The sequence below is a fragment of the Chiroxiphia lanceolata genome, chromosome 24 (genome assembly GCF_009829145.1).
Source record: "Chiroxiphia lanceolata isolate bChiLan1 chromosome 24, bChiLan1.pri, whole genome shotgun sequence".
Taxonomy (NCBI): domain Eukaryota; kingdom Metazoa; phylum Chordata; class Aves; order Passeriformes; family Pipridae; genus Chiroxiphia; species Chiroxiphia lanceolata.
Window position 1 is genome coordinate 6,161,839 of NC_045660.1, and position 110,951 is coordinate 6,272,789.

The window sequence follows — 110,951 nt, forward strand, 5'->3', positions numbered from 1 at the left end:
ATCTTCCCTGTTTATTTGAAAGAAACATTTTGTTTTAAAAAAAATTACTTTCAGTTTTGAACCAAAGTAACACTGTAATCACCAAACACCGTTAATCAAAGTGCAGACAGGTTGGGCAGCCCCAGCTACGCAGCAGGATGAGGAAACGATTTAACAGCAAACTATTTCAGAACTAGAATTTGCCTCAAACACCTTCACCGGCACCTGAATATGTTAAAGAAAACAAAACCGAGTGAAGCTGATGGTTCATCTAACAGATGTCTCAGCCTTTTAACTTCCACTCATGGGTAACTTGTAGCCAGTGCCTCTAATTGTGGAATCATAAAGCATAGCAATGCAGAACCTTCCCGAGCAAGGTCAGGCTCGCGGCGCTCGGGGAACGAACCACCAGCGACATCGGTGACGCCAGGGGAGGAGGGGACGGGCAAAGGGATTCCAAAATCCCACAGGGGCTTTGTGCACACACCTGGGCAGGGCTGCGCTCCCAAAGCACCACAGCAGACAGCCCACCCTGGGTGTGGGAGTCCCACCCAGGGCCAGAAATTCCCACCTTCAGCCTGGGAGGTCTCCTCGCCCCCGTCAGCCCCACAGGTCCTTGTGCCCCCCAGAGTTGGTGTGCAGAGCTGCCTGTCCCGTTTCTGAAGGCAAGGGCTTGGTGGCACCAAGGATTAACATGTGGAGAGGGAAGAGGCTGCACAGCCAGTGAATACCAATGGGAGCTAGAAATCTAATGGGAGCTTGTGCTGTGCTGTCACAAACCTGCACTCGGTGATGACGAGTGACTACGAGCTGCTGGGTACAGAGGGAAGACCACAGCCCTCCCCAAAGCCCAGCCCTGGGTTGGGGTGCTGCCCCTCAGTACAGTACCCTGATCCCAGGGGCTGTGACCCCACGGTGAAACACAGGGACGAAGGAAACAACTGCAGCTGAACAAAGGTGTTGGAGGAAACAGCTGCACAGATTTTAATTCCCTCTCCCATAAGCAGCCAGGCTGGAAAGCCCATCCTGTGTCTGCTGTGGGGGGCACTGATCCCTGAAGCAACCAACACCTGATGGCTGAGCCCCCACCTGCAGCCAGGGGTCCTCCCCAGGAGGGACCACCCTAGGATGGGCAGGAGGGATGGGCTCAAAAAGCACAAGCCCCCAGAACCAGAACCAGCAAGAGCTCAAGAGCTCCCCTCTACCAGCACAAACCACTCCCAAGTGCAGCCCCAGGACCACACCTGATCCACCCCTGCAGCTCCAAACCCTCCAATTCCCACTGTTTGTTCATCTTACACCCAAATGAAGGGAAATGCAGCGGGTGGTGTCACCCAAGAGTTAAATGTGCCACGGGACAGCCAGCGCTGGGCTGTGCCCTCTGAGCAGCATCCCAGGGTCAGCCCTCCCTGTGTGTGGTCCCTGGGGGAGCCACAGGCTCCAGTGCTGGGCCTGAGCAACAGCTGATTGCCCCAAAATCAAACTGAGCAGCAGCCACGACTACATTCAGCGAGGGAACGTTCCCTCACATTCAATAGTGTTTAATCTTCATCTAGAGCTCAACACAAATCAGTAGTGCAGCAATATAAATACAACTGAGGAAGTTAAAAGCCTTTTGGCTTTCATAGCTCGAAAAGGAGAAGGGAAAAAAAAAAGAGCCAATGAAACCAAGTTCCAGTTTTTAAATTAAACACAAAGAAAGGCAATGAACTGCTCACCCATCCCCAGAGGAGCAGTGGCATCCTTCATGCCAGCACGAGGCTGAGTTCTGCCCCAGGGCAGGGGTGCAACTCATGACAGCAGCACAGTGAGATAAGGGAGCAGGAATGGGAAAGGACCCTCCCCACACCTGCCCTTGGGCCCAGGTAGCAGGGACATGTGCTGCTGGCACTGCCCACTGCCCTCGGGTACCCAGAGTTCCCTTTTCCAGCACTAAAGGACACCAGGTGTGCTCCTCACACAGGAGCACACAGGGCTCTGCAGCCACAACACCACGAGGCAAGTGAGCTGCCAGCCCCAGGGAGCAGCCAGCTGGGAACTGCAGAGATGTGCCTGGGATGTGCAAATTTTAAAGGAAAAAAAAAATACCACCAAACCAAAACCCCAGAGTATATAGTGTTTCCTAACTGAGATATGGTTATGGGCCAGCCCCATGGACGGTTTGGTGACCAACAGCAGGTGCTGGGGCCAGGGAACATCTCACAGCTTTGGAATGAAGCCAGATGTTGGACACAGGCACCAAAGGTGGGTGTTCCCCCCCCAGCTCTGGTACCCAGCAGGATCTTGCTGCAGGAGGGGTCTCCCAGCCCAAGCAATTACCACAGGTCAGCTTTTCACATCTGAGCAGGCACCAAGGCCCCAGCACTCCCTGTGAGAGCGGCCTGACAGTGATTTAGAGCAGCCACAAACCCCCCTCCTACCTGCAAACTGACGGAGTGTGACCACAGTGTTTACATTCCCCTTCCTCTACACTCCAACACAGCCAAGTGCATGTGAAAGGACAAGCCTAAATTAAAATAGTGCTTAAACCATTAGGGAAGGTGGGAGTAAAGGAGAAGAAAGCTGCTGGACAGTACAAGTAGCCCGTGGTTGGCTACTGGAGCCTGAAGGGAGCTCAGAGCACAGCTCAAAGCCTTGACCTTCCTTCTCTGAGGAGCTCCCAAGGCAAGTGAGCTGGAAGTCCACAGGTGCTCCCTCCACTGCAGTCTGAGGTGGGCTGGGAGGGCCCTGCACATTCACAGTTGCTCCAAGTGGCTCTGTCCTGCTGCTCTCCAGATGCCAGCTCTGTCCTTTTCCAACCCTTCTCCTGGGGTTCACAGTTGCCTCCTCCTCCCTTTGATTTCCCTTGAAGTTCAAATTCAAGTACAACCAGTTTTAACTGAACAAAAAGAAACCCACGAAACCGAAGTTATTTTCTGTGAAACGAGTTAGCAGCGTTGTCCCGAACAAACCGGCCTCCAGAGGCCCTGGCAGGGTGGGGATGGGAGCAGCCTTCCCTGCTGAGCTCCAGCCCACGGCAGCCCAAGGGGAGCTACAGGATTTCCTCCCTCTGGCTCTTGGGTTTGAGTGTCACTTGTCCGTTGCGCAAGGAGCCGTTCTGGCTGCGGAGCAGTTTCCCTTTTTCCCGGTCGGGCCACGTGAAAATGGCTTCGTCGCTGTCCAGTTCGGACTCCGAGTGCATCAGGCTCGTGTTGAGGACCTGGGCTTTCTGCCTGCCACCTTGAAGGAGAAACATCCCCAGGTTAGAAATGCCTTTAACACCAGCGAACCACCTCACCTCACTCCATCCCCTCTAAGTCTCCTTTTCCCATCACGTCCGAGAGGCAGCCGAGTCCGACTTCCCTCTGTGTGTCTCTTATTCCCTCCGATGCTGAAGCCAAAGTGATCCTGTTTCAGACACTCTGGCATGTCAGAGGTCACAACGACACTCCAAGCCAGCACAAAGCACAACGAGCAGGTAGGAAGGCAAATGCTGTGACCAGAAGGGGCTGTGAGTCCGTGTGGGAGCTCTGTCTCCCTGACCTTGCTCGGGGCATTGCCTAGAAAACGCTCCAGGGGCTCACGGCTGGAGTAAGAGAATATGCAGGTGTGTGAGGGAAGATCTCTGCCATCTCACTACCCTCTCTACTCTCCTCTCTGCTGCTCCTGCCTGCAAGGGAAGAGAGATAAATTAGCGGGATGAATTTAGATTAATGCACAAGGACAGGAGAGAGACATTTACTTATATTGTCAGCAGAGGAAATATTTAAATTTAGCTTTTCCTTATTGGAGAAATGCAACGTTTCCTCTGTTAGCAGAAAGCTCCCTGGACATATCTAGCAGGGAAAAAGACTTTAGTCAGCAGCCAGCCTCGGAAGCAGCAAGATGAGTTTAGTTACCAGAGAGCAAATGGCGAGGCACATTTACTCCACTTATTGAACAGTGGGCTCTGAGGTGACAGATGGTCTGATGAAAGCAGAGTTGGGTGCTGAGGGAGGGAAACACCCCCGGGTTTCCTTCAAGGGTATCTGTGTTTGAGCAGTTGGGACAGCCTGGTCCTTGGAGGAACAGCTGATCAGTCTGTCACTGCAGTGCCCTCCATGCTGCTCTTGGGCACTGCTCACTTTGTTGGAACACCATTAAATGGGATAATACCAGGATTATTTTCCACTAGCAAACGAGGATCAGGGACTCTCTTCCACACATGGTTAATACAACCCCTCCTCTAAACAAATCCAGGACACACTTCAGTTCAAAACACACACTTCAGCAGCTGCAGTGCCCCCTGGCCCTTGGTGGGGCTGTGCTTGGCACATCCTTTCCCACATTTCCCTCCTTTCCTGGTCAGTCAGCAGGTGACCACAGCTTGGTCAGGTATCAGATAAGAACACTCCAGCCTGAAATAACTCCCTGATCTCTGCAAAGCACTGGACAAGCACTCTCAGGACAGCAGTGCAGGCAGGAAAATGCTGGCTAAGTACACTGAAGACAAATCCTGCCTCTCTGGAATGGGCCAACGGGCCTGTAGCCACACAGAGCACGAAGAATTCATGGGTCTCCCTCCCAAGTGCACCTGCTTACTGGAAACTACAGGATGAGCTAAAATGGGAAATTTTCAGAGCCCGATGCTCACAAGGGCAAGAATAAATAAGTATATGAACAAGTCATTTGTGGTGGGAAAGTAGAGGGGCAGAAATAAACCTCACTCTCTCCAGTTCAGGTGTTGGTCAGTTTAGTGAAATGCTTAGTGCCACTGGATTCCTGCTTTGCTGTAGAGCATGGCCAGGGAATTGCATATGGGCAAGAAGTGAACTACCAGAACCCAGTGGAAAACTTCAGAGCAGGAGAAGCTACAGTCAAGACCCAGTTTTGGGCTTCCTGGGTCAGGCTGTTCTGCACAGCTTAATGCATCCACTTACCACTTCTGTGATACAAGTGGAGACATCAGGCCAGTTTCAGCCCCAGTTTCCAAACCCAAGATTAGATGACTCACTAAATACCCCATATACAGACCTGAAACAAGCTCTTAGATCTTCTGAGACCCCTCTGTCAGTCCCCACAGCCCATTTGTTTCACTCTGTGATTTTAAGTCCACTGAGGAAGAGTTCTCAGTCAGCACTCTGGAAAGTGCTGAGCTCTTCCCTCTCATGTTTTACCTGCTTTGGGATTTGGTTTTAACTCCAGGCTTTCTTGATCCGTTGCATCCAAAATCTTGTATTTGCTTTTTCTTTTGGATTTTCCTTTCCGTCTAAAGGGGAAGTAAAAGGAATTAAGAGCCAGTCCACTTCTGAAAGAGCCAGAAGAAAAACAACCCTGATCTTCAAAGCTAAAGCACTTGCTATTTAGGATTATGCTCACATTACAAAGTGAAACATTAAGATGTTGCTAAGTTGCACATTTATAGGTTAATCCAAATTTTGCTTTTTAACTGAACCCAGAGCTCTGGGACTTCAACGTTTCACTTGAAACACTTAAGTGACAAACCCCAACACCCCAGGGCTCAGGAGATGACCTGCTGGGACAATGGGTTTGAATCTTTCACCTCCTACTGCAGCTACTTGGCTCTGAAGCACGGAAACGGGGGGGTTATGGCCTCAGTCCCACCTCTTGCAACAGCAGATCACCATCCAGGACAAGATTCCAAGGGCAACCACGATGACGAAAGATGCGATGATCACATACAGCACACTCCACTCTGAAAGCAAAACCCCAGAGGTAAACACGCTTTGGCACCTCATCCAGTTGACAGTGTGCATTTTAGGGGACTATTCTAGGGAAAGAAAAGGCAAGGCCTGACCCTTTGCAGAGTTAGAGGCTGGGATTCCTCACTGAAGCACCACCAGCTCCCCCTGGGAAACCAGAGGCTGGAAATCCAGCATATGGATCCTCACCAGACAAGTTTTAGTGTGTGTTGATTTATAAATTTGGCTTTCCTGTGGCAGAAAAGCCTCTGTATGGGTATGTCAGAAAAGAGCTGTGCTTTATACAGAGAGAGTGGACTCAATCCTTAGTGAGTCTTCACAGGGAGGCTCTGAAGAGGAGTCGCTCCCCAGCCAAACGTCACCTGCCCGCAAGGAACGAGCAGTGAGAGCAGGCAGGGGCCGTCTCCTTGTGTGGGCACCACACCAGAGGGACTGGGACACAGCAGGAGCCTGTGTCTCTGCCCACCCTGGGTTTCAAACCCTGCCTTCTCTCCCGAGGTGCCATCCCAGGGAGGCTCTCTCACCGCAGTTGCTCTCGCCGTCGCCCATCTGCACCCGCAGGAAGTTCTCCATCCAGAACGGGTCACACACGCAGCGCTTGGTGAAGGAGTCGCAGCGCCCGTGCTCGGAGCAGTTCAGCTGACAGGCTGGGGACCAAAACCAGCAAGGTGAACTAAGTGACTCACAGGCGAGGCAGAAACGGGACGAGACAGTTCAGTACAGCCCAGCCCTGTAACACCGGCTTGAATCCGGCCCCTCTGCAGCTCAAACACAGCCCAGCCCTAATCAAACAATAAATCAAAACATAAAGCACCTGGGCCTCGTGCCAGACTAAAACGTCCCACTTTGCCAATGACACAACACACATTTTGCCTGATAAATCCTGATTTTGATATACAAGTTACAGAATTCGTGTATTTGTCGAGTCAATGTTTTTGAACAAGGTTTTGATTTTCCCATTCAAACCCAGCCCGTGAGACAGACAAGAAACAAACAGATCCTTCGAAGGGACCAAACAGAACTGAGAAGTGGCTTTTGAAGACCACAAAATCACAAAATCAGGAAGTACTGAAAATAATTACTTTACATAATTCTAGTTCAAAATCTCTAACTGATTAGCAAATGATCCTCCCAGGACTGTGCTCATAAAAGATGAACAGTGCTAATGTAAAGTTGTAAAAAAAAATGATAGAAGGGAAATGTTTCCTGCAGACTGATGGGTGTGCTGCACAGGAAATTAGAGTGTTCACAGCTACCAGGATGGGCAGTTTATTGTTTTCAGGATGACACTCATTTCAGTGGCTGTAGTCCATTAACACTGTATTTTAGTTTCATAAATATCAATCCACTTTTGGTTTTGTGAATTCTTATCTTCCCAACACCACTACAAGTAAGCACATATAATAAGCTGAATGCTGAATATTGATGAATAACTGATTAGTTTATAGTCTAACAGACTTATTTTCCTGTTTCCCATTTACTAACACGAAAGCTCCTGCAGTGAGTGCAAGTTTGTGTGGGACCTGTGTGTTTCTAGCACCCACGAAGGTCCTTACTCTATCAGGTGGCTGAGAAGAAGGGAAAAGACATGAGTGTGTCCCCCAGAGACTCTCACTTACTGACTGTGTTAATCTCCAGGGCCCGGAAGATGAGGAAATCCGACTGCTGCTTCCGCAGTTCGTTTTTCAGCGTCCAGGCCACCTCTCGTCCTTTGAATATCTGATGGGGAGGCTGGTTCTGCACAAAGAACACCATCTTCGTGCTGGAAGACACACAGAAGTGACTATCTGCTGCTTCTCCAAACAGCAGGTAGAGAGCCACACTCCCCAGCCTGTCATTAGAGGGACTAATTCAGAATCCCAAATTTATTTGAAGGCCAGACTTCTGGCTCTATTTGAAAGCAATAACAGCAGACCTAATCCTACAGCAGAAAACCCTTCAGGACATCTGATCCATTCATATTTTCAAAGCCAGGGCTAGACTGTTTTTTGAGTTTGCACATCAAGCACATCTTTGCATGTTCCTGTTAAGTACCAAATCCCCAAACTGTAAGGTCCTGCTATTTTCATCATCTTCTCCCTCCCTCTCTGTGGGATCCTTAGACCTTATTACACCTGGGGGCTCATTTACCTGCTCAGCACAGAGCTCCAGCCACTGGCCTGGTCCTGGCAGAGACAGAGAGGTAATATTACAACAGAAAGTGCTGGTTCCTCTGTTCAGAGCTCTCTAGGTTTGCATGGACAATGAATTCTGATTTCCCTGCCACATCAGGCCACGTGGACACGAAGGAATCGATACATCTCTGCACTCAGGGAAATGTGAAATAACAGCAGGTTTATTTCTGACTTGCTGCAGGACTCTAAGCATGTCCCTTAAATCTTCTTCAGTGCTTTAGCTACCTTAAAGCTACTCCACTTTCAGTAAAAACTAAGTGCAATATTGCACTTATTTCAACAGCCTGCCACTGGTGGCTTGCTGCAACCATCCAGGCAGGCAACATGACCCCGACCCACAGCCCTGCCCAGCAGCCAACCTCCATGTGTTTAGAAGAGATGCAGTTTACTGTAAGCCAAATAGCAATCAAAATTAGCTTTCCTTATCTCTTCAAACAAAAAATACACTGGCTTTCAACATTTTATTGTACATTAGATTGAAGTAGTTGTGTAGGAGGCAAAGCTAATGCAGAACTAGTGGAAGGTGTCCCTGCCTGTGGTGGAGGGTTGGAATTGGATGATCTTTAAAGTCCCTTTCAAGCCAAACCATCCTGTGATTCTATAAACCACCAAGTTAGCATGAAGGTGAGGGTGAAAGGGATTGTTACACATCATCTTTGCTGGGGGTCAGTGTTTCACCAAGCTCCTGCACTAGGCCCTGTTATTTCTCCAGTTATAAATCACAGCTGCAGAACATCCTTCAGACATTCTCCACAATTCTCAAAACCAAATCAGATTAGTTCTTATTTTACAGGTTTGAGGGGAAAAGACATTAACAGCAGGAGTTTTCAAGGACAATGCACCATCTCCAGAGGGGAAAGATACTCAAGACCTGCTTGGCAACTCTGACTTGAGCAAGCAGGAATATCAGCGTTAAGCAACAACTCCACACGTTCTGATTGTCCAAACTGCTTCCCCAGAGGAAAGAGCCCTTGGTTTACCAAACCCTCATGCAATCCACCTCTGTGCACCCTCCCAGATGAATCCCACCTTTGCTCAGTGTAGGGCTGGATCTTTTGCACTGTGATGTCTGAGTCCAGGACCCCCAGCAGCACCCCAATCTGCCTGATGAACATCCCCTTCTGCCGCTCCGTCAGCTGGCTCACGTTGACATCCAGAATTATCTCCACGAGGTTGTTTTTCCTGGGATCTGGGGAGAGCACAGATAATACAGATCTTCAGAGTTTCTATTTAACAGCCTGGGTAGAAGGCAGGTTTTTAGCACCTTTCCAGAATGTTTCTGGTTTACACAGCAATACAGAATGGAACTGCAGGGAGGGATGCAAGCCTGACTTTCACAGGTAACATCAAGCACTGAGAGTCAGCCCCCAAGAACCACAGGAAAATAGAATCACACCCCCAAAACTTTTGACTTTTACAGTTCTAAGATGGACTAGGCCATACATTTTAATCCCAGTACACTGTATCCAGAGGATTGTAGGTAAACATAGTACAGCACAAACCCCAGACCCACCAGGTTTGACCTCCACTGTGGTCCTTTCCACATCACTCTCTCCTTTGGCATCTGTTACTCTGAGGTGAAATGTGTAGGTCCCTTCTACCAGATTGGACAGGAGGAGGACAGGATGATGGTCTGAGTTATTTAAGACCTCCTGGGAAGGCAGAACAAAGTAAGTGTGAAGAAACAAAGGATCAAACTAGCCTTATATATATAATACATACATATATATATCTCATACTAGTGATATCAGGATATCACCATAAGATAACAGCGCAACAATGAGCTTTACATTTCTTCAGGAGCTGCCAGTGCCACCTTGCACTGACTTTTGTGATGCTTTACAAAAGGAACCTCACCCCAGCTGCAGGGCTGCCCTCATCCCGTGTCCACAAGTAGCTGACGATCCCCTTGTCATCAGAGGACTTGGATCCATCCAACTCCGCCGTGTTTGTGGGCAAGGTGATGACAACGTTCCCAGCAATCTTTGCAACAGGAGGCTTGTTTATCTCTAAATAAACAGAGAGAAAGCAGTTGGAGGAAGATCTGGTTATGCCCAATCAGAAATTACTGCACCAGATCTCCTGTGTAACCCAGACATCCCTGTCTGACCCCAAGGAAGAGAAGGGAAACACTGCATGATTGAGCTGAAGGTACTCTTCCTCCAGAAATGGCAAACCTCTGACACAGGGAAGTCCATTTCAGTGCTCTCCACAGTATTTCCTCACTCTTACTGTGCCTCTGAACCCAGGTTTTGCTGAACTGCCCAGAGACTTGAGCTCTGCTTGTGGCTGACGTACCTTCTTTGACGATGACGTTGACGGAGCTCTGGCTCTGCAGGTTCCTCTCATCTTTCACTGTCAGAGTGAACTCGTATGTCCCAACCTGGAGGCCTGTGACAGTGGCAATGCTGCTGTTGGCATTCTCCAGCTTCACACCATCTGGACCCCTAACCAAAGCACAGGGGGTTTGTTCAGTTTTTGACCTTTTTCAGGGGTTTTGATCAGTTTAAATTTTGCACAGAGCACGGGAGGCAGCCTCGCTCCAAACAGGAGGCTCAGGTTCAAGCAGAGTTTGTGGGGATGCAAACAGACAGATGGCTGGAAATACAGTGTCCATGACAAAAAGCAAAATCATGTTCTCCAGTTACAGCAAGATAATCCAAAGAGTAAGTGCAGCATTCAGAACAAAAAGCATAATTTCTGGTGGTTTAACACAAAAAGTGGTTCGTTCAGAAAATTGGCTCATGAACTGCACAATGAGTCAATTTTGTAAAGAAAAGGTGTAGAGCAAAAATAGTCCTTCATTTATAAGAGCTTTGCACAGACTTTGCATTACCAAACAGAAAAAGCTACTGCAAGTTGCTCATAGGCTTTTTTCTGAATTCCCTAAAGCACTTCAGGGAATTTATAGTCTGAAGAGAAGCACGACAATGAGAAGAGAATGCAGCAAAAGCATCAAACAAACTGCAAAAGCATCAAGTTCAGAGGCTCTGCAGTTCTTGGATTACAAGAGTCAGTCTCTCCATGAGACCAAGATCAAATTCCACTGCTGTGAAGAACATGGCTGAGCCACAACCACAGTGAGAGTGGGAGTCAGGCCTAGAGATGAAGGCAAAGCTATTTCTCATGCTCAAACAAAACTCCACCTCTCTGCAATCAAACATAAATCCTTGTCTCATTCAGGTCACTGGCAAAGCTTGTCAGGCCCAATGTGACTGGGACTGAACACAAGGGAGGTGTGTGGGGGTGTGTCCTGTTTGAAATGAAAGATTTGGACACACAAGAACATTCTGGAAGGTGACACACACCGTGTTTTCTCCCAGAGAAAGGAGACTATCTTCTGGTCATCCGAGCTCTTGCTGCCATCTAGAGTGGTGCTGTCCACGGGAAGAGTCAACTCTTTGTCTGGACCAGCATCTGCCTTTGGGGGCTTGTTGTTCTCTGAAAGAGGATGGGATATTTTTCATACACATGCCATAAAGGTGGAGCTTTAAACCCCTCCATTAAGAGTTTTCACCATGATCCCCAGTATCTCTCTTGCCCACCACCTCCTACTTCAATAGTGAGGTTTAGAAGCAGTGAAGAATTCCAACCAGCATTTCATTCACACATGTGCAGTAAAATGAGACTGAAATCTAGCTACTCTGAATTGTGTTCTCACTCCCTAAGTACTGCTCCACTTTTCCTGCCCCTGTCCCAGGACTTAGCACTGTGGGCAGACACAGCTGCTTGGAAACACAATCCTGCAATTATGGTGGGATAACATCAACTAGATTACATTCTGTAAAATAAGAGAACAGCCTAGAAAGGCAATATTCCTAGAAGCTTTCTTTAGCTCATTTAGCAGCAATATACCAGCCCAGAATGGTCCTATTTTAGAGCAGCTTTTCTGAAAGCAACACAGAGCTACCATTAGATCTAGAGTTTGCTGGCAGATTGCTGCTCACCTCTAACCCCTGGAATGGAAGCAGCAAAGGCAGGGAAAGGCAGCTTACCTGGCTGGACTATCACAGTGACCTCTGCAGTGGACTGGTGGCCAGCAGAATCAGTCACTATGAGCTGGTAGGTGTAATCACCTTCCTGCATTGCAGAGAGCTGCAAGACTGGTGTCCTCACCCCCTGAGAGAAAACATATTCATGGATTAAAACCAATTCTCACTCAGAAGACTGATTCTAAAATAACTATTACCAGCAGATTCCAGGGGGTTATTACCAACTCCTGCTATGGGGGCAGGAGACTGTGCCACTTCAGCATGCAAAGCTCTTACAGCTGAATTTATGCACAGCTCCAAGGACACTGCTGGGGGACATAACAAGAGTAATGCCATACAGGCATTCAGGCCTTCTGGGATTCAACAGTTCCCAACTCCAGCAAAACCTCTGGGGAGCCCTGTGCAAATCCCACACACTGTGAACCCAATTCATGGACTTTCTTATTCTATACATTTGGCAGTAGTAATAATCTTTAAAAGAAAAATGATGACAAGGAAACAAGTTCCAGCATTTACTGTTGAGGACTGAGGAGTGTCTGGGCAATATCAGCAAAGTTTAGACTCCAAGGTTCAATTCAGAAGTTCCCATCTCTCTCAATCCTCCTTCTTCAGCAGGATTTAAAACTGCACTGCTGAAGAAAGGAAACAGGGTGCCAGTGAAAACCAGTGGCTAGGCTGGTGCACCAGCTCAGCCAGGAAGCCAACACCAGCTCCATGTGGATTTAATTTTAAGGACATATTTAACCACCACGTGCTTGCTTGGTAGGATTATGAAAGCCACTTGCTGACAGTCAATTAAAAATGGTTTGAGCATAGGTAAAAAGCCAGCTAGTGAGGAATCCAAGTGGAACAGAGGAGACCTGCACTGACCTGCATCTCCATGACCTTGCCCTTGCTGTTGGGGCTGAGCAGCCACTCGTAGCTGACGATGCTGTGATCGTCCGTGCTCTGGTTCCCGTAGAGCGTGATGGAGTTCTGGGGCAGGGTGATCACCTGGTTGGGGCCTGCATTTGCCACGGGGGGATAGTCCACTGCCTTGTTCACAGTCAGGTTGGCAGTGGTGGAGTTGCTGGCACCATCTGAGTCCACGACTGTGAGACTGAAGAGAGGGAAAAAGAAAAAGGGTCGTGGTGAGCTCAGTACACAACACTGGCTGGGGTTACCTCAAATGCAACACAAGAGTTAGAACTTAAGATACTTTTAAAGGCAGGATAGTAATTTTTTTCAGGAGTGAAAAAAACCCTGTAGTTCGACGACACTTTGCTTTTTCTGAGTAGAAACTTCCCCCAAATGCCCAGCTATCAAGCCTCAAAATGATGCAAGAAATTCAACAGTCACATCCATCTCTCACTTGAAATCCATCAAGCAGTTCCAAGGTGAGACATAGAAGTTCATTGTTAATCCACAAGTGCCCTGGACACAGCATTTCTTCCCCCTGGTAGAATGGTACCACAAAATAGAACTGTTTGTTGCTAAATCTAGATCTGAACATGGATCTGAATGGTTCATATACCAACTGCTCAGAAGAAAACAGTGTTCAGTTATAGGTAGTCTGGTTTAATTCAAATAGATCTGCTATGCAGTGATGGACATCACACCAAAATGCAGGTCCAAAGGAAAAACACAGAAACAAACACAAAAATCAGCTGCTATCTATTGCATAAAACCATTAGGCCTCATTCACTTATCTGGGCCAAACACACTGCATTTAAAAACTGGATTTGAAGACTGCATTTCTTCCTAAGCCTTTACCCAAAGAGTTTAGATTTGACATTTCAAGAGACATTTTGCAGCCTGACAGACCATTCCTTCCCTTCTGCCTTCATCTTAAACCAGGGCTACAAGCTAAGAATAAGAAGTAGCTGGACAGCTTATCTCTCCTGAAGTGAAAAGCAACAAAACTCTACCTGAAAGTGCAGGAGTGGAGAGGACATCACAAAATGGAGTTCTCTCCCTGTTTTGTGTTGTTTTTGTTTTTTTTTTTAACCAGATGAACACTTCAGGAATCTCATCCATTTTACTTTCAGGAGATGAGAACTGTTGACTGTCAGGTGTGACCTACCTGAAGGTGTAATTGCCAGGCACCAGGTTGGTCAGTGTGAGTATGGCAGTGTCACTGGAAACCTTCTCCTCCCGCAGGGGACCCTTCAGCTCCTCCCAGTGGTAGCTGACAATTTTATCATCATCGGTGCTCTCTGTTTTAATTATGGAAGAAAACACACATACAAGGAGCTGGAAAATGCTGCTTCTCAGACCCCATGTGGTCAATCTCTACTTCAGTCCTGGGCTTAGTGGGTAAAGGCATTTCTGGTCCAAGCCCAGAGTCTCTGTTATGCTCAGACACCCAAACTGTAACAAATCAGGGCTAGCTGGGGGTCAGACAACCTGAATTTATTTTAAGAAACTCCTGAAAAGCTCTAGTGCAGGCCAGGATTACTGAAGGTGATAAGTCAGTAACTAACACGTCTGAAGCTCAACGCAAGAGCCCGGTAATTTTGACGGGCAGTAATTATTTTTTTATTCTAAGCAGCAACCTCTAGAGCTTTTCCTTATTTAGGAGATTGGCTCAGGCCAGTGCCCTTCAAAAGGGAACACAGAGAGGTGCTGTCGTGTGTGTTCCCCTCTCCTGGCAGGACAGGCTGATTCTTTTCCCTGAACTGTGTTTGAGAGTGTCACAGCTTCTCTTAAACTTTGTGCAAAGGGCCAGCCCAGAACCAAACACAAAGCCCGGCCTTAAAGCTGCTCCTAAAGCTGCAGGAACTCACGGCTGCCGTCGATTAGGGTGGAGATGGTTGGCAGTGAGATCTCCTGGAACTGTGGGGACACGATGGCAACAGGAGGCTGGTTCACCCGGGGCTCTGCAACAACAACAACAACAACCCAGCTTTACCAGGGCACTGCAGGCCCATCCCAACAGACAGCCCTGCCAAGGAGCTGCACAACTATCAGTGACTGTGATTCATGCTCTCAGCAAGTTCTATACCAGCCTGGGCCAGCAAAAGGGATTTAAAGCAGCAAGGAGGTGAACTGCCACCACACCAGGGCTCTGGGAAAGGATGCACTGCATCAGCTCACCCATACAGTCCAGTACAGACCATTCTAACAGAGCAGCACTTGCAGCTTCTTGCCAAAGTCTGGCTGCTGCTCTGAAAAATGAATGGTTTTGCTGCATGCTGCCAGCTGCAGAGTCACTGCTTATAAGGAAAGGATCATTCACAGCACCCAGAAGGCCAGCCATGCACTCCTGCTAATTTAGGGAGTGCAAGAGCCCTTCTTTGCCCCCAAAGGTGGTAGAAAAAGAGTTGTTGAAGTGTGCAAGATAAAGGGGTTTTACTGCAACCTGTGGTTGTCTCTTTACACAGGCCATCTAAAAAGTGAGACAGCCAGCATAAGCTCCATCAGCTCACCTCCAAACCACGTCTTACAGTAAGGAATGAAATTTGACTTAACCTGCCTGTGGCTGGAAATTATATTCTTTACTGGACAGGGAAGAAAACAACCTCCAAAGGAGCTTCAAAGCTCTGGCTTCCCTTCAGTTTTTGCTCCTGCTGCTGTGAGGTTTTTGCCAGGTTGCAGCTAGTTTTTATGGAAGCAGTGGCCTTCCAGGGTGAGGTGTTTGCTGAGCACTTCTGTGTCAGTATTTCAGCTCTTTTATTGACTGGCTGGCCTGATGCAGTACAGCAGAAATAGCTGTGTGTTACCAATAGCTTCCCATCTCGGGAAAGGACTTAATAAATATATATATATTCACTGAGTTGAGAGCACAACGAGTTTTCACTATGTTAAACCACAGTCCAGCTAAATAAGCAAACTCCATGACACAAATGTCATGGTTTGCCAGAGAGAGGTGAAGTTAAGGAAAGGTTCAGTCCCCCCACTCACTTGGATTCACTGTCACATTCACATATCCCTCTCCATGGGCGTTCTCCCCATCGACGACGACTTTGAACTCGTACAGACCAACTGTCAGCTGGAAGCAAACACAAAGGATTATTTACCTACAGGTTGGGAGCACCTTGTCAGGAGCTGTGGGAAGGTCAAGTTCCTGTGCTTTGGCACAGAAGCACCCAAACAATTATCCTTCAGCCTTCTGCATGCACAGCAAAGGATGGTTTCCAAGCCAAAATGGTATTACACGTGTTTTAGTTCACAATGGCTGTGCAGAAAAGACTCATATTTCTCTCTGCCATGGGATTGTCAGTTAAGCTTTATTTTCCAGCAACAACAGGCAAATAGAAGAGAGATAACAGAGATTAGTTCAGGTTGTCTGGCTACAGGGATCTGTACTAGCAGATTGCATTTGAGATGAGAAAGGCAGCATGTAAGAAGAAAATCTCTTCTTGTGTGTTTTTACAAATGAAAGTGTTTCTTCTCTTCCTTCTATGAGCCAGTGACCCCTTCCCCATTCACTGCTGAGCCAAAATGAGAGGGAGAAGGATCAGGTGCTGGCCAACAATCATGATACCCTAAAGATTGAAATCCTGACAGAGAGAGGCACGCTCCTTTTGAAGGGCTTTGCTCTGCATGATATCCTGACTGAAGCCTGTAGGGTTTTATTACAGTGCAGCAGAACCCAAGATGCTCAAATGAATGTCTCAAATACAGAACTGTATATTCACAGCACTAAAGCCATTCCCTTGTTAAGAATCCCCGTGTGCAGGAACTGGCAACCCTTTCCCTGGTGGAGCTTTTCTAAGAGCAGAGCCAGGGACATGCTACAGGATATTCCACTTATTAATGGAAGCAGCAAGTCCCCTTTTCAGTGGGCAGTACAAGGCTCAGACCTAACCAGACCAGCACACAGTTCCAGGAACATTCCCACCCCTGTGTCCCTGCTAAATTGTGCCATTTGTGTGCCTTGTCACACCGCTTGTAGGCAGCTTGTTACATCCTGAAATCAATCGATTCTTTCCCTCGTGCCAGATCAATCTCCTTTTTTTAAGAGCCTTAGAAGAGGGCTTGCAGTCAAATGTTGGCTGCCTGCCCATCATGCAATTTCCTATTCATCCTGAAATCCCATACAAGTCTTTTCCTGGCTGCCAGGGTCCCCATCTCCTCCACCTGGCATTTAACACAACAAGATACGAAGAAGCAAAAGCTTTACCTTAGACAACTTCAGGGTCTGGGAATGCTTCCCTGCCATTTCTCCACTGTAGTCCTTTGGATGAGTAATCAATTCCCACTCATAGGAATATGTGGTTCCTTAAGAAAAAAAAGGGCCAGATGTTTATTTTCAAAGCCTGCCTTTGTGCCATGCTAAAGAACTGCAAGGGTATTAAACATTTACAAGGCACATTCTGCTGCACTGTGGAGAAATGAGACAGCTTGGAGTTTGGGCTGCGGCTATTTGGGAATATACCCGGGAAAAGAGACAATCTGTGCTTCTAAACTCATTTACTCTGGAGCCAAAACCCATCTTTCAGCCTCTAAGGCCATAAGGAGCTTTGGAACAATCACAGCTCCAGGATAGTAAGAGAGAAAAGCCTTATCACGCTCTCAAATCCTGCAGACACAAAGTAACACTGGGTTTGGAATGGGAATGAATCAATCCCTGCTGCTGCACAACACGACCACACCTGCCTCTCCTCTGCAGCTCCCACTGCCACCGTGGCCAGAGTTAAGATAAGAACTTTACAAATACCTGCCAACAATTTGCATGATGAAATGAGGAGTGTACAGAAATGTGTTCCTCAGCAGGCCAACCCCCCAAAGCAGATTTACCAATCCACCCAACTTGCTAAGACAGCTCAGTTCCCATCAGCAAATATCAAGAATAGATGCTGAAGACCCACTGCTTCCTCACACACCACTTTACAAATGTGCCATCCCCCAACCCTAATGATTTTGTAGCCCTTTCCATTTCTTTGTCTCACTCTTTTCTTTAAGAGGCACCATGGGGTAAGAGCAGAGAACGAAAAATTTCTACAGCAAAGCGCTCCCTGACAAAAGACATCCTCAAGACCGTCCTCATTTAATGCTGTATGTAAGGCCTGTTTTCCATTCCACATTCCAAGCCCTCAGCAGGTTCCCAGGGAAGCCTTACGAGGTGGTGGTTCAGGAAGCACGAACGCGTTCAGCTGCACTTCGTTCTTGGGCAGGGTCACCTCCACGCTGTCTCCAGCAGAAACCACCAGTTCCTTCACAACTGACAGGGACAAACACACAGTTGGAACAGGAACAGGAAAGAAATCACATGCATGCATAAAACCACTCTGGTTTCAGAGTTTATGGAATAAAACCCAGCTAGCAATGGTGTATTTTGTAAACATCCTGTCCCCCAGTACAGTTCCCCTTTCAGGGTTTGCTCTCCTTGTTAATCCAAAAGGGGGTTTATAATTTTAAGAGAAGCCCAAAATTATTCAGTCATCTCTGTCTTTGCAGACACTGAAACACGACCCTTGGGCCCTGCAGAGGGGAATCTCTTCACCCAGCCCAGCAGGATGGGGAGGGTTTTACCTGACAGGTTTCTGGCCCAGAACCCGGCTGCAGACGCAGCAAGACAAACACTATTTCCAAACTGCAATTCCAGAGCTTCATAAATATATGAAGAATCCACAGAATTTCTTGTCTGAAGAACTGCTTGAGGGCTAAGAGAATTTTCTAAAACCTGCATAGCTGCCACACTGACTATGAAAGCTCAAAACACAAACCTGGTCCTTTTATTTATATTTTCTTTTCCACCCCCGCTTAGGAATTTTCTTGCCATTCCATTTCAAATAAGCTGACAGGTAGTTTGTTTCAAAAGACTACAGAGTAACCTTGAAAACTATGGCTGGTGACATACTTTTTCTGCTTTTTATTAGCGTTAAGGTAACCAGAAAGTAGAACACATTTCTTCTTAAAAGCACCTCTCAGCCTCCTCATCCTCCCCTTCCCTTCCCATTTGCTTTATGTTTGTCTTTTTATTACTGGGCCGGGGAATTATGCAGAGAAAACAAGAAATTCAAGTGAAAAAAGCTGGGGAAAAAGTCCTTAAACATTTAGCTTTTCTTCCATCTTTATTATCTATTAACTATCTACTTATCTATTATCTACCTTCCATGTTCATTAGCTATTGGAATTAACCATCTTTTTTTCCACCCTCAATTATTGCAGACTGTGGGACATTATAACTCCATCAGTCTTTCAGCCACAAAGAGTTCCAAGGCAAAAAAAAATCAGATCTCAGCAGGAAAAAATAAAACCAAAACCCAGATAAACAGACAAAAACCCTTGGAAAAACTGCTTTTTACATCATCTTTGCATTGGTTAGCAAACTCAGGAGACCCTGGCTATGTTACTCTTCCAGCACAAGCCAATGAAGATGTTTAAAGTATATTTTCCAGTTTTAACTGGGGTAAGCCCTTAAAAAAAATATTAATTGTTAGCACAAGCAGCCAATGAGCTTCCTACCAAACACATCTCTGGATTCAGTGCTTCCCTTACACTTTCCATTTGTTCCCTTGTAAGGGAAAGGAACCCTAAATTCAAAAGAAATTCAGCTGTGAATACTTCAGCAAAGTGGATTAACTGAATTCTGAGGCACCACACGACCAGCACACACCGTTCCCTGTCCATATTCCATCCCTACAGGGAGAGCTGATGGCCTGGGTGAGGGAACAGAGCTGCCAAAGGGCATTTTGGCTTTCGTACATTTTCACCAGTCTGTTTTAGGAAATAGCAGTGTGAACAGAAACATCCCTGTGCTGCAGAGCACAGCGTGGGCTGGGAGCCAAGCACACTGTTCTCCACGGCTGAGCTGTGCAGTGACACTCCAGGGACACAAAATCACCAGTGACCCCCCTTTTGGAGCAGACTTGGAGATTCCAGCTGGACGTGATCGACAGCAGCGTGCCAAGGCTATGGAAAAACACTTCCCAGGACTCTGCCCTGCGTCACCCCTCAGCTTTCACTTGGGGAATTAAGACATCCCCATCACTTTCCTGCTGCCCTCAGACGCAGATTTATGATGCCCAAGCCCCATTCCCGGCCCTCAGGAGTTACTGGAGCTGACACAGGGATCTCAGTGCTTTCTCCAAGGTACCAGAGTTACCTCCTGCTTTTCCACGCTGCCACGGGCTGTCACCAAACCCTCAGGAGGTGACATCTGCTGGAGCCCTGCGTGTCCTCACCTGGCGTGGTGGCAGCAGTGCTGGGGGACACAGCAGTGCTGCTCTGGGCTGTAGGAACACTGCCATTGGTGGGAACTCCACTGGGCACAGAAGTAGCTGCCTGAGTCTTGGCTGTGCTTTTCACTGGCACGGGGCTGACCGTGGGCAGTGCCCCGGAGGGGTGAGGCTGGGCCACAGCACCATCCCCGGGCTGCCCAGGCTTCTCAGTCTTCCCTGGGGATGTCAAGCCCTGGGCCACAGGACTGGAGGACGTAGCCACCACTGATGGTTCTGGTGCAGATGTTCCTGGGTGGACCTGTAGAAGAAAAAGTTCTTATTTTGACTTGAACATCGAACATCAGATCTAAGTTGCCCTTCACCTCCTCCACACTTAGGGAAGCTGAGAAGTCCCTCATTTGTTTTTCCCAGAAGCAGGATTTTTTACTGCTCCCTTTTCTGAACTATTTCTCTGTGTTATTCCATAACAGCTAACAGGACATTTCTAGCTCAGCTGAACACCAGTTAACACCACATCTGACTACAGCAGTACCAAGGCTGTTGATGTGGCAAATACAACAAAAGATCCGTGTTCAAAACTGCAGCGAGTGGAGCCAAGAGAACGGAGAGGTGGGATAAGACAGACCCCAAAAACAGGGACCAGGAACTGGAGTTCATTTATTTTGGCTGTGATTTCCTTTTCCCAAAGCTGTGCAGTTGGCCAGCACGAGGCAGGAGGATTGCAATGGCATTTTTATGTAATAAGGGGATCGTTGCAGCAAGAGGAAATTTATTTCCGAATCCCTCTTCAAAGCAAGGTGACCCAACACAGCTCCCTGCCTGCAGGCCCTGGGAGATGCTGCTGGGCCAGGGAGTGCAGCCAGAGGGCACAAAGTTTCCTCACGTGCCCACAGGATGAGCCACTTGATTGAAAATGATCAGAGTGGCAGCAACAATTTCCTTTCTTTCATCAGAAAATTCCTTTTACGGGACCTAGCCCCATTCCAGTTCCTTGCCTGACAGGCAATACTCTTGACAATTTACCCTCCACCACGAAGTCCATGTGTGTAGCACATTTCACTGCTCTAACTCTATTTTGAGAACATCTGCTAAATATTTAAAATGGAGCAATTTACCATCTTTGACTCAAAAAGTGCTTTGGAGCTGAATTTCTCACCACTACTCCCCATCAGAGGAGTGATCAAAAGCTCGTTTTGGAGGAAATACTCTTGAGCTTGCTGGCACTCAGTCCAGGAAACAGGAACTGGGAAAGAACTTGAGCCCATGGTGGGCAACATCCTGGTCAGTAAATGGGCTGGGCTTTAGAAAACACTAAATGTTGGTTGTAAAAATAAAGCCGTGGTGTCCACATTGAGCAGCCACACCAGGAGCAGCAGGGGAGGCACTGAAAGCTTCTCTGCAGGTTTGTGTTTTTTTCCAGCCTTGGGCAAATCATTTTCTCTTGCCATATCTCAGCTCGCTTTCAGTCTAAGACTTTAAACCAATTGTTTGATTAACATCTGAGCTTTATGAAGCAACAAGCCAAACACTATTTGTTAGTATTACGGACACAAGTTGTTTTTCTTTATTTGGCTACTTATTAATGGGTTTCCTTTAACAAAAGTGTGGATTCTCTGGAATCCATGCAGGCAGAGTCTGGCAGGCTGCCCTGCATGGGCGGCCTCAGGGCAGCTGGCTGTCCCAGGCTGTATCATCTTCCACCCACCCTTAACTGGCCAACTCAGGGGACTGACTCCCTCTCACCAAGATAAAGCTGGAAATGGCTGCAGGACAAGAGAGGAGTAGCCAGGCAGGAACTCAGACTATGAGACAGACTCTTTAGGAAAGGCACAGGAGAACATCTCCATGATTTCTCACCACTACAGAACCCTAACCCTTTTCCTCCTCAAGAATCAACCCAGAAGGGTCACAAGAAACACAGTCACAGACACCACACTGGAGACCCACATCCACCCACTGGCCACAGCAGAGTCCCCACTTTGCTTGGCAATATTTCCAGTGAGCTGGAGGCTTCCTTGACTCACTTCTAATGCCTAAAACCCCCCTACTTTACAGTTAAGAGAGATCCTCTTCCTTCCAAAAGTCTTAGGATGAATTGACAGCCAAATGTCTGTGGAGAGCTGGAATTAGATAAGCTTTGCCTGGGGCAACATAACAGTCAAAAATGCCTCTAATGCTTTCGAGCTGAGACATTTCTTATCTTTGCTCCATAACTCGGAATTCTTTAAAGCAAAGAACAGGATTTCATTCTTGGGGATAAACAAGAAGGAGACTAGAAGTTTGCCAGCTGTGCTGTCTTATTAGCTTAGAAAATAGAGAGAAGTAGCACATTGGCCTGAGTGAATGTAGACTGTTGATTCCGACCCCTAAATGCCTTTGGCCTGGGACAAATGACCTGATCTCCTTGTCTAAGAGGGCTGTGTCTGTAAGATGGACTAGAGTGGGATGTGCATCAGAACCCACACTGAGCCTAGGTTATTTGAGAGAAAAATACCTGTATGCCAGACTTTTCTTTTTTTTTTAAATTTAAATGGGCCTGGTCTGAATTTACAAAATAGGCTCTTTTTCAGCTTAGATGGTTCCACACCTGTGAAGACACTTAAGACACAGAAATGTGAGTAATGTCACAAACCATTAGAGTTAGTGCTGGCAGTGAAGAGAGACCTTTCCTTGTTCCTCATGGACTAAAAAGCACCCAGCACCAGCAGGAAGTGTGACAGCAGGAGCCCAACAGGGGTTGGATGTAAGGGCAGGAATGAGCTCTGGCTCTGTTGCAACACTCCTGGCTCCAGCCTTTCCCAGTGTGCCTGCAGAGCTGCTGCAGTGCTGCTGCAGCCTGCTCACCAGCACTGCTGCACTTCAGTACTTCTCCTGCCTGGCTGTTAAATGTGCTGCTATATTTTAAAATTGACAAGTAATTCTGCAACGAGGCAGAAAAAAAGTGCCTGGAAAATGTCACTTTAAAGGAAAAGCAGAGATTTCTCTTCCTTAGTTAAAGGCTGATGATGCACTGTGGTTTATCCTGGTTCCAAAGCAGGGGTACAGTAAAACCACAAATTAATGCTCACTGCACATCAGCAAAGCCACTGTGGATGGCTGAGGAGCAGAACTGCAAGAGCAAAATTAAACCCACAGGGCAATGTTTCCCCCAAACTTTCCCTTGCCTTCTCCCTCAGTCTGTAGGAGCAAAGGAAAAGATTTGCCTTCCACACATTCAATGCTCAGCAGCAGCAGGGGAGAATATGCACATTCATTTCTCTCTCCCCTTTCAGGGAGGAGTTAAGAGCCACTTTGATTTCAAATGTCCCTTCCCACTTTGGGTGTTTGATGCTCCCAGGTATGAACAGTCAGTATGATCCAGAACTCTCCCCATCTTCCAAACCTTCCCAAAGAACAGAATTAAACACCCAGCATTCACCTCCATGGACTGGGCCAAATTCTCCTGATTTCAGTGTGTGTGTTGTTATTTTGCCCCATAACCAACCCAACTTGGAAAGCCTCCCTCCTGCCAAGGCTGGCTGTGTCCCAAGAACACAGCCTCCAGTGTTATATCCTTGGCCTAAATTAAACTGCTCCTGGATCAGGAGTGCAAGGACAGCTGCAGAGCTGGCTTTGTATCTTGCAGGTAAAGTTGGATGGTTCAATAATCCAGGAATTAGCCCAGGTGGATATTTTAATCCTTCCACCTCCTCAAAAACTCCATCCTAAACCTTAAAAATCTGACTGCCTGGAATTCCATCACAGCCAATATATTTTAGTAAGTGTTTATTTTGATGAAACCTGCATTTTGTTAAGAGATATGGACTTTCTTAAATGCAAAAATCATCAGGGAAAATAAAAACGTTTCCCCAGCACACATCCAACAGTGCACACTAATGACAATGGGAGCACTCCCTAAAGATGGGAAATCCTGGATACTCAGCAATATTCAGAAACTGATTATTCCATGTAATTTATTATTTGCACCCAGTTTACTAGACAGGCACTGGACAGTAATAAAACAACTCAGACTGCAATGCTGACAGGCAGGGAGATAAAACAGTCATTACCCAAGAGCAAGAGAAGACATCTGAGAGTGGCTGCAAAGAGTCTCCTCACATGTGTAACAGCTGAGAGAATGGGGTCACCCTGCACAGCTCAAATATTAGCAGGAGGAAAGAACAAGGAGGGTGGAAATGCTGCAGCATTGCAGGGGAGAGAGAAAACTGAGCTCTGGAGTCAGCCCCAAGTGCTGTGGGGTTCTGGAAAGTCAAACATTTGTGAAGTTTTCGTGCCTGATTTCACACAGCACCCAGGCTGCCCTGGAGCTCTGCCCCTTGGCTGCTGGCCACATCCTGCTCCAGGGTGGTGGCTCAGGCCAGTCCCAGCCCTACCTGCAACCAAGGTTTGAATAAAGGGGGAGAAACAAATTCAGTCACATCTCCAGAGCCAGAGGCATCAGGTTTGTACAGTGTCAAGCCCTTGAAACATGGCAAAAGCTATTTAAGTAACAGTTTCACCAAGTAAAATTCTTTTTACTTCACCACCAGGAGTGCATGGGCTTTTTTGTATGATAAGGCTCAAAAAGTTACTTACAGATGTAAAAATACAAACATCACTTAACAATTCAAATGTGCCAAATTCTCTTCAACATAGAGATTTACTGGCTTAACACCATGTGTGTCTGCAGTAGAGACTAAACTGATTTCATTCACCCAGTGCCAAGGTAAGCTTTGGTGGATTTGAGAAACTGAAGTACTCTTCAAAAAGAGAACAAAAAAAGTTGGCAGTAAGAGGACAACTCAAGCGAGCAGACTGACATCAAAGTGCACTGGGAGCTCATGCATGAGTCTATAAAATAATATATTTAACTGCCTCATTTCAGCACTCAAAGGAAAACAGCTTATTTTATTGTGTGGATCTAAAGAGGTACTTTCACAGGTAACAGTTTTTAACTCCCAGACACTTCCCACTGGCATCACATCCCACCTTTTCCTTCTCCCCTGGCAAGCATGTTGTGCCTTTACACAGAGGATAAGCATTATCATGGACCCCATCTCCCCTTCCCAAAGACAGTTTATTCCAGATAAGAAAAAAAGGGGGGTGGGAGGGGAAACCCTGCCCTCCAAAAACCAAACAAACCCCCAAACTGTTGGCCTGGCCTTGTTGACAGGGGGCTGAGCACAGGTATCCTGAGAAGGTATCCCATCACTTGGGCAGTTTTAAGTCAAACTCTCCCTCAAGCCAGACAATTGCCCCAGGCAGCCCCAGCAACCACACTTACCTGGGGCGCGTCACCGTCGCCATCCCTCGACCTGTTCACATTATTGCTCTTGGGAGGGAAGGGGCTCTTGGGGTTCTGCTTTCCTGGATTCTCTCCATTTTTCAGCAACTCTTGCTTCTGATTTTCTTTCTCAGGAGCAGCTCTGGCTGCCACTAAGTGCCTCAGCACCTGATCCTCCAAGCGCTCCGCTTCGCTCCGGCGGCTGCGGGATTTGCCGCCCGGTGCTCCGGCTGCAGCCTCGCGGCTGGAGCTCACTGCTGGATCCCTGCTCAGGAATTCCACCCTGCCACCCGCCAGGCTCTGCTTCTGGAATGATCTCCTCAGTCTTTCCTTCCTCTGGACGGGGATGTCCCAGTTCAACCACGTGTGAAACAAGGTCTTCGCGTCACCTTCCATCCGAAGGGCTGACGAGCGCTCTGCGCTCTTTGATTTCTTTAAAAACACCAAAGCAGAGCCCGACGGGCCGGTCCTGTTGGGCTGACACGTGCCAGGCACGGTGCAGTTCACCTGGATGCACATGTTTTCCAAGAACCAAAAGGCATCACAGGCGGAGCGCTGGCAGCAGGCGGCCTGGCAGGACTGCAGGGTGTGGAACCCTTCCAGAAGCTGCAAGTGGTGATCTGCCCACGATCTCAAACGGCCACCGAGCAGGATCTTCCCTGGCTCACACTTCCACCTGTTCCACTCTGCTTCTGGGAAATGGAGGGGAAGACAAACACACAATTCTCAGTCCTTTAAAGCAGTGGACAATGGATTCTCATCACTCGTGCCAAGAGGAATTCAGGGAGTAACGTGGTAAAGAGGGTACAGGAGAGGAAATGGGGCTTCTCAATCTACATCTGGCCTCAGGATCCAGTAGTTACACGGGATTTTAAGCAACAATCTGCTGCTCCCACCTCAGGGACCACCACCCTTTCCAACAGCAATGGAGCCACAGCATCTACAACAGAAGTGAAGACAGAAGCACTCCTGTCTCAGAGGAGACCAAGGTACAGGCTGAGCAGGCCGAGGTCACACAAAGTTCAGAGCCAGAAACTGAACCCAGAATCCCAAGTGCAGTTCCTCACTCTAACCAGTAACAGCCTTGCCTCTCTGCCCAAAGCCTGCCTTGAAGGAGACCTCTGGAAACAGTGGCACGGGCTTGGTGTACAGTACAAAGGCATTTTCAACTCTTCCATGCTGATATCTGAGAATTTGCTTGCTTTGACTGAATTTGCTCCACTTGGGAAGTTGTTCCACCTTCTAGAACAGGGGTCTGCAAGGTATAGCCTCACCACCTGCTCCACCATAGTGTTTCTCATTACAAATCCCCAAACATTTGACATAATTTCTATGAAGAGTCAAGTTACTTCAGGCCTCAGCTCTGCAGTAAAGCAGCAACTGCTTTGCATACGGATTTTTCTTTTGTAGCATGAAAATTTAGAGTACTTGCAGGGATCAATGGATTAAAGGCTTCCAAAATTCAGAGCTCTGCAGATTAAGGACTCCCTAAAAATAGCCTAATGACCTATGGGACTGTTACACTTGTGCTGTGTTCAGCATCCAAGGGATAATAGGTCACTGGAAGATTAGTTTACAAACCATGTGGCTGGACTGGGAGTAGTGCAGCTGAAGAACATGCTCCAGATCTGGCTCCCTGCCTGTCAGGAACAGAGTTCTTGAACACAACACAAATGGGACACTATTAAAATAAAAGTCTGAATTTAAATTGTAATATCCTGATTGAGAATGCAGTCAGCATCAGTAACCAAGTCACGGGGGAGCAGACAGGGAACCTCACACCTGAAATGTTGGACTGACAGTCCCTGGCAGCCCCGTGTCACAGGCACTGCCAGGGACACCCACCTGGCACCAACATGATGGGTCTGGAATTAGAAGGGAGTATGGAATGTGTGTACACACCAAACCCATGTGTATGTACACACACACTCTCTCTACACTTGGAGAAACAATAACAAATACAAGAATAACACCATTCCTCTTAATTTCAACAGGATCTTATCCACTCAGACTCAGTTTTGCCTACAAACCTCACTTTCTGTTAAAGGTGAAGCACTGTCCCTAATATATCCTGTGCACAAGGGAAATGTGCTGCTTCCCACACCCCTAGAATCCCTCCTCCTCCTCAACCACTGCTCATCCATCTCTCCTCAGATGTCAGCCCTGGCTCACACTCAAATTAAGGCTTGATACAGAGTCAGTGAAATTCAGCAGCAGTTTCTGGTACCAGGCTTAGAACTGGAGCACACACAGAATGGGGCATATTTAACAGAAAAATGTTCCCAGGGAAGATACCCCTTGTGAGAAAATCACTACCTAACACAAGTATTATATTTATTCCCCTAAAATGTAAGGCCTGAATCACCATAAGCATCTCCTCGATGTGCCAGGGTCACGACTTAGCCCAGATGACACAACACTACCACGCTGAGAGCATTCTGCTAAAACAAGATTTGAATAATATTTTGACCAGATTTCATTTCCAGAACTCTGCCAATGCCCAGCTGGGATGTGTTTATTTGAAATTAGCCAATATAGTTTCTGAATTGCTGTACACAGACAGCTTAAAACTCAAATAACTCTCAGGAATAACTGAACTGAACAGACAACTCCCAACACGCCAGCCCAGCATTCCAGAAGTGCATTTTCCACAGAACTATACAGATTTTCACTTCTCATTTTCAAGTTTCATGGTCTTTGGTGGGCATCAAACATTCAGACAGCTCTAAGTGCCACAGCAGAAGGCAGAGCTCCTGAATCTACACTGGCACTTCATCTCTGGGGAGCAGCAATTTAATTTAATCTCTGAAAAGCAGAAATGTCCCCGAGGACAAGTTCCCCCCTCAGTCCAGCACCACACAAGTCACAAGACACACACACTGTGGGTGTGCTTAGTCACTTCTTCATATTGGTTTTGTCCTACCAGTGCAGAGAACACTGCTCTTCCCAGGAACTCAGGAGTTCCTGTCCCAGGCTCAGCTGAACAGCAGGGGAATGGAAAGCACAGGAACAGCTTCTATTAATAATCTCAGGTTCACAGACCTGCTCAGGCAGTTGATCCTGCCTGATATCAGATTAATGATTAAAGACTCGACTCTGTGGACTTTTTAAACCTGCCCCACGTCAGCCAGTTATGTCAACACAGCTCCCCTTGCGTAACTCCACACGGCCCCGCTCCTTCCCAGGCAGCCACAGCTCCTCCTCAGCCCCACACACTGCGCTGCCTGAGCGACACAAGCAAGCCCAAAATAACAAAAACTCTGCAATGGAAAAAGTGTCCCCATCAGGGTAACTGTGCCCATACAATTATATTTATTCCAGCACACGCAGCGGCCTTAATTTAATGGAACTTTCATTCATTTAAGGGTTGGAATTGATGATCTCAGAGGTGTTTTCCAACCTTAACGACTCCAGGATTCCTGGTTTTAACTCTCCCAAGCAGAACAGCTCTCAAACACACCAGCATGTTCCAAACACCCTCTAGGAGTGACACAGGAGCTCCAACTCTGAACTTCCAAGAAATTGCTGAGGACAGGAAATGCACACAGGACAAGGTAACACACACCATCCAAGCACACAGTGCTCAGAACCCCTTTGCCAAGACCAGGAACACAAATATGTCTTTCCAGGTACTAAATAAGCTTATTAAGGTCACACAGCTCGTTAGCTTAATTAAATCTGCCACTGGGAACTGTCCAGGAAGGTCCAGTGAGACAACAGGGATGCTGCAACAGTCTGTAGAACACGTCAACATCACTGGGAAACAAAGCAAAATCCCCTTCCCAAACCAAACACCACACAACCCATTAGGAAAACCTCCATCCAAGCCACTAACTTGGCTATTGACTTGAGCAGGAGGTTGCTTACTCAAGTTTGAGCAGGAAATAAAAGAAACAAACGGAACCATTGCCTGAAGGTAAATAAAGATTATTGACACACTGTGCTTAGGGAGAGAGTTAAACATCTGAGGGTCAAAAAACATTCCTGCCTTTCGAAATTGCTGTGAGTGTTCCTTAGAATGTTTTCCAGATAATGCTTTGTTCCATTTGCAAAAAAAAATAAGGTCAGGGAAAGCTCTCTCTGAGATACAGGCCACACTTTAGAGAGATCATTTAGTAACTGGTAAGGGTGAGGTTTTGACTGCTTTTGGTTTAAAAAAACCCAATGGTTTTGGTTTTTTGGTTTAAAAAAATCAATTAAAAAAAAAATCAGAAAACCAAAGCTACAATGTCTAACAACAAACCATTTCACCTTCAGAATATTTTAAACGAGCGAGAGGGATAAATATCATACAGAACCACACACCCAGTCCCAGAGAGAACAGCAGACTCACCTGCTGAGGAGCACAAGGCACACAGGCAAGTGCACAGGCAGAACAGCTGCACAATTCCCAGCTCCCTCACAACTCTTCCCAGGCAGTATCGTGACAGGAATCGGGCGCTGATGCTGGACTTGGCTTCCAACCTCTTCTCCATGGCCTCTGTGGGCAGCAGCGGGGTTCTACAAACACAGAGGGCATGAAACACAAACCATCCCCTGGCAGCTGAAACGCTCCTTCACAGACCCAGCAGCCTGTGGTGGAACAGGAACATCTAATCTGCTGTGATTAGTCCAGCTGCTGCTAAGGAACTATCAATGTCTGATACCAAAATGAAATCTGGGCTGGCACAGCTCCCAGCCCTGAGTGCAGAGGGCCTGTCCCTTGTGACTTCCTGCCCCAGACCCCACTTTTCCATCTAATACCCCAGTCCCCTGGATTGCAGGCGGGCACTGGGGAAGTTTCAGTTTCAAACACGCCCCAGGAATGGACAGAGCAGCAGCACAAGGGTAACACAGACAAACCCAGCACATCTGCCCAGAGATGTCACCGAGTGTGGTGCTGCCCGGTGCCAGCCAGAAACGGGAACCCACAGCCCTGGTTTGCTTCTTATTTTGCTCCACAGGGCAGGGATCACCAAACACCTCGGCCTTTCTGATGCCAAAGGCTCTTTTACAGCCTCGGATGCTAATTAAATGTACATCACCTCTTTGAGGTACCAAAACATTAATTATATCATAGGTATTAAATATCACCTATCTTTAAGGAGTAACGGAGCACCATCAGGCACTAAGCTGGCATTAAACCTGCCAGCTCTGAAGAATCCAGAGGGAATGCTGTTGCAGGGAATGCTGTTGCAGGGAATGCTGTTGCAGGGAATGCTGTTGCAGGGAATGCTCTAATAGCGAACCAGACCCACCAGCGCTGCTCAAACACTCAGCGCCTGCTACACCGCCAGGAATCTCACTCGAACCGTCCTCAGCAGGGCAGGGATGGGCACGGGAGGAGAACTCCACGGGGGGAGACGCGAACCCGCGGCCGCTCCGCCAACAAGTCCCCGAGGAAACTTTCCGACCCCCCCCAGACCCTGGTCCCACACCCGCCCCGGAGCCCCCCTGCCCGGACCCCGGGCCCCGCGGGAGGCGGCAGCGGGAGGCTGGTACGTACCAGGGGCTCATGGCGAGGCTCGGCGGCTCCTCGGCGGCTCCTCAGGCGGGCGCCGGGCCCCGGGCGCGGCTCCAGCGCGGCGGGCCCGGGGGCAGCGCGGCCTCCCGCCCCGCGGCCATGGCAGCGCCCGCGCACCCTCACCCGGAAGCTGAACCGCCACGGCAGCGCGGCTAGGCCCTGCCTTGCGTGGGCAGTGCTGGGGCAGTGCCGGGGCCGTGCAGCCGCCAGAGCCGCCGCTCGCTCCCCCGCCGCCCTCCCCGCCGGCCCCGGTGACACCGGGCGGGGCGGGCGCGGAGGCCGCGCAGCCACAGGTGATTTGCCCACAGTTCGGCCGCGGAGGCGGCGGCTTCAAGCACCGCCCAACAAGGAGGCCGGCGGTTGGCCGGCGGTGCGGGGGCGGCGCGCGGATTGGCTGGAGGGGCCGCACGCGGCTGTGGGCGGGGCGCCGTCAGGGGAAGGGCAGGAGCCGGGAGGGGAAGGGCTGAGGGGAGGCTACCGGAGTTTTACCCCATCCCCATCCTTCAGCCGCTGCTTTCCGATCATGGCCTCGGACTCCGGGGACGGGCACGCCACACTGAAGCGGTGCCTCGATGTGCTCAGGGACGCGAGGAACGACAGCGAGCAGTTCGCGGCGCTGCTCCTGGTGAGGAACCGCGGCGTCGCCTCGGGGGCGGGCACAGGGGAGGCCCAGTCCCCCACTGGACACTGGAGTGCCCGGGAGACGCGGGAGGATGGGGATTGGGAGATCTGAGCAAGCTGCGTCAGTGCCTTGGGATTCCCAGCAGCAAGGCGAGGGAGCCTGGCCTTGGCCTGGGTGTGCGGAGAGTGGGTCAGAGCTGCCACACTGGAACCCCCTGGCAAACCTCTGGATCAGCGCCTGGACCAAGTGCCTGCTCAGGGGATGCTTCCCTGTTCTAATTAAAGCTGTTCAGGCTTCTGATTTGCCCATCCAGTCCTGTAAACGTGCAAACCCTCCTGCTATTCTCACTCTCACCCCTGCTTTGCCTCACAGGTGACCAAAGCGGTCAGAGCTGGGGAGGTGGACGCCAAGACCCGCAGGCAGATCTTCGATGCCATCGGATTCACGTTCCCGACCCGGCTGCTGATCTCGGGGCAGCCACCACCCGGCTGCCCCCCACACACCTTCCGTGCCCTCGGCCTCACGCTGCTCGCCTGCTTCTGCACCGACCCGGAGCTGGCTGGGCACTCCCAGGTCCTCAACAAAATCCCCACCTTCAACGAGATGCTGCTTTCCCCCTGCCCCCCCGACAGCACGTCCATGGTGGATGATGTGTACCAGTGCCTGAGCGCTGTCCTGGCCACGGCCAGGGGCCCCAGGGAGCTGGTGGCCAAAGGGACGGTGTCTGCCCTGTGCCAGGCCTACCTGAGTGGTGGACACGGCTCTGACCGTGCCCTGACGCTGCTCCTGGGGCTGTTGGCCGTAGCAGAGGCCAGGTGCTGGCAGAGAGACGCTCCACAGCTCCTGGCCGTGCTCAGCAAGCTCTCCGGTGACTTCCTCAAGGCTGAGGACATGACCAAGTTTGAGCTGTGTGAGGTTCTGCCTCACTTCATCCCCCTGTCGGCTCCGCTCACACGGGACTCGCAGGGCTCCGAGTGCCTCCACAGGGTTTACAAAGGGCTGGCTGACATTTTGGGCAGCAAACTCAGCCAGTCGCAGCGGGACCCCGCGCTGAAGCTCGCGGCCGGCCTCGTGCAGGCCTGTGGGGCAGAGTGGATCCCAGCAGGGAGTGCTGGCAGCAAGTTCCTGGCCTTGCTGGTGAACCTGGCTTGTGTGGAGGTCCGCCTGACCCTGGAGGAGCCAGATCCCGTGGAGCTGGAGGGCAAGAAAGAAGTGGTGACAGCCTGCTATGTCCTTATGGAGTTGGGGATCCAGGAGTGCCTGAGGGAAGAGAACCCACTGCTGGACGAGGTACAGAAAATGCAGCTCATGAGGATTATGGAGGAGGCATTTGGAGCTGTAATATTCTACCTGAGACAGGTAATGCAGGGCTTTGAATGAAAAGCAGGTTTTGGAGGTGTCTCTGCACAGAGCCAAACGTGCTTCTTGGCCCACTGTGGCTTCCAGACCTGTGGTAATTCGATGCACAGTGACCCTAAAGTGTCACTTTGCTTTCTTCATGCAGGTTAAACAGGAGGAGCTACAAGATCCTTTCATATTTGCCTCTGTTCGAGTCCTTGGAGCCTGGATGGCAGAAGAAACATCATCTCTCAAGCAGGAAATCTGTGAGCTCTTGCCCTTCCTTGTTCATTATGCTAGGAAGCTTTTCAAGGAGGGCAGCCCAGCTGTGAGTCTTCCCCAGGCAGAGCTGTGCAGCACTGAGGGCCCTGCCTTACCCCAGGATGCTCTGAGGTGAGTATTTTAAGCACAGAGCTGTTGTATTTTAGCACAGCCCTGCTCAAATATTTTTCTGTTTTCCATTCTCCCCTCAGTGCCGATTCCACGGGGTTTTTATTCCCCGGATGGATATAAACACAGGGCTTAGACCCATTCTACCTCATGCTTCCAATTTCTTTCCGCTTCCAGATTTTTGCTACCTGGTTTTTGCCATCTGACAGCAGAGGACAGGCCCCGGGCCATCCTGGTCTCCCAAGGGGCACCAGCACTGCTGTGTGAGTACTTCCTCCATCAGTGGGAGGTTCTGAGCTCTGAGCCCACAGCCCCAGCACCCCTGACGAGCACTGAGATGAGCCTACAGACCTTGTGTGGGATTTTCCTCAACCTGGTGGTGACTGCTCCAGACCTGGTCAGGTAACAGAGCTGTGGGAAGGAACAGAGCTCTGAGGTTGGCAGTGGGAAGAAAAAAGGAGGGTGCCTTGTGCAGTGTGCTCGAGGATCTGTTAACGCACCACGCTGAAAAGGGATGTTCCTTTTTCAACCCCAGTTTCATCACATTTTTGGTGCTGCATTTAACCTTGACATTTTCAGGTGCCTCTGGCTCTGCTCAGGAAATGTCTCGGGGTTTGTTTTCTCTCTAGGCGAGACAAAACCTTTTCCTCCTTGATGGATGTGTTGCTGAAGTCTCTCCCACTTCTGCTGCCCCAGGAGCATCACCTGGTTCTGGCAGCGAATGTTGCCACTCTGGGGCTGATGCTGGCCAGGATCCTCGCAGGCTCAGCAGGTAAGAGGAGCTCCCACTGGCAAAGCCCACATTGCTCTGCACAGGTGGGTGGCCTGGAGAAAGAAAATAGAAGGGAAACTGGTCCAGTTTATCATTGGAAAAGTGACAAACCAAAAATCTGGGGGAGCAAGGAATATGCAGAACATTCAGCAGGCTGATGTGCTGGGATTAAGAGATTTCTAGGGCAGTAGGATGTTGTCCTGCTCTCCCTGGAAGCCCTGCTGCACACAGACCCACCACAGGGCCCCCCTTTGACTGAGCAAGTTTTATGTTGAGTTACTAATTCCCTTTTTCTCCCAGCCCTTCAGGGAACACAGTCCGCCAAGGAGTTTTTCGGAGCCGCCCTTCGGTTCCTCTCGCAGGCCCACACGGCCCAGGCAGATCCCAGCAGTGACAGCCTGGCTGTGGCCGTGTCTCCTGCCTACAGGAGTGCCTGGGATGACATCCAGGAGCTGTGGTTCCTGGGAATGCAGGCCCTGGCCGGCTGCATCCCGCTCTTCCCGTGGCTGCCGCCAGCCGTGCTCCAGGCGCACTGGCTGGAAGGGCTCTCGGAGCTGCTGTCCCGTGTCTCTCCAGCCTCCCTGGACTGTGAGCTCATCACTGCCTTCCAGGGCGTGCTGGTGGAGCTGGCCAGAGCCAGTGAGCCCTGCAGGGATGTGATCCTGGCCCACCACGGCACGGAATGGGCCAACCTGTACGGAATGGCAGCTCTGGAACAGTGTCTGGCCGAGCAGTGAGGAGCCACCAGCACCCTGGGTGGGAAATGAAGCCAGACACCTGCACAAAGTCTGGTCAGCACTTCTGTGCCAGGTGGGCACAAAGGAAACCATTTCACTGACCAAAACCAAAACTGGAGTCCTGCAGCAGAGCCTGGCAGGATTGGCACTGTCCACACCCTGGTGTGCAGAACTGCTGCTGCCTCAGAACGTTTCCCCCCTGCTTGACCTGCTGTCAGGATTTCTCTGTAAAAACAGCCTGTTTTGTTATTAAAGATATTTTCTGTCGCTTTGTTTTTCAAACTCCTCAGTGCTGGGATTTCTTTCTGCCCAAGGCCCTGACAGGTTGCCTGCTGCTCCCATTAACTTTGTCACAATTTTGTCACAGTAAGCCCTGCAGGTTGTCACCTTATTTTCTGTGGGTCCTGCACATGTTAGTAACTTGGCACTACACATAGAACCCTACAAAAGCCAGAAAGGGGAAAAGCTTTAATATTTACTGATAGCAGTGAGAATAACTCCCTGTAACTTGAAGATGTTGTGCTGCAGGATGACCCCCACCACTCATATCCACCACTGATACCATCATCCCAAATTCACACCTAGAAAACCTTCCCAGCACCACTTGCTTTGCCTGTTTTGCCCCACAAAACACCTGCACAAAGCACATCCATGGGGATTTGTGTTTGCTCCCTCTTGCTGCCAGGATGGGATGTACAGGGGGAGCTTCCACTCTTGCACGGTTAGGGGTTCAACCTGCAAAGGGGGTTCCACCCACCTTGGCTCTTTTTAGGGTGTGAAGGTAGAAATGAGTGAATTCCCCCTCACTCCCCACATATAAGAAATACTCTGTATTACGGAAGAGAAAGGCCACGTGTACCATGGAGTAAATCACTTTGCAGCCCGGGCTGCCAGCTCCTGGGTGCTCCGTAATCCCGAGGATAATTCCCAGAAGGAGCAGCCGGACCGGGTGGCTGACACGGCTGGATCCATCCGAGCGGAGCTCCCTGCTCCCACTTTTCCACCAGGTGTCAGCCGAGGAGTTCTCTGGGAGCTGCAGCCTCGCCGGGACCGGCTCTGCTGCCAGCCCAAGGCGTTGATGAAAACTCCTCCTGGGGCGCTGTGCAATCGCCTGATCAAGGGAAAAGCAAGCGAGGAACCGCCTCAAACGGAGGGCTGGCTCTGGCTGTGTTCCTGCTTTACACCATGTTTTTGTCTCATTGCTTTACCAGAGCAAGTGCCTCACACAGCTGGAGAGGAGGCTGTTGCTCAGGGAAAGTATCTTCCTCATGTTTCCAGCTCAGCCCTGACCAGTCAGCACAAGCTGGGACAAAGGCAGGTGCTCCCAGCAGAGCAGCGCGATCCAAACAGGCAAATGAGCCTCCTGGCCTTGGAAAAGAGCAGAACTCTGCAGAGTGTGGGCTGGGAGAGGCTCCCCATCCTGCCAGGAACACATCCCTGCACCACAGGGAAACATCAGCGTGTAGGAAGGGTCAGGAACACGTTGTAGAGACAGGAAAAAAAAAGCACCCAAACCCTCAAATCCTTTACCTTCAAGTGTTCCTGGTCCTGTAGCTCTCCTGCCTCTGGTCAGGGGGTGTGGGCTTCCCATAACGACAGCACTCATTAGTGCTAATGAGAGATACAATCCGTGTCAACAGGAGGATGTTCTGCTCTCCCCCGTGTGGTGCTGGGCTCACTCCAGGCAGCTGATCTGGCTTGGCCTGGGTTCATCCCTGCAGGCAGAGGTTGCAGCTCCCACAACACCTGACCAGAAATCCAGCCTGGAACCACAGGACCCCATCCAACACCAGCACAGTCCTAACCTGGAGGCCTTTGGCTGCTGGATTTACTTCCCCGAGAGGCTACCTGGGAGCAAATCAAAAGCCCAGGGAGGTTCTCCAGTTTTATCCCTCCCCACATCCTGTGGAGGGGGGTTTGGCCACCAGCAGGTGCCTGGAGACGAGCCCCCGCCCCTCATTCTCACACTCTTCCATGCAAAGTCCCATCAGGCAGGACCATCCTTGCCCTACCAGAGCTGGAGCCTCCCAGAGACCCTGATGGCTCATCATATACTCCTGTCTTTGCATGACACAAGACACACTCCTCACAAGCTCCTCCCAGGTGACAGAGGAAGGGGTGAGACACCCTCCTTACTCTGGGATGTTACTGGGCTGAGTGCCGGAGGAGCTCCTTGAGCAACACCAGCACCTTCCGAACCCATTCTCAGACAGAGCACCCTAAAGGGCTGTTTTCTCTTCCTGAGACCGGGCTCTGACAATTTGAGCGCAGCACGTTCAGGAGGGGAGGGCACTGAGCTGGTGGAGGCCTCTTGCCACGTGGGCACCTCCTTTGGCAGGCCCTGGCACGCCCGGGCGGCTCAGCCCACGTGAGGGAGATGGTGCCCTGGCAGCCTGGCCAAGGCTTCAAAGGCTGTGGGGTGTCCTCAGCCACCCCGAGCCCTGCAACCCCAACCGCAGGTTCTGCCACTGGCACCCACGGGCACTGATCCTCCAGTGCCAGAGAGGTGGATGTGGCATCACCTAATGCCCCCCCTCTGCCAGAGATCCCAGCACAGAGTGGGATTGCAGCCAGTACACCCTGAGTAAACTGTGCTTCATCTCCCAGTGCACTCCCAGCACCAGGACGAGCTCACCAGGAACAAGCTGATCCTTCACTGTGCTCTGACAAGATGGACAAGGCCCCAGAGGAGCAGGTTCACATTCTGCTTTGCTTTGACAGCTTAAATGTCATAACACCATTGCAAACCCAACCATGGCATATGTTAACTTACAGAGTTCATTAATCTCACCCCAAAAGCACCGGCAATAAAATTAAATATGTCATAAGGTTGTTATTTGGCTGCTGCACTGCAGGAACCCAGCACAGCCCCCTCCCTCCTGCTGCAAGATGTAGCTGGATGGTGAGTGTGGAGGCCTGAGCAGAGAGGGGGCTGCCCTGTTCCCTGCCCACCCCTCAGCAGGGTCCCTGTCCTCCCCAGGGCCCTGCCTGGCTCTCCAGACCCATAGCAAGGAGATTCCTTCCCCACCTAGATTCCCGGGAAAGGGACCTGGGAATTGATAGGAGCAGCGTGCATTTCCCTGAGGTCTTGGTGGGAGCTGGGCTTCTGGAGAAGAACTGGTCCATCGTTGGCTGGGGAAGAGCTCTGCTCACACACTCTGTGCTCCCACTGCTCTGCTCAGTTGGTGTTTTTGTTGCTGACCCCCAGGAGCAGAGGTTGCTGCCTCAAGCCCCTCACATGCTCCTGGAAGTGCCAACGCACACATTGATCTCCTGGGAAGGAGCTCTGGGACCTTTGTTACAAAACCAGTTTTTCAGAGATTTCTGGCTTGGATGCAAACGCAACAAGTGGTCCCTGGGTGGGGACCTGGCCCAGATCCACAGAAAATGCTCCCCATAGCAGGGGGGCAAGGGGGCAGCTCTTGTGTTGAGGACCTCAGCAGGACCATGTCACTGTCAGCAAACACAAAGGACCTTTGGCAGAGCAAAACACAAGCACAGCTGGATAAAGAGCAGGTAGTGGGGAGATACATTTGAGTGTCCTGTGCTCAGGTGACCCCATCAACTGCTCTGGCCAGGCTGAACCAGTAGCAGAACCAGGCAGCTGCTGGGACAGCGTGTGTGCAGCCCCCTGTGTAACAGTCCTGGGCACTGCCTGGGGCCTTGGGACAGCAGGTTAAAGTGAGTAATTGTTTATTGTTACCACAGGTGGCTTAAGAGGTGCCTCCTGCCATGGGAGAGCCAGGGGTTTGGTTTGCCCTCCTCACCAGGCCGGTGCTGTACAGAGGGGCTGGGGCAGGGAGGGACTTGGTCATCTTGCAAGTACTATTTGGGTGCTCTCAGGTCCCTCTCTCCTTCCTGGGCACCGCTGCCCTGGGCTGGGGAGGGTGAGACCCCCTGGCAGCCCTACAGCCCCACAGCTCCCGGCTCCCCACCCCAGCCCACTGTGTCACCATGAGCCCGGTTTGCCCAGCATGTTCTGTGGGTGGCAGTGGGGCAGCTTTGCCTTTTGTTTTTCCTTCCCTTTGTCTGTGAGTGTTGCAGGTTTCCTCTGCTCTGTCTCATTCTTGGGTGGAAACACGAATTCCCTCTGAGGTGCTGCCAGGGACCATCCTCCTGCTCACCCACAGTCCCACAAAGGTCGGCTCACAGCCCTTCCCGCCTGGATTTTGCACAGTTTCACCTCTTTCAGATGAATAAAGGCTCAACATTATACGGACTAGACGAGTGAGGGATGTTAAGAATGAACTGGAACATAACTGCAAAATACAGCATATCCAATCCAATTTTTCCTAGCAAATGAAACGGATCTGGTGGAAAATAAATACAGAACTTCCAGGAGCAGCGTCCTTGAAGAGCATTTGAGGGGGATGAAGAGATTTGAATGGATCAACCCTCTACACCTCTGCACATCCCTCCTCCCTCCCTTAAATGCCATCTTTAACAGAAATAAATTAGAATAAACGATCAGCTCTTGCCTCCTAAAGACAGGTGGCAGGGTAATATTAAAAGAAATGAATAAAAATTCATTTAATGAGCATTGTTAATTAAACCTGGAAATCAAAGAGGTCTGAGTTGTGGGAATTCAGAGGAAAAATGAAAATGAAGGGAGCTGTAGCTCGGGGCAGGAAGAGTGGAATTAAATTAACTGCAGTGTGGGGTTGTGTTTGTTGATGTCGATCACACGGCACAGCGTGTTACAGCTGCGGGTGAAGGGTTTGTGCTCTGCTTCACCCAAAACCCGCCGCCAGTGGAACCTCCCTCCCAGCCACGGGCTCCCCGCGGGTGGCACGGTGAGACCGCGGGGACCCGCCACCCCACAGCCCGGCCACGGCGCCCGTGGGCTGCGGGGAGCTGTGACCGTGGGTGTCCGAGCGCCGCGAGTGTGTGTCGGGGCGTGAGAGTGGGCGAGTGTGCCCGTGCGGGTGGGCATCCCCGGGCAGGGCCGTGCGGGGCACCACCGCCCCGCCGTGGGTCCGTGGGGACACCCCTGCGTGGGCGTAATATGGTGGGGGGCATAGGCTGTCATTGGGGTCACCCTGTGCCGCTGGCGGGGCCTCCTCGTCCCCCCGGTTCGCCCCGACGGCGCTCCGTGCCCGATGCCGCGCGCAGGGACCCGATGCTGCGGGCCCGCCTCGCCCTGCCCCGGAGGGAGGGCCCAAAAGCGAGGGAGGGATGGAGAGGAGGAGGGAGGGATGGTGGAGGGCGGGGAGGCAGGCACGCTGCCCGTCGGTGCTCCCCGGTTTCCCCTGGCTCTGTTGCAGCCGGCGCCCGCCCTCGGGTAGGGAGCCAGTCCCGGAGCACCCCCAGACACTTCTCTCTCTCCCCAGTCCGGGCTGCGGCTCTCCCTCCTCGTCGGGGGAGGTCTCAGCTGCCTCCGGGGCCATCGGTGCGCTCCCGGCCGGGGCCCCGCTCCCGGCTCGGGCTAATAAAGTCAAACCGTAGAGCATCGCCACCGCCCCACATCCCGCCCGCACCCCCGGATTCTCCTGACCCTGGGGGCTCGGGCCCGGGGCGGCCCGGGGCTCTCCGGGACAAGGCTCTCAGTCGGCGCGGCCCGGGGCGGGGGGTCCGGGGGTGGCACCGGGGGCAGGGTGTGCGGTACCGCGCGGCGCGGGAGCGGTGCGGGGAGCGGGGCCGCCCGACGGCGCGGGGGCAGCACCGGCTGCGCTCCCAGGGGGCGGCGGACGTCCCTCGCCCCCCGCGCCGGCCGCGTCCCGCCGCCGTCCCGCTGTCGGGAGCCGTCGGGGCCCCGCGGGAGCGGGCGGCGCGTCCCCGTCCCCGCGCTCTGACGCGCGCTCCCGGGGCGGCGGGCGCGCCCCCGCCGCTATAACTGGCGTGCATGGAGTCGGGGCCGGCGCAGAGGAGCGGGCGGGCGATGGGAGACGTCGCTTCGGCGGGATAGAGGGGCGGAGACGGGGGCACCCCCGGGGCCCGGCCCGCCCGGGGCTCGCCGCGGGCCCGCACCGATGCTTGTGCACAGCTACCCGGGCATGGTGAGTGCGGGACGGGCGCGGGCTGGACGGGACGGGATGGGATGGGACGGGGGGCCGGGGGTCCGTGCTCACCTCACCTCACCGCCGCTGTCTCCGCCGCCGCAGGACCGCACCGAGGGGCTGCCCGGGGCGCCGGCCGGGGCCCGCCTGCCGCAGCTGCCCTCGCTCAACCAGGCACCCTACGGTTCGGCGCCGCCGCTCTGCCACACGCCCGCCACCGACTTCCAGCCGCCCTACTTCCCCCCGCCGTACCCGCAACCGCCGCTGCCCTACCCGCAGGGCCAGGAGCCCGGCTACCCGCACCTGGCGGACCCGTACGCGGCGCTCAGCCCGCTGCACCAGCACCAGCAGCCGGCCTGGCCCCCCCAGCGCGGCCGGCAGGACGAGCCGGGGCTGCTCTCGCAGACCCACCGAGCCCTGGGGCTCGACCCCCGCCGCGAGTACCCCGCCGTGCCCCGCCTGCTCCACGGGCTGCCCGACGGCAGCCACGGCCTCGCCGACGGCCCGCTGGGCCTCCACGGCCTCGGTCACCACGGCATCGAGGATATCCAGGTACGGGGGGACGGCGGGAGCGCCGGGAGGGTGCCCGGGGGCTGGGGGGGAAACGACCGATCCCGCCGCCTGTGTGCCCGGCGGCTCCCGGTCGGGACAGGTCGAGCCAGGCGGCGTCCGTACCCCCGGGCAAGCAGGGCCGCCGCGCTGGCATCCCCGTTACCGGGGCTCGTTCGTACCACAACGATTCCTCCTGGCCGGGGGCAGCGAGAGCACCGGGCCGAGGCCGCACTGTCCCGGTGCCCGCCCGCCCCGGGAGCCGCCGGCTGACGGCTCTTTCCTCGGTGCTTTCAGGCCGTGGACGACGGCGGGATGAACCTTCTCGATCAGTCCGTGATCAAGAAAGGTAAGAGCGCGGCGGCTCCGCGGGACGCGCCACCGGGCCGGGCTCCGCGCCCGTTCCTGCCCTCGGGGCTCCCCCGCGTCGGGTTCCCCCCGTGACCGCCGTCCCGCGAGGCCGCCCCCCGCCCGTCGGGAAGGGCTCGCTGCCGTTCCCGGCGAGACTGAAACGAAAGCGGCGGGTCCCGGCGGGGCCAGCGCGCCCACCCGCCCCCGGCCCGCGGCGCTCCCCGGGGCGGTACCGCGGCCGCCGCTCCTCCGCGGTACCGGGGGCAGAGGGACCCGGACGGGCGGATGCGGTTGTCGCGGAGCCCCGGGGCCCTCCCCGCCGGCGGCCGCGGACGGTGTGCATGGGAAGCCCCGGGGATGCCCCGGCGGGGCTTGGAGCAGCTCCCGGTCCCGCCACCCCCGGCCGCAGCGCGGGCCGCGCACCGCTTCGCACAGCCCCGGGCCGCGGCGGATCGGGCCCGTTCGGCGGGGTTCTGCGGGGGGAAGGACGCGTTTAACGGGGGCGAGGAGGTGCCGCAGCCGTGGGGGCCAGTGCTGCCCGTCCCTGCAGACGGGAGCGTCCCGCAGCCCCCCAGGCGGCCGCCCCCCGCCTCGGTAAAAACGGGCCTACGGGGACCCCCCATCTGCAACTCCAGAAACGGGGCTTCGCTCGGGGACCAGAGTGGGGAACAGCTTCTCCCTCCGGGACCAGCGGGGCCCTCGGGGTCTCCCGTCTACGGTTCTCCCCCGCACGCTGAGCATCCCCTCCGCTTCCCGACGAACCCGTGGGTAGAACAGCTCAACTGCCTAAAATATTTTTGTATTGAACCCTCCGCCGGGGTGTTGCGGGAACGGGGTCTGGGCCGGGAGCGATCGGTGCGGTGCTCGGGGCGACCCCTCCTATGGAATATTCCAGCGCTGCTCTTGGCTTCTTCCCCGCGATTTTTTACAGAAATGTGTGGATGGGAAGGACGCGTTGAATCGCCGCCGCCGGGGCGGGTCCGGTAGCGCGGGCCCGGCGGGGGCCGCAGCCCCGCAGTCCCGGTGCCGGTCCCGGCCGCAGCCGAACCCCCGGTGACTGCCCGGCCCCGGCGATCCGGGAAAAACATCCCAACTGTGCGATCCCAATCCCCGCCGCCACCGATCGTTTCACGGGGGGAGCGGCGCTCCCGCTTCGCCGCAGCCCCTTTTCCCTGGAAATGGCTGTTCCAGGAACACGCGTCTGCCAGCGGGGCACTAATGACCCGCATTAATTGAGCTTTAATCAGAACGCAGGAGAGGTTTCATCAAACCCCCGGGAGAGAGGAATGCCCGCGACAAGCTGCGGGGTACGTGGGCCGGGAGCGACCGTGCCTCCACGGCTCGGGCCGGGCAGCAGCACCCAGGAGCCCTCGGGAAACACCCCGCAGCGGCAATATTTGTCTGGAAGTTCGGTCGGAGTTACAGCGGTTTGTTGGGGTTTTCCCCTCCTTTTTCCAAACGCGCCATTAGTTAGAATTTTTCTTCTCCTATCCGGGGGATTTGTTGTTGTTCAGTGCCAGGTTTGTGCCTAGGGATTCTCCAGTCCTCTAGTCTTGGAAAGAAGGAAAAAAAAAAAAAAAAAGGAAAAATGAAATTTAAATATCCCTGAATGAAGGCGGGCACGGTGGGAGCAGGTCGCCCGCATCCCCCGTGCCCACGGACAGTTGCTCTTCTCACGCCGTTTCTCGTTTGTTTTTTTTCTTTCTTCCTTTTTTTTTTTAAAATATATATATTTCCCCCTTCCTTATTTTTTTTCCCTTTAAAATTATTTTTATTGTTGTTGTTTTGTTTGGGATTTTTTAAATTATTTTTCTTTCTATTATTATTGCTGTGTTTGGGGCGCGAAGCCCCGAGTTCGCCGGAGAAATCGATAAATCCAAAGCCAAAATGGTGTTTGCAGGGGGACGCGGGCGATTACCCTGGGAAGGGCAGGACAGAGGTACCGGGGGTTCCTTGGGGCAACGGCAGCACCGTGGGCTCTGTCCCGGCACCGCTCCGGGGCTCCAGTGCTCGTTCGCCCGTATTTCGGGGGCCGCTCTCCTTCTTCCCTACTCCTGGAAATCCCAAAACTGGCGAGTTCGGCTCACAAGAAAGCTGAGGAATTATAGAAGCTGCAGCCGGGAATGCCCGATCAAATGCCGCTGCTCTCTGCTCATCCTGGGGAACAAATTCCTTTATATTCGGCTTTATTTAATTTTTTTAAAATATATAGTGGTCGTTCTTACTCCTCTGACTCTTCCAGCTTTGAGCTGTGTCCTGGAGCCCCAACGGGGCCGAGCCCGGGGCCCCGCGGGGGAATGACACCCCAGGAAAAAATACAATTAAATTAAAACCATCGGAGGGTCCCGGGCAGTGCAGGAGGGGGCAGGTGGGCAGCGAGACTCGGGGACCTCCTCTCTGCAAGGAGTGAGGGTAAACCCTAAAAAGCCCAGTTTTGTCCTCAATCGCGCCGAGATCTCAAATACCGATTAATCCTGGAATTCCTGACGGAATGGCCGTCGGATAGAAACCTGATAGAAATCTGTGCCTGTGAAAACAGATACATCTCTCCGTAATTAGTTGCCGAGATACTGTTGTCCTGGTTCAACAAAATATTAATCACCTGCCCCAGATCCCCAAATCCCCCTTTAACTCCCGTCCTTGGAGGTGAGTTTAGTCAGGAAGAGCCCGGGACGGGAGGGAAGCGGCCGCAGCCCCGCGCTGCCCCCGCAGCCGGTCCCGTCCCGTATCCCGGGGCTCCAGGACCGTCCCCTCACGGAGGGTCCCTGCCGGTGTCCCCTCGTCCCCCCGCACCGACGGGCCCCGCCGCGGGCGGGGAAGGAGCCGCCCGGAGCCTCGGAGCGTGTTGCGGGAGCATCCCTGGCTGCGTGTCTCTTCCCCCCCCTTTTCCTTCTCAAACAAACTTCCACGGTTCCAGCCGTTAATATAATTCCAGGGATTTAGTGGGGATCTCAGAGACGCGGTGTGCTGACAGCCCCCCCCCCCCCCGCTCGGGGTGTTTTCCCGAGCGCTCCTGGCTGCAGGCAACCCCGACTTTAGGAAGCAGCGTGGGGAGAGGACAAGGGGGTATCAACCCCAACACGGGCTCGGGGACTCCCCCCGGGGTCCCCGACCCGCAGTCCCGGCAGTGACCGAGCAGCGCCCAGAGCCGGGTCCCGGCGGCGGCACAGCCCGGGGAGGCAGATCCCGGCTGGAAACAGGCGCTCAAAGCTCCATTTCCACCCTTGCCCTCGGGACCGGCTCCGTTTCGTTTTCCCCGTGGACGTCCCTTGGGGTGAAGGGTGATGTGCGGTGTCCGGGTCGGTTGCGGGGTGAGGTGTGCGAGGGAGGCAGAGCCGGGAATTCGCTTGGAGCAGGGAGAGATGTGACAGAAAAACGGAGGATGAGTTCTGCCCTTGCTGTCGCGACAAATGGGGGCTAGATCTAGCTCGAGAATTAAATGGATAAAATCTTGGATAGGGCAGCAGAGCCTTTATGAATATCTCCTAACTACGTTCGTTTGTTCTCCCTCTTTTCCAAAAGTATTTCAGAAATATTTGTGTCCTTTTGTTGCTGTCGTTGTTTTGTTTGTGTGGTTTTATTATTACTGCTAGTATTAATTTATTTTTTTCCTCCCAAGAATTTTTATAAGACCAGGGAGATATTTGACTTGAAAACATTAAAATTAACTCTGAAAAAGTTTAGTCCAGGGCTCTGGCTGCTTTAGTTTACGGCAGCTCAGGCATTTTCTGCTCCATTCACCTGCTTCCCTGGTGTTTAGTCGCCCAGGTCAGCTACTGAGGTCCAGCTGTGAGACCCCCCAGAGATAAAATTGGAGGCCCAACGAGCCCTGAGCTCCCGATGTGGGTTCTTCCCTCAGCTGGGCGAGGAGAGTGTGACTTTCTGGTTATGAAATCAAGCGTTAGGCCCCTGCTCTCAGTAGCAAAAAATCCTGCAGCTTGGTTGTAAAATAAGGAGGGGTTTTATTGCTTTCACATCCTTTCGGGATCAGCAGAAAGCTTCTCAGAGAGCCTTTTTATTACAAAGAAAAATAGAAATCTCTTTCCCTGGCACCCGGAGACACATTTGGGGTGTGGGAGCAGCCCGGGGTCCTGCCAGTGGTGGGTCAGAGAGAACCAGGGCCCTGTGGCAGCGGGAGAGGGGTGAGCCACGGGGGCCTGGGCACCCGCTCCTGGGCACGAGTTTTGGCTGTGGCATTTTACAACCTGGAGTAGAGACAGAGCAGGGTGGAACCAGCGTGGGCTCGCACTGGCACCCTGGCACGCACAGCACACATCCCTGGGCTTCACTGTGGGGCAGCAGGACCTGGTCCTGCCCCTGCCCCCTGTGTTTGTGGATCTGGTCCTCCCCCTGTGCCCTGTGTTTGTGAGTCTGGTCCTGCCCCTGTCCCTTGTGTTTGTGGGTCTGGTCCTGTTCCTGTGCCCTGTGTTTGTGGGTCTGGTCCTGCCCCTGCCCTCTGTGTTTGTGGGTCTGGTCCTGCCCCTGCCCCCTGTGTTTGTGGGTCTGGTCCTGCCCCTGCCCCCTGTGTTTGTGGGTCTAGTCCTGCCCCTGTGCCCTGTGTTTGTGGGTCTGGTCCTGCCCCTGCCCTCTGTGTTTGTGGGTCTGGTCCTGCCCCTGCCCCCTGTGTTTGTGGGTCTGGTCCTGCCCCTGCCCTCTGTGTTTGTGGGTCTGGTCCTGCCCCTGCCCCCTGTGTTTGTGGGTCTGGCCGCTGCCGTTCTCCCTCATGTTTGTGGAAATCGTTCCGATTTCCACCCGAGGCTTTCGAGCTGCTCCGAGTGGCAGTGCTAGCTGTTTCTGCTCAGGAATGTGGACCTGTTTGGCTGGATGCTGGACAGACGGATGGAAAGCTGTGCCTCAGAGCCCACAGTCAAGAATATTGCACGAAGTAGCTGTCACTGCTAAGGAATGCGGCAGAGGAAGGAGATTAAGAGCGAAATCCTTAGATCCACTCGCCACCGCACGCGAGCTCCAGGTTTTGATGCAAAGTCTCCCCGTGGGCTCCGTGTGCTGGTGGGACCAGGGCACTGGTGTGGTGGCAGAGGTGCCATTTCTCCTTTGTTTCGGTGCAGGGAGGAACTGAGCTGTGAGAAATGTAAGAAACCAGATGTGGCAGAGAAAAAAAAAAAATCCTGAAAGAATGGTAGATTAGATAAACATCATTTCCTGTGATGAGCAAGGTAATAAATGAAGTCATCCTGTAAAACACCTGGGGCTGCAAAGACAGGGCTTGGAAAGGACTGTCCAGGGCTGTGGGTGGAGGCACTTGGCCTCCAGTCAGCTGCAGGGTGCTGGGCTCAGCCAGCAGCTCTCCCTGCTCTCTGCAGCTTCATCTGCGGTGGAAGTTTGCCTGAGTGGGAAAAGGGGCTCACCCGGGACAAGCTGGGTCTTGACTGGTAGCTTTGCTGCCTTAGCACTGCTCCCAAATGCTTTAAAGTTTTGACAAGCCCTCACACACACTGGGAGATAGAGCAGCGTTCCTCAAAACACGGTCCCACCTCCCGATGCCGGCGCACGCGGTGCGCGGCAGGAACACCTACTAATCAAACAGAGGGACTTGAAAGAAAGTTTTTTACTCTGAACTGCATCCAGATCACCATTCCTCCATTAAAATTATATTTTTAATGTCCTATAATTGCACCAGGATAAGCCCAGGTGTGTGTTCATGTGAGATAACACACGCGGGTACCGGTGAAGGCGCTGGGCTTTGTCTCAACCTCCCCAGTGCCTCCCAGGCATGTGTTATCTCCAAGTTTCATGTACCTTGTCATGACTTACTGTTTAATTAGATGTTTTTAAATGAATTTTTTTCTTTGTTAGAAATAAAGAGCAGCTCTTAAAGGGTAGGTTCAGAAAAGCCAGCTTGGGTTGCTTTTTGGCGTGTGGCGTGAGTCAAAACAGCAGCACCTCTGCTCCAGGAGTTGGACTCCAGAGGAGACTTCTCCATGGACAGCAGCAAGAGAGTACTACAGACATGCTGGGCTGGCTCTGGAGCATCTCCCCCTCCATTTTGAGGAGGTATTTTTGTGTGTGTGAGGTGTTTTTGCAGCTCAGTGGCTGCTGTCACCACCCTGACTCCCACAGGAGCTGCTCCTTTCACCTGTGGGCTGGCAGTGGGGCAGCCTCGGCCAGGGGACACCCTGTGGTGTTTGTCCCTGCAAAGGAGGTGGTGCCAAGATCTTATTTTTGTAGATTGTGCCATGCCACAAGCACCTGCCTCACTGGGGTCCCCAGGTCCCACCCACTGCAGCACAGACACAGGCAAGACCCACAGGGACCTATCCATGTTCCTCCAGCCCAGGTCACACCAAACCTGCAGCAGAGCAGAGGCAAACACAGACCATTGCTCTCAGTTTAGTAATATTTCAAGATATATGATCTCAGAAAAAAAATGTTTGCAGTCTGTCTTAATTATTCGAAGAGCTTAAATGAGGTTCTCTGAAGTCCTAAACTAGCACCCTAACCACTAAACCATCCCACCCTTTCCTGTGTGATCCAGGGAATTACTCACCCTTGCTGTCCTTCCATTTGCTTGTTTATTTTAATTCTTAATGGAGGAACTAATTAGCAAATGTGGATGTGATGCTTGGAACTGCTGCGTGCTCAGCTCTCGTCTCTGTGCCCTGTCCCAAGCCCAGCTCTGCCACGTCCAGGTCTCACCTTCTGGTTGGTGAGAGGTGAAGTGCTGTGGATGGGTGGGAAAGGGAAGAGAAGAACGGGAGGTGAGAGGGAATTGCTGGAAATGAGCCCAAGGTATCATTAAACATCCCCAAACACAGCGTGTCACGGCTCAGGAGCAGGATCACCACCTGTGAGCAGGTTCACCACCACCACAGCCTAAAAATCCATCACAGTGTCTGCTGTGCGTGCCTGGGATTCCAGCCGGGCTGAGTCTCCCCACCCTCTATCTCAGGCATTTATCTGGCATCAGTCACCCCAGTGCTGAGGCGCCAGGGAACGAGGGATGGGGTCAGGCCCTGTTCCCTGCAGACTGGTCAGGCAGGTCCCAGGGAGCAAGTGGTGTCCCCAGTGAGGTGCCTGTGTGGGGATGGCGTGTCCCCAGGGCTCCCTGGGAGCCCAGAGGTGGCCACATGCATGGGAGAAAGCAGGGCCACCAGCCCAGGGCTGGAGAGGTGTGAGCAGAGGATCTGACCGAGGGTATTCAGGGTGACCCCAAGTACAAGTTCCCAGTTAGTAAGAGATGGGGCAGCTATCGAAGAACCATCATCAGAGGGTTTGTCCCACCAACACACTGGTTTTGGAAACCCAAGGCATCTGAGCAAGGAAAAGTAAAAGCATTTTCTCTGTGAAAATGGGTGAGCAGTGCCTGTCCCCAGAGGGATTCCTGGTCAGGCCGGTGGCTCCGGAGCAGCCGCTGATTCACGTTGCTGTGGTCAGACCCTGACCGAAATCCTGCCAGCTCTGCAGCCTGGCACTGAGCTCTGTATGAAGAGAAGAATTTTTTTATAATTATTATTCACGTCTAATCTTTGCTGAATGGTCGTTTGCCCTTCAGTAATCTAAATACATTTAACAAATTGACAGGAACATCACCATGGCTTCCACAGGATCCGCCGCCGCTCACTGAGACACCACAGCTTTGTTCTCCCCTTTTAGCTTATGTAGATCCCAGCCACACATTCAGGTGCATCTATAGGGAATACAGAGGAAAAATCTCTCAAGCATGATACTGTAAAGTGGATTGAACTGTTTAAACACATAAAGATCCCATAGACCGGGTGCCAGAATGTTTTTTGCTGCTGAAGGAATAAACCCGGGGTGGTTGATGCTACAGGCAGAATGATGGTGTGTGCAGGGCTGGGAGCACTCACTGCTGCACAGCCAGGGAAACTTCCCTTGGTGTCACAACGGAGCTGTGTGGGTTTCCAGTTCCTCTAGTTTAAATCCTCTGGCTCTCCAGCCTCCCATTTCTGTTTCCTGCCTTCCCGGGACCCGCGTGGTTTGTGCTGTGAAACGTGAGTTCTACGCAAGCAGAATTTGAACTGAATTTTAAGTGGTTGTTAAGTAATTGAACTGAAATTTAAATAGTTGTTTTTCTGGTGTAGATACGAGAGGGTGTAGCTGCAGGTCCAGGAGAAAAAAATTTAGAGTCAGGAGGAGGGAAATAATGTGAAATACCAGACTGACTTCTCCAATGAAGTCGCTGTGTCAGGGCAGCTTCTAACCAACAGCGCAGAAAACAGGTACCAACACACTTCGACATTCAAAAGCAGAATCCAAATCCTTTTCATTCATTCCCTTCGAAGGTTCAGACACTTGGGTTTCACTGTTTAAGGGGGCATTTCAATCATTAATATTTGGTGCTTTCCAGCGGGGTGTTGCTGCTCAGGCTACAACATCGGGGGCTCCCCAGAGAGCAGAACCCACTCCACAGAATGAAGTATGGAAGGGAAATGTGTGGGAACCCACCATGAATTAATTGTGAGTGGCTTCCAAAAAACTGACCAACTATTCTGAACAGCAGCACATTTGAGGCTGAGTCATTCCTAAATGATAGAGCAGGGAAATGCATTAGCTGAAATTATTAATTGCAAAGCTCTTACTAATCCTTTTCCCAGCCCTGCAGAAGCACAGGGGCCTGAGTAAATTTTAATATTATATCAGGTGGCCACTCCTATCGAGATACAATGCACTGTGCAGGGACCATCCTTAACCAAGACATGGTACCCAGTGATTCAGGGGAGGCTGAACCTTCCCAAAAGCTCCCAAAGCTCCCCAGGAGACACCTGCAGTGACACGTGGCCAGGGCTGGGTCAAACAGAGGCACAGAAAGAAAAATGCAATTAATGTCACATGGTACCTTCATATTTCTCTCCCAACCTGATGAATTTATTTGCATGGGAAACAAAATGTTAAATATGGGAGCTTTGCATAGGTATGGGACCTCTCCTGATCAGCTTTCTCATGGGAATAGTTTGAGGTTGTATCCCTGTTCTCCTGAGAGGGTCCCAGATCCATTTCCCTATCAGGACTCAGCAATCTGGAAAGCACAGAGATAAACCCAAGATTCTTTCCATCCTTCCATTTGAAAAGGCCGATGATGGTTCCTAGAGAGGCTCTTTGACACGGGGACTTGGTTCAGGTTGTGCATTCAAGATAAAGAAAATACCTGTATAATCCCCTCTGGGAAGAGAGGATAATTACAGAGTGCGGGTTTGAAATACAGCTGATGGCTCTGACCTCCTTCCCTGGACCATCAATAAATACCTCTCTGCTGAAACACCAGGAAATTGGAGCAGCTGAACTCTGCAGCACCTCCTCCCCGAAAAAGGGCTTTTAGAGGGATGGCGGGAGCAGCTGCCCCTGGCTCACACCCCCATCCCGATATTCTTCATGTATGTACCTCCATCTTACAATTTACATCAGAGACATTCAAAAGAAGGTTAGGTGAGCTCACCGACAGCTCTTCCTGGAAGGCAACAGCAATCCCTCACCTCTGCAGCGCTTCCATCAGGGGCTGCACACAAACATCCATCAGCCAGAGCTCCCCCCGCTGCCCGCCCAGCGCGGGGCAGAGCGGCAGGACCCCCGTGCGGGGAACAAACAGTTTGGGGCTGTTCTCACTGCAGCTGCAGGGTCGTGGAAGCAAAACCTCGGCACCTGCAGCAGGTTTGGAGGGTGCCGGTGTCCCCCTCCGGTCTCTGTCCCGCAGCGATGCCCGAGGCAGCCGAGCTGACCGGGGCACGGCCCCGGAGAGGGGCGGGGGGCTGAGAGGCTTTGAAGGGCCTGGAGACAGCGCTGTGGTGCCTGAAGATGAGCGATTGCTTTATCCCAGGTTGTCTCCTGGGGCTATTCACTGATCCCTCTTTAAAATGCAATCTCAGCTGTAGCACACCCTAACATTTAAAGGGATGTCTCAACAAAAGCCCCAATATTCCAGGGATTCCGCCTTCCTGAGGAGGAGAATTTACCTGTGATGCATCTGAGGAGAGAAGAAAACTGACTTGTAAGACGGGCAGCGATTTGCATGTTCCCTCTGGACTTGTTTTTCCCCTCGCAGCACTCCGAGCTCCAGCTGGAAATGGAACAGAACAAATAACACCACGATAAGCAACTCAATTCCCAAGTACCACAGATTTTCCTGCTTACGAATCATTTTACAGGCAGGCAGCACATTTCTCCTGTGGAAATGAGTCAGTACTTTTTTTTTTTTTCGGTAGGCAAAGTTTCTTTTCCCTTAAACCCAGAGGTCGGTGTTGTGCTGTCAAACCCCGAGCACTGGCACCGGCTCCTGCAGCTCCCGGCAGCACCCGCACACAGAGCCCGAGCTGCAAATGCACCTTTTTCACTGAATATTTACATATCAAAGTGGCCATTTCCAGGAATCACAGGGGTAATTCCAGCCACAAACTTTTGTGAACATAGATGAGGAAGTGGCGGGAGAGCAGGAGCTTGGGCATGGAGCATCCTCAACCCAGAGGAAGAGGGAGGCACAGGGCTGTGGATTGCTCTGTGCTGGAACTTCTCTGGAAAAAGCACGAAGTTCTCCGAGCCTTTCTAGGTAAAAGCCTTTGAAGAACTGGGTTTGTTTTGCTCCTTCTGTGTGACCTGGAACTTAAAAGCCGAGGGACCCACCTCTGCAAGCCAGAACAGAAGTGGCAGAAACTTTGTGGTTTCTCTTAGAACACTTTGAAGGCACAAGGCTCCTTGCTCCATCCACAGGATTCACAGCTGAGGGATCCATTCAGAAGTGGTTTTAATCTTTCTCCTGGCTGTCTCCTGAAAAACCCTCACAGAGACATGGTTGTGACATTCCATCCCATCCACAGCATCGCCAGAGGTGTCAGGACCTCGTGTTGTTCATGGGAATTGCCTTTCCAAGCTTGTCTGCTGCTCCAAGGAGCACATCACATCCTGTGCTCAGGCCATGGACCAGCTCCTCCTGGCTGCATTCACCACCCAGGGAATTCTCACCTGAAGAAAGCTCTCACCAGAGATCACTTGGCAAGTTTTAATTGGGTATCACAGCATCCCTCCCAGGTAGACATTATTATATTATATTATTATCTCCAATTTGTTGCTGGAGACAGTCAAGCCCAAATTGGGGTGGTGACCTGCCCTGTGTTGTAACACAATTCCATGCTGGCTGTACCAGACACAGGGAGACAACTCCAGGCAAGCAGTGTCCTCCAGCTCAGGGAAGTCAAGGGATGAAGCTTTTGGTGTCCTTGGGCACCAAGAAGTGTTTGGAATCGCCCTCTCTTTCTGTATCAGGGGCTTTTGTGCCACAGCAGATGGAGTTGTATGAGCTTCATCATCTGCCAGCTACACCCAGGGTACATTTAAAAGACAAACCAGAGCTGACTCAGCACAAAGAAGGCACCTCTGGTGGGAGATCACAAGTCCTGTGGTTCAAAGGGAAGACAAAGCCACGTGTACCTGCTGTGAGCACTGAGGCAGGTGGTTGGTGTGGGAGTTCGTGTCTCTCTCCACTGCTGCTCAACACACACCTGAAACGGGGTGCATTGCAAGGGGCACCTGCCTTGAGGGGTTAAAGGCAGCAGAGAGATGCTGAGCCTGATGGAGAAGCTTCCTGGGACGCTGTACAGAAGTGAGAATTGTTTCCCTTCCCACACTCAGCAAGGGACTGTACACCTGCTAATGCCACACTGCCCTTCCCAGCAGCCAACTCCAAAACCCCAGAGCACCACGAGCCAGGACAATGTGGTGACAAACAGCTCTACCCCACAGCACCAACAGAAAATCCGGAGCCATAAAAACAGAGGCTGTGCTTGAACAGTCTGCAGCACAGACCCTCCCAGCACTTGGGCAGTAGCTAAAGCCTGGATTGCTTGGAGAGGCATCCCCACAGACTGGAATTGCACACACACACACAGGTCATGCCCATGTACCTGATCTTTGGTAAATCATTTAACTTGCTCTGTGCCTCAGCTTTCCCCAGTTGCACTAAGGAGCCGGCTCGAGCCAGGAGTGATTTAATGGCTTTGGTGGCTGGTGCTGCACCAGCACCAGGCTGAGGATTAGTAATGCATGAAGCTCTTTGAGGTCTGCCAGCTTAACCTTTCTCCAAAATCAGTTTTCCGTTTCCAATCCAACCCCCCTGAGCTGTGGCTGCCCCACAGTGCTTACCTGCATCCAGGAGCCTGGCAGGTCAAAATGCTTCACAGAGGCTTTAGTTGGTGAAATCTGCAGCCAAGCTCACCTGGATTTGCTGAATTAGAAGTAGCAGGATTAATCTGAATAAACAACCATCCCACGGGGAAAAAACACTGGGTAGCGAAAGAAGAGAGCAAAAAAATTTAGGGGGGGGCAGAGTGAAGCAACCAAGCCTCAATAAATAATAAGTTCAGATGGCAAAGATGGCTGTGAGAGAGAAAAACCTTCCACTTCCCAGAGGCTTTCTGAGCAGTTGCTGGTGGGCTGATACCTCCTTCCCCTTTCTTTGGCTGAATCAGCCCAAACCCACTTTGTACCCTGCCCTTTATATCTTCCTGGGGTGTGGTGGGGTCACCCAGGTGTGCCCCATCCCTCTCATCAGGCAGGGCTCGAGGGGCACTGGTTTGGGCACCAGTATCCCACCCTTCCCTTGTCAACCTGTGTAAAGTGTGAACGAGCATCTCTGGGATGTGTTTCTGCTGAAAACCCATAGTCAGGAGTGGGAGCTACGCCCGCCCAAACCCCTGCCAGGGGGATGAGCAGGGTGAGAGCCGGTGGGGAAGGTCCTCCCCCACACCAAAAATGGGTGTCTCTTATGGCTGATCACAGAGAACCTCAGAATGGGTGACCAGTGTGACCAGCGCAGTGACACGATGTGACATTTCTATTCCCAGCTGCAAAGCACCACGTGGGGTTTGGGTCTGTGCCGTGCCCAGCTGCCCCCCTGCCCCGCGGGGCCCCCACTCGTGTTGGGGCCGTTCAGTGCCTCAAACCCCGTCACCAAATCCCCGTCTGGCTCCTGCGGGTCGTTCCTCTGCGCCGTGGCCGGGGTGACCCCTCGGCACGAGGCTGTGGGAGCAGCACCGGCGGGGTCAGGAGCCTGCAGCCCCCCCGGCCCGGCTGGGAAGGGCGCAGGGGGTCGGCGCCGGGGGCGTGGGGCTGTCGGCCGCGCGCTGAGCCTCCCCTGCACCGCTCTCATGCTTCCTTCTTGTCTGCAGGCTGGCTCAGGTGCTCCGATCACCTGCTGCTTGCGGGAACGGGAAAGCAGCAACTGAAGATCGAGGGGGACTTTTGGTTTACTCAGATGACAAGAGACAATTTTGGTTCCCCAAAAGCCAAGGAAACAAAGCTGTCAGGCTTTAATGGTAGCTTGTCTCCCTCCTGCAGCATGTTTATGGGCAAACAAGCTGCAGATCAGACCAGGCAAACAGCAGCAGGTGAGGCCAAATACCAATAATTCATAATTAATGGCGAATGTGGCTTTGTTTATTCTTGTTGTGTTGAGGCAATGCTAATGGATGAAGCTGTTACAGGACTCCGGGGACCGGCTCAGTTCCCAGTGCTGCCGCCTGCTCTGCCCCTCTCTCACCCCTCGTGTGCCCCATGAGGGTACGAGCTCCCCGTGACATGGGTGCCCTGTCCCACACTGCACAAACCCAGAGTGACAGGGCTGTGGCCTCAAGGCAGGAGAACAGTGCCACTATCCATGCTCAGTGCCAGTGCCTGGCCCCATTTGCTCGTGGCCTGGAGCGGGGCCGACCCCACTGCACTGGGTCCAGGGCACAGCTTTCAGGGGATTTCTTTCTCGCAGTAGCACCATCCCTAAAAGCTCCAGTACACGTTTGCCAAGTGTTGTGGTGTCTCCATGCTGCACCATCAGCATCACCTGTGCCTCCCCACCGCCTGCTGCTGCGTGTGGGGTGACCAACAAACGCACCAGAGATGCACCCAACCCCTCCCCAGCCCTGTTTTCCGTGGGCTCTGGTGTTAACTCGCACTGGTGCCAGATGGGTTTGCCCTCTCCCCAGACGCCGTGTCCCTCGGGTGTGTGGTGAGGCACAACCCTCTCCCTGCATGGCTCTGCCATCCCTCGGTGCCCGCAGGTCCCTGGCCACGCATGCGGCTTGAACGCGGTCCCCGCATGATCGTGGGCATGCACAGAGACACAGGTACAACACACCTGGCAGAGGGGGTCACCTATGCAGAGCCCTTCATGTGACACTACAGGCAACACCTTCCCCCCTAGGGAGGCTGGCTTGGGGGGTGGCCCTTGCTGCAGCAGAACCCCCACGCTGGGACCGGGACCTGCAGGGCCTTGGGTATTTGCAAACCACGCTGTGACTTTTGATTCTAAGGGATCCCCTGGAGACTGCCCTAACCTGTTCCGGGACTGTGGAAGAAAGCTTTGAAGTCACTGCTTCCTGGAAATAGTTTTGGTTTCCTGTGTCTCATGGGGATGTTCCTGTACTTGTTCTTCCCTGAACATCCCTGAACCAGCCTCAGTCATGGCAAACACCCACCACAGCTGCTGGTTCCAGGAGGGCACTGGTGCATCCCGCCCTTCACTCCCTGACTTTGTCCAAGTTTCATGTTGGGAGGAAACTCCACATCCTTCAGTTCATTGCCATTCATCCTTTAGTCTTAAAACATGAGCCATTTTTATGTAAAGTGCTGATTTTTGTTGCCATGCTAAAAGTCATTGAGCTGGATTTACAATGTACTGATTGTAAGCACCCCCTCATAGGTCCAGTCCCTGTACCCTCCCCTATTAATTCTGGGATTTCTGTTTCATTTTGGCCATGTGTGTTTCCTCTATAAACCCTGCACCTCACCCTGGCATTTGCTGCTGTGTTACTTGCAGGAACCATCTGACTGTGGAACAGTCATTCCCGAGGAACCACAAAGAATGCCAGGGACAAAATGATCTTTGGATTCCTTCAAAACCTGTATTATTCCCCAGGTTAAATTGGTTATTAATTTCAGAACATAAAAGCCAAAGAGATTTGGCACAGGTCTCAGCCACAGTTTTAACCTGAAAAGGTTTATTGCGTCTAAGAACATTTCTTATGGAATGACAAACGGGAAAACTGAGCCCCTTCATCCCTGTGCGACGCCACGGGCCTGATGCAATGCTGCAGTCACCAGTGCCTAACCTTGTGTTAATTGACTTTTGCCCATTAAGTAAAGGGAAGACTGTGCTGGATAAATTGGGTTTGATCTTCTCAAGCTTCCTTTAAGGGAGGGATGATGAAAGTTCAGGGCTGCGGCTGGTTGTGGGGCTAATCCCAAAGCTGAAGGCAAAGAGACTCTCTCCCCTGGTTCCCATGGGTGCACGCTGGAAGCACAGCTCTCAGCCAGCCCTGCAGCCCCCGGGTTTGGGGCAGGGAATGGAGGTGGTGGCTCAGGGGGTTGATCCTGCCCGGTGGGACACAGAGTGTGTTGGGCAGAGCTGGGATCCCCCGGGAGTGGATCGGTGCTCCAGCCAGTGGGACCAGCCAGGCTTTGCCCTGCCACCCACCTCCCAGAGGGGCAGGGAGGGGACCTGCTCACAGGTCCAGCCAGTGACACTGTGGACAGTCCTCAGCCTTCCAGGAGACCAGCCCAAAACCTTGGCTTTAATTACAGCCGAGCTGGGAGGTGTGGGAACGCAGGCAAGAGCAGCATCCAGGCTTCTTCCTTTCTGTGACCTTTGCTTAGTTTAGTTTCATCACCCCACATCTCTTCTTTCATTGAGGAAAACAGGGAACTAACTGAGACATCCCAGTAGCTGTTGTGCTGTTTGTGGAAGGCAGGACGTGGTGTGGGAGGCTGCAGAGCTGCCCAGAGTCACCGCACAGCGTCCCTGGCTCGGGGCTCTCTCAGCCACAGTCTCCTCTTCTCTCTCCCTTCCTTGTCTCCCAGTGCCCATCCCCTCGAAGGCCAACGGCACCACCATCTCCAGCCTGTCAATGAGCAAGGATGGCCTGGTTGGAGGGGTGACGAATCCCAACGAGGTGTTCTGCTCCGTGCCCGGCCGCCTGTCCCTCCTCAGCTCCACCTCCAAGTACAAGGTGACGGTCGGGGAGGTGCAGAGGAGGCTCTCGCCCCCCGAGTGTCTCAACGCCTCCCTCCTCGGCGGGGTCCTCCGCAGGTGAGCTGCTCCGAGAGCCCTGGGGTCTGTGTTCAGCACCAGCTCCTACCTCTCAGATAAACAGAGAGGAGAAAATCTGGTGTCTGGTACACTGGGGAATAGTATTTTTGTTTCTTCTTTCTTTTCAAACCTCAAAGCTTAAACTGGGACCATGGTCATTTTAACATGATGCGCAGGCTCGAAGGGTAAAGACCCTTCCCAAATCTTCGTTCGCGAAGACTGGCCATACATACACATACATACATACATTGAATTTTTCACCCCCTCTTTGTTTTCTCTTTTCAGAGCCAAATCAAAAAATGGGGGTCGGTGTTTAAGGGAAAGGTTAGAGAAAATTGGATTAAATCTACCTGCAGGAAGGCGCAAAGCTGCCAATGTCACCCTGTTGACATCCCTCGTGGAAGGTAAGAGCTGCTCCCACAGAGGGTGGGAGTGCCAGAACTTCCACTCCCTTCATTTCCAGCTTTCCACAAACCAGAACACTTAAAGTATGGGGCAGCCACCACCAGCTGAGCCTGGGAATGTCCCCTGTGTAAACCTCCATGCTGATGCAAGCCCACATCCTTTAAAATGAACAGACCCTTGGGAAGGCAGAGGGCTGAACAGCAAATGTCCAAGAAAATGTCCAAGCATGGTGACTCTGCTCATGACAGGGGGTTGGAACTGGATGGTTTTTAAGGTCTATTCCAACCCAAACCATTCTGTGATTCTGTGACTGTTTTCCAAAACTCAGCCATTTCTGTCAGATCAGCCATAGCCCGTGGGAAAGGCACCCCCATGGATGCTGAGTGGGTCTGGCTGGAGCTCAGGGTACCCCTCCTTTCTGCTATCAGTGGGGTCACAGAGACCAAACACAAAAAAAGCTTGAGCAAAGCTGCCAAGGTTCCACAGCTGCAGCCCCGTGCCCCCAGTTCGGACACAACGCTGACCCCTCCCTCAGGGCTCCATCCCCACCCCGGGTCTGTGCCTCATCCAAGTGCTTCTCTCCTCCCTGGCACAGCAGAGGGTGCGTGAGACATCAAGGAGATGCCAAACAGCTCCCAGGTCTCTCGGGTGGAGCTCAGGTGTGCAGCAGCCACCCTTGTTCAGAGCGTGGCGTTAAGGGCCGACCTCCGGAAAATGTGCATCCCTGCCTGGATGTGTGAGGTGCCCCTGCCCGAAGCCACTCGGTTGTTTCCTCCCCTCCTACTTCTTTGCACTGTGGAAATGATGATGTCTCCGCTGCGCCCTGCGAGGAAAGGACACGGGACACAAACAAATGGAATGACAGCTCCGCCTCCCTCCGAGCTCCGGAATCCATTGTGTCCGTGCCCGGCGCGGGGCAGGCAGCTGCCTGCGGATCCTGAATAGAAAATCATCCCCATTGTCGCCGGCAAATTAAATGACCCGCTTCATTAGGCCGAGGTTGTTACCGAGGGCAGTTGGTTTGTGCTGAATGAAAGGCTGATTTCCATGAAAAGAAAAGAAAGAAAAGAACGAAGGAAAGAAAGGAAGGAAGGAAAAATGTACAGTTTGAGTTCAGGTGGCTGCTGATGTTTTGGTTCCTGCTTACCAGCTCATAGTAAACAGGAGTGGTGCCCTGAGTGCTTGGTGGATGTAATTTCCTCCTGAACATGTGATGGTACCAGGGATGTTCCACCCAGAGGAAGGTGCTGCTGCTTTCTCTGACCCCTCACACAGAACTGGCTTGTGCCCCTCTGCCCAGGCACCCTCTTTCCTGGACATTTGCTGTCTTGGCTTAATTTGTTTTCTCCCCTCTGCCTTCCCAATGTCTGACCATTTAAAAAAGCCCCTGGGTTTCTCTTTGAATGCTGATGATATATTTTTTCTTACACTGACCCACTCACACAAATGGGGAGGATGTTCCTGGGGAACCCAGGAAGCACCAGGTAGAAACAGCTCCCTTTGGAGTCCCCACCAAGTACACAGAGCACTCACCTTCTCTTGAGCAACTCCTCCATGAGAGCCGCTCCAGCCTGGACCCAGGGGAGCAGCACGGTTGTATTTCCACTGCAGAAACACCCCTAAGTTCTCAAAAGAGCCTCAGGCAGGCTCCTGTGGCTGCTCTGCCCACCATGAAGTGCTCTCCTGCAGCCTCTCCTCCCCAGGCTCTGCCTCAGTGTGGCTTTAACATCTCTTCCCAAAGCCAGGTTGCCCTGTTCCCCCTGACACCTCCCTAATCCAGCCTCCAAACTGCCTTTAAGACATTCAGATATGCAGCCACTCTCACACTCATGGAGGAAATAAATCCTGGCTCCAGCCTTGTCTCTGACCATGGGCTCACTCAGCTGTCTTTTATCATCCCAGTAACAGTTTTCCAGCAGTTGTTCCTTTCTGACTGTCTTTTAACACACAAACAACTGCAGTTCTGATTCTGTAGGTTTACCTTATTTGCTCCTTCTTTGGAGGAGGAGTTGAAGTGGAAAGTGCTGTCCTTATGTGGGAAGCAGGGGCAGTTCCCCCTAACTGAGCTCCAGGATCCGGGCAGGCCGGGCTGGGATCTGGGTTAATGCTGTTAGGATGGATGGCCTAATACGTGTGAGCAGCAGGGGGGCAAGTCAAATTAGCTCTGCCTGCCTGACCTGGATTTTGGGTGTTGGGCATGATCAATGGCCATCAGCTCTGATTATTTCCACGGGGACGCCTGGAGATGGATCAATCCCATCAATGGGTGGGCATTTCCACGGGGTGATGGATACGCTGCCTGCACGCCCAGCCCGAGGGCCCCGGCTCACTGGGGGAGGATGTAACCCCCTTCCTCCTGCCCCTTCCTCACAGCCCTGCTTTGTCCTGTGGTCACAGGGCTGAGGTCGCTCTTTCACCCTACAGCCCCCATTTCTGCTTGATTTGGAACAGCCAAGCAGGAAATCTGGGAAGAAGGAGGGAGAGAAAGATGCAGCAGGGGATGTCCCCAAGTGAGAAACGCCTCTGCTGCCCTTCCTTTTGGAGCAGGTGCCCAGAGTCACACCTCACTCTGCTCCAAAGCCAGCACCTTCCTGATGCTCTTTTAAAAGGCAGCAAAGGAAGGATCCAGCTGCTGTTTAGAGCAGGCAATGGCTCGTTTGGCCCATGTGGACTAATTGCCTCGCAGAGGAGAATGAGAAACAGTGGTTTCTGCACCAAGAGCTGAAGGTGGGGAGAGCTCTTGGGCAGTCACTGCAAAGGGAAGCACCCCAGTCCCACCAGAAATGAGCCGCCCCAGTGAAAAGGCTGAAGCTGCTGCAGAAGTTCTCCCCTCACCCAGGGCGTGGGCTGGGTGCTGATGTCCCTCTGTCCTGCCCACAGGTGAGGCCATTCACCTGGCTCGGGACTTCGGGTACGTCTGCGAGACCGAGTTCCCGGCCAAGGCGGCGGCAGAGTACCTGTGCCGGCAGCACTCCGACCCCGCCGAGCTGCACACCAGGAAAAACATGCTGCTGGCCACCAAGTGAGTGCAGATGGCAGCGAGCCACCGGCGGGTTCGGTGCCCACAGCCCGGGAGGGCAGCGTTGGCCCCCAGAGCTTCCTCTTTGTGGGGAAGAGAGGGGCTCACACGCTGCAGGAAGATGAGCAGCAAGGTGAAGGGCTGCAGGGACTGAAGGGCTTGTTCCTCCGTGGGAGAGGGCAACACAACCACGGGGGAGCATTTTGGCACTGCCTGATGTGCCCCTTCAAAGCAGGGGCAGTGGCTCCAGCTCTGCACCCAGGAGCTTTCCACAGGCTGGAGCTGAAAAATCCTGGTGGGGAGGAGGTGGCTGTTGGTGCAGGGAGGATGAAAAGAACCCCCAGACACACCCAGAGAAGTTGTGGCTGCTCCATCCCTGGAAATGTTTAATGCCAGGTTGGATGGAGCTCTGAGCAACCTGGTCCAGTGGAAGGTGTCCACGTCAGAGGGGTTACAACTGGATGATCTTCAAGGTCCCTTCCAACCCAGACTATCCTGGGATTCTATGATTCTGTGTCCTGCAGCTCTCCACGAGCCGTATAATGACCAAACCCTCTCTCTTTCAGACAAATTTGCAAAGAGTTTGCAGACCTGATAGCCCAGGACCGGTCGCCGCTGGGGAACAGCCGCCCCTCGCTGATCCTGGAGCCCGGTGTCCAGAGCTGTTTGACTCATTTCAGCCTCATAACCCACGGCTTTGGGGGCCCGGCCATCTGCGCCGCCCTCACCGCCTTCCAGAACTACCTGGTGGAGTCCCTCAAGGGGCTGGATAAAATATTCATGAACAGCACGGGGAACGGGCACAGCGGGGACTCCAAAGCGTCAGACAAGGAGGTGAAGCATCGGAAATAACGCGCTGCCTCCCCCCGGTGGGAGCTCCCCCCGGGCACCGGCGGCGGCACCGGGACGGGGCGGGGGAGAGACGACCCCAGTGCACTGTTTTCTGAACTGCTGCGTTCGAACGAGGGAGGAAAACTCGTGAAGCAAACAGAGAAAAGACAAAAAAAAAAAAAAAAAAAAAAAAAAAGAAAAAAGAGGATTTAAAGAATTTAAGAAGAAAACAGCTCTAATGGACGTAGTGAGATTGAGGGAAGCCAGGCTGACGGCTTTGGGGTTTTGCCCTTTTTTTTTTTTTTTTTTTTTTTTAAATCGTGGATGCAGGAAGCCAAGTCATGTGCAATTTGAGTTTGTTTTGTTTTGTTTTTTAAAAAAAACCCCGTAATGAAATCCTGAAGTGCTCCGGGAATTTGCTTCAACTGAAAAACTGAGAGGAAAGAGGAGAAGCCTCGTCAGTGCAAGACCCAGAGCAGGAGCAGCCAAGGGCAGGGGGATGGAGCCCTGGCTGCACCTGGATTTATCCACTGGTTTTGAGGCAAACACACAGGAAACCTTCCCCCTTCCCCACCTACAGCCCATTCCTAACGCCAGGCCAAGGAAAATTGCCAGAAGAACTGCTTTGGATTTAAAGCAGGCTCAGACTCCGTTTACAGCTTCAAACTGAGACTCACTGTGGATTTTCCCATGGGCTGAGGAGCCCCAAGCCTTGGCACGAGGGAGGAACAACCACCCAGCCCACAGGTCCCAACCGCTGCCCTCACGGCTGGGGACAAGGCAGGTGAAGTTAAACCCAGGACTAATTAAACCTCCACAACCTGCAGATGACAGCACACAAGTTTCTAAAACAAACAATAATAGTTAATAAAGCACAAGGAGCAGAACTTGAACCAGGCCAAACTGAACTGTTCTAAATCTGTATATATTTATTTATGTGTAATTAAAATCTGAAAGTTTTAAAATGTCCAGTGCAAGTTATTTATATCAAACTGAGTTGGGTTTTTTTTTTTGTTTTGCCTTTTTCGTTCGTTTGTTTGTTTTGGGGTTGGTTTTTTGTTTTGTTTTGTTTGGTTTTTTTTTTTTTAAAGATGAAAATCTTTGGATTTTCTGCCATTAGAAATGGGAATGAAGTTTTGGATCCACCAAACTGTAGCATGGGCAGGCTAGGCTGTGATGATGATAACTCTAGAAGTTCTGCAGGATTTTGTACTTGCTGTTGTTTCTCTTAATGCTGCAATAGATGTACGACACCCACACCACAATGTCATTCTCATTCTCTTAATAAACCTCTTTTTATTTGAAGAAAGCACCTCCATCGTCTTTGTGAGAAGGATCCTCGGCCTCTGTGGTTGCATCTTGAAACAGATTATGTGGATTAGTTATATAGGAATTGTATAGATTTAAGAGAGAATCCTCCAGTTTCATGGCTGGGGTTTGCCTGATGCCCCAAAGGGAGCTCAGGGAGTGACAGGAGCTGGAGTTCGTGTCCCAGAGTCCCCAGCCCTGGTGCTGAGCCAGCCGGCGCCGCTGGAGATGAGCAGTGAGATGATGTGTCTGCTGATGTTTCAGAACTACTCAGGGTAGTCAAATCCAAACCTGTCTGTGAAGACCTGCAGAAGGACCTCACGGTATCAGTGATAAATTAGAAGATAAAGGAACCCCACTAATCTGCAGGCAATGAAGCTCCAGGTCAGCTGCTGTTCCAGCCACCTCGTGCCCTCAGAGCTCAGAAATAAACCCGATGGGAATGGTTAAAAAAGGATTGACAGAGCAGAGAACAGACCCTGCTACAGGACACCTGTGTGTGCCCAGGGCCACTCTGTCCTGAGTCCAGCTGGTAAATCCAGGGGGATCTCAGGTGGGAACAGCTGCCATGGGAGGCAGGACCAAGGGTTAGAGCTGCAGGAGGAAGCACATCAGCAGTGTGTGACAGAGGTGTGGAAAACTGCCAGATAAAGGAACATAAACAGGGAAAGATGGTGCCAAAACAAGAGGCAGGACCCCATGGAATGGTCAGGAAGCAGCTCTGAACAAGTGAATCTTACCTGTCTCAGGTAAGAAGCTGCAATGTTCCACGGAAGGAGGTGTAAAAATGGCTTTTGACACAATGGAAGAGGGTGATTTTAGGGAGTCTCCCCTACACATCCATGGCTCCTCACAGCCAGAGGCTGGACAGCTGGAATGGGACCAAGCCAGGGCAGCAATCCCTATATTGGACCCTTCTCAGACTGGTACCTGTTGAGTTTCTCTGGAGATGCATAATAGGCTGATGGTAACAGAGGAAAACCCCAAACTGTCCCAAAAGGGCCCACGGGAGGTTTGAAACAAACCTCCCTCCTTTCAGAAAAGTGTGAAAGGAAACATTTCATGTCCTAATATAATTTGTGGGGATGGCTCAGCATCAGAAACTTGCATTTAAATATTCCCTTCAAAGCTTAGGGAGGCATTCAAACTGGGAATTGGATTGGTATGAGGTTTGTGAAAGCAAAGACCTAAATGACGGGCTCTGCAGGTCTGGTTTTGCTCTGGACCTTCCCAAAGGAAGAGCCAAGGAACAGGGAGGAGCCAGGGAGCAGAATGGAAAAACTACAGACACATCAGAGGCTTGTTTACACTTCAAAGCCAGTTTGGATAATTCAGGGTGTGAGCCAAAAGCACAAAAAACTATTCCTATTTAAAATTATTCCAAAGTAGGAGCGCCCTGTTCTGCATCAGCATAATCCACATTTAAATGGATTATGATAAAGGGGAGTAAGGTGCTTTTGTGCTACAATACAGGTTTCCCTACATGGGGTTATTTAGGATAACTATCCTGAAATAATTCCATTTGCAGACATCCTCTGGAGCACAGTATCAGAGCCGAGCAAGCGACGCCCCGACACAGGATGAAAGTGTTTGTGTGCACACTGTAATATACAGGCGTGAAATATCATTTCCTAATTTAATCACATTATGCAAACCTGGCTTGGTTGGGGCACTTTGAATATCAAGGAATTCTTAGACACAGCAGCGATGAGCAACACAGAGAATCAGGACCTGTCTCCAGTAATTACACACCACATCCATGGGGTTGGAAAATACCTCCCTCCTCGTTCCCCTCCTTGGGTACCTGCAAGTCTCTGGAATGTTTTATGAGGAACAGTCTGGTGCCCCACAGGCCAGGATGCCTCCAATGACCCGTGAGTGGGAGGAAGTTGGATGATCTGGATTCACTTGTTGATTCCACCACAGATGCTCAAGACCAGCAACGGACACGTCACGTTGGATCGACTTTCTAAAAGCACTGAAACTTCCCAAAATTTTGGACAGACTTCATTCCTGCAGGCCCACAGAGACACCCCAGAAGAGTCAGGGGTCGTGCCAGGCCAATTCTTGTCCCTGCTGGAGTTCCCTCCCAGCTCACTGTCAAATGAGGCCATTCCCTGACGTGCCCTCTGCCCTTCCATCCAAACAGATAAAAGGGAATTTTACACAATTCTGGGCTCAGCCCTGGTATAAATTCCCACACTGATTACAAATCTTATCGTGGGAAAATACGTAATATCGTGTCAAAGAGCAAAAATAGATCCAGGCTCATGGTTTCTACGCTTGTTATAGAACACACTGGAATTTCAATCCTAAAGGGAAATTGAAACAAAAAAAGATCTTTTTTGAATTAATTTTGAATGAGTGACAAATCCAGAGAAACCACATGCCAAGCCCTGACAAGTGAAAAGGAAAAAGAACATTATCAAAAACTCCTCAGTCTCTGAGAGTCAGTTGTCCCAAGGGCAAACTGGGGGGAACAAGGAGCTGTGGCTGTGCTGCATCATTAACGCCAGTGAGCAGAGGCTGTGCTGGAATTCCACATGGCTTTGGACACACTAAATAATTACCTCTAAGCAGGCACCTTAAAAGCAACGGGGTAATAACAGCTCTTGGTGTGAAACAACCCAATAAGCAGAGTTTGCTGACCTGTAGTTAATGCATTCCTTCATACAGGAGAGTCCATTAAATTCCCAGCTTTACATGCAGAATTCAGGGAGCCACATGGCCTCACAGGGGAAGGGAAGTTTTTCCTGTTACTGCAACTGAATCAAAACACCAAAACTGGAAACGTTTTCAAACGAGGCAGTATTTGTTATTTGTGAGGGTGACACAATGATCCCAAGATTGTTGGTTCAGACCTTGTGTTCCCTGTCCAGGCTGCACATGGAGCATGTGGAGCCTTCATTATCCCAACAGAGCTGGCAGAGAGGCTCTGAACCTGGCCATCACCTGGCACCTGGCCATGCTGAGCCAGAGGGTACCATTTTGGCCTTCCTGCCTCACCTTTATATGGTGAAGAACTCCCACTGCAGCCACCTGAGCATTGCCCCATTTCCAACAGGACACCACAAACAGCAATAATCATTCCAGACACTGAATATCCACCCAAGCTTTGTCCCCCTGATCGTGGTGCTGAACCACCCCAGAACCTTTCCAAGGCAGGAAAAATTATGGCAGTGCTATTCTGGGTGACTCCTTTGCATGGCTTTATCCTGACACCTTCAGATGCTTCTCAGTCGGTTATTTCCAGCAGAGAAAAGGCTGGAACGACACCCTGAAATCCAGAAGGATTTCCCGTCAGGAAGAACATTATTTTATTTCCAGTGATAAAAAGTTCTCTCCTTTAAGAATCCCTGTTCCACTTTGCTGCCTGCTGGTTCCATGTGGAAGCAAAGGGAGAAAGGCATTCCAGCAGGGAGGCAGGACACACGGGATGCAGGTGCTACTGAGGAGGAGGAGGAGGCTGCTGGAAAGGCCAGTTTGCTCGGTTTGGACCATGAAAACAGCCTTTCTTACACCCTCTTGGCAATGTGCTGCTGTTTTGCCTCTTAAATGGACCCTGGCACCACAAGGAATTGCTTCAGCCCAGGCCTCCCACTCCTGACCCATTTTCATTTCATTTCCTCTCCCCAGCCCTGTCATATGGCAGCAGCACATTATATATTATATATTATGGCTTTTGGAGTTTCCTGCTAATTTGGTCATCACAGGGAGCCTCCAGGAGCACTCAGTAATCACCACATGGGATCAGACCAGTCTTGTAGCACAGATAACTCTGACTTGGTCCTGTTCAGGCTCTCTCTGTGAGGAAGGCAGGGTTTGGCACAGCTCTCCAGGGCCAAAATGGGAACAGGCACATCCACAGCCCCACAAAGGACAGGCAGCCCCTCACCCCTCATCAGGGCACAGCCACGTGTGCACTGGGCAAAGAGGGGGGTCCCAGACAAAGTGTGAAGGTCCAGCTCTCCCCAGGAAAGTGAGCAAGGCAAAAGAGGTGGGGAAACCCTACAGGGCATCTTTCAGAACATCTGGCACACAGAGCACTTGGAGAATCTACACTCCAGGTCTTACCTGGTAAAGTAGAAAACTCAGACAAAAAGGTAAAAAAAATTAAGGAGTGTTCCTGTTTTAAAGTATTCTTAAAAAAAAAAAAAGTTGTCAGTGCCTTTGAACCTGCTCTGCCAAGGAGTAATTCAGCAAATCCTGCGAGGAAAAGTAGCTCTGTTCAGCTCAGCTCGGGGCAAAATGTTTTCCATTAATTCCTGTCTTAGTAGGGTTTTTCACAGCTTTTGAACATAAAGAACCTTTTGCTTCAGTTCTCTGCACATTTTGGAGCCAACATGGAAACCAAAACCAAAACTGTGTGGCTTCACAGCTCCTAAACACATCAGCAGGGGTCAACCTCAAATCCAGGAGACGGAGCTCACACAACCAGCATCCCCTGGCTCATCCCAGCACCATCAACACACACCTTGGAGTACCAGACATGTCCAGCAAAGCCCCAGTGTGATGCTCTGGGCAGGTTTCTCCTGTGCTTTGAGAGAACACTGTAAGAAATTAAATTAAAACCCTGTTTTGATTGGGTTTGTCTTGAAGGTGCTTGCTCAGAGCTACGTGAGTTTAAAACTGAAAAAAAAAAAAAAAGAGAGAGAAAGAAACAGGTTTGAACCTTATCACTTTAAAGCAGAGAAAATAAGGAATAAGTAAACCCTGGAAATCCTTTATCCCAAACTCAGCCATGCCCAGGAACAGACGTTTTAAAGATCCAAGAAACTGCTGTTCAAAAAAAGAAAGAAAAACCACAAAGCGAGCTGACATATTTTCCCAATTCCCATGTCAGAGTCTGGTTATGTACTTGAAACTTTCTGATTCCCATATAATCCAACTGGGGACATTTTAATTACACAGCATTTTCTGCTCAGCCCAGGCCCATAATGACACCCTTCAGCCCCAGCCCCACACACTGCAGACTTGTTGGGAAGGAGCAAATGAGTGTGTTATAATATCCCACATTCCAAACCAGCCATTGAAGACTTTTCCCCATTTTTTTTCCTTGGGCAAATTTTGCTGAGGAATCACAGACAGTGCTTTGAAAGCAGCATCATGTGGTGCTGGAGTTTTTCCTCCCCAGCAGAGCTGCTGATAAAACCCTGTGAGCATCCTCTCTGGGAGGACACAGCAGCAAATGTCCAGGGCAGCTTTGCAAGGGAGAATTGTATTATCCTAAAAAAAAGGGAAGATTTACTTCACCTCCCTGCGTGTCAGTGCGTGATGAACTGGGACAGGATGGATTCCAGCTGCTCTTCTTGGTTGTTTTGGTGAGTCCCAGCCTATCTTCCCTCGTGAAAACATGGATGATTAACCTGTTCCATGGCACAACTGTCCAACACTTGTGAAAAATCAACTGTGTGTCTTCTGAGGGAAAAAACAAACCTGGTACATCCCACCTGCCCCTGCTGGAGCAGGCACTGATCCTCTCTCCACCACACTGAGCTCTGTCACCACCAGATGAGCTCCAAGGAAGAGGCCAAACCAGTCTGGGAGGAGGTGGCAGAGTGCAAGATCAGTGCCCTCTGCTGAATCCACAAGCTGGGGAGACACACGAGAGCTCCCCAATAAACCAAAGCTCCAAGAGCAGGGAATGGCAACTGCTGCATTCCCAGAGCAACATTTAGCAAGAGGAGATGGAGCATCACTGAAGCCCACAGGGGTTTTGGTGGATATCCTGCAGCAGGATACTGTCAATAATCCCAAAAATAGTGACACAAAAAATGATGGAGCTTCCTCTGTCTACTGTAAAGTAACTCAGGGAGATCCACTGTTTTCACTTTTGGGCACAAACACTACAAATATTTGACAACATCAAGGAAACATCTACTAAGCCAAAGGTAATTTACCCAAATCAAAACACACTCAGGCAAGAAATCACTTCAGAGAATTCAGTGATTAGGTTGGCCCCACCTTGTAGTGCTGCCTTAGAGTTGATTTATAGATCAAAAATGATACTACACTTGCTGGCATCCAGATTTACCCACATTTTAGTTTTTTCTCTATAGACTTGATCAGCAGAATTTAATTTTTCACAAATTTTGCTAAGCTTTACTATTTAACACATGGAAAAAGACCATCCTGCCAGTTCTGAAACAGATCCTCTTAGACACCCTCTCCCTGTTCCCCAACAGCAAAGGGTTTTCTCTCTGCCTTCCACAGCTGTCTCGAGTTAGACTTACATGAATCAGCTTATTGGATAACGACCTAATTGCACATTAGCACAGAAACAAAACACTTAAACTGTCACTTTGCATTTTCAAGACAACTAACTTATTTTTTAACGTTGTCCTCAGCCAGCCAGGAGAACACAGAGATCCAAATCAATACAGTCAAGGGCATGGAAAACAGACAAGTTGTGTATTTTAATTCCACCATTTCCATTTTGCTGCTTTTTTTTTTTTAATCTGTTAAAACAACTGATGTCTGTTTAGTTTGATCAGTGAAAATTTCCTGCACTAAATTACTGTTGATGGCTGATAACAACACATGGAAACTCTGTAAGGTTAAACCTTTAAAGAATTAAAAATGGCTGGAAGGATAAACTTTACACAGGTAGGACAAATTCATTTTTCCTTAAATATAGAGGGAGTGCTTCTCAGGTAGCAAAGTCAGGTTTTCCTTCCTCAAATGGCAACTTGTTTCATACAAAAGGAATATTCTGTCCCTGCTTCAGATGGGAAAATGGACTCAACCAAATCCTATGAGCATAATTCCTAATGTCAGCCCTGGCATGGGCTGATGCCTCTTGCAGGAACTTACTGTCAAAACTAGAGACAAGAGCAAAGGAAAACACATCCTTGGGAGAGTTCAACCTGATCTCTCCCCTCTGCTCCCACATCTTGACTCCAAAAAGTGACAGTTCCACTTGGTGGCAAAGCTTCTGCCAGGGACTGATCCCCAGGAACAGTCACACTCAAAGGCTGCTAAGAACACTGTAGGATTGCTCCAAAGATGATTTATTTCTGTTTTGCTGGGTAGTCTCCACAATGGCTCACTAGTGTCTGCTGAAAGCACTCAGGTTTGCACAGAAAACCAGTCCCTGCCCAAGGCCACTCACCTGCCCGGGGCTGGAGCATCTCTGGGGTTGTTTAACAGAACAGGGGCTTGGATTTTTTGGAGAAGTCTTAGGGAAATGTAGGTAAATCTGCCTGGGGGCTCCTCCCCCACCAGTAACTCCCCATAAACATGAACACAGCAAGAAGGGAGACAGCTCTGCCTTCCAGCCATTGCAATTCTTAACTGATGTCAGTGCTTGGTGTCCCTCTCCATCCCACAGGGGGAAAAGCTGCATCACCCAAGAGGACTTTGAGTCACCAAATCATTCTTGGGCTGCAGAACTGTCCTGGCAGAGTCACAAACCCATCTGAGGACAATTCTGCCAGGCAGATGGGCACTGACAGCTCCTCTGGGTCAAAGCTTCTGCTCACAGGAAGGTCTACCCCAAAACACAGATTTTCCTCAGGGAAAGGTGTAATTAACAGCAAGAAAAAGCCCCGTGAGCGCTGCACCTACACTCACATTCTTCCTTCAGCAAAGCACTCCCAACCCAACATGGCCTAAGGCACAAAGGCTCTGTAAACTGATCCTGGAGCAAACTCCAAGCTCTGGAGAGATGAGCTGGTGATGATCTGCTCCTCAGGAAAAGGCCATCCTTAAACAGGAAACCTAACACGAGAAAAAGGGCCTTGTTAACTCTTTGGGCCCTGAGGCTTTGGGAGCAAAACATCTGGTCAGAATTACCAGCCCAGGCGAGGCAGAGCAGCTCACTGTGACCACAGTGCCCCAGGACCACGGGACCCTGGTTTGTAGCATTCATTTTTTATAATATGAACCACAAAAATTAGTACAAAGCAGTACTTTCTTGCAGTGCTCAATTCTTTCAGAGATCTCGTATGAAAGAGAGGCCTGTCACGATAAATTCAGAAGCATTTCAAAAGGAAAGGTGAATTCTTTCCAAGGGACTCCCGGATTCTAGGCAAAATATGACTTTGAAAAGCTTTAGGGTTAAGCTTGAAGCAGGTAAAAAGTTTTCTTCTCTTTTAGTAACATAAAATACTGATTTTTCAAACAGATTCTATATATCACTGTCAAAAAATTCATTTCTGAATTTAAACATCAGCACTGTAGACCTTTAAAAAATAAGTTACACAGCAAAATTATCACACCTTTGCTCAAAAAGTGTAAATTCCTGGAAAGTCCTCAAAAAAATCTGCTTTGTTAGAGTCCAATCTTATCATGGGCCAGTTCTTTTGTTCCTGGTTTGGAACCAAGGGCTGTATTTATTCATTCCTCGAGGTTGCTGCTCCATTGGCTTTGGATGCAACCCCTTGGATCTTCCCCTCCGTGGGGGATTCAGATCCTGGGCCGTGCCCTCGGGCAAAACATATGTTCCATTCCAACCTGAATCCAACCAGGGAATAATTCTTTTATGTTTATTAATCACCTGCATGCAAATAGGTGCCAGTAAAAACTGCAGGCAGATTCTCTGTGCCGGGCTCACACCATCCAAGGGCTCCACACCCCGGGCTGGGGTCGGGAACAGTGAATTCCTCCAATAAGGAGGCATCGCTGCTTTGATATGCAGTGACAAAAATATCACATCAGCTCAGCCCCTCTGCGATGACGAGCCTGAAAGGAGACAAGAAACCTGCAAAAACATTCAACATCAGTGGTAAAATAAATTAGAGATGCTGCATTAGGCCAAACAAGCACATTAATGCAGCAGGAAGGGGTGAGATCTCAGTCGCTGAATGACAACGCTCAGACTCTGCTCGTGCTAAATGTGACCTGCCAAGAGGAAATCATCAGCCTGGGAACTGCTGCGTGTAAGGTTTAAAAGGTTTTTAAGAGAAAAAGTGAATTTTAGCAAAATTTACTTCGTCTCAGATAAAAATTTCGGAGTTCTGTACCATTGTAGCCACTACAGCAAAACCAGAGGATAATTAAACTCTTTCTGGGAAGAATTAAACTACAAAGCCTGGTAGGACTTCGGGGGAGAATGAGATTTATGTAAGAGGCAGGGTGAGTTAAGGCACTGGAGCTGCAAATTTCTTCTGTGACATTAAGCAAGTCTCAGTCTCATGCAGTTTTCACCTGCATGAGGTGAAATTCCACAGGGCAGGAATGCTTGGTATTTAAGGCTGACAACTTTTGGGGGAAGAAACAAACATTTTCAAACACACTGCTGAGGCAAAACCAAAAATCTTTGACAAATAAAGAGGTGGGTCTGTCACTTATCACATCCAACTGAGAACTGTTATGCCATGACACAATCCTGCACACATCCATCCTTCTATTTCCAAGATTCTTCTTTCCAAGCTTACTCAAACATTAAATAAGCACCCAGAGCACTTTTAATGCCTGTTCAAGTAGGGAAGGAGTCACACCAAAAACTCACCTCAGAAGAATCACTTCTGGGCAGACCACAAGTATCAGCCACATGATAATTACCCGAGGCTGTTCCAGGAATGGGGGTTTCACAGGGAAGCAGCATCCAGAGCCTACATGACCAGGGATTATTCTCATGGAAACAAAGCTCTAACTGGTTCAGAGTAATTCAAATATTTATGAAAAGTGTTGCAGTTCAACTTCTCATCAAACTGCTTTCATGTACTTCTAAATGTATAGATAAAACAACTTAGAAAAATCACACAATTGATACATCAGTTTCTATTTAAAACACTATTTAAATTCTATTTAAAGTAGTTATGAACCCACCGTGCCAGCAGAAACCTCTTTCCCAGTAACCATGGCCAGGTGAGTTAAAAGTGCATTTTAAACTCCACTCTATGGGAAAAATCTTTGTTTCAATCTAATTCAAGTCAAAGAAAATTATATCCAAAGCAAATCAAGCCTTTGAAAACCTAATTATTACTTTGTAAAGTAAACAGTGGTAACACCTTTGGAAAAATAAAGCAGATGTGGTGTGTGATTAGCATGGAACACTTGTGTGGGGTTTGCTGAGCTTTAAGGATGAGGAGAGATGACAGCACAGTGCCATGTAGAAAATACAGTTTTCCCACAGAGAAGATCTGGGGAGCAGTAAAATCTCAGAAGAGGAAAGATAAATAACCTGAATGTGCCCCCAGGAACAGTAAATCAAGTTTCACCTTCACTGTGGAACAATTTACTTAAATCCTCTCAGGAAGGATGAGTGGAATAAACAGATAAAACTGGCTATATAAATGTCAAACTTTATTTGATCTCCCACTGCCCCACATGACTTGTGTGCTCCAAATGAATAGAAAAAAACAAACCCAAAAGTGAACAAAACAAGAAGGCTGCTGAAGAAAGATCTCAGGGGTTAGGACTCCAGTTTTGTGAGGGGTACATTGTCCACGTCGTGGATGCCCTCCTTGTCGATGAACCGGGCATTGAAGGAGGTCAGGTTCAGGATGAAACGTTTCTTGAGCTGTTCAGCAAAGACAAAGAGACAGAAGAGATGAGATTCACCCAAAGCTTAAATAAAAGAGGAGAAAATAATTTAAGAGATGTGCTGTTGCACCACAAAACTTCCATCCTGGTTCTAGTGACCTGAAATGTTTGGAACTAGGGTGGGTTCAGGAATGAATTAGGGTGAGTTTGTCCTCTGTTGTAAGACAATCCACATTAGACAAGCCCAGGCTAGAGATGCAAAATTCACAGCCTTAAATGTTAACATTAAGCAGGAAGACTAGAGTAGGCTACAATTTTGGGCACCAAGTACATTTATCACAAAGATACTTCAAACAGGACCTCTTTAGAGCATTTCTTCCTGATGTTTCCCCAGAGTTACATTTGATTCAATCTCTTAAAGACAAAGACTCTCTTCCTACAATAAAAGCCTTAGTGTCTGAAATATCTGGAGTCTTAGTTTATACTAATATTAGTCATGAACTTTAAGGTCAAGGTTTTACCTCAGGTATCACTTCAGAGGCTGGAAAAGAACTAGTGTACAATTCTAAGAGTGCTTAAGTGTAACACAAGTGACAGAAGGATGCTGCAGGATGTTCAGAAGAACCACCAGAGGAAAAGGTCTGTATCAATATTATGCTAAGCACGGAAGAAGCAGAAGTAAAGAAAAGCAATTAAGCTCCAAGTTTAGGTTGTGGAGGACGTGAACCGTGCAAAGGCAACACAAGTGCCCACAAATCCCTTCCCTCAGTAGCTCCTCCACATCTGGCCAATGTGCATTTATTAACCTTCTGGCAAAGGCAGAGAGAAACGTGACAAGGGGGAACAGGAAAGTCTCAGGGAATGAATGCAAACAAACATCCCTTTCTCAGGATCACCAGGGCCCGAGTTTGGCAACTCACCTCCACGAGGCATTTTTTCAAGAGCTCCATGGCTTCCTCACGTGTGATACCTGAAAGGGAAAACATCCACAGATTGATTTCATTAGAGGCCATCTCTCTCTCTCTCCGCCGAAACTTTATTAAATTTAAACAACTTTTCAGCTGAGCACCAAAACCTCTCTCCTTCCCAGCTCCCAGCAAACACTTTCCAGATGTCCCGAGGACGCCCCGCACCGCCGCGCTCCCACCGCAACAAGCCATTGAGAATCGATTTGTTCCAGGGAATGGGAAGCATGACGGAATTCTGCCTCCCATGGCCAGGGCCCGGGCTCTGCCTCCCTCTCCTCGAGTTTATTTCAGCCCCAAATCAGCTCCAGCTGCCCCCAGGCCGGCTGCGAGTCGGGGGCAGGAGGTGGAGATGGGTTTAGCACAACAACGTTCCTGCTGGGGACGAGCTCAGTAATGGGGAAGGCACGTGTGGGATGCTCCTGCTATTCAAACACTTTGGCATAAAATCCAGCACTCTGTAGGGATGACAAGCCATGGCAACCCACTGCAGGTCATTATTTTTTTCTGTTCCATGAGGAGTGGTGGAAATGGAGCAATAGAATTTTTAAGGGACACGACTGGAAAACAACCAAGGTCCGTGGATCTCTCAAAATTTGTTTCTACACTTTGTTCCAGATCTGCATCCACTGTTCAGGCAGAAATTCCATTTGAATAAAACTATCAGTTTACAGCTACATGTCTTGCAGGAGGTGGATGAAAGGATTTCTAATCTCAGAGCAGAGATATTAACTTAAACAGCACACAAGAGTGAAGTTGTTTTGTAGGTAGAGCCAAAGATGTCAGATTAACAATATTCCAAGCTTTGCAAATTTCCTCATCTGTACAGCGGGGATGGGGCCATGTTCATTCCTTGGCAGTGGGTTATGATTCTAAAATTAAAACTTTAGACAGGTACAAACATGTACAAGAATTACAATGAGCAGCTGCCACGTGCACAGAACTGCAAATCAGTCCAAAACCTCTCTGTTGCCCAGAGAAGCTGCCCCATCCCTGGAAGTGTCCAAGGACAGGTTGGACAGAGCTTGGAGCAACCTGGGAGAGTGGAAGGTGTCCCTGCCCACGGCAGGGAGTGGAACAAGATGAGCTTTAAGGCCCCTTCCAACCCAAACCATTCCCTATTCCATGATTAATCCACCACTTCAGAGTGCTGGAGACAATCTCACTGGGATTATCTTTTCACTTGAATGTTTTCAGTATATCACACACAAAGCCAACCCAAGATATGGAGCAATAGTATCTGGGACTGCCCTCTGCAGATTGATAATCTGGGAAAGTGGACATGTCAGAGCCAGCAGACAAGCAGGAAGGCAATGTTATCAAACTGTTATTTATTAAAAGCAGACTACCAGCAGCTAATGGTCCAGGAACTGAAACTTCCTTCACTTCAGTCTAAGTCGCAATCAGGAAAAAAAATTCAGGAGTTGCCTAGTTTCACATTACCATTCCAGCAAGGCAACACTTAAAGCTCCCTTTATCCAACAAAAAGTCAAGTTCCAATCTCTAGCACCACAGCAATCACACCTGATTTGGCAAATGTCAGTCTCACCGATCGATAAATTAAAAGACCTAAACTGAAACAGGAGAATTTTCCTGTCCCTGACTCCACTTACTTGGCTTGTAATAGCGGTCGAGGATGCTGAGGGTGAGGAATGCTCCATATCCATGTGCTGCAAAGGGAGCCTCAGCCAGGGCTGCCAGGTAATCCATGAAGTACAGGGCAGGGCCCTCGTGGTCGTCGTAGCCAGCCAGGAGCAGGTTCACGTGGTAGGGGGTCTGCAAACACAGGGGATGTTTTACACCACAGCACTGACACCTCAGCCTTGGGATCCCAGCTCCCCGTGGCACCTGGAGAACAGCAGCACTGCTGCTGCCACAATTCCTCACCATAACATGCTGCACCAGCCCTGCCTGCAGCACATCGTGGGTCTCAACCTAAAAACCATCAGGTGTCCTGGTAACACACACTGCACGAGCAAATAAACACATAAAACTGATTCTCCCAAAAACCAGCGTGTTTGGGGTTTTTTTACAGCTTTCACAGCACACTCCAACTCGAATGTGGTTTTCACACCAGATTCTTTCATCTCAGCGTAAAACATAAAGCATTTTACTGTCGACACGTGAGCACAACATGGACATTTTGCAGTTTCTAAGAACTCTTTGTTCCTCTAACCTGCTCTCTGCTCCTTTCCCAGTCCCCTCCCGGTGACCAGGGCCCGTTCCAGTGCCCATAAAAGCTCCCACACAGTGCACACAGTTACACACAGGGTCCTGTTCACTGGCAATTTGATTTTTTTATTGCATGTACCAAGTTTAATCTTTGGCAGCTTCCTCCATGTCCTGGGTTTAGTGTTCCACCATCATGAATAAATCAAACATCCCCTCTTCTCCCACATCTCCTTCCAAGATCTGTACTTTGTAAGACCTTGAAACACACGTGCACTGTATTATTTTTAAATGTAGGCTCAGAAAAAAATTTGGGAATTGTATGTATTTTTAAAAGCAGCTCTTATACAGTTCCAGTATTTTCATATCTACATAATGTTTCTCATTAAATTAATTGTCCTAACAGGATATCTCTAAACTGCTGGAAAGCCTGGATCAACAAAGCAACAAAATAAGAAAAAAATGATGATGCAACCAACAGATTAAAAAAGCAAACAGAATTTTACCCTAAAGCCAAAACATTAACTGTATCACAGGAAAAAGTTCATTTTGATACTAAGTACAGTGAATTTCCACACACACAAAAAAATAAATCACAGGACACTGTATTTTTACTTTCAGACAGTAAGAAAGAATAAAGCAGGTTTCAGTTACATATCAAACATCACTGTAAATGGTGTGATTTAATCTTCAAAGCATCCAAGAATATTTGGAAAGAAGTTACCACGCAGCTGTATTCGTTTAATTAGGCTGTATTTCATCATTTATTTATTCTGAAACATCACACAAGTTGATATTTAAGAGCCATGACACAAGATCACTCAAATTATTGTGTGACTTGGAATTACCAACATTGGCATATGCGAGATACTCAACCATAAATAAATGGTGTTATACACACTTAAACCCATCTGTAAACTGATTTTCAGTTGTAAGTTCTCCTGCTAATGGTCTCTGAGACTTCTTAAAACTCCAATGTAAATAATTATCCCCCATGCCTTATTACTGAAGAAAAGCAGGATTTAAACATTAGAAAATCTACATAATCTATTTACTACTCCCATGATTGTAAATGAAACTTGCAGCGTAACACCTCGATGATGGGACTGGAATTTCTTGTACATCCCATTCCTTTAGTCCATCCTGAAGGCAAGCCTTCCTTGGCTTCTGTGACTCAATCCATGCCAACAGTTCTGAACTCTTTACAAGACTGGTGTGGTTAAAGGGCCACCAAATGAGTGATGACTGACACTCCAGAGTTCTTTATCCCAAACTCCCCTTCCTACACAGACACATTTCCCAGCCTGAGTAGCTTTGCACTTGAGCTGTTTGATTTAAAATAACGACAGCAATTAGGAAATGTGTGAAATTCTTCAGAATTTGCAGCTGAAGAGCAGAGCTGTGCTAAACAGCCCGGCCCCAGCTCGGGAGGGTGGTGGTGACACAGCCCTGTGACATCTGGTGGAAGCCAAAGTCACAGTGAGGGGGGAAAGGTGGGAGCCAGGAAGTTTCCTGCCAAGTGTGGACACAGGGAGAGGGGCTGACAGGCTGCCTTTGGACTCCAGCCAGACCCTGTCACCTATAATTAAACAGCATCACAACTAGAGACTGAACTTCACCACCTTTGGAGGGACAGGGGGTTGTTTTTCCTACTCCCCACACACAACCTCAGCAGTGAGTTAAATGGACTAAACCTGGCACCTGGTGAACCAAGAGAGGTGCTGGAGTAGGGAACAACAGAATCATGGAATGGGTTGGGTTGGGTTGGAAGGGACTTCATCTAATCCTGCTCTCCTTCAGCTTCAGGCCATTCCCCCTTGTCCTGTCACCACACACTGCAGCACCACTCACCTCCAGCAAGAGTCTAATGCCTGAGAAAGTCCTGTTGCAATTTAACCTTTCCCCTTCACACACCTTCAGGCCTCTGTAACAGCTTCACATGGTGAGTGCCAATACAGCAAGAAACTACATTTTCCCCACCAAACTTTCTACTTCTCAACTATTTTCCTACTCCTGACAGGAGGCACTGGCATGTTTTACCTTCTGATTTTTTAATTTCTAATTTTTTCCATCCACATGATTACACCAGTGGCCTCCAGGAATCCCATATGCAATTCAAATAGACACTGAGCACTGGTGTTAATCCCTCTGGTATCCCACGTAGGATGACGGAAATGTAACAAAATTCACAGGAAAAAAACCCAACAAAACAAATTCTGACGGCAAGGCTTGTATTAACAAATTCTAAATCCCACAAACAAGTCATTAAGTGCTCTGGTTGGAGAGAAAGGGTTCTCCCTGCAGTGTGGGGAGCAGTGTAGTGTGACAGCAGTGTCAGGAGCTCCGTGCCCCGGGGCGCTGCCATCTGCACCAGAGCAGCGTTTTGTCTCCGGTAAATAAACACATCTGCCTCTGCCAGTGTCCTCCCCACTGTGCTGCCCATCTGGAGCAGGTGAGCTGGAAGACAGGAGTGGGCTTGGGAAGGAGGGGAGCCACGGGGAGGATCAGGCCTCGAGGGATGTGGCACAGAGGAAGACAACGGTGCCACATCGATCCTGATGGGCAAGCCCACCAAAACGCCTGTTAAAGGTACTTTAAATCATAAGTAAGAAATAGCTGCCCCTGTCTAAGTGGGCCAGGACACTCAGTCTCATCTGTGCAGGTCAGATGTCCCTGAGATGAGCCACCAGCACCAGGCAGCCCCCAGGGCCAGGCCCCAAGCATTACTGCTTCCCATCAGCCCCAAAAACTGCCCAGAGGTGCACAAAACACACACAGACCTTCCAAATCCCACCTGAACACCAGCCAAAGCAAACAGCATCACTGTCAGCCACCAGCTACCAGCCGTGGAGTTGGCTGAAGCCATTTAAACCAGACGAGTCGTGTGGAATCACATCTGAGCTGGAAGGGACCCACCAGGAAAAGTTGTGACCTGCAGCTGTGATCCACGTCAGAAAGGAGAACAGTGATCTCTGGCTGCTCCTGGGGATGAGTTCTTGGAGAACTCTCACTCCACACACGTATAGTTCTCAACAATACAGCTCTGAGGTTAACACTGGTCTTTATTTGCTACTGTAAAACCTCATTTCAGGCCTGAGCAGTGCATTGCTAGAATGCAACACAGTTCATCCCACGCTCTGTCCCTGACAGAGTTGATCAACTTCATTCTCAACATCCTCTTTCTTCCTGTTTTCTCTCATATAACACATTAACATTCTTCTCAATGAAATGCTTCCTGTTAAAAGTACATTTGCCCCTTCACACCATCTTTTCACACTTTGAATAAAATCACCACGAGAGACATCAGTAATTGCAGTTCAGTAACTTGAAAACACAGCTCCAACTTGGATTTGATATTTACTGAAAGCTTCATGCTGCTGTTTACAAAAGGCACTTGTTTTGCTAAGTACATCAAACAGCTTTGCTCTACGAAATCACTTCCCAAGAAGATTAAAGGGATTTGGTGCATTTGCATGAAAAACCCCCAATCTTATCGAGGGGTTTAATTCACTTCACGTCTGCAGCGAGTGACAAAGTGTTTATTGGGCCCAAGGCTGGAATTTTAAGTCTGCAGTTGTATCAGTTATTGATAAGTGATAAGTTTTTTAAGTAAGCAAATAAAGTTATGTTTTACTAAGACATCCCTTCAGCAACGTGAAATCACAGAACCACTGAGGTTGGAGAAGCCCTCCAAGGTCGTCAAGTCCATCCTGTGCCCCATCCCCACCTTGTCCCCCAGCCCAGAGCACTGAGTGCCACATCCAGCCCTTCCTTGGACACTTCCAGGGCTGGGGACTCCAAACCTCCCTGAGCAGCCCCTTCCAAATTCACCAGCACAGACAGCAGCTCCCACCTTCCTCAGACTCCACTCCTTGAGGATGGACACGTCCCCTGTGGGATGCCCCTGAGCACTCACCCGACTGCGCAGATAGTCCGCCAGGTTCCGCCGGGTGAAGTTTGCAGCTGCCTTGGGAGACAGTTCATAACCTGGGGAGAAAGGGCAGCACTTAGTGGAGAACAGCACAAACCCACGCTCAGGCTTCACCTCCCGCCTTCCCACTCCTGTTCTGAACTAAAGGGATGTTCCTTAGCGAGACAACGTCGTGTCCTTTCTCCAATTTTCATTTCTTCTGAAAGCTACAAGCACAGAAAGGACCCTCAGAATCTGAGGAGCTCATATCTGTACAGACCATGGCAATATACATGGCTACAAAAACCTGAAATATTAAGGACATGTAGCTTGAACTTTTTTGTCCAATATATCAGAAGAAGTGGTAACAGTTGGCATGCAATGGACACAGAAACCCAGTCCTTTCCACCAACATTCACCTGGAAACCACCCCAGCTCTGCTCCCAACCTCCAGTACCTGTCCTGCTCCACTCACCATTTCTCATTTTGTAGAGCTGAACATTTTTCTGGATGTATTCTGCAAACTGCACCGTGTCTCCAGCCTCCCCCACACACAGCAGCAAGATCTTTTCACTCATCTTGAACATTTTGTCATGGTCTAGGCAGAGAGAAACAACACTGAGAGCTGTGGTCATAGGAATAAATTATTTTGCCAATATCCTGACACACCAGGATTTTTTAGAAGCAAGAAAGAGGCTTGGATAAGTGCACCATGACCTGGAACACCACCAAAAAAAGTCTTCCTGAGCAAACCTTGACATTCAGCTTCTCACAGCTGGTGGCACAAAACACAAGAGTTGTCAAACACAGCATCAAGAGAACCAAAGCTCTTCAGAAACCTTTCAGAAATATACAGTATTTCCCACATTAGAAACAAGGTAGGAAAGACTAAAGCTTCACACAGAATATTGTGTTCCAAGTGTAACATTTTGCTTCCCGGGATCAGGAATAAGAATTTTGCTCAGTGACTATTCAACTTTATCCAAATATCCTGCAACAGAAGCAAATCATTTAATATAGAGCTGCAATACCAACACATTGAGCAAGAGCAATCTTGGGAAATTCAGAAGCAAATTCCTTGTCAAATGACTCCCTTCCCCTGAGATCCAGCAGTCTCAAAAATTAGAAGTTTACGTGACTGAGACTTTTCCAGACATTCTTTTTACTTGTCATTTTATGTGCCAGGGCCTCACCACCATCACAGGGAACAATTTCTTCCTAATCTCTGAACTAACCCTGCCCTCTGGCAGTGTGAAGCCATTCCCCGTTGTCCTGCCACTCCAGGCCCTTGTAAATAGTCTCTCTCCATCTTTCCTGTAGCTCCCTTCAGGTACTGGAAGGGCCAATTAGGTCACCCCAAAGCTCCTCTTCTCCAGGCTGAAATTAATTTACTAATTAAAGCAATTGCCAGTAAACACCAATATTCTAAATAATTATGTGAAATTTATGGGGTTATGCCCCTAACCCTCCCCTCTGAGGGCAAACTAAGTCCTGCATTCTAAATATATTTTCCTTAGTGAAAAAAAAAACTATTTGGCAAGCCAACACTTAGCTGGACAGGGAGGTTAAAGCTGAGAACCCAACACAGTGTTTATTATATATAATAATATAGAACAACTTATATATAATAATATATATACAACACAGTTATAGTGGTTGAGGACTGGGAGCTTTACAAGCGGCCCTTTGAGCCCCGGGCTCAGGAGTGGGATCTTCAGAGCGGCCCTTCGAGCCGCGGGCTGGCTCCGAGCGCCAGAGGCCGCCTGGCATCTCCTACAGCGACCAAACCCCACCTGGAGCCCCCGGCATTGCTTCCCCGCACCTTTACCTGTGCAAAAACCTCCCCCGGGGCCCAGCGAGGCCTCGGAGCGCCCCAACCCCGCCCGGCGCGGGCACGGCCGGGGACACCGCACCGGGACACCCCTGGGCGGGGCTGAGTCACAGGGGCAACCCCCTCTCGCCCCTCTCATATCTCACCGTGTTTCATCTGCACGATGCTGGAGGCGGCCACGGTGTCGGCGGCCACCAGGACGTAGTCGGGGCCGCGGATGCCGATCAGGTACTCCATGGCGGTGACACAGCGGCTCCGCTGCCGGCGCGCCTTGATGACGTCACGGCGCCGGGGCCGAGGGGCGGGGCGGGGCGGGGGGGAGCGGCCCCGCGGAGTCGCGGCGTGGGCACGGGGGGGGCGCGGGGTCGGGTCGGTGTTTGGGCTGGAAAAGACCTCCGAGGCCTCCAGTCCGAGCTGTGACACACCCCCACCTTGTCCCCCAGCCCAGAGCACTCAGTGCCACCTCCAGCCGTTCCTTGGGCACCTCCAGGGGTGGGGACTCCACCACCTCCCTGGGCAGCCCCTGCTAACACCTGACCGCCCTTTCCATGGAGAAATTCCTCCTGATGTCCAACCTGACCCTCCCCTGGCACAGCTGGAGGCCGTTCCCTCTCCTCCTGTCCCTTGTTCCCTGGGAGCAGAGCCCGACCCCCCCCGGCTCCCCCCTCCTGTCAGGGGGTTGCAGAGCCAGAAGGTCCCCCCTGAGCCTCCTTTTCTCCAGGCTGAGCCCCCCCAGCTCCCTCAGCTGCTCCTGCTGCTCCAGCCCCTTCCCCAGCTCCGTTCCCTCCTCTGGAACACTCTCTTCCATGTGTCTTTCTCTGGACACGCTCCAGCCCCTCAATGTCCTTCTTGTCATGAGGGCTCCAAAACCGAGCCCAGGATTCCACGTTCAGCCTCACCAGTGCCCAGCACATGGGCATGGTCAGTGTACTTCTGTTTGTGTCCCAAACACCACCCCAAGCTGCATCCCCCACAGCCAAAGGGGCTAGCCCAATCCTGGTTCACCTATTGCGACAATATAGGATTTTCTTCCCAGAGCTGCAGGTGTCCCTGTGGATTCTCCTGCCAGCTGGTGGCTTCAGAGCTCATCCATGAGACCATGGGTGGCATCTGTGGTTCATCACCTGGCTGGACATGGGTTCTGGCTAAGCAGCCAAAACAGCACTGCTAAGCAGCAAATGTTCTCTATTATTTCTTTCCCCTCCCAGTCTCAATCTACTTGAATTTCTCAGGGGAACAAGTGCCTTCTCTGCAGCATAGAAATCCTGGAATGGTTTGGGTTGGAAGGGACTTTAAAGATTATCTAATTCCAACCTCCTGCCATGGGCACCTTCCACTAGACCAGGTTTCTCCAAGCCCCATCCAACCTGTCCTTGAACACTTCCACCCAGAAACTTCCATGTGTGGCTGTAATGTGGATAATTAATAACAAATACAACAGAACAACCCCTGGAATTGCCTGGACATTGTCTCACTGGAGGCAACTCCAACTGGCCCTTGGTTTATGGATTAGGCCCTGCCCCTGCCTGAGCCCCATCATGATCCTGTGATTCTATGATTCTGTGATTAACACGTTCTGAGGCAGCCCCAGGAGAGAAAACTTGGGGTGCTCCAGCACATGGCAAATGCCCAGCTGCACCTACACCCAAAAAACCTCTCTGTCATGGAGAGAACTGGGCATAACCTTTGTGTGGTTTAAAAAATACTAAACATGCCAAAAAGCAACAGCAGATTGTCTCCAGGAAAGGGTATAAATGTGTGCAAGCAGCAAATTCACCATTTTGACTGTTTTCCAATTGCCTGTAGCAACACTTGTTCAGTCGAGTGCTGCGTGTGTAAATCAAACCAGGAGGTTTTCTTTTTCCGGAGGATTTTCTGTGTCGATCCAACCTGAAGTTTTACACACATTTTCCCCCTGTAGATTTCCATGCTTGTTCCACGTGTACAACCAGCCCTTCTCATTCAGTGGTTATTTTTTGAGACCTTTTTAAGGGAAAGGTTAACGAAAAATCCACAGCTACCATCCCTGTTGATTTTTGATGGGCCCTGGGGTACAATTAATTGTGAAGGTTGTTATTGAATTTTCTTGGCAGATTGGATTTCCCTGTTTAGGAACACACGTGCAAGCCAGTGCACACCCACCTACCTCTTCCTGGGGTGCAGGTGCTCCTGACACTAGTCTATGAACGTAGCAGGACAGCTCTGCCTAGCAGGAATCAGAGAATATTTTCCACCATTAAAGGGAAGTTGTCCAGGCTGCAGCATATCTTAAACTTATATGTACCTTTGCCTGTTTTATTTTCAAGACTGACACTGCAGTTGGGTGTATTTGTACATGTGTTTGCTCCACAGCCTCCGTGGGGACATTCCAAAACCAAAAGCTGTGAGTAGCACAGGGATGCACTGAGCTCCTCTCCACTGCTGTAGTGTGCCTTTGGGATCACCAACCCTGGAATGAACCCTGCAAAGCTTACATGGGGCTTTGCTCTTAATCTCCCTGTCTGGGCTCCACAGAGCCCCTGGAGCTGACTTTCTGTGGGCCTAGACATGGTATCTTTAAACAGATTCCCCTTAGGGATGGGCAGGGACAAGCCTTACCTTGTTCCTCCTGTGCCCAGGCTGTGGGCAACCCTGGTGCCAATCTGGCTCTGTCCTCCCCACCATGATGCCTCAGGGTCTCCAGAGAGCAACTCTTGCCAAAGTTTCAGCAAGCAGAGTTACAGAGTCTTCCTTTCACACATTTGTTTTGACAGATGGGTGTTAGACACTACCTGGATGGGGTGTTTGTCCATGGGATTTAAATCCTGAGCCTGGCTCTCCCGGGATGCAGAGCAGGCTGTCAGCACCCCCCTGCAGCGCTGGCTTTCAGGGGCACAGAGGGATTGCTCTGACCTCAGGAGGACCCTTTCACCTCCTGATGTTTCCCAAGCTGAGGGCAGTGTGGAGGGACTGTGTCCTCCTCTCCCATCACCAGCAAAATACCTTCCCAGAGTCCTCATTCCTGCTGAGCTTGTCAGGGAATATCAGTGCCTGGCAGCACCAATCCCACAGGTATCCCTCTGCCTCCCAGGGTGGCTCTGCTCCCACTCCCAGGCCCATTGCAGAGTGTTTACCCTCCACCTGTGGTGGTAAGAGTGGGGCATCCACTGGAGTGTGCAGGTGAAAATGGATTGGAACCTGCCACTGCCACCAGCTGATTAACACTCGTGTCTCTGGCAGGATTGATCTTGCAGGTGAGAACGTTCCAGAGAGCAGCTGGGGCCCTTCTCCTCGGCTGGATGCTCCTTCCCAGTGGTTGTGCCGTGGCCATCATTGTTTTCTCGCAGTGGGGAGGAGGATATGCACCGTGGGATGGCCTGGGATAGGGTGTTACCTCTCCGTTTTCCCATTTCTCCCAGCACTCCCCAGCAGTGCAGAACATCTTCCCACTGTGGTAACTTTGGGTTCCCTGTCCCAGTTTGGTTTGTCACTGAGATCTCAGTGAGGTGAGGGATCAGCAGGAACTGCAGGGTCCATTGCACAAACCCAGGCTGGTGACTCCAAAACCTCATCTTTGCAGGATGATCTGTTTCATAAATGTTGCTAATAATAAAATTAAACCGTAAAAGGAAAAGCTCCTTCAAATCATTGAATAGTTTTTTTCCTCAGTGTGGAGGCACAAATCAAGAAATTGAAATATTTAGCAAAATATAGATTTCTGCAGTGTTGTGGGGCATTTATGGACAGCAACATCTAGTCAGAGCTCCCCCCCAGCTCCTCTAGCTCTGTCCCGTTTGAATTCCTGCTGGTCACTGAATTATTACTTTTCTTAGTATTTCCTGTGCTTTAAAAGTGGGGAAAGCACAATCAAATTATCGTCATGCTCATTTGGTTAATCACCCATTTAGTTACTTATTCAGTTCATTAACAAGACGCTGGCCAGTGTCAGTGTGGAGGAAATTCAGAGAGGCAGGCAGTTAGGAGACAGGATATAGGAGAAATAGGCCATTACTCCAGCCCAGTGAATGGCAATTTCTATCCCTCTTTTCTGCTACGTCACTTCAGTGCACAGTTTGTTCTGGATTTTGAAAAAAACAGCCAACAAACAAACAAACGAGGAAAGCGTTCTGCTGCAGATCACCATTGCTTGTTAGAATCCATTTAGGCTCAATCCAGAGCTCTGCAGAAGGACAAACCGCCTATTTTAGGACTTCTTTTCTTTGGTTGAGAGAAATGTGCTGCTCCACAGGTCATAAGATGCCTGTAATTATGACCCCGAATGGATGGAAATGTTGCTTCTTGAGACAAATCCCATCTGACAGTTTTTACAGTACGTTCGTTCAGAGCAAAATGCCCTGTCCCCTGTCACCCGGATTGAAATTATTAAGGAAGACAGACATTTCACTGACAACTCTAGCCTCAGGGGGGAAAATCTTCCTTCTGTTCCCCTCTGAAGGTCAGAGCTCACATAATGCAGAGCACTTAGAGCACGCGCGTACACACGCTCATGTGGATGGAACTTTCTTCTCAGCAGAGCTCTGCACGGGTTTGATGGCAAACAGGAACCAGCTCCACGGGCATCTCAGGGAGCTTGGGCCAAAAAAGACGGGCTCTGCATTTCTCCAGTGTTAATTCTTATTGCCTGGTGAATAATCTCTTTTCTCCTCTGCATGTAAATCCCGTCAGGAGATGGTCATGTGTGCTCACATGTTCGGGCTTCCCCTCACATGGCACACGTGGCACATCAGGCACCGGCAACTCCCCCGACAGTGTGGGATCTGTGGGATGGTCACACTTCCCTGCTGTCTGTTTATTCTCTCAAAACACTTCTTGCCTTCTTCCCCTTCCTGATAAAAGCCCATTTGCAACCTGCGTGTCCCATTTCTCACTTAGGCTGCACTGCCAGCTGTCCTTCGGCCCAGTCTGTCACCCGGCAGTGTCCCCGTGCTGGGGATGTGCAGGTCCTCTCCATGGGAACACCGACTCCTGGCTGTTCCAGAGCTTTTTCATGCTGGAGGAAGGGCAAAGCCTGGCCCGTCAGTGCCTCCCCAGCCCCAGCTGGATGTGTGAACACGGCCGCAGATGAGCTGTCAGTCACCGTGTCCTGCCTGTGGATCTCACCGGCCTCACTCAATCTAGGGCTGAAAATTGGACCTGAGCCAAGGTGACCGGAGGTGGGAAACCAGCCTGCAGCTCATTAACCTCTTCCCATCCCTCCTCCCCATCTCCCTGGTGGTTTGGCTGACACCAGGCTCACACCAGGTCCCTGCTGACCGCCCACCTGGCCTGGTGTCATTTGCACCGAGTTTCCCTGGCAGGACCCAGCTCCCCAGCACTGACCCTGCCTTTACAGCCTGTCCTAGAAACACTTTCCAACCTGGGGTGTTAATGGGCAGCTGGTTTGCAGCTCCTCTCCCAACACCCCAGGACAGAGCCCTTCCCAGATGCTGATCCACACCTCTCTTCCAGAAACCTCTGGATTAATGTCACCACCTGCCCAGGGACCTGAGGGGACCCCAACAACCCATCCCAGATTGTTCCTTTGGCAAGGATGTGCCTCAAGTGCACACTGGCAGCAGTGGTAGAGTGGGAAACAGAGCTGGGAAGATTTTGCCATATTTACTCACAGAAAGTTGGTTGAAATCCCAAATCCTTCTCCACACTCCCTGCTCTGAGCATCCCACCCCACTGTGCTCCTGTCAGGTGGGAGCACAGCCCTGCTCTGCCCCAGCTCCTGCCTCATTGAACTGACCCATGTCCCTGGCTGCTCTTCCCATGGGGACACCAGCTCCAGCACAGCATCTTCCCTCAGATCCACCAGAATCTTCAAACTTTTCTTTCTTCTTTCTCTCACTCCCTCTTTTTCAAAGTTTAATTCCGAACAGCCGGCTACGTTCAGCCTGACTGGTTTGTTATGGCTTATAATTTGTGTTAGGATTAATTAACTAATTACCGACAAATGTCCGTTGGCAAGATTCTGCTTCTGCTTGTCAACTTGAAGTATTTAATTATTTTAATCATTTACTTTCATCTTCAGAATTTATGCTCTTCCAAGAGCGTTTCTAGGCATCTTTTAATTATTATTCTGATTTTTTTTCAGAGGGGTGGCGAGCTGGGGGAGAGAGCTGGGGGATGTGATCAGTCCTTATTAACTATTTCAGTGAGGCAACTTCCTTGGAAAGTCATCCCTGGTTTTCAGGTGCTGTTGCAGGGAAGGGACATCCTGGACTGCAGGTGTATGGGGATGGGCTGGGCTGTCCCTTCCCAGTTAGAGTCCTCCCTTTCCCCAAAGGATTTCAGGGATCCAGACTGGGTGGTGCCATGATTCCTGTTCCCTGGTCTAGGGGTCAGACAGGTGTTGGTTTACACAGATACTTCATCCATCAGAAATAACCCCTAAATCCAGAGGAGCGCTCAGGACACCACATAAGGCACCGAAGAGTCTCTGCAGGATGAAAATCCAAGGGGACTCACAGCCACTGTGCCAGCAAGTAAATAAAACAGGATTGTGGGAAAGCATCCATTTTTACAAGTTTTTTATCTTTAAAAGATCATGAATTGCTTAAAATCCACAAACTGAATCCTGCTTTGAGCATCCCACAGGTTTGAAGGTGGAAGGCGGGAGCTCATCAGGACAGATTTGGGAATCCCAAATCTGGGGAATTCCCTGGATGGGAATCCCAGCCCAGGGCTGTAGGTATGCGTGGGAATCCCAGCCCCTGGGCGTGCTGCCAGTGGTGGGACAGGAGGGCAGCAGGTAACTGGGACAGTGGAAAACCCAGCTGAGAGTATCTTGTTTTTACAGGAAATTCCACGTGGTTGCTGCAGACAGGACCCCACCGGAGCACACCCCAACTGAAAAGCCAACCTGCTCAGAAAAACAGTGGATCACCTGAAAGTATTTTGTATAAAGTCAATGTATGCATTTGATTCCTCCCTTCCAAACACACTGGCCTTGCTGTTCCTTCCCAGTTTTGATCTCCAGGTAGGGCAGGGTGCCAGAGGGATGCCATGGTAGGGATCTTTGGTTTGCACCTGCTCACACAGTATCCTTTGGAGGGCACTGGGAGATGGAATGGCACCTCGGCACCTTCCCGTGCCTGGGCACGTTCTAGGAACACAGCCTCACACCCAGCTAAGCACCAAGGGATCTAATCCCTCTTTTTCCTTCACACATCGGAGCAGCAGCACTTCTGTGGGATTAAAACACAAGAGGAGGAAGTGTGAGAAGCTGATAAAAGACAGTGAAACTCAGTGTCTTTCGCTGATACTTTCCAGCAGACTTCCAGGCTTTTTTTCCCCCCTGCCAAATGCTTTATGCTGCCAACAAACCAAAATTGTAAAAATCTTCCTGTGGTGGGCACAGCCCCATGTCCTCCAGTGGGACACACACACACCCCGCTGACTTCAGCAGGAGTCTCTCCAGCAAAGACTAATGAAGGATTCAGCCCCAAGAATATTTCTTTCCTGAGACAAATGAATCCCTTGGACTGGAGCGCTGAGGAGAGTGTGCTATTTAAAAGGTTTCTTGAGGGTACATAATTATATTGAAAATAATTAGGGCCAAGGCAGCAGTATTATTACTACTTATCATATCACTCTAAACTTAATCCAGAGTGATCTTTGAAAAGGCATTGGGAATGCAGAGGATGGATCTTTCTTGAATAAGATGGGTCCATGATGTTGCCAGTTTGGGGCTGCCATGGGAGGCAGGAGGCCAGTTTCCCTGTAGGACTCCCCTAGTGAGGCAGTGGGTATGTCCAATAAGGGAATGAAGGGCCCAGAAAGGCTGGAACACAGCCCCATGGTCTCTGAGTCTGGAATTCCATGCTGATCATTTGGTCCTTTTGGACAGACATGTTCCAGGACCTGCCTGCCTGTCAGGTGACATCCCAGACCCTTGCCCAGAGACTTGACAGCCCCTGGGATGAGATTTTCAGGGAGAGCAAAGGCTCCCAAGGAGCCCAGGGAAGCAGCATTGCCCTGGAGAGTGCTCATGGAGAGATCTAAATGAGATTGTCTTAATTAACTTCAGAATCCTGTTAATTAGAAGCCTCTCTGCATTAAAAATTGCTCCAGAGACCAGACCAAGTCGTGGCTACACATGGAGGCAGAGGAAGAGGCAGGTCAGGCATGGATGGATCAGACCCAGGACTTGTTTGGGGCAGAGGCTGTCAAATGGCAGGGTTAAAAATCCAGCTGGGCCCCCAAGGCTGCTCGGGAAGCACTGGAAGCTGCTCTGAGGACCCCACAGGGGCCATGGCATGGCAGGAATGGGGCAGGATGTTTTGGAGAGGCTGAGAGCTGCTGGGGGACCTCGTATGAGAGGAGGTGTGAGCAAAGGCCCAGGAGAGCTGCACCAGGGAAACTGAGGCACGAGGGAGCACGGGGGCAGGCTCTGCAGAGCGGTGAACAGCTCCTGGGATGGGCTGTAGGTACCCCAAGAAATCATCCCTACGGAGACCAGCGGGCTTGGAGGGCTCCCCAGCAGAAGGGGAACAGCTCTGGGGTCACTGAGGAGCAGGAGCCGGGCTGGGGCTGGGGGTGCAGACGGGTCCTTGTGGGAAGGAGAGCCTTGTTCTATTGAAGGCTGACAGAATGAACTTCAGTTTATGCCCCTGGCAGTTTTTTACAGCTCAGCTATTCCATTTAGGGGTTGGGAGCCAGTGGAAGGAAGCTCGGATCGCTTCACTGACCAGCCATAACATCCAGCCAGTACATTAACTGCCCTGCTGCCCTGATCTGATGTGGTTTTACAGACAATAGCTACTGGCTATTTAGGCAATGTATAAATTAACATATTCTGCACAAACTAGAAGCATATTTAAATTAAAGGAAAGTGCCCTTTATTTGTCAATCATTCAACATTCACATTTTTACATTCCTTTAAAAGGACAATTTCAGCCTTCTGAATCCTACTTCAAACTGTTCATCTTCACGAGGGGAAAATGTTTGATTGCTCGAGTGTTGCTTTGCCCCCCTTCCCCTGTCTCCCTTCTTTAATTAAAACAATCCCAATCTGCTCTCTTGGAATTTCTTTCCCAGATTGGCTCAGTAACTTGTGACCTTCATTTCTGCCCAGGCTGGAATCTGCTGGCACGAAGGGTCAGAGATGTGGAGATAACACAGTCACCTCACAGGGAGCCACCAGAACATGGGTACACAGAAGTGTTTGGGGTGTTGCAGTAGCAAACTTTATCTGCTATTCCAGTATTGATGCCTGACATGGCAATAAAGCAAGAAATGGGTGTTGGAGATGTGTTGCATTGGACAAAATGATGCTCAAAGGGAGAAAAAATGACCTGAGTGGTATTTTCCAAATCTGACTCACTCATCTCTCAAGGGCCATTTCCATTAATTTTAAGACCTACACGATGCTGGTGCAAAACATTTCCAAGAGTCTCGGGGTTTCTTGAAGCTCTACAGCTCTTGCAGATGTGAATTGCCACAGCTCAGCAAATTATCAAAGGGTTTCTCTCTTGACAGCTGCTGTCAGCAGTGAATCACCTTTCCGTGCTCGATGGTCTGACCCATCACCAGCAAGATCTGATGGCTTTTAGCAGCACAGTTCTGTTTGAATATTTGAACTCTGTTTTTCTGTCCACAACTTAAAGGAGAAAAATGCAAAACAACCCCTGCCCTGAAACCTTCCCTTCCCGGCTTCTGCCCCGCTCCCACGGCACAGTGCTGAGAGAGGGGAAATACATCGCAAGGAAATGCCTGTTTGGCAAAGTTTGCCTCTCTCTGCCTGTCAGCCAGACGCTGGCACCTCGCTCTTCCCGGCAAACCAGGGCCGATGTGTTTATTTAAGACCCAAATCAGCATCGATCAGGGTCTGTCAGTCACTCTCCTGGAACAAAGCGCCGGGGCTGCGGCGGGGTCTGAGCGGGACGGTAATGGACACACGCTCCAGTGAGCTCACAGCCATCCCACTGCATGCCCCCAGGCTGGAATTCTTTTTTTTGTTGTTATTATTATTATTGTTATTATTCGGAAAATAAACATTTTGTTTGTTAAGAAACTGTATTTAAGGTGCTGAAATGGAGCTTTCTTTAGCACTGAGTGGCCTTTCCTGTAACCCCTCAGTCACGGAGTTTGGAGGAGCTGCCTGGATGCTGAACCTGGAGCGTGGGGCAGCCTCAGCTTATTCTGCAGCAATCCTGGGGGATGAGGAGGAGGAGAGCTGCTCCAGCAGGGAGCGTGGATCGTGCACAGTGTCGTGGTGCTGGCTGGAACTGGGCTGTGAACAATGTCTGAGAGGTGTGACCGCTGCAGCACGTGGGAGCCTCCAAATTATAACACCAAGGGAGAACCACCCTAACGGCCCTCAAAATGGAGCTACCTCCTCCCTGCTCCCCTCCCCTCCTCCTCCCACCTGCCTTTCATTTTTCCTCATGCATGGAAGGTATTAATTACCCAATGTGCTTTAATGGCTCGCAGGAAGTGCCCTGCAGCAATCCCGGAGCGGGGCGAGCCTTGCCGGCTGCGTGGCTGAGGAAGAGGGGCACAGTGTGAGGCTGCTGGGGCATGAGGTGTTTCCCGTGGCCCTGTGGAAGGCACCCCATTTTTCTGAGCCCTCTGAGCAGCTCTTTTATCTCTGATGTCCAGCTCCTGTGCCCTCGGGGTGGCTGCGCAGGGTTTGTTAACCTCTGGGACGAGCAAACTGTGACCTCTCACCTCCCCGTAATGAGCACGGCTGCTCACTCCTGCTCACTGACATTATTTGCTGCTGCTGAGCTGTGCCTGACCTGGCTGAGCTGTGCCTAACCTGGCTGAGCTGTGCCTGACCTGGCTGAGCTGTGCCCAGCCCTGTTAACCTGTGAAGGGGGCTTGGGGGAGCCTGGCCAGGTAACTCACCCCTCGCTATGGGAGAGCAGAGGAGGGATGCATCCCTCCTACATCTCCCAGGCAGGACTCCATCCTGCAGCAGGGTGCAGTGTTGGGATCAGCGAGTACTGGACTCCAGGACTCGCCCTTTCTGCTCCCAGCTCTATGCTCCAGCTGTCAGAGGAGGAGTTCGGGCACCAGGCTTGTCTCTGGCACAGGGAGCTCACCAGCACTCTCCTCCTGCTCACAGGGCCTGCAGAGGCCTCCTACAAAACTCCATCCCTGCTTTCAGCAGCAGGAATTCCGAGTGCCATCCCTGCCAAGCCGATGCCTGGTGCCCACTGGTGTGGGACCTGCCGAGGCAGCAGGGCCGAGCCAGGGCAGCACGGGAGCGGAGCAGCGGCGCACGGGAGCAGAAGGGCATTAATCACCTCGCTGTGATCAGGGGCTCAGTGAGCACAGGCTGCCTCGGGGCCTTTCTGCTCCCTCCGAGTGCCCCAGTTTGCCGTGCTCTCCGACAGATGCAGCCCGGCCACGTGCACGAGCTCTGGTGGCTCTGGCTCCTTCCCACCCACCCCCTGCCAGTGCAGCAGGAGACTGTGTCACCATGGTGGAAATGGCCATTTCTTAATTGCTTTTGGTGCTTTCCTGCACTGGAGACCAGTAAAAACTGAGTCTGCTTCCCACGATGCTCCAGTTCCTGATTGTGAGTCACCTTTGTGAGGCTGAAACTGGAGCCTTCAGACCATTACTCAGGAATAAACGAGGTGGTGGCAAGGACAGGGAGGCCAAGGGTTGTCTGGGGGCTGAACCCCAGGAGGGGCCATCGGGGACAGGCCAGGGCAGCAGAGTTGGAGTAGACGAGCAGAAGGTGGGAACGAAGGGGAGATGACACTCCCTCAAGGGAGAGGGTGGCCGTGTCGTCCTGGGGAACAGCACCCACCTCACAAAGCCAAGTGCCAGGAGATGCAGAGGTGGGGGTTTTTTCCATCTGGAAATACACGACTTCATTCACTCAGAGCCATCCTTTCATCGCACAGAGATGGATGTGGCCGCACACGTTATTTTAACTTCACGGCTCTCCCATCCGTACATAAAACAGCCCAGGGAGCTGGGGTTGATTCATCTGTTTGCCACGGAAGATGGATCAGTTGGCAAATTATTTTATTGACCCGCAGCGCTGCTCAAGGTCATTTGTTTCAGTGGACAAGCAGCATGCCTGGCATGCAAACAGGGCCGAGAGGGAACCTCCATATGCAGTCGGCAGATCCCAGCCCCCGGGAAACTGGCCTTGTTGTGGAACCTTCGGCATCAGGCTGGACCCCTCTCAGCCCGGCTGTGCTCGCAGGATAAGCTCAGTGTTTGGGCTTTACTGCTGCAGCTTGCTCAGCTTGTCTCCAGGCTTTTATCCCTGGCTGCTGCGTGGGAAAGAAAATCCCTCCTTCTTCAGCAAAATGTGGTTTGGAATCTTTTTGTTTTGTTCTCAAAGGGCAACGAGAATGATTTGTGATGAGGAAGGTAGGAAATGGAATTAAGTAGCTCGGTCCTCATCCAAACACAGCCCAGGTCTGTAGCCTGTAGGGATGAGATGTGCACAAAGACTCCACTGCAGAAAATCCAGGCCCTTCTCCCAAAATCAGGTAGGGAGAAAAATGCGGGCTTTTTTACAGCTCGAGTGTACCTGAGAGGTTTGGTGAGTATCCCTCCTGCCTCACGGCCTTGTGAGGTCCCAGCAAGTGCAGAGACCCCCTGGCTGCCCTGGCACATCTCCCCCTCCGTGTCCTGCTGCCCTGACACCTACAGAGCCATCCACTGCTCCGGAGCATCCCCACTTCCTGCTGCCCTCCCTGAGCTTCCCGTTGAGCTGGGGCCTTGCTAACCTTCATTGACTTGCCTAAACATTTATTAATTGATCGCTGCAGGGTTACCACAGGCTTCTGCTCGCGTTCAGGGGAGATGGGATGTCCAGGGAGTATCCTTGCATGAACTCCCGCTGTACCTCCGGCTCCGCGCGCTCCCTTCTGCATCTGCTGCTCTTGCTGCTGGAGCAGCTTTTAACCAAAGACATATGGGGCCCATTAACACGGTCTTGCTTGTTTGAAGAGCCTGATCTTGGGAAGAACTGGCTGATTTCATCTCACAGTTAAAAATCTCAAGCCTAGATACGACCGGGTGCAAGATCAGAAGGCAGAGAGCTGGTGCCAGCCTGGCAGCTGGCCTTTGGCACACAGGGATGCACCAAGCTCGGCATGAAGGCGGGTGAAATCAGACAATGTACAGCAATGGACACAGACCAGATTAATTCTGTCAAAGCCATTGGTGTTTCCTTTTGCCCAGCTTAATGCTGAGCCCTTCCTACAGCAGGTCTTGTCCCACCTGCCGCCTGTGTGGATGGAGGGAACAGGAGCTGGGAGGAACGGCCAGGCTGGAGGGATGTTCAAGGAAGTGATCCTGATGCAAAATACTTGGGCAGAGCCTCTATTCTGCACCTCTGTCTCAGGAAACGGATCTAAAGTAAAAGCTGGGCTTTCTCCATCTGTTGCCCCACCCCGGCCTCCACACTTTTTTTTAAACTTTACAAATATGCCAGATTTAAAAAAAAAAAAAAAAAAGAACGAAAACCAAAAAGGGAAAGTAGCACATCCCTTTGTGCAAGGCTTTCTTCCAGTCCCTGTTAAGTTCCTGTACATGCTGACAGTTTTACAATTTACATGACAGCTGGCTTGCTTGGAGGAGATCTCTGTTAATTAAAATAACACAAAGGGAAAGAAGCGAAATCGTGTCAGCGGATAATTAATTCGGAGCAGGGCACCAGGCTGAGCGCCGATCCCGCTAACAAAACTCTGCAGGAATTCACAGCTTTACAGCCCCGGTCCCACTGAGCCTCCCAGAGCCACTCACTGCTCAGCCCCGTCCTCAACACTGTGCTGTCCCCTTCCCGCAGGACACACTGCCCTGCTGTGCCCTGGGCACAAGCGCCACATCCCAGGGAGAGCTGGCGTTTGGACACGTGCCTTCCCGAGGTCCATCCCCAGCCCTCCTGCCCTCCTCTTTGCAGGGCTCTGCCTCTCCCAAAGGGATCCTTCCTGCTCCTGCCCCTTTGCCCTGAGCCCACGGCCACCCCTTGTCCCACGTGCAAAGGCCATGGAGAGCATCTCATCCCTCCCCACCTCCACTGCTCCATGCCGGGCCTTCCCGGGGCTGGGAGCAGCCAGCAGGGACCCCAGCCAGGGGCCAGCACAGCCGAGGCCAAATCCTTCCTGGTGGCAGCCGGGTGGGTTATCTCCCTGCTCCAGCCCTGCTCAGCATCAGAAGCTGATCCAGAGGCAGCTGCAGCTGTGCCACCGGAGATGGGCCCTGTCCCTTTTGGCCGAGTGGCAAATCCGCAGTGGGATGAGCCATTGGTGCCTCCATGACGGGATGGGACTTATGTGAGAGGCAAGGAACGGGTCCACGAGGGTGGGCAGAGAGGATTCAGGGAGCCCAGGGGAGGCTGGGGAGCAGGGAAGGCACTCCTGCATGGAGTAACAGGATTTAGTGGGACTGAGGACAGTGGAGCGAGCCAAGCCCTTGGCTGCTGGCCGCAGCCCCGGGGCGCTGGCTGGGTGCAGGCTGTGCTGCCACCGTGCTCATCTCCCCTCCGTGCCACCCTGGTGCCAGCAGTAGCTCCTCACGGTGCCCCGATGCTCCCCGTCCCTGGGCAGGGACGGTGGGTGCCCTCAGCACCCTCCCCAAAACCAGGCACTCAGCACCTCACCCACGGAGCTGTGCTTCGTTAACGATTCTGCAGCTCGCTCCCGCTGCCTTAGTGTGCTGATCAGGCGGGCTCGGAGATGGGGAACGGGAAAAAAACATGGAAAGAAAAGAGAAAGAGCAGCCCAGGGCTCCAAAGCAGCTGAGGTGTCAAAGACAGAGATTTAATGAATGTGCCTGAGGTTCACCTGAACAGATGAGCACGAGCTAGAAGGAGAGAAGGAAGAAAATGGAAAAAAGGAAGGATCATTTTTCAGATTGGCAGCTCCCCTCCCAGACATCTTTTAACAAGAGAGGAAAAAAAGGCTTTAAAGGGCCAGCCAGCTGCTTCCCTGTGCTGTGGTGGGGACCTGAGTACTCTGCACCCAGCACGGGGGTCACACTGGCTTGGGGCTGTGAGTCCCAGACCCTCGTGTCCCCTTGGGGACCAGTGGCTGCCCGTGTCCTGGAGGACCAGGGTGCTGTGGGGCTGTGGCAGAGGGAAGAGTGGGGAGAAACTGTCAAAATGGGATGAGAGGAGGCAAATCAGCAGCTCATCCATCACGGCACCAGCCCTGTGTGAAGGCAGCAGTGTCTGCCTGCAGAGCTGATCTGTGCCCTCGGTGTGTTCAGAAACAGGGCAGGGGTGGCAAGAGCCAGCCCAGGCCAGTGGCTCTGCCCTGTCAGAGCACTCTGGCACACCTGGGCATCCCTGGCCCCCAGCACTCCATGGCTGGAGCTCATGAAGTTGCTCAGGGAGTCTGGGAGATCCTCAGTTTTCCAAAAGAGAGACTTTTCTTTCCCCAGTGCAGCTCCTTTTCTGTTTTCCTTTGTAACTCTTTTCCACACATAAACCTACTCTCTGACCACATCCAAGCACTTGGCCATCAGTTTTTATCCAACATTTCCCCTTCAAAAGTCAAGAGGGGATAATTTTAATGCAATTGTATTAAATGCAATGTGTGATGTGTCCCAAGCCAGCAGCTCCTTTGCACGAGGACCAGCACCACAGTTCTCATTTGCACATCACGCCCAAGCCCTGTGGGAACAGGGACAGGAGTACTCCAAAAATAAACCCAGCAAACCCAGTGTAGCCCTGGTGTTCCTGTCCCTCCCAGCTGGGTGCTGGGACCTCTGGGTTCCCCCCAGCCCGTCCCCGACTCCCCGCATTGCGCCGAGCGCTGCAATTAGGGCGATCTGGGTTTCTTCGTAGCTGCAGGACAACATTTTTGAAGGCAGGACTTTGATCTTATTTCCTAAGAGTTTCTCTTTTCCCTTCCTTTTCATGTGTGTTTTCCCTGGGTTTTGTCTCATTACTCAGGTGAAGGCTGATGTTCCCCACGGCGGCCGTGCTGGAGCCGCGGTCCCCGTTCACCCCCCGCCGTGGGACCCGCGGGCACAGGGACGGGGCAGCATCGTCCTGGAGCAACTTTGTCCGTGGCCTCTCCTGGGCAGAGGCTGCCAATTACACTCAGCACGCAGAGCTCTGTCACATCGGCTTCTTGTCAGGGAAAACGCCACGCTGGGGTTCTCCTTCCCCCCATTTTTTGTCCGTGGTTGCTTTTTTCTCGATGTTTTTAATGATTTTGCAAAGGAGCCCTAACGATGGAGATGCTCACGGTCCCCACGTGCTGCTCTGGGCAGTCTGGGACTGTCACCCCTGGGCAGGCGATGAGGACAGGGACAGGGACAGCCCTTAGCCCAGGGAAGTACCACCAACATCCAGGCAGCCATAGGGGAGCTGTCACTCTCTCAGGATGTGCTGTCGGCTCAGCCCTGAGCATCAAAGTCATCCTGGATAAATAAATAAGTAAATCTTGTCCCCTGAACATCAGCATTTCATCTTAAAGCAGGCCCAGCCTTCTTGCAGCCGTAATCCTGCCCAACACCAATCTCTGATTAAAACTCCAGTGCTGAGTGAGTCGTAATCCTCAGAACCTCAGGGCCATATCATTATTATTATTACTATTATTATTATTATTATTAACCCATTAAACCCTGTTTTCTCTAAACAAAATAAAATAGGGGCAGAGATAACAAAACTCGTTGCTTTTTCACATATATATGTAAAAGAAAGAAACATTTCGTATTAAAGAAAAAAGTTAATAAATGGCCGAGCCCCAGCAGATGGGGGTGTGTGCAGAATTTGCATTTTTCAGATTAACATGCACGAGTGAAGATAGAAAACGCACTTGCCCCGGGGAAATAATTTGAGAAATCTTTGCATATTTTATTTAAAAGCATGCCGCGTTAGGCAGGGTAATAATGCAGAGCGATGGTGATTAGGTTGGGCCTGGAGGGATCGCAGCCTGGGACCCTCCTTCCTCCCGATCCGGCTCATCCTCTCCCTGAGCCCCCCTCAAACCTTTGGTGTTGCACCCCAAAGACCCGTCCAAAAAGCCAGCCCTGTCGGGGGGTTGGTGGGTTTAGCCCCACGGATTTGGGGCAGCTCCTGGCACGTGGTCCGTGAGCTGCTTCTCTCCACAATTCCATGTGCCGAAGGACTGGCAGTTTGGTTTTATCCCAGACTCCTGAGGCACAGGATGCTCCATCCCCATGGAAGGGGGAAATCCTCCCTCTGCACTCAGCCCTCTCACAGGTGAGGTGTCTCCCTGGGGCTCTGCAAATCCCCTGGGATTTACAACATTCTGCAGGAGCCATCAAGGGTCCCAACACCCAGATCCCACAGGATGCTTGGGAAATCCTGGAGGTGGAGTTCCTGCAGGGCTGGCAGCACCACCGAGGTCCCTTTTCTGTGAAGGTGTTTGTGCCATCGTGTCCTGTTTGAAGCCAGGACCTAAATCAAGGCTCATCCCTAAACACGCATCTTGGGATGTGCTTTAAAATACCTGAGCTTTGTTGGAGGATTCAGGCAGCCTGGGAGACCTTGGGTGGTCTCTCATAACCTCTGACAGCCTGCTCTGAAAGGTGGTTTGTCTCCCATCCCACAGCAAGGAAGAGGAAGGTGAAGCAAGGCCAGTGCCAGGTGCCAGAGGACCCTCAAAGCCCTCAGGAGCTGTTCCTCCTTTGGGCAGCAGTGATGGGCAGCCTGTCCCTCCCTCCGGGCTCCCAACCCCATGGACATCAGCTCTCAGGGACCTCAGGGTCCTGGGGATTTCACACCATCCTGGGGGTTCCAGGCCATCCTTGAGCTTCCTCCTGCTAATTAATACCAGGCTCTGGCAAAAGTGTGGGCAGATGGAGGTGCCCCTCCAGGAGCCCACCCCTCTGCAGAGCTGGGGGCACCGACTGCAGCCCCCATTAACACTGGCAGAGCCAGGTGGGGGCACAACCAGTGGTGCAGGAAGTCCCCCAGCTGTGCAGTTTGACGGGGTGATAATTGGGCAGCGGGAGGGGAAGGAGGGAGCGCAGTAGGTGGGAGCACAGCAGGGACGGGGGCTCCTGCACTGAGAGGGAGCTTCTGCCTCGGTAGAGGGAGGGCTTGACAGCTGCCCTGCAGTCCAGGGTGTCTGTGAGGTGCCCTGCTCACCTGTGCCCTGCTCTTGCTGGACGTGGAGAGAGTTAATGGCACAGATTCTACGGATCATCTTTTCACAGGGGGCTCATCCCATTCCTGCTGATGGAAAGGTAAAGGGAGGGAGAAGCCCCGAGGTCTGTCCTGCTCAGAGGTGAGCAAAGCTTTGCTTTCCTGGCTGGCTGGCACATGCCAAGCCTGCAGCCTCCTCTGGGGTCAGGGGTGCTGGGCTGGGGGCTGTGCACTGCCGGGTGCAGCCAGAAGCTGGGAAGACCCCAGCAGCAATGTGAGGAATTCTGCAATTCCGCCCAAAAGAGGTAAAAGCAGCAACACCAGGGCCAGGGTGCTGCTTTGGCCTTGAGAATCCTAATCTTGCCTTTAATGTGGCCACTTCATTGTGGTGTTTAAAGCTTAAGATCTTGTTTGCCAGGTCTCTTTGAAGGTGATGAGATCTTGCCATCATTTAAGTAATTCTTCAGTTGAGGGTTGCAGGGGGGACAGCCCTGTGTAATGAAGGGAAGGGTTTGGAGCAGCCCCCGAGCAGTCAAACCAGCCTGGCTGAGAGCTGGGCACTGCCCACCCCTGTCCAGCCACATCCAGGGGGTCCCAGGTGCTCCTCAGAGCCATCACCAGCACTTCCAAACCCAGCTCAAAATATGGCAAAGACCCTCCTCCCTGGCAGAACCAGGCCCTTGGAAAGCTCCTGCCACTTCCCCGGCTTTGAAATCTGACCCAGAGCCTGACTCTCTCCCTGTCTGCTCCCATTATTAATAAACTTTGAAGGGCTCCCTTCTGTCCTTAATGAGATTAGTGTTATTTTCATGCATTGCTGCAGGGCAAAGGATTGAAAAAGTGGCTGATCTGTAAACTAAAGGGTGCTAATCTATAGAGGGTGGGTCCCCCATTCTCATGGCCTCGGGGACTGGGTGAGAGTAATCAATTAAAAGAGGGGATTAGAGGTGCCGTGGTCACCTACTTTATTGAGGTCACCCTGACACCCTCCCAGCACAGTTGGCCATGGGTCCAGCCCAGTCATTGAGGCTCTTGGAATTAAAAAAGCCCTAATCACCAGCCCCTGTTCAGGCTCTGGACCCAAAGGAGCAGTAGTAAAAATCTGTTGTTAATATATTAATGGGCACAATTTGCTTAGTGGGTCTGTCTGGGCTTTGTAAATTAATGCTAATTTAAAGCAAAACCTCACTGTCTTGGCTTTTTTTTTTTTTTTCCAGCTTTATTCAAGTGCTTTCATTTTACCAGGAACTCGAGGAGGAAAAAATACACGACTTGCCCAAACAGGGTATTGCTTTCGCTGTGGTTTCATAGAGTTGTTTTAAAGGCAGATTATTTAAGTAAACTTATCACAGAAGGAGAGGGCGGCCCGGCACAGACGGAGTGTGTCCAAACACAGTTCCAGTGGCCATAATTGTGGAGAGAAGGGATTTGCACTCTGAGCTTTATCTTCACCAGAAGTGCCTTGGGCAGCTCTGGGCAGGGGTTGAGTTGCTGCCCACACGCCTTGTTACCTGTTGGTAAAAACCAGCTACAGTGCACACAGTGTGCTCCTGAGATGTCTGTCCTTCCCTTTGGAGCAAAAATCTGTGTCCAGAAACGGCCCTGACCTGCCCCCAGCCTGCCTTTGGGGAGAGGAGGGAGCAGTTTGCTGCAGGACCCAGGCACTGACAGTAATTAAAAGCCTCTTTGCAACGAGCAGGAGCCTTGGAGCGTCCAACCAAGGACTGCAGCACACTGAGCACACAGAGCTGCCCTGGGGAGTGGGATGCAGCACACCCCTCACCTTTCCTCTGGTGTCCCTCCCCTGGGGTGTCCCAGCCACCCCTGGGACCTCCCAGTCACCTTGGGGACACCCAGGGCACCTCCCTACCCTGTGCCCAGCGGTGCTCACCGCAGCCAAGCCGTGCCAGGGGCACAGGGAGCAGGGCTCGGGCAGCGGTGCCAATTAGGGGTGCCATGGTTGTCACCCGTTGTGCCCCGAGCGCCGGCAAGGAGCCGGTGGGACGTGTCACCGCCACCATCGCACGTCCCCCAACACCCCGCGGGGCCCCCCCAGCCTCCCAGTAAGGACCCTCCGACACGTCTCTCCTCACTTCCACGTGCGAAAGGGATGTCAGTTCGGGTTTGTCCCCAGCCCCGTGGCTGTCTGGGTGATGGTTCTGGGGTGCTAACGGGATTAGCGGCCCCGCTGTCTGCCGAGCCGGGCGGGCACCGCGCCGGGCGCCGGCAGATAACGCGGAGAGCGCCAAAGTCATTACCTTGATTTCAAGACCAACTTCAGAGAGGCCTGATGCTATGGGAGAGACTGGTGGGGTGCCGGGGGAATGTCAGGCCCAGGGGAAGGAGTTTTCTGTAAATCAAGGATGGGCAGCGTGTGCTGGGAGCTGAGACTGTGACGGACACTGTGAGTCTGTGGGTCTTGGTTTGTGTGGGGTAAAGGGGTGTGAGCGTCCCCAGTCCCAGCAGTTGGCTCGGGGGTTCATGGCACACCCCATCCCTAGGGGATGGAGATTCCCCCTCTGTGGAGCCTTAGGAATGTGGGTGCCAGCTCCCGGCATGGCACTGAGTTGGGAGCTTGGAGGCAGCAGCCATGAGGGAAAGGCAGCCAGTCTAGTGGCTCACGGCGTGGCCTTGGAAGGCCTCAAGCTGGGCAATTTAGGAACTGCCATTTGCTATCAACGCTTTCTAGGCTTTTGTGTAAAAACAGGAGGAATAAAAGATTTCTTTGGGCTGGAGATGTCACTGGGGACACAGAGGCTCTTGCTCCACCCTCAGCATCTCTGCTGAGCCCAACAGCATCAGTGGCTTCACATCCTCAGTCATGTCCCGACATCCCACCTCCAGCCTCCGCGGGATCCACACCAGCCCGAGGACTGGCGCTGCTTCCCTGGGGATGACTGGAGGCCTCACTGCCTCCACCCCACCTACTGCAGCAGCCCCTGGAGAGGACGGACCCCTCGGAGGGCTCTGGTGGCAGAAGCCCCTTCTGGTGGGCCGGGCAGGGGGGACGCCCCTCGGCACCCCCAGCCCTGCCGCTAAACCCCGGCGCTGGCAGCGGGTCTAATCCGCGCAGCCCCGCTCCGGGCTGCATCGCCACGGGCAATGCTGGATTAGGGACCGGCCGCCGCACGCCTTTGTCCTCCCTTTGTGCGGCGTTTTGCTCGCCTCTGCCTTAAACCTTGTAACCATTTTGCTGCCTTTTAAAACCGGGTTGAATAGGGGGAGGGATGGAGAGGGGGTGCCGGGGAGAGGGGCCGGGGCTTTGAGGTTGAAGAGAAGCATTCAGGCTGCAGCTGCCCCGTCTCAGCACATTCCCCGTGACCCCCACGGGCGCCGCCGCGGCCACCGAGCAGCATTGGCAACGCGGCCGCTCCGGGACAATCCACCTGCTTGCTCGGGACAAGCACTTTCATGCCTGTTGGGATTAGAGATTTTAAGTGTCGTTCCAAATTGTGCGGATAAACAGTCTTGTGAAAACTTGTTATCGTGGGGGAACGGCCCCGCCGCCACCCTCCGTCCCCGGCCTTTTGTTCGGGCAATTTTTATTGCCGGATTGGATTTGATGAGGTTTAGGGTTTATTCTTAGGACTCCATTGAAGAGCTGATCCTTTGTCTCCCGCCGTGGAGCGTGAAGAATATGAAACGTAGGCAAAAATAAATCTGCTTTTCACACGTATTAGCCCCCGGTACACGCAGAGACCACCAAATGCAGCTGAGAGCAGCAGCACCCCCGGCCCTCTGCCACGGCTGCACAGGGTCACTGTGACCTCCACACCCTCTCCCCAACTTCCCCAGTCCCCTGTGAGGGGGGACAGATCCTGGGTGGCCATAAGTGACCTCCCAATGCAGCCCCCACTGCAGGAGCCACCCAGGGATGCTTCTGGCAATATGGATTTAAGAGGTGCCAGGTCTGTAAAGAGCCCAAATGGAGGTGGGGGAACATCCCTCCCTGTCCACCCCCCCAAAAACCCAGAGCCACAGGCGGGTCAGTCCCTTAATCGCTTCATTTATCACAGGTGACTTCGGGAGAGATTAATCAGCAGGATAATTCCTGAGGAAAGGTTCCTCCAGGGGCTGCTTTCATTTCAGAGGAGCTCCCTTTCACCTTTACTGCAGGAACCTGCTCCAACATGCTCCATGCAGCACCAGGATGAGCCTCGGGCTCCATCCCCACCTTGTCCCTGCAGCCACTGCCGAGCACTGGGTAAGGCTCGTGCCCAGGCTTTGAGCTGGTGACTCCCCAGCAGCCTCCAGGGCAGTTTTGGCAGCACCAGGAGCCAGCAGCAGCCGCCTGGCACGAGCTGAGAGGTTGAGTTTCTGGAGAGCCTGGAGCCAGAGGCAGAAAATCATGCAAAACTTTGTGGATTGGGTTGGTTCCAAGCAACGAAAAACAAAACCAGGGCATGGAAAATTTGCTCAGAGCTGAACCGGAGCAGGGCTGGCCCAGAGGAGCTCAGATGGTTTCGAGTGACAGCTCTCCTGGTGGCTTCTGCTTCCTGGAGATCTCCAGACCCAACCTCTCCACCTGCCAGGTCCCACAGCCGGGAGCTGCCACGGCCTCCTCATCCTCCACACACGAGGAAGGTACAGGCTCTGGCATGGCAGCTCCAGCAGAGCTTGGAAAGAGCTGACAAACAAGCAGGATGGGACAGGAGTGTGCCATTCCAAGCATTTAGGATGATTGGAGGTGGATACCCACTGGCTGGATGGTTGTCCCACCATGACATACCACGGGAGGGACAGCAGAGGACAAGGGGGATGAAGGCTCAGCCCTCAGGAGACACAGCAGCCGGAGGTGGCTTGGCTGGGACACCCAAGCTGGTGGCACATGCTCGGGACAGTTGTTGTCCCCCTGTCCCACCGGGCAGCCCCAGGCAGGGTTGGCATCAGCCTGTCCCCCATCCACCACGTCGCTTCCCACTTTGCATCTAGCGAGATGATTCCCCAGATACCCAGGGATGTTCCAGCTCCTCCTGTTTGGATAAAATATCGGTAATTACACGCATGCCTAATCTAAATTATTTCCACAGTGCGATCCTGGCGCTTTGGACCCCACTGAGCAACGTGACAGGAGACTCCCTCCTCAGCAGGGAGAAGTTGGGTGGTGGCACTTCTGCTCCTGGCCTGGGTGACCAGCGTGGCCATCAGGTGACCCACACGGGGTGCAAACAGCTCATTCCCAGCACCCAGAGAGGGTCTTCCCTGGGGTCCGGCAGGTTCCCAAATGTCCAGAAAGAGGAATAGGGAGCAGGATTCTGCAGCTGCTCTCAGATCTGCCGTGGGTGTGCCCTGAACCTGGGAGGGTGTGAGGAGTTAATTGCTGTGCCCATGGCCTCATTTGTCACCGCAGAGCCACCGGATGCTTTCCCAGATGTGACGCTGCTGTCAGAAACTGTGGGGCTGGTGGAGAAGGTTCTGGGTGAGTTTCCTTGGCCTGTGCTGGGTGAGACGTCAAATCCCATTCGTGTCATGGTCCCTTCTGGCCCCGCAGTCGATGGGCTCAGAACTGGGGTTGGCCACAGAACAAGAACTGGTTCATCAACTGTTCAAGGTTTTAAAACTTGGTTTTCTTCCAATGTGCAACCAAACCGAGTCCTTTGAAAAGTTTTCCATGGTGAGCTGCCCACATGTCCCAAGGAGCTGGGGGCTGTGGGCAGAGCAGAAACTCCCCCACAGCAGGCAGGAGTTTTTGGGGTACATGTCCCAGCCGTGAGCATCCCCAGCCCCTCCCCATTGCCTGCCCACCCTGATCCCTGCTCTGGCAGGTCCCTGCCCACGCTGCCAGGCACATTCCCTCTGCATGGTGGGTTCCTCTCTGTGCAGGGGTCTCTGCAGCCCCTCGCAGCCCCTTCAGCCTCGTGCTGTCACATCTCATTATTTGCTCACGGGAAGTGACTGATGAACCTTCTCCTTCCTTTCCCCTGCCTGCAAAATTCCCAGTGCCAGAGGGGGATGCTGGGAAAGGGGACCCCAGACCTCAGTACCCACTGCTGCTCCCCCACCCACCATCATCTGCAGTGAGTGGCTCCAGGATTGGAGAGGGGTATTTTCTGAGGATTGGGAAGTGATGTCTCAGCTGGGATTCATGTCCTGATCCCCTCCCGGGGATGGAGTGGGGTGAGCAACCCCTCACCCAGGCTCCTGCCCACTGCTGGCTTTGGGGGCGAGGGTCTGGGCAGGGCTGAGCCCCTTGTCCAGGGCACAGCAGCCCCCCCATGTTCCCCCCAACTCTTAATTCGTTCTCCATCCTTTTAGCATCCGCCTCCTCCCCCTCTCCGTCTCAGCTGCCTGATGAATGAAGGATGGGTTTTTAAGCCTTTTTTCCCCCCAAGGCCTGCAGCTCTGGCTCGGCTGCTATCGCTGGGATAAATGCAGCTTTTGGGCCCGGAGCAGCATCCGTCGGAGCCGCGGCCCCCCGCGCCGGGTTATCAATCCCTGCTCAGCACCACCGGCACCGGGCTGGGTCCTCTCCACTGGGAGCCCTTTTCCTACCCTCTGGCCACAAGAAAGACCAGTGTGGCTTAATTCTACACAGTATCAACACCAAACAGACTCAGCCCAACACTACTCGCTTCTCCTAATTCGGCTTTGTGTTCCTCGCTTTTCATGAATTTTTAAAAAGTTTCCATTTCTCCCGGGGTTCCGGCGAGTTTCCCGGGGTGCGCCTGCCCTGGTGCTGGCTCTGGGTCCCCCTCCTTACCCTCCTGGAGAAAACAAAGGAGACAGAGAGTCAGCTTGGAACTCCCCACCCTGGGAAGTTTTTTGGATGGCTCGAGAAATGAAATCTGCCCCAGCTCGGGAGGTGGAAGGGCCGGCGTGGGGATGGGATCCAGCGCTGGGTCCTGGCACAGCCGGTGCCGCGGTGCCGCTGCTCCTGCCAGCAGCACTCAGACTGGAAATACAGATGGTGCCACTCTCAGGGCAGGGCTGGAGCCGTGGGGGAAGGAGACTTTGGGAAGGCAAAAACAAAACAAGATGAGCCCTCAGTGGACTTAAAAAAAACCCCCAAATGCATTTCTTTGTTGTTTTGCTCTAGTGTGAAATGCAGCCTCCATCCATGACTGGGAGCTGGAAGCTGCCTTGTCCCTCTGGCCCTGTCCAGAGCAGAGAAAATGAGGCAGGATAGAGGAAAATGGAGATTCCAAGATGGCAAATACAGATAGAGCCTGTGAATGAAGCCAAGCCAGGCACTTCAGTTTGAAACTAAACACAGATAAACTGAGAGCCTCCCTCCACCACCTCGACCCCAGCCTTCCTCCACTTCCAGTGGTCATGGGGATTATTATCCCCTTGGAGGAATAAAGTGCAGCATTGAGGATTCTGGGATTCAACTCGATGGTTCCAGGGCTCTAGATATTCCAGTGCTGATGCTGAAAACCGGGAAGGCATTCCCTCCAGCCAGGCAGCCACTACATCACCCGGGAACAGGAGGAAATAATGATGTACGGCTGGCCTTGGGGCACTCTTTGCAGCTCGATTGGCCTCCCTGGCAGAAGAATAACCGAGAGTTTATTGCTTCTCTTCCAGTGATCTTTACTCCCAGCTGTTTTCTCTGGGAGGCCTGGATCCCTGTACCTCACCTGAAGAGCCATGGGCTGCCGGTGAGGTGCTGAGTTGGATCCTGGGCACTGAGGTGCTGGTTCCTGGGATGGGGCTCTGCTGTCACAGGGAAAATCCCCCCTGAGCTCTGGCCAAGGGAGCTGATGGGGCCTGGGCACATCTGGGACCCCTTTCCCCTTCCTCCTGCAGGTGCAGTGAGCTCCTGGAGCAGCACCAGCACCCTTGGCCTCTGCATCCAACTGTGCCCAAAGGAGAGCATCCATCTGCTGGCTCCTTCACACCACATCCCCTTCCCCAGCACCAAACCCCCCCTGCACCCGTCCCTGGGCACTGTACCCAGGCAAAGCCCCTGCAGGGGGCCCAAGAGCCCTTTTCTGACTTCAGTCCCACCTGGCTGGGCAGGAGAAGGGGAAAAAGAGTATTTCCATACCAAAAGCTGGCAATTCCCAGCTCCTGGTGCCGTTTGTGGAGGGCAAAGGTGAGGTGGTGGCAGGTGACTTTCCCCCATTTCCTTGGTGGGGCCGTGCTGCAAACAGCCCGATCGCCGCGATTTCTCTGTCATTAAAATGTAAATGAAAACAGACACAAAAAACAATCTGAATTTCCAGCCGAGTTGCTCTTGCTTAATATTCTGCCCCGAAGGGGGATGTGCGGAAGCAACAACATTTCAAAGGGAATCGTTAAAGAAGGGAGGCTCAAACCGCGTTTCCATCAGATACCGCGGCAGAGCCCGGCACTCGGGGTCCTGCCCATCCCGACGCCGCTGGAAAGGGTGAGCAGGAATTGGAGAATGAACCTTCCAAGCCGGGATGAGGGGGATGCTCATGCTGAGTGGGGCTGTGCTGGTCGTATCCTGGCGTGGTCCAGCTCTGGGTGTGGATGGGCAGCACGTGCCTGGGTGCAGGGATGGAGCTGGGATGATGCTCAGATTTTAATGCATCCAGAGGTTTTAGAAGTGCCCTGGAAGGGGAAGATCCTGGTATTCCCAATCCTGCCTCCTCCCTGTCCACCCTGAGCTCTCAGGACTGACACTGCCCAATTCTGTTTCAAGCAGGAGATGATTGTACTTATTCTGTGTTTATTCTGCCAGTGTGAGGCAGTTAAAATGAAATACAAAATGCCAGGGAGTGAGAACAGCCTGAAAAATCCTGTGAACAGTGTTTCTGTCCCAGTGGATGCCGCTGGAAAAGGAGGGATGCACCAAGGCTCGGGGTCACACATGAACTCCCAGGATCTGCCCCCAACCCTTTGGTTCCCACTCCTCGGTGCCACTTACCCAGGGCTGCAGGGAAAGGGCTCCTGGCTGGGCAAGGAGCACCTCTCTGCAGAGTGACAGAGGCCCCTGCTCCCCACCACCCTCCCAGACCTCCCAGGCAGCAGCAGGTGCTCCCAGCACGGTGGCTCATATGGATCCCATAAGGGCTGAGCTCATCTCTCAGGCACTGGGGAGCAGCAGGTAGAGATGGTGGTGGTGGGAACCTGGAGGTGCCCAGGAGTGTGGGACCCCTCACCACGCTGGGCACTGCCTGGATGTGATATTTGGGATGAGCAGAGCAGCCCTGGCTGGGCTCACCCTCCCAGCCAAGAGCAAGGAAAGCCCTTTTCCTGCTGTAAACCAAACATGTGGGATCTGGAAGTCTCCAAGACACAATAAACAAGGGATTCCGGAATGCTTTAAGTGTGTCCCAGTCTGGATCTCTGGATGTTCATGTCCTGAGATGATTAATTTTCTTTTGTACTTTCATGGCATCAGTTATCACATCATTCGGTTTTATTTTTAAAGACTTGTTTTTTAAGCCCACAAAATACTGGAAAGGGTTAGAGTGGATTCCAATTACAAGGTAAAATATTTCCCTCCAAAGCTTCATAAATACTTGATTTTGGTTTAATGCCATTATTTTAACTTTCAAAGCAAGGCAACATTTGCCAAAGCTCGCTTTCTGCAGTAAAACCAGCCCAGTGTCACAGGGATTTGATACAATAACAATAAACTTCCAGAGGAGACCTTGAAACCAGAGGGGCTGTTGGCCGGGCAGAGGGATTCAAGCTCGGATGCCACGGGGTCTGTAGGTCAGATCCCCCCGTGCCAGGGGGACCCCAGCACAGCTCCCCACTTCTGCCTGGCACAGTGGCTGCATCCAGATCCTGCTGGTGCTGTTCCCACCGACCTGGGGGGTTTGGAGCTGGAGCATCTCCCCTGAGAGCCAAGTTATCCACCTGTGAGCTGGGAATACATCCCTTCGCTTCCCGAGGCTTGGCAACCCCTGGGGATGGGGACATCCCTGGCGTGGGGTCCTGGGGCCCATCCCTGTGTCCAGCCCCATGCTGGTTCCTGCCCATGGCACCCATCCCATCTGGATTGCACCTGGAGGGGGCTGAGCGCAGGGTGCAGGGTCACAGTGTCCCGGGAGGGGGGTGCCAGGGGCAGAGGGGGGCCCTGCCCCCTCCAAGCTGGCCCAGGCTCAGCCCTGCAGTGTTTTAGGTCTTTATTACTTTTCCCCCCCGCAGTTGGTTGGTTTTTAATTGATTCCCAAATCTCATTTGGGCACGGGAGCTGGGGGTGGAAAAGCTCTGTCTGAAGTTGATTTTGCAAATCAGCTCTGGCCATCTCCAGCCGGGTCCCGGGGCAGGAGCACCAGGCTCCCAATAACCAGGGAGGAAGCCTCTTGCTGCCAGAGCAGATCCACCTCTTTGATGTGCTCCCTCAGTTATTCTTTCATTTCTTGAGCAAATAATCTGGATTTTCACAATATTTACCTTGGAAATAATTATTTGTGTAAAGCATTCGACCAAGACAAACAGAGAATCGCTCGGCGTCGCTGCGGGGCTGGGAGGGCTCGTGTTCCCCCAAACCTGCCAGAGTTTGGGCTCCATGGGAAGTGGATGGGGGGAGAAACAGGCTTGGAGCTTGCACCCCACATCCTATGGAACCCCCGAGGGCTGGGACAAACCTCCTGGCAGCCCCGGCTGCAGGGCATGGATAACAATGGAAAAATGCAG

At 51.5% G+C, this 110,951-nt stretch overlaps 4 protein-coding genes across 5 annotated transcripts; 2 read left to right on the forward strand and 2 right to left on the reverse strand.

Annotated features, from left to right (window-relative positions):
* Positions 1–1,480: 1,480 nt before the first annotated feature.
* Positions 1,481–30,782, reverse strand: KIAA0319L (KIAA0319 like). Of its 2 annotated transcripts, XM_032710211.1 has the most exons (22): positions 30,683–30,782; positions 29,531–29,697; positions 25,198–25,889; positions 19,938–20,232; positions 17,870–17,971; positions 16,931–17,028; positions 15,709–15,796; positions 14,592–14,684; positions 13,889–14,021; positions 12,697–12,925; positions 11,830–11,953; positions 11,143–11,275; positions 10,133–10,281; positions 9,692–9,843; positions 9,348–9,486; positions 8,864–9,023; positions 7,280–7,422; positions 6,185–6,307; positions 5,563–5,653; positions 5,115–5,206; positions 3,502–3,628; positions 3,083–3,198 (listed from the first exon to the last, which is right to left on the reverse strand). In XM_032710211.1, exons 2-21 carry the CDS (start codon positions 29,670–29,672, stop codon positions 3,519–3,521), a joined length of 3,288 nt encoding a protein of 1,095 aa, XP_032566102.1. In that variant the 5' UTR covers positions 29,673–29,697; positions 30,683–30,782; the 3' UTR covers positions 3,083–3,198; positions 3,502–3,518. The 2 variants fall into 2 exon arrangements, with proteins under 2 accessions (XP_032566101.1, XP_032566102.1); XM_032710210.1 differs by lacking the exon at positions 3,502–3,628 and having other exon boundaries at positions 1,481–3,198; positions 30,683–30,781.
* Positions 30,783–31,121: 339 nt separating this feature from the next.
* Positions 31,122–34,841, forward strand: NCDN (neurochondrin). The gene is made up of 6 exons (XM_032710259.1): positions 31,122–31,325; positions 31,695–32,681; positions 32,827–33,053; positions 33,228–33,452; positions 33,680–33,822; positions 34,123–34,841. The coding sequence occupies exons 1-6, from the start codon at positions 31,224–31,226 to the stop codon at positions 34,557–34,559; spliced, it is 2,121 nt and encodes a 706-aa protein (XP_032566150.1). The 5' UTR covers positions 31,122–31,223; the 3' UTR covers positions 34,560–34,841.
* A 5,687-nt stretch (positions 34,842–40,528) lies between these two features.
* Positions 40,529–63,060, forward strand: TFAP2E (transcription factor AP-2 epsilon). Its single transcript, XM_032710141.1, has 7 exons — positions 40,529–40,555; positions 40,661–41,107; positions 41,402–41,453; positions 57,272–57,500; positions 57,786–57,904; positions 60,786–60,927; positions 61,491–63,060. The coding sequence occupies exons 1-7, from the start codon at positions 40,529–40,531 to the stop codon at positions 61,774–61,776; spliced, it is 1,302 nt and encodes a 433-aa protein (XP_032566032.1). The 3' UTR covers positions 61,777–63,060.
* Positions 63,061–73,290: 10,230 nt separating this feature from the next.
* Positions 73,291–82,651, reverse strand: PSMB2 (proteasome 20S subunit beta 2). Its single transcript, XM_032710142.1, has 6 exons — positions 82,513–82,651; positions 81,011–81,133; positions 80,542–80,612; positions 76,070–76,232; positions 74,412–74,461; positions 73,291–73,528 (listed from the first exon to the last, which is right to left on the reverse strand). Exons 1-6 carry the CDS (start codon positions 82,601–82,603, stop codon positions 73,421–73,423), a joined length of 606 nt encoding a protein of 201 aa, XP_032566033.1. The 5' UTR covers positions 82,604–82,651; the 3' UTR covers positions 73,291–73,420.
* Positions 82,652–110,951: the final 28,300 nt, after the last annotated feature.

Bases quoted from the DNA above. Each gene is read 5' to 3' on its own strand.
- KIAA0319L (XM_032710210.1), bottom strand. From the start codon at position 29,672: ATGGAGAAGAGGTTGGAAGCCAAGTCCAGCATCAGCGCCCGATTCCTG. The intron at 20,233-25,197 runs GTAAGTGTGGTT...TTTCTTCTACAG, and splicing joins GCGACGGTGACGCGCCCCAG to GTCCACCCAGGAACATCTGC. The intron at 5,654-6,184 runs GTGAGAGAGCCT...TTTTGCTTTCAG, and splicing joins CGACGGCGAGAGCAACTGCG to AGTGGAGTGTGCTGTATGTG.
- NCDN (XM_032710259.1), top strand. From the start codon at position 31,224: ATGGCCTCGGACTCCGGGGACGGGCACGCCACACTGAAGCGGTGCCTC. The intron at 31,326-31,694 runs GTGAGGAACCGC...TTTGCCTCACAG, and splicing joins AGTTCGCGGCGCTGCTCCTG to GTGACCAAAGCGGTCAGAGC. The intron at 33,453-33,679 runs GTAACAGAGCTG...TTTTCTCTCTAG, and splicing joins ACTGCTCCAGACCTGGTCAG to GCGAGACAAAACCTTTTCCT.
- TFAP2E (XM_032710141.1), top strand. From the start codon at position 40,529: ATGCTTGTGCACAGCTACCCGGGCATG. The intron at 41,108-41,401 runs GTACGGGGGGAC...CGGTGCTTTCAG, and splicing joins ACGGCATCGAGGATATCCAG to GCCGTGGACGACGGCGGGAT. The intron at 60,928-61,490 runs GTGAGTGCAGAT...TCTCTCTTTCAG, and splicing joins AACATGCTGCTGGCCACCAA to ACAAATTTGCAAAGAGTTTG.
- PSMB2 (XM_032710142.1), bottom strand. From the start codon at position 82,603: ATGGAGTACCTGATCGGCATCCGCGGCCCCGACTACGTCCTGGTGGCC. The intron at 81,134-82,512 runs GTGAGATATGAG...CTCTCTGCCTAG, and splicing joins CATCGTGCAGATGAAACACG to ACCATGACAAAATGTTCAAG. The intron at 76,233-80,541 runs GTGAGTGCTCAG...CTGTGTTTGCAG, and splicing joins CGGACTATCTGCGCAGTCGG to ACCCCCTACCACGTGAACCT.